The sequence below is a fragment of the Calliopsis andreniformis genome, chromosome 4 (assembly GCF_051401765.1).
Source record: "Calliopsis andreniformis isolate RMS-2024a chromosome 4, iyCalAndr_principal, whole genome shotgun sequence".
NCBI classification, from domain to species: Eukaryota; Metazoa; Arthropoda; class Insecta; order Hymenoptera; family Andrenidae; genus Calliopsis; species Calliopsis andreniformis.
In genome coordinates, this window is record NC_135065.1 from 844,154 (window position 1) to 988,332 (window position 144,179).

The 144,179-nt window shown below is 35.7% G+C and overlaps 10 protein-coding genes and 2 long non-coding RNA genes across 17 annotated transcripts; 6 read left to right on the forward strand and 6 right to left on the reverse strand.

Moving 5' to 3' along the window:
• The first annotated feature begins 1,882 nt into the window (after positions 1 to 1,882).
• Positions 1,883 to 25,399, forward strand: Osi23 (DUF1676 domain-containing protein Osi23). Its single transcript, XM_076376767.1, has 3 exons — positions 1,883 to 2,184; positions 24,829 to 24,989; positions 25,095 to 25,399. Exons 1-3 carry the CDS (start codon positions 1,883 to 1,885, stop codon positions 25,397 to 25,399), a joined length of 768 nt encoding a protein of 255 aa, XP_076232882.1.
• A 7,324-nt stretch (positions 25,400 to 32,723) lies between these two features.
• On the forward strand, positions 32,724 to 54,780 carry Crh-bp (corticotropin releasing hormone binding protein). The gene is made up of 7 exons (XM_076376388.1): positions 32,724 to 32,934; positions 52,914 to 53,001; positions 53,091 to 53,251; positions 53,444 to 53,657; positions 53,732 to 53,910; positions 54,037 to 54,145; positions 54,384 to 54,780. The coding sequence occupies exons 1-7, from the start codon at positions 32,821 to 32,823 to the stop codon at positions 54,512 to 54,514; spliced, it is 996 nt and encodes a 331-aa protein (XP_076232503.1). The 5' UTR covers positions 32,724 to 32,820; the 3' UTR covers positions 54,515 to 54,780.
• Positions 33,573 to 63,931, reverse strand: LOC143178006 (uncharacterized). 3 transcript variants are annotated; one of them, XR_013001697.1, is made up of 4 exons: positions 63,724 to 63,931; positions 34,507 to 34,803; positions 34,223 to 34,376; positions 33,573 to 34,055 (listed from the first exon to the last, which is right to left on the reverse strand). It is a non-coding gene; the product is annotated as an uncharacterized LOC143178006 (long non-coding RNA). The 3 variants fall into 3 exon arrangements; XR_013001696.1 differs by having other exon boundaries at positions 33,573 to 34,376; XR_013001698.1 differs by lacking the exon at positions 63,724 to 63,931 and adding an exon at positions 57,834 to 57,963 and having other exon boundaries at positions 33,573 to 34,376.
• On the forward strand, positions 55,330 to 62,265 carry Oseg2 (intraflagellar transport protein Oseg2). Its single transcript, XM_076376386.1, has 14 exons — positions 55,330 to 55,675; positions 55,794 to 55,937; positions 56,021 to 56,133; positions 56,193 to 56,378; positions 56,460 to 56,873; positions 57,077 to 57,706; positions 57,789 to 58,235; positions 58,302 to 59,037; positions 59,120 to 59,680; positions 59,780 to 60,223; positions 60,283 to 60,606; positions 60,697 to 61,113; positions 61,174 to 61,785; positions 61,916 to 62,265. The coding sequence occupies exons 1-14, from the start codon at positions 55,637 to 55,639 to the stop codon at positions 62,051 to 62,053; spliced, it is 5,205 nt and encodes a 1,734-aa protein (XP_076232501.1). The 5' UTR covers positions 55,330 to 55,636; the 3' UTR covers positions 62,054 to 62,265.
• Positions 60,035 to 63,246, reverse strand: LOC143178007 (uncharacterized). The gene is made up of 3 exons (XR_013001699.1): positions 62,628 to 63,246; positions 60,332 to 60,535; positions 60,035 to 60,197 (listed from the first exon to the last, which is right to left on the reverse strand). It is a non-coding gene; the product is annotated as an uncharacterized LOC143178007 (long non-coding RNA).
• Positions 63,932 to 67,404: 3,473 nt separating the features above from the next.
• Positions 67,405 to 78,391, reverse strand: Sec71 (ADP ribosylation factor guanine nucleotide exchange factor Sec71). Of its 2 annotated transcripts, XM_076376007.1 has the most exons (14): positions 78,329 to 78,391; positions 77,883 to 78,177; positions 77,043 to 77,542; positions 76,532 to 76,926; positions 76,053 to 76,457; positions 75,606 to 75,962; positions 74,586 to 74,897; positions 74,117 to 74,358; positions 73,037 to 73,317; positions 72,465 to 72,795; positions 71,767 to 72,363; positions 71,462 to 71,682; positions 71,157 to 71,360; positions 67,405 to 71,001 (listed from the first exon to the last, which is right to left on the reverse strand). In XM_076376007.1, exons 2-14 carry the CDS (start codon positions 77,998 to 78,000, stop codon positions 69,874 to 69,876), a joined length of 5,091 nt encoding a protein of 1,696 aa, XP_076232122.1. In that variant the 5' UTR covers positions 78,001 to 78,177; positions 78,329 to 78,391; the 3' UTR covers positions 67,405 to 69,873. The 2 variants fall into 2 exon arrangements, with proteins under 2 accessions (XP_076232122.1, XP_076232121.1); XM_076376006.1 differs by having other exon boundaries at positions 77,883 to 78,369.
• Positions 78,392 to 89,727: 11,336 nt separating this feature from the next.
• On the forward strand, positions 89,728 to 92,030 carry Nd-42 (NADH dehydrogenase (ubiquinone) subunit ND-42). Of its 2 annotated transcripts, none has more exons than XM_076376470.1 (5): positions 89,728 to 89,965; positions 90,045 to 90,135; positions 90,545 to 91,186; positions 91,268 to 91,660; positions 91,836 to 92,030. In XM_076376470.1, the coding sequence occupies exons 1-5, from the start codon at positions 89,886 to 89,888 to the stop codon at positions 91,962 to 91,964; spliced, it is 1,335 nt and encodes a 444-aa protein (XP_076232585.1). In that variant the 5' UTR covers positions 89,728 to 89,885; the 3' UTR covers positions 91,965 to 92,030. The 2 variants fall into 2 exon arrangements, with proteins under 2 accessions (XP_076232585.1, XP_076232586.1); XM_076376471.1 differs by having other exon boundaries at positions 89,729 to 89,965; positions 90,060 to 90,135.
• Positions 92,031 to 92,640: 610 nt separating this feature from the next.
• Positions 92,641 to 95,437, reverse strand: Ykt6 (YKT6 v-SNARE homolog). 2 transcript variants are annotated; one of them, XM_076376474.1, is made up of 4 exons: positions 95,134 to 95,437; positions 94,726 to 94,922; positions 93,700 to 93,926; positions 92,641 to 93,554 (listed from the first exon to the last, which is right to left on the reverse strand). In XM_076376474.1, the coding sequence occupies exons 2-4, from the start codon at positions 94,913 to 94,915 to the stop codon at positions 93,414 to 93,416; spliced, it is 558 nt and encodes a 185-aa protein (XP_076232589.1). In that variant the 5' UTR covers positions 94,916 to 94,922; positions 95,134 to 95,437; the 3' UTR covers positions 92,641 to 93,413. The 2 variants fall into 2 exon arrangements, with proteins under 2 accessions (XP_076232589.1, XP_076232588.1); XM_076376473.1 differs by having other exon boundaries at positions 93,700 to 93,971.
• Positions 95,438 to 101,245: 5,808 nt separating this feature from the next.
• Positions 101,246 to 102,277, forward strand: Smd3 (small ribonucleoprotein particle protein SmD3). The gene is made up of 2 exons (XM_076376278.1): positions 101,246 to 101,705; positions 101,790 to 102,277. The coding sequence occupies exons 1-2, from the start codon at positions 101,390 to 101,392 to the stop codon at positions 101,900 to 101,902; spliced, it is 429 nt and encodes a 142-aa protein (XP_076232393.1). The 5' UTR covers positions 101,246 to 101,389; the 3' UTR covers positions 101,903 to 102,277.
• Positions 102,278 to 106,309: 4,032 nt separating this feature from the next.
• LOC143178278 (general transcription factor II-I repeat domain-containing protein 2-like) lies at positions 106,310 to 107,350 on the forward strand. Its single transcript, XM_076376816.1, has one exon. It carries the CDS (start codon positions 106,310 to 106,312, stop codon positions 107,348 to 107,350), a length of 1,041 nt encoding a protein of 346 aa, XP_076232931.1.
• A 2,985-nt stretch (positions 107,351 to 110,335) lies between these two features.
• Positions 110,336 to 113,204, reverse strand: LOC143178279 (uncharacterized). Its single transcript, XM_076376817.1, has 2 exons — positions 111,424 to 113,204; positions 110,336 to 110,852 (listed from the first exon to the last, which is right to left on the reverse strand). The coding sequence occupies exons 1-2, from the start codon at positions 113,202 to 113,204 to the stop codon at positions 110,336 to 110,338; spliced, it is 2,298 nt and encodes a 765-aa protein (XP_076232932.1).
• A 60-nt stretch (positions 113,205 to 113,264) lies between these two features.
• LOC143178280 (uncharacterized) lies at positions 113,265 to 115,595 on the reverse strand. The gene has a single exon (XM_076376818.1). The coding sequence runs from the start codon at positions 115,593 to 115,595 to the stop codon at positions 113,265 to 113,267; it is 2,331 nt and encodes a 776-aa protein (XP_076232933.1).
• Positions 115,596 to 144,179: the final 28,584 nt, after the last annotated feature.

Sequence of the window (144,179 nt, forward strand, 5' to 3'; positions counted from 1 at the left end):
ATATCACGAGGTTTTCATTTTTATAGATTCTTGTTCAAGGAATATTGTATAATTATATTAGTCTTACATTGTATTATCATGTACCTACTTTATATCTTTCACGATACAATTAAACACCGCTTCTGCTGCAGCACGTGACACCGTAACATGAAGAAAGCAGATGTGTAGAAAAAAATGAAAATATTTTGTGTACTTGTTATTACTTAAGTTTCTTAAAATTTGGAATTTCGTAAAGGAGAGATTTCTTAAAATCTCTCATTAATTACAAGATATTAAGTTAGTAAACTGTAATTAGAAGGGAAATTAAATTACAAGCAAGTGTGCTAAAATATTGATTAATGTACTTTATATCTCGCAATTAAAAAACTTAATTGTTATATTATTATATTTATGAACAATAAATTTTCTTATTGTCATTTATTATAAAACTAGAATTTTATTTTCAAGATTATTTTTGGATCAAGAAATATAATCCCTTACTCTATCATTGTCGGATGTACACGTATTCCAAGTATGTGTGGTAATGTTTAAGGTCTAAAAGATATACCGCAATGTTTCAGATCTATGGCATAAAAGATTACATACCGTAATTCGTCGTAAACTATAAATTTACAGGTAGTAATTGTTGCGTGGAAGCATGAATTTCCGGACAGAAAGTATAAGAACCGCCAAAGGTTTACCGTTCGAAAAAACATTATAATTATTAACTATTAAGTTATAAGTTGTTTTTTTATTAATAATTCTTAGACATTTTATAGGTATCAAACAATTTGAGCTTATGAAGAATTCTTCTTTTATTAAATCTATCATACCATTCTGCTTTTTATAAAAATGTAACTTATTTTAAGATTTATTGGTTTTATTAAAACCAATTTATATTACTTATTTTAGTCAGCACGATTTGTATGATTATGATGACTTGTTTAAGTCATATTAAACGATACTTTTGTTTGGTTTTATTGGACGAAGTAGTTTTACAATGTACTCTAGAATTTGATTTGAACCAAGTGGACTGTGATACAGGTAAGAAATCTTTTCTTGGTTAACAAAATGAACAGTAAGTTAGCAGACAGAAGTGTTGAAAGTATGTAATCAGTTGAACAAAAGTCGTTGATGTATATAGTTCTCCATATTTCTTTAAATAAATTTGTTTCGGCAATTGCAGCTTAGTCACAAGAAAAAATAATGGTGCAAGAATCGACATGCAACTCTAGAATTCATTCGATGATTGCAGAGCAGGCTTGTTGGAGCATAAAAAGTGCCGCCTTTTGACCGCTACCTTGCTGCTCATTCAATGGGTCATAATGAATATCCGTTCATATCCTAGCCTATTTTCTGCACGTATAAATTTTCATGCAACGTAGGTAGATCGTTTACAAGTGAATCGCAGTCAACTTGGAGAACCACATCTCCCGGTGGTGCGCTCGCGTTTCGAGGTAACATTTGTTGTGATACAATTTTGGATTTGGTGTGCTTTCAATTATTTTATTAATTTCCTTCGTAATAGTGAGGAATATCATAGGAATTTTACATAGTTCTCCTTGAGGGTCCAATTTATAATGTGCTACAATTTTAAAGTATTATTTACTAGTGAAACAGAAATGATTTTAAAGAGTAGCTTTTTATAAGATAAAATTTTCTTACAACCTTCATTAGTTTTTCGTTATATAGTGACTGGATATAAAAATCAATTTATTGCAAAGCTTTCTTCGTATATTTTGTACAAAATAATTTGGAGTAAAATTATTTTCAAGTATATCAACAACGCATACAAGTGACAAGTTTAGAATTTTATAAGATTTTGTGTCGCACCTCTAGTCACTTTATTATTAGTTATTATCATTTATTATTGATATACAATTGAATGCTTGTTTCAATACAGATGCACCTCCGTGCATTCAGTGTATTTGCACTTACATTATTCGTCGTGGATAATGCTAGATGCGACGACAAAACGAGTTGGTATTCTGGCCTACGGATAGTACTCAAGAACTGCCCACAAGAATCATGGAATTATGCTGGACAGTACGATTTTCTCGAGAAATTTCGACGATGCGTACAAGAACGTGCTGCGGCCGTTTTGGACTCCCTTCTTGCGGATGATGTTATACCCATCTTTGATGGTTTGAACTTAGTACGATATCAAGAGGATAGCATCAATTCCACACGCAATTATACAAATAGGTAACTTAAGTTACTTCATTCAAACCTAACTTTTATCTGATACGAATATCGAATATGAATTAAAGTTAAACACAATTGATACAGATAGAATGAAAAAGCCGTATTATAGCAGTGCACTATTTATTACGTCGGGAGTCAGCGTAACTGTAACCAATCGAGACCTATCTATTTAAAGTTGAGGTTTTTTCTAGAATAAAATCTCGACTTGTTGTTACGCCAGAATTACAATGTGAACTCCAAATCTGTAGAAAGTTAAACGTGTACTACTGTATTTGAATTAGGTACTATTCAATAACTTCAAAAAGGGGGGCGGATTTAGAAACCTTTTGTGAGGGAGGGAGGGGGGGGCGAAGTATATTCAGTACATATGTACTTTACATCTTTTATCGATCTTTTAAACGATTTGAAATTTACTTGTAAAATATATTTGTAATATTTTCATCTAATACTATATGTATAGTCTAAAGAGGAAATTAATAATAGCATTCTGAGTGAAGGCTTTTGGGTAGTTGCTGATGATTTTTTTTTAAGTGACAGATCTTGCATTCAATATCTAGTATGGAAATCTAGTATGGATGGTGCTTTTTTGGAGTACGATTATTCGGAGGTTCGAATCTCAATGTGCATAGAATTTTTGCTTTCACTTTTTTAATTATTTCTCCATTTCGTTTTTGAACGTTTTAGTCGAATAACGATACAAAAAGTATTAATTTACAAAGATTTTTCAGAGTTTGACTTTTTATTAATACTACAATTGGCATTGTCAAAAAGCGCTGCAATTGGCTGACATACGACGTTAATTCTCTATTTATCTATTTATTAACATATAATTAAAGCTTTCATTCTAACCACATAATATAAAACATAAGGTGCTACGAACTCACATTTATTTTATTTACTTCTGTTTTTGAATAGGAAAATTAATATTGTACATTAGCTAGCTGCAGCAGTTTAGAGTTACATCAATTATTAACATCACAATTAATAAAAAATCATACTTTATAAATATATGTATACTACTAGACACGACATATATAGGTGTTCCTGAACACCACGGAATCAATTTAAGAGGTAAATCTAGAAATAAAAATAAAATAAAAATCAAGAATAACGATTTCGATTTAAGGCTTCGTTTGTTAGTTACAATCGTCTAAAAATCTGGTAGAAAGGACTAGAAATGAGCCCGCACGGAAGCCTTGAACAGTAGTTGCCCGACCAACAGTATCGCAGTGACGTAAGGGAGGAAAGAGATCACTCACCGGTGAACAGCTGATTGAAAATTTTACGACACTCGACAAGGTTATTGGATCCAAAATTCAGTTAAATTTATGAATATCATTGATTAACAATAATCTTGTCTATTCGTTGCAATCCATAGGCTAACTCAAACACTCACTATGAGATAGAAAGGGTTAATATGTCGACCTTCATGTAAATTGCCTGTTCACTTCACATATCCACATATCACGATTCTCTCACCCGCGAATATTGAAACACCATACGAGGGTATCTTTGAATAACACTAAACCTGTATACTTTTTACAATCCAGAGGGTAAGTCAAAACACGCCCTATGAAATTTTAGAGTAGAGAGGGTTAATGTGTCCATCCTTCGATTAATCTTCTGGTTCGAATTCACACACAAAAAAACTGCACACGCTACTAGAAGTCTTGCCGTAGAATTTGGGGGAAAAACGCACAATAACGGAAATATCGCGAGAAAAGGACTAGATTTGTAGGAAAATTCGGGACGTATCACAAATAATCGCGTAAATGTTTGATGTGAAGGTCCGTCGAAAAACTAACTGCGGCTTCTCGAAAAACTCGTTGAGGAGCCCTCACAACACCTAATGTTGTTAGTTACCTGAGTCTTCCCTAAAAACCATTAGCTTTACTGAAGGCTTAGGCACTCCGAAAGCCGAGTAGATTTGCGAAGAAAGTTCTTCAGTGTTTGAATTCAATTCCTGGTTTTCATGATTTCTGTAAACAAAATTAAACTAACTAAATGATTTAAATCGCGCTTAGTGTTTATGGTTGTTGCACTAATCGCCAACAGTCTGTTTTCTTGACCAAGTGTTACCAAAGATTGATAGAGGTAGAGGTATTTTCTTGATGTTTAAATAAACGGAATTTCAAATCAATCAACACGTGGATACATTTTAAAAAGTAAAATATCATATCCCATTTCATGACGACACGATACTCGTATTTTTGAAGAACCATCTGCGAATATTTACTTTCTGCTTGCATAAAACAATATTTACAATTGGTTTATGACACTAACTTTTCCCTTCAATTGCCTTCGGTAATGTTATTACCATCGTTAATAATCTAAAACGACAACGTATTCCAAACTGCCATCCGCAAAATTCCCGTTAATTAAACATGAACACGTCCCGCGATGTTGCATGACTGGTTATTTTCGGAAATGCCCTTTCATGCGTTGGTGTGTGATCGACAGCGAACGAAAATGTACCCAAGAGTTGATTGAGTTGCAATTTCGTTTATTTAAACACCAAGAAAATACTTCTACCTCTATCAATTTTTGGTAACACTCGCTCAGGAAAGCAAAAACTGCTGGCGATTAGTGCAATAGGCGTAAACGGCGTACACCGAACGTGATTTAACTTAAATTGTATAAGTATCCAAAAATGCATACCTAAGGTGGGCATTTATGAACTAGAGGTATCGATTTTAATGTATATAAATAGTCCGAGTCAAGTTTGCCAAACGTAGAAAAGGGCAGCGAGTGAAAGAGAAGGAGGTCCGAGAGTGAGGTAGACAAAAAACACATCGGTGTGACAATACTAATGTAAATTGTGTAATTTTCAATTTTTGAAATCTTTTTCAATGAAACTTTCACCATTATAGTCGTAAGGATTTCCTGATTGAAATGAGACCGCACATGATATAATTTGAAGCATATTTACTTATCGATATTAATTAAATAGTATCATAAATTACAAAACAAGAGTTGTACTATATTTAAAATAATAATTCAAATTATGGCGCGTTTGGTCTTATTTTAATCAGAAAAACCTCACAAATACATCGACAGAAGTTTAATTGTAGAAAGAACAAAAATAAAAAAGTTTTTCCGTTGCATTAGTATTGCATTAGGATATCCTTAGGATATCCGAGCTCGGATTGGGTTACACAGCTCGACCGTCGAGCTTGGGGATGTACTGGGAGGAATTTCCCTTCAGTGGAGGGGATGGCTTATCCAACTTTTAATGTACACCGTGTTAGATGGTGTATACAGTATTCAACAGTTGCAACAGTCTCAGCTAATTTGGAACTTCACTCAAAATAAAACGAGGATAAAGAATGACGAAAATCCGTTTGGAGCCTAAAATTCATGTAAAATATATCTAAGCTGAGACTTTTTTTACTGTCAACGTGCATTAACCAAGTTACACACAACGAAGTCAACAGAATCAATATTGAGTTAGACACATTTTGCGTAATTTTATCAGGAGACGCGGCAGCGTCCAAAACGTCCAAAAACTTTGACAGCGATTTATTCTTTTGACGCAGTGTGTAATAGATTTTAATAATCGCCACATTATTATGTACCACTCTGCGATATCGAGATATTAATTTTATGTGCAGCAGTAATAGACTTAGTTTCTTGCAACGAGGATACTTTTTTCTAGCTCTCACATTTTTGTCACTAGGTGATTTTTTGATTTTCATATTTTTGCCGCTAGATGGCTTCTGCTACGCAACTAGTGTGGCTTCTTTTCTTGTTCTGTGGATCTCTTCCGATAAAGATGCCACGAGGCATCTTCCAGTAGTTTCCGGAAGTAAATACTCACAAAGTTTACTATAATAATCTTTTAATTGTTATATTTTCTACATTTCTGTATTTACAAACTTTTATAATAATCATAATGAACGCAAGAGACACGTCCTTACAGATTGGCAGCGGGCGGCAGAATGAATAATGTTAAAAAACAATTTGTTTCTTCATATCTAATAAATAAAAACAATAAACTAAATAGCAGCTAATTTATCCGAGCTGCAGGCCCATTAGTGCCAGTATTCGTGATGCTAAGAAGTAAAGTTGCTTCACACTAAAAATATAAAAAGGATCCGCCAAGTACACTTCGGGTTTAATTTTTCTAGTTTTCACATGTATCCGTTATTTGTGAATCCACTTAAAATATTAATGTTTTATCGCGATTTTCTAATTAATGTGTTGTGAAGTGCATTGTACAAACGCGACAGCTACTTTTGATTTCAGTACCTCTTTTAAGTCAAATAGATTAATGTTTTCTTGCGGTTTCGTAATTACAGAGATTTAGAGCATTTTTATAAATTGGTCGACTACTTTCGGTTTCAGTACTTTATTTAATCAAATGGAAATAAACATTTCTTGGGATACTTTTTTATTGTACTTTTTTGAGGTTTAATATTTTTCAGGTATCATTTTTGTAGATTAATATCTTTTATGGGTACTTTTAGAAGGTTTATTAATATCTTTTGGATACTTCTTTGGGGGGATTAATATCTTTTCGATGCTGTTTTGGAGGGATTAATTTTTTTATAGATTTCCCGTAAGATGAATATCGTTTCAATGCTTTATTGAGTGGATTAATTTTTTTGGAGATATTTTGTAGGTTAATTTTTTTGGAAATTTTGTGTGTGTTAGACTTTTTTTAATGAACTCTGAAACTAAGCCTTCAAACCCAGTTTTGTTATTCTTGATTTTCATCGTCTTAATTATTCTTGATTTTCTACTTTGACATGTGAAGTAACTACTTAAAATTTCTGATACCGGATGTTGGACATTCAATTATTATGTCCGTGACGAAACTTTCATTTCATTGACAAGAAAGAGGGAAAGTGCTAAAGAAAGACTTACACATATGCGTTGCAGGACCGTCCGAATGATGTAAACCGGGTCGCCTGGGCTCAGTGCAATAATCCTGACATTGACCAGAGCGAGCGCTCAAGGACTCTCAAAATCTTTAGGAGGGATGATGCTCGGATGTTTTGGAGAGTCGGAGTGTCTCGGCTGGTTTGTGTCTTGATATTCCTAATAGTAGGAGATGCCTGAACTAGGGTGGGTGCCTTGGACTTTCCCTCTCTCTTAAATTGTGCAAGGGACAACCCTCATACGTTTTTCAAAGGTAATCTTAGCTCAGAATTCACAACGAACAGAGCAGAAAACACCAGCACTTTAACTACTCCTCATCCCAGTAAAATTTTTAAATCAATTAACTAAAAAGAGGAGTCAAAAGCTTTTACCTATTAATTGTGCTAAGTGGAATAGTCGTAATCGGATAAAAAAAAATAAATTTAATAAATTCTTAATAAATGTATTAAAAGTTTGTCTCTATAAGTAACACAATACATGTGTATCAAAGATACTTTTCTTTGTAATGATAGCAGTTGGAAATTAAGAAAGGGAAAGAAAAAGTGAAATGTGTTTCTTGTGTAATATTAACCTTTTATTTCAATTTCAGTATTACATAGAGGGAAAACTAGACGAATTGTAAAGTTAATGTTTTCAATATTTTTCAGTATCTTAGATATTTCAGTTTTTAAATTTGTAACGGAATATACAATACCTTATAGTATGGTTGTTACGTTCTAACTATACTGTATAGGCGGTCGTCTCCAGCGGCGAAGATTGACCTTAAGGGTTCTTACTCTTTTAAAGTGCTAAAGCACACCTTGATTAAACTTTATCTTATTGTGTAGTGGAATGAAAGAGGGGGGAGTGAACTGGTAGATTATGCTTAGATTTGTCAGTTTCATATATTTAATAAGTTACGAATTACATACCAACTCTTCCTTACTGTCTGTACAGTCTTAACATTGCCATCTTGTAAGCTTCTCGACGCGGTTTTCTTGTCGCACGCACTTTTCTATTTCGAACTTTGCGGATTCACTCGGCGCGGTCTAAGGAGGCGGATTCGGATTTCGCGGAGTATGCTCGCGATACCTTACGACTCTTACACGGTTTTAGGTTAAATGTTACAATACGCCCTTGCTGTTACAATGTAACAGCTCTCGCGCGGGTGGTGATCAGAAATTCGTTCTAATCCTTGACTTTATTCAGCGTCTCTTTCACTTCTGTCACTTCTGACGCGCGCTGACGGTTGTTGTCTTTACATTATTTCTTTTTGGGTCATAACATCAAAAAGGAGAATGCTTACACATCGGTTTGCCGAATCAGCTCGATTGAGTTGGTTGCAATCGTTCGCATGCTTAGTTATATATTTTGAAATGCCTCAGCATTTCTCGCTGATTGACACCGAAAAAGAGGACCAGGTGAAGGCTGGATGTAACAGCGTCAAAGAGAGTCACATTGAGTAGGTTTTTTCAAGCGTACAGATAAATATATTGATTTATACTTTTCACCACCTTTTTTGTTGATCTTTATGCTGTACTCACAAATAATTTCACTTTATCGTGTGGATTAAAATTATAAAATATCTGTTACACTATTTTCTTGTCGCTTAAAGTTAAAAGAAATCTTGAAAAATTAGTAACTTTTTCTTTTATTTTATTATGAACAAGAAATATACAACTCTATAAATGAACGTTAATTTTAAATTTTTCGTGGTATGCGGGGAAATGACACACAAATGGTAGCAGTATAAAAGTTCGTTTATTAGTGTCTTACTCAACGCACGACGTTAGACTGACTTTTTAACACCGTTCCTCGCTTTTTTTTGTTTGCATTGACAACTTAAACTCGCTCTGATTGGCTAACCCCACGTACAGAGCATTTTCCAATCAGGGTTGTTCGTTTTCCCAAGTCACCGACTATTCTTTACGTCTTTAGCGTACTTGCTTCGGAACGGCAAGGTGATCAGTGGGGGTGGCTCGACTGTGTGACTTTTTCTTCGTCACGAGATTTCCTTTAGGCTCCCATGCAAGCTTCACTTACTCGAAGGACGATGGGACCGTGCTAAGTGTCCTCTGGAAATCCTTAATTTATGACGTCCGCAATTTGTTTTTGAGGACATCTGGGCTAACTCTACTGAAACATGCTTAAAAGAAACTTTGTCGAAGAAAAATAGCTTCGGCGAAGAAAGAGTTATAAATTACATTAGTCGTTTGCACGCTAGATGTATCCTTTTTTGTGCGTACGGCACGTCGCTACAGGTAAATTAACAAAACGAGCAAAATGATTAAATTATAAATCAAACCAAAGCATAAAGTTAGAGCTTACGTACAAATTTTTTAAGATTAATTTGTTTTCATGTAAATATTTATAAATTACCATCAAGATTAAAATACTGGTGAGAAGTGTAAATTAATATACCTACATATTTAGCAACTCCATTAAAAAAACACATATTTATAATTTTCTATAAAGTCCAAAAATTATACAAAGATGATAATAAACATTAAGACAGTAAAGTATAAAATTCTGCATTTCTTAACAGATCTTCAGAAAAGTTATAATAAATCATTTTTTGCATTCCTTTGATGAAAATGATATAATTTCAATAATTAACAAAGTAACATAATAAATTAGTTTGCAGTATTTAAAGCTGATTTCACTAAAAAATTTTAAATTTTAAATTTTAAAGTTGTTTGATTTATAATCGCAAGAATATAAGAGATTCGTTGGTATATTTTTTTTTATTTATTTATTTAAGGTCGCATCGGTTTATGGAAGTCATTAGCGACTACATTTGTTATATATTAGTGTACAATACATGGGTCTTTACAGAATATGTGTACATACATAATTTGTTTACAGTAGTTTATAATTTTTTCAATAGATCGGTTTGTTCCAAAAAATTAATTATATTGCTTCGTACTTATTGTTGTTTAGACTGATTTTAATATCTGAGGGTAGTTTCGGTGTTTTTTACACCACTCTTGTGGTGAGGCATTCCTGCGTTATATGTTTTATTGATAATTGTTCGTCACAGCTATTGCATAGCGATGGTTCCGTATTTGTTAATAAGTAGTCATGTGTCAATTTGGTGTGGCTTATTCTTAGTCGTGTTAGTAGGACTTGATTTTTTCTAGACACAGAAAGAGGTTTATGGTGTTGATGTTTTTTCTTACTTCATGGAGTTTGGTTTGTTTTCCGTTGAGCCACTATTGCTTCCATTTGCAATAAATTATTTTAGAAAGATGCTTTTGGAAGTCTTGTACTGGAATCGATGATTCTTGTAATGTAAATTGATGACTATTTCTTTTGGGGGTTGCGGTCAAATCGTTGTCTAAGTTTAATGCATTTAATTTTACATTATTGTATTTGAGAAGTTTGTGTTGGAGGTTGTTTAGAAGGGGATCGTTATTGTATGGGTTCGAAATTTCATTAATGATATTGTGATCTATAGTTGTTATGAGGTAAGAAATGTTCGGATCTACTTCTGAATCTTCCATGGTTAATAATATGGTATATGTATATAGATAGCTCAATTTCTGTGATATTAAGTTGGGTAGAATGTAGTTAGTTTTAGTGTTATTAATTATTGTTGTCCGATGATTAAGTTATTGCCATTTTTGGTGCTAGTGTGGATATGTGTGAGGTTGGTGTGTTTTCAATATGGTCATTTATGTTAATGACTAGTTGTGGCAGGTGGTGATGAGACATTTCTATTATTAGTGCAAGATTCGTTTTTAATTCTTTGAGAATGTTTTTAAACCTAACTGATAGTGGGATATGATTATTCCTTCCTTTGTTTTACAACAACTTGTAAAAATTATTGTTTTTGTTATTAAATTATAGTTTCCGCAGAGGATTTAAGGGGGACGCCATTAATTTGCACACGTAGTTGTACAGTAATGTTGCGGACCAGAGCCGTTTCGTCTACACGGACGAGAGCCGCGGTCTATCCCCATTACCTCGTTTGATATGTGCCCCCAAGAAACCAATTCTTGGAACCATCGCCTTCGAGCTCGACGCCCGAGAACAAGGAGGTCATAAAAAAACAAGGATAGCATTACGAATTTAAATAGGAAAAATTGAAGTTTCTTATTCGCAAACGGATTTTCACGCAAATAATACCAGTCAATTTCTTGTGCCCTCCCGATGAAAATGATATCAAACACGACATGATTCCGATTATTTATAACATACATAAAACTTGATTTGTAGAAAGAAAGGTCACGCTCATCCACGTGTACAGTAATGTTACAGACGAGAGCCGCGACGAGACCAAACGAGACTCAAGCGCGGCTCTTGCCCGTGACTGGTAGTCGATTCGACAGCCGCGGCCAGACCGAGCGCGGCTCTCGTCCGTGACTGGTAGTTGATTCGGAATTCGGGTTCCTTTGCTCTCGGTCGCCGAGATATGCAGAATGCTACGAAAAGTACTCCAATCCACTACACTGATGATACAGACGAGCGCTGCGCTCGGGTCTGGTCGCGGCTCTTGTTCGTGTGGACGAAACGGTTCTCGATCGTATTATTACTATATTTAGGATCCAACGATCCTAATCCAGACCTAACTCAAAATATACATACATACATATATATACAGGGTGTTTCTAAATTCGTGGGAAAACTCGGAGATGTAGGTAGAAGATAAGAAAATGAACCGAAAACTTCGTATGCAATATTCTCGGAAACACTTAGTTTGTTAGTTATACATGGTTTTATATTTCGTAAAATACCGATGTAACAGTGGCTTGTCCCCTTTAAGGTCAGTGTCCGGGCTTTACGAGGCCTCGAGCTTTTAAAGGACTAGGTTTAAGCTATCCCTTTATGAGAAAGCAAAATTTTCGACTTTCTAAAAATGCCAAAGCAACCCCTAAATTGTAGATAAATATCAATAGTATTTTGAATTAGAAAGTATGCTTTCCCATTCGATGAAGTATCTCTCGACACGCGTTGCGAGTCGCCAGAGGCTCACTTGGGCCCAGAGATGCCCAGTCCTTTAAAAGCTCGAGGCCTGGACACTGATCTTAAAGGGGATGAGTCACTGTTACATCGCTATTCTATGAAATAAAAAAGCGCGTATAAGTAACAAACTAAGCATTTCCGAGAATATTACATAGGAAGTTTTCGGTTTATTTTCTTGTCTTCTACCTACATCTCTGAGTTTTCCCACGAATTTAAAAACACCCTGTACATATTAATATTTCTATTTAAAATTGGTTTGAGTTTCATTAGTATCTACTTTTATATGTAAAATAATATATAATTCTGTATTATATATATAAAAAGGATGAATAATATCTAGCGAAATAATAAATCGGAACACGGACGAGTAAGTTCTTTCTACAAATTAAATTATTAAGTATCTTTATTATAAATAATCGGAATTATGTCGTATTTGATATCACTTTCATCGGGAGAGCACGAGGAATCGATTGGTGTTACTTACGTGAAAATCCATTTGCAAATAAGAAACTTCAATTTTTCCTATTCTTAATCCCTAATGCTATCCTTGTCTTTTGTAACGTCATTGATTTCGGGCATCGAGCTTGAGCATCGACGGTCGAGCGAGACCATTTTTTTTGCTTCTTCGGTCGTGTACCAATTATCTTGGCAACCGAGAGCAAAGGAAGCCGAATCGACTACCAGTCACGGACGAGAGCCGCGACCCGTGACCAGACCCGAGCTCGGTTGTCATCCGTAAGATTATTGTATTACTTTTCACTTGCAAGCTAGATAATGGCTTCATGCGGTATGCTCCTAGAGCTATTCGAAATCCTGTGTTTTGTATGGGGTTTACCATTTTTGTTGCGTTACTGGTACCCTAAATTATTGACGCGTAATCGAGTTTCGCTAGGTTGGTTGATTTATGTTTTCAGCAATACTGTAGAAGCGGCTCTCCAGTTGTTGGCGGCTAGTGTCTTGAGAAGATTATATCTTTCTCGTGTTGTTTCCATATCATGTTTTTATCGCACATTAAGCCTACAATTTTTAGTTTGTGGGTTTCTTTGATAGCGATCTCATTAATACGGAAATTGATTTCTTCGGATTTTTTTCGTTTTTTGGTTATTTTTATGTATTCCGATTTGTTGTTTGAGAATTTAAAGTCGGTTGTAGTAGACCATTTGTATACTTTTTTAAGCGAGTCTTTTAGAACTTTTTGTGTAATTGACAGGTTTCTTCCATTACAGTACACGGTGAAATCGTCAATAACACACATTTGACTGGATTTTCGATTTGTTTGGTGATGTCATTGATTGCTAGAAGGAATAAAGTTACGCTCAAGAGAGACCCTTGTGGTATTCCGTTTTGGATTTCGGCGAGGGAAGAGAGGCAACCGTTTACTTTTACACGAGTGTACTTTGGGTAGATGAAATTATAGATTTTGAGGATTTTTCCTTGGAGTTTATGTTGGATTAATAGGTCATTCTTCTATATCTTTAATATGCTTTTTCTGTGTCTAAACTGATTATTATCGAATGTTGCTTATTTGCAAGGACCTCATAGAGATATGTTTCTAAGGAGATTAAGTGGTCTAGGGTTGACCTTTAGTCTAAGGCCACTTCGTTAGGGTGACAAAATAGTATGTATTTCAAGGTATGGAGTTAAACTTTTATCAGTAATTTTTTCGAAAAGTTTGCACATGGTGCATGTTAGAACTATTGGTCTATAGTTTTTAGTATAGTTTCTGTCCTTACCAGGTTTCGAGATAGGGATGATAGTTGCCTCCGCCTATTGTTTGGGAAATAATTCTTCCAACCATATGATGTTTAGTCAATTACACAAGAACTCGATTCCTTTTGGGGAAAGTTTTTTTAATAGAATGTTTGGAATTTTATCAGGGTCAGGGCCTGTATTTTTACGCTTGTTTAGTGTGAGATTAATTTCCGTAATCGTGATTTCACTGTTTATGCTGTTTAGCTCGGGATTTTTGTTGTTTTTTGGGAGCCGGCTTATTCTTTGGTGATCTTAGAGATTACTCTTGTATTTTAGAAGTTCTTCAGAGGAGTTTTCATCACTAGAGTTTGCAGTGAATGCTGAAGCTAGTTCTGTAGCAATTTTTTAAATATCGTGGATGTTTTCGCCATTTATATCAATTAAGTTTGAGATGTTCGTTGAGGTCTTTTTCCTTTTATCTTTCTTAGCTTATTGTAGATAATTGGTAAGGGTTGTGTTGGTTTAGTTCAGATAAGTACTCTATTCAGGATTTTCTTTGAAGATTCTTCTACACAGAGCTTTGACTCTATCGTACGTAATTTTGTTTTCGATAGTTTTATGTCTTTTATACACGTTAAATGCGTGTTTACTCTCTCTTAATGGCTGTTCACATTCATAGTTTCACCTTGGAACTTGTCGTTTAGTAGTGGTCTTACTTTTAGGAATTGCGGTGTCGGTGCATTGGAGGATAAGTTGAACGAAACGATTCACTAGGAGATCTATTTTTCTTTTATTTCGGCAGATAGTTGCTTGACGTTTCCTATATTCGTATCAATTTCGTTGTGGTATTTACTCCAGTTTACTTTTCTAAAGTTTCATATTGGAGGGGTGCTATTGGCATTGGTGTTTGTGTCAAGGTTATATATCATAATGGGGTACTGATCGCTGTCATAGAGTTTGTCTGAGGCTTCCCACTCTCAGCAATCTGTGATGATGCTAATGTCAAATTTATTATGCTTTCTTTTGCAGTTGCATGATTGAAGTAAGTGCTGTTGTGATCGTTGATTAGCGGTATGTCAGGGTTGTTCAGAATTTCCTCTATTATTTTCTCCTGCTGTTTGTTCTTTCGGAATCCCATATGGTATTATGGCTATTAAAGTCGCTAACGATTATAAAAGGTCTGGGTAATTGCAATATAACATCTTCTATTTCTTCAAGAGTAAATGGGTAACTGTTTGGTAGGTAAAGGTTACATATACATATTTTTTTAGGGATAAAATAGGTTATGGCCACTGCTTCCAAATTAGTGGTCAAGTTAATTTCTTTAAAGTTGATTCCATGATTTATATAAGAAGCTACTCCACCACTAGCATGTCTTGCGTTTGTTCGATGTTTCCATACTTCCTGGTATCCTCTTAATTCTGCACACAGATTGTTTTTGAAGTGGGTTTTTTGCAAGCATAGTATTAGGGATTTTTCGTAGATAATTCTTTTTATATTCTGTATCTATTGTTGAAGGCGTTTACATTCCATTCGATTATGGGTTTGAATGCCATCGTAACTTCTTTTTTCTATTTTTTATTAGTTTGTATTTGTTTTCGGGAGTCTAGGGTATTCCGACTTGTCTTCTAGTTTTTTTATTATCTTCATGAATTGGTTTTTAATGCTTCTTTCGGATAGGAAGGGGTAAAGGTTCTTCATCATTTTTGCTAGGTCAGTATTGTCATTAGTATAGTTGTCAGCAATCTCTGAAGCCCAGGGACTTGCAATAGCATTGTCGAGGAAGCTTCTAAAGGCAAAAAAGTTAGGGGAAAATTTTTGGGCTGGCTGAGTATTTCTTTTCTTTACTAGTGTCAGAAATTTATCAATATTCTCCTTGACTGTAGATTTAAGGCAGGTTCTCGATTTTTGAGTCCTCTGTGTTTAAGGGTGTCTTCGGCATTGCTACTGGATTTGTTGCTTGCAGGTGTGAACAGAGAGTTGATGCTAGTATCCGAATCGTAAAACTCGTCAATTTGGGGATCTGTGTTAAATTCAGAGGTAATATAGAAAGAAGCCTTTTAGCACCAGTTCCTTGTTCCTTCTGGAGTGGTGGAAGTAGAGGTTCAATTGTTGTTGGAGAGGGGAGCGGTGGTCTTACGTCTCGTAGCTGAAAAATAGGAATAGATGTATCCGTATATAGTGTGTGAGGATCTTGTACGTGTGGTGTTTGTGTTGATTGGCTTTGGTTGACAGAGCACTGTTTAGCTAAGTGTCCTTCTGTTTTACAAATAAAACATATGGATGAGTCTGGTGAAAGAAAAAGCTAGTAATTTGTGTCTTCATGTTCAATTTGGAGAGATTCAGGGATTGTGTGCCGATCTTCCGGATGAATGTAAACCTGCCTCCTGAAGCTTAAAATATGTGAACATCCTGGGTCATTATTCCCGGCTTTAACGAAAGTTATGTTGGATTCTAGTCTAATGTTAAATTCTTTGAATATTTTTTCTATGATGTCGTGGGGTATAATGGGGCAAACATTGGATATAATAGTTCTTTTGGCTTATGAAATTAGTGGTCTTATTTGAATATTGTAGGTTCCTAGAGAGATTTTTTTAGTTTTTTCAATCAGGTTGTTGGTGATTTCATTAGAAGCGAGGTATATGTATATTCTATTGTTAAAGATTCTGGACACAAATCTAATGTTAGCTGGATTTGTTGCTTTAGAGATTTCTTTTACGTACTCTTTAACGGAAAAACTTTCAACAGCGTCCATTATGGTAGCTTGATCTTTTTTGGGAAATAACGAATTTGTAGTTACGGTTGCGTAGCTTGTTCCTTGGTCCATTTTGGTTGGATGTTTGTTAGGTTGGGCGATTAGCGTTGGATTTCTTTCTCTGCTGTACTCAACAGAGGGAGATGGTGTTAGAAACACTTTAATGGAGAGAGTTGCACTTGGTGCAACAATTCAATCTGATTTTCTTGATCAAAATACTCGAGGAGAAACACTTATATATTAGAGGCACTGTATACAGAGTGTAATATATATATGTTTTAGTATTTTAAAGGGTGGTAAAATACTTCAATTGGACCACAAAATGTCCTATAATATAGTGTCCGATATGCTTTCGTTTTGCAGTTATAATGCCTTAAAGTTACCAGTATCTTCTGAAATGAAGAATAGCTCCTTTATATTGGCAAGCAAACACATTGAAAGAGTCCGTTGATCTAGAGAATTCTTTTGCTTGAGAAAGTTCGTTTGTTTTGGAAGGCCCTGAACACGTGTTAAGACCCACATAGACACAAGTCCTTCAATGGGACTCTTATTGTAAACGGTCCCTGCTGTGTTGTTCACTGGATCAATCTTGAGCAGCTGACTGCCGGCAGTCTTTTAGATTACACTGTATCTGTGTGTGTAAAATATATTAAGACTTTTATCTTCTACTGCTCCTCCTTAATATATCTGCAAAATTACAAAGTCCTCCGACTCGTAGTTTACCGCATAGGCATGTTAATTCTGAAGCATTATTACTGCAAAATGGAAGTAGATCGAGCACTATGTTATAGGGCATTTTGTAACCCATTTGAGGTCTCCTACCACTCCTTAAAATACTAAAACGTGTACATGTTACACCTTGTATATACGTCAAGAAACACTCGTGGAACCGCGAAGTTGATAAACACCTTCGTATCCGTTCGTGGTCAGGATCGAACTGCCATTGGTATTATTTTCATATCAATACGTCAAAAAATAAGAAACTTGAATTTTTGCCAAATTACACCATGTTTAGTGTCGTTTGCATCGGAAAAATTTAATTAATCGATTGATGTAACTTCTTTTTTGAGAAATGCAAAATTTTACATTTTTCTTCCTCAATACCTACTTGTAACCTTATCTCTCATGGCTCGAATTATTTGTGAGTGTCGTATAATCGATCAGCAAAGGTTTCCACAACTTAAAAGTTCGTTTAGAGTAGGCAAGTTACCTGAATTCAAGTGGCTTGAATGGAAGTCATTTTTGACGACTTAACGAATATGAGTTTGTTATTGATTTGACTTTCAAGTTTCTATTTTGCCTTCATGTTGATACAAATTAGTCAAATTTTTTTAATGTAAATTATTTGATGTAAGTGAAGCAATGTGACTGTGTTGTTTTACTTTATTTGAAATGTCTTTTTAAGGTTCATGTACAATTGAGATTATTTCAACTTTCCTTGACTTGTAATAATAGTTACAAACGGTGTGAATTTATACAGTGTGAACTAGTAGCAAGCTGAAATAAACGTTTACCTCGCGTATTAAAAAGTATTAGGTACTTTTTTTCTAAAAGAACCTTACGGTTTCTTTTTGTGACGTGAATTATCCCTCAAATAATGATAAATTTGTAGAATTTCTTACGTCGGGTATAGCAACACTTGTGATATTCATCTTATCATTAGGATAATTTAAATTTAAGTGATATAACTGTCTGACCTCAGTCTAAAAAACTAATAGTTCCATGAGAACATACTAATAAAACATGATCATATCGCTAATACAATTCAGTGTTTTATTACTGTATGCGTTTACCATTAACAGATATTACTTCGAATATTCTGTTTGATAAGCAGTCTATGAGTCTATAATTGTTTATGATCTCTCTCGTGAAATGACTTCAAATTAATTTTAATGACTCTTCTAACTCATCCTACTATTGTATTTTTTATCGTCTTTTTGTTTATGTCTGGTGAAATAGCACGCCAATTCAACACTGGTTACACTATTTTTAACAAAATAAATTTTCAATGGTTTTGCTGCGTAGATATGTAAATGTGTTCCGTTGCTAAAAAATCCACTATCATGTTCCTATTGTCTCGAATTAATTTTATTTATTAGAATGTAATTGAATACATTGTCGGACTTCCGCCTTGGATCGTTTGAAGGCTAAATTCGCCACTGTTTGAATATACTCGATTGTATCCTGTTTTTTCCATGAGGATAGAAAGTTCAATTACTTCATTAAAGGTATTATTTCACGTAACAGTAAAAGTAATAACTTTTGTTTTCATGGCACTGTATAACAATACATATAACAGCATTAAGTTTCACTGTTACATTTAGTTTTCACAATCACAAAAATCATGACACTCGCTGTCATGACCGTAAAAGTCGCGACTTACTGTCGCGACTTACTGTCACGTGAAATTATACCTTAAAAGAAAATGGCAACCTCAATTAGAAACTTCTTTCTTTTTACGGATATTATGGAAATACTAAACATATTGTGGCGAGCACCAGGTATATACTTACGGCCTACTGAGGTTCGCAGGAGAATAGAAGAAGAGAATTGATGAAGATTGATTCCACTTGTCAAGCTGTCAGTCAGCAGTCGACAGCCCCTATGTTCGGTACTAGTCTCTGTTCGATACTTGTAAATAGTGTAAATAAAGCGTCGTGTGCATAATATCATAATAGGCGTGTCGGGCTAGAAATTACAGATACGTAGGGTCTACGCGGACCAGAAACCACGGACGTGCTGTACATGTATACTACGGCGCCCCTGAAATGTAGTGACTTTAACTGTAGTCCGAAATTCAACTGAAACTGCTAATACTGTTGAAGCTGTATACACTGTGTTACATGGCGTATTCAGCAGTTTTAACAAGCAGATTTGATGATAGATCAAGTGTCTAGAAACCCAAGAACAGCTTAAGAACGGTACTAGTTACAACTTATTAAAAAACTAAAACCTAGGGCCAAATAAGAGACAGTTCTAAACCAAATAGCAGAGAATACATTTGGCGGCTTGTTCCCACAACGATATTGCACAACATGTCGCTTGAGTAGGTTACGCTCAAGTCATTATACATAGTATTTCGGGGAGGTGCTATACATGATGTGAACAAGGCACATAATAATATCTATCTGGTCTATTTAAACAAGAATGTCTTTCGTTTGTAAAAATTAATTTTCACTGCTGTCCTATTCGTATGATTTCGTCCAGATCCTAATCAGATCAATTAATGGCCACATATTAAAAGAGGATTCTTCTTTAATTTCATTCGTTTAGTAAAGCGTGATACTTTTATAATTCATTGAAGTTTTTGCACACTTGCGAATCTGTCCACAGTTTCGATGATTCTGTGAGCTGTTTCAAATGTATTAGTAGGAATATATTTTGACGAACTGCAGTGTGGATCCGCGGACAGAAAATATTATCTAAATATTCTAAACTCTAAAGCCATATTTAGTTTCCTCTCCACAATTTTTTTCCCATTGAAATTCAAGATATAGATTATTTTCAGCAATTTTTTTAACACTTTTCATACAGGGTTTTCGGTTAAAAGTGGGAGAAGATTTAAGATATGATTCTATGGTCGATTCAAGGAGACGATATACAGCGGTAAACAAATGCACGTCTACGGCACATGGGCGCGATAAGGACAAAGGCAGCCGACTTAGCACGCAGAACAAGGACAACATGTCTATGTACATTTAGAGAACTCGTCTCGTTGAACATCGACATTAGATATTAAAGGGGTACGGTAGTCACGTGACTTTTCGAAACTGACAAGTCGGTATCTCCTGTTACAGTTTTCGTTACAGGAACATTATTACCTACATACACACGGCTATATAACGAAGGCGAGATAGAATCACTCTATGGTTCCAAACTGGAAACGTGACTTAGAAAATTTCCCCCTCCATTACATATGTTCCTATACCAGCCACGTGTACGTGAACTCGACATTTTAGACAGTTGAGAAGGCAGTCGTTGCAATTGATAGTGGTTGCTAATACTATTATGTTCATTTCCATGTACAGAATTTCTGGTTAAACGATGTATATTTTTAATGCGGTTCCTAGAAATTTTTATGAAAATTTGAGGGATAAGTTTACTCTACAGTAAGTATGTATTGCATATGTGTTATACATATATGTATACATATGCATGTGCATGTATTCACAGAGAATTAAAGTAACGTGTCTGACGTTGTGACCAGCCGCTTCTTCCAACGCACACAACCATACACAAAATAAATGCAATAGATCACATATATACACGGAAACGTTATGCGTGTTTCGACGCTTCTACATCTAGGCTGTAGACGGTAGAAATTCCTCGATAAAATACACAGAAAAAAGCAGAAGTAAATTCAAATTTATGTATCTATGTGTTAGATATGTATTTATAAACGAAAATTTGTATTTAAGAAGTGCAATATTTGTAAAATACTGTGAAATGTAATTTAAATATTTAAAAAAAGTAGTTCATTCCACACTGGGTATCGAACCTGGAACGTGTTATCATCCATAATGAAAGTATAATTCGCTACCCAATTCATCTACCCAACTGCTTATTTTGAGAAGACTACTGACTTTTAAACATATATGATATTACAGGGAGTACGATACAACCGGGAAGAGGATGATTCTACATACATATAAAAATAAACAGAAAACAATAAATACAATTCTTTTTATAAGATACTTAGTTTTTGATACTAGCAGCCTTTGTTTGTTAATTGTAAGCGTTTAAAAATTAACAAAATTCGACTGAAACTCATCTAGTCGTATGACACTGCCAGCGCAAAACGCGTGACACAGGTCAAACCACAGAGAACAATACCATTATCATAGTTCCGGTCCGGGCCGAGAGTCGTAGAATTGTATGCAACTGTGCAAGGCGAGTATAAGTACATACATATGCTCCCTTATATCAATAGCTACAATACTCACTGCTTTTTAAACGTATAATTAACAAACCAAGGCTCAATCGAAATTTTATTATTCTAGATTTTCATCTTATTTTAACGTGTAGAATAACCTTTTAAATTTTTCCCTACTTTTGGCCAAATATGTATCTTGTAGATATACATTATGTGTTCTGTACTAATATACATGGTGCTCCAAAACTGGTGGTACAAGCGGAAAATCAGTGATTCTATATGAAGAAATAAGTTGAAAGTGCAGAATAAGTTTTTTCGATATTGTGCTTTATTTTCGAGAAAATTGACTATGAGTTATAATTGGGTACAAGTATGTGCGGAAGTAGTTTTGGATACTCTGGGTCTGACCAGTAACTGTTTCTACGATGAGCTAGAAGCATTTCTTTTTCCCCGTTTACTCTTCAACTACCTAAACTTATACTTCAGTACACTTGTACTCGGTTAACATTCAAAATCAATTTTCTTGAAAACAAAGCATGATATCAAACAATTTTATTCTATCGTTCCGTTTTATTTTTTCATGTAGAATCACCCCCTTCCGGCTTATACTAATATTTATACATAGGGTATATTTAAAAAGTAAACGTGTTCGATTATTTACATATGCGTATATTAACTTTCGCTATTAGTTTGAAATCTACAACTGATCCTAAAATGAAAATGGATTGTGTTTGTGAATAATTATAACTTTATGATTCTGCAATTTACAATGTCTTGATTTTAATTAGCCGAAATTAGAATACATTGAATCATCCATTACTGTAAAAATAATTGAAATTTAATTGTAGCTTCTATTCTCTACAAGGTGTCTCAAAACGGGTAGTACAAGTATAACTCGAAAACAAATTATTCGATTTATTCGTTTGACGCATTCTGTTGAAAAGAGTGAATTTGAAAAAGGCAAGTGTGTTAAAACTGCAGTCTGACTGTGAAAAAGTTATAATTTTTATGATTTTCTATTTTATAATTGTTGTTTTTTTAAGTTTCTAAATCTCTAAAGATCCTTGATTAGAATGTTATTTACCCATAAAATTTGTTTAAATAGGTTATGTATATACAAAAGTTAGTCATTTTTACCGTCTTAAAGAATATCATTTAGCGGTAGATGTTTTGCTTTCTCCTAAATGGTGGTTTTCAGTAAATCATTTTACGCATCATGCATTTCATAGAGGGACATATACATATACTTACATTGTGCAATCGGAAGATTAAGAAAAGAAAAGATCAAAAATCTCGTTTTCGAGTAGATATTTTGACGGTGAGTAGTCGCCAATTATTGCTCGAATGCATGTATTGTAATTTTGAAAGTATAATTTTGTGAATTGGCATGGATTGACTAAAACTTCAGTGGTATTTTGTAATATGTATAGTTTTTTGATTTTTATAAAAAGTATGCGCTATCTTCTGCAATTTAATTTTGAGCTTTATAGATCGTCTAATTACAAGAAACAATATCTATTTCAATTTGAGAATACACAAATTATTAGTAATTGCGATATTTTAATAGTGCTTTTTGCAATTTTCAAATAATCGAAATAAAAACTCAATTATTTACATAAAAAGCAGACCTATAAATTGTAGAATATGTAAGTGTTTTATCTACAATTGTAGGGTCAATTTTATCCTAAGTAACAAATCAGAGTTATATTAAATAAAATTACGCTAAACAATAAAGGTTTAGAATCTTTAATTCTTTACTTAAATATCTCAGTTTTTTTTTAAATATTTTGAATTTGTAGAGAAAATAATGATAAAAGTCCATAATTATTAATAAGATTCCTACTTATTTATTATTATTTGTACGTTTTCCAATTAAAACATAGTTCTTTGTAAGCAGACAGCCGCAGTGTATGAGTACATGGGCGGTCAGTATAAAATTAATAGTCTCTAAAGTAATACTTTTTGAAGAAGAAAACAAAAATGCATCTACTGACGAAAAGGAATATAATATTAAGAAAAAAATTAAGGGGATTTTAATTTGCTATTAAATAAAATATTGTTTTTCAATTTTTTCGATTGCAGTTTATTGTATCCTGATTACTGACTAAAATTTAGTCGAAAACTTTCTTTATTAATTTATCGAGAATGCATAAAAATTCAAAACAATTATTGAAAGCATATGAATTTTAGGAATAAAGAGTAAAAACAACTAAAACTTGTTCGAAATTTTGTTTAAATACATTTTCCAAATAAAATATATATTAATGACACACATGAATCTATTTGTACCTGATGATTCAATACTTGATTGATTTGTTATTGAACTTTGCTTTATGTCATTTGGAGCAACTTTGAACAGTTAAATTTGCTCCCAATTAATGTGCAAAAATCACGACAATACTTTTTGGTACTGTTTTGAAATTTAAATCAAAGTTGATAAACATTTAACGTACAAAATTGGGACACATTGTTAATATTATTAAAAAGTTATTCTGCAACTTAAAAGATCTTATAATACTAAACATAATTTATAAAAATCAAATTAATCAAATAAATATCGGCAAACGGCATGAGTTTAAAAAATGCATCGAAAATTGGAATAAATTTCAAGGATCATTTTTGCAATAAATTGGAAAAATAAGCACAAACTATGGGTAGTATTAAAATCTACGTTCCTTTCTTAATATTTTAAGATATAATAAGCTATGAATTTCAGATCTCAATTTTTCGACTTTCGTCCATTTCTCGTCATTCAATGAGCCGTTTTAATACCCTGTACAACGCATTGCAAACTTCTAGGGCAACAATTTAAACAATGCAAAAATTAATAAAAGTGCAATTACTAATAATAATAATAACAATTAATAATATTCGAACAGTATTACATTTAGTACAAATAATCATATTCCTTAATAAAGATACATGGTAAAAATACGCCGCGTTTTTCCGTATTTTTATACGTAATGGAAAAAACTTGTTCGTTGTGAGGAATTTTTATTTCTTTGTAGTATTTATTATTTCAAGATTAATTCAACTTTCTTTTTATTAATTCAATTTCTTTTGATTAATTCAATTATTATTTTCATTAATTCAACTAATTCTGAAATCAATTAAATGCGAAAAATAGTAGATATCTTTCAAAACATATCAATGCGGTATCGACATCTGCGTGTAAAAAACATAAGCGTCGCTCACACTAAATCAACATTTACACTGAATGCATTTGGGCAGGATTTAGTTGATTGTAAGTAAGTACCCACACGTATAATTAAACAGTTTTCAAACGAAGCCTTAAACGAAAAAATGTTTTTTTTTTCGTTTCATTTCTGCAAACAAAATCATTCCCTGCCTATTTATGCCACCCGTCCTGAGACACCTTATATGTATGTATATATATGTATATATGTTAAATTGTTTCCTTTTGGTTGTCATTGTGATTCTGTCAAGATAGATTTTGGTAAGCATTTTAGTCTTCAACAACATTCCATGCTCTTTTCAGTGAGCCAACGGATGATATGAACTGGACAACAATAATCATTAAACGATTGTTACGCGTACTACGTACTCATGTCTTCAAAGTTGATGTCGATCATCTTGCTAGCAACTTCATTTCATCTACTAACAATTCTAAAACCGGAGAAGTTAATAACGTATTTGAAGGTAAGTCGTTTTCTGCTTTATAATAAATATTTAATTTTTTTTACTGTACAATACTTCACCTTAATTGAAAAAACAATTCAGAGAACTAATCTTTGTGTTTGTTAGGTCGAAGGCGACATAAACGCAGGCATCATCATATGATGCCGTTGATGATGATGGGCTTTTTGTTGATGGGCTCTATTCTCATACCCATGGGTTTCCAATTCCTCGCTGTTCTCGGTGGTAAAGCGTTACTCCTCGCCAAGATGGCTTTGATACTTTCCAGTATACAAGGACTGAAGAAAATCGCGACAAACGGTGTAAATTATGGTCTATACCATACTCCAATCGCAGAGGGTTGGCATGAACGACGCCATATAGAATTACCTCCCCATTTGGATTCACCTTTCCAGCAACATATCCGTCCTTAGTCCATTTATTTTGAGTCATTGTAAAAATTCCTACTTACCTAATCCATTAAGACCCAAAGTTGTATAAACACGACGTTACTGAAAAATTTATTTTGTCGACACAAAAAAACATTTTATGATAATAGATACTATTCATGCATCTAGATACTCACTAAAGGAAAAAGATCCACAGAAAAAAGTTTATGATTTACAAAAAAAAAAAACTGATGTACTCTAGTGTCTTGAATACTTATAGAATCTAAACCAGAACTTATAGAATCTAAATCAGAAAGGAGAAATAGTAACGGAAAAAATATGAAGCTAATCTTTCGGATCCCCTTTCATAACAGTAACACGAAGAAATAGAATTGAATAATGTAAATTCACTAAAAAAAAGTAATAAGCGAAATGTGACGTTTACACAATTTTGTGTTTTAATGAGTTAAATCTTTTTCGATGAATAATCGAGCTTTTATGCAATAAAGTTAATTTATCTGTTTTAAAAAAGCTACACTTTTTTCCTGTAAGAGAAATTCGATTATGGTAACTTCTTATGAAATTAATAAACCGTTGAAAAAATTCTTGTAATTTGCAAGAAGGTATTCTCAAATGAGAAGAGATACGTTTATAATTCAGATTTTTATATTTAAATATTCAGAAGTGTTATTAAAAGTTTGTTGTCAGACAGTAACATATGTCGTTACCGTCTAACTAATACCAATATTATTTTCTAATTGTAACATTTTTCGTAAACTTTTTATAACATTTTTAAACTAAATAGTTGTGTAGTATACACTACGGGAAGAAAACCAGAGAAGGTAAAGAAACATCAAAGGGTTCTCTATAGTGCAGTAAACAATATCATTATATACTTGAAAGAAGATTATATTGACTCGAACTATGAAACAAGTTCCTGCGAAGTTCTTCCCTTTCTTATGAATTTTGTATAACTATGAAACTGCTAAGTAAAAACTAAAACTAAGCTCGCTTCGTAAAGTGATTATACTCAGAAAAGCTTAAATATAGTATGTTATTTCAAAGAAATATCGCGGCTATAATTCTTTTCTTATCTCCGCAAGCTACATATTCTGATAGTTCACTATAATGACCATGTATTTATACGTGCCGCAAAATGTTTAGCATCAATCATAGAGCATTAGTAATATCAGTGGTCGTTGTCTCCTTTAAGCATATGTAAGTAATCTGTCTGACTGTCAAGATTCAGCTTGCAGACTACAGAAACAGAATACTAAAAATTGTGGATAATGTAATACATAATAATATCGAGCTGATCACAATTCATTGCATCAATAAAAATCTATTAACAGGTATTAATAAAACCATATTAATAGATATGAAGTATAGATGATTTACTGTACCATTCATAAGTATTCAAACGATGTCACATCTTGAGAAAAATACAGGTTTCTTTGTAATAATTGATGTATATTCTTTACATTTGTTTCATATTTTTATTATATCTTAAAATTAAGTATATAATAATTACAGTAATTGTAATTTTAGCAGTAATTAATGATTAATCTAAACAATAAATATCGGTTGTTACTAATAAAACTGTAATTTTCCAAACTTGTGAAATCGTTCGTATATATATATAAGCGATACCGTGAGTATTGTATGTATAAGTCTGTATATTTTAGATTCTTTTTTGTAGAAAGAAATAAGTGGTTCATACTTTAATGCTTCAAAACTTGAAATCTTTAAACGTTAGGAGGAATAAGTAGTGTTTTACTTGATCAAACAATTGACGACAATACGATGGCAGTGTCTGTAGGTTTTCACAGTGAATAAGGTCGTAAATCTCGGGAACGTGATTTAATAAAATTCAGAAGCATCCCAGTGAATAATTCAGATCTCTATTGAATGCATCAAATCTATTCTTGTATAACGGAAAAGGGAGATAGTATTTTTTATTCATTTCTAATTACAATATTTATTACTCTCTTCCATCTCTTTATAATATTTCTTGATTTTCATAACTTTCTTGTTGTTTCTGCCAAAATTTCACATATGTTGAACATATGTTTTTTGCTTCAACAGTTTTAGTTTACTTTCAAAAACACTTCAAAATTCTATTAGAATTACAAAAAGCAATTGAAATTTAGAAGAATTTTTTGAAGCTTGATTGCAATATGAAGATAACGTTAAGAGCAAAATGCAAGTACTAAAAGATGGTTAAAAATAAAAAAAACATTTTCAAAAGAAGTAGACTTCAAAAGAATAGTTAAAAGAATAGTGTATTAGATGGGCGTTTTTAGAATATTATTAAACATTTAATTAAACATTCAAGCTATTCAGTACATTTAATAGCTACTTTTGTACACAATTTCGAAGGACTTTCTTTGTACAGCTTTAAGTATCTATTTCTCAAAAAATATTTATACTACAATGATGAAATTTTACTATATTTTATCGCTAAAGTAGAGAAAAAATAGACGCCATTATTATGTGTCTATTTTATTCTTTTACATGTATTTTATTAAGTTTCAATTTTGAAAAAAGTATGAGTTTACAGAAGTTTATATTAGGTAAAAATATGTATAATATGAAAATATGGTAAAAATACTCTACCATCATTATTTAGATAAAAATCCTTAACTTAGCACTGTAACGTAAAGTTGTACATGTAAAATGAACTTCTTATATTCCTAAAAAATATAAAGTACTATGATAATATTTATCAAATGTTCTATGAAAATTTTAACTTCCAATCATTTTGATTTTTGATATAGCAGTAACAAAAAGGTACGTAAAATTTATCGTTTTTTTTTTAATTCTAGATTTAATTATGGAGGAAATACTGTTCTAAGGATAAATCAGAAGAAACGAGTAGGAAGTCTTGGTACGTATGTATTTCCATTAAAAATATCCAGTTTTACCAATTTCTCAGATATGATCTTCTATTGCTTATGCTATAAAGAAGCGATGGGATTTCACCAATAAAGTGGGCGTACTTTTGCTCCTACAAAAGGCAAATTTACCTTGTAACGTCTTTTAACGAGATTATTTATCAAGGTAAGTAAACAGTTTTTTTTTCTTATAAATCTAGAACAGAGAATATTTAATGATATAAAGAAATAGAAAAAGAGATAATAAGATTCAATTATACACTTATATGTCAGTTACTTTAGAATATTTAAAGATAAACTCAATTGTACTAATCTTTGGAAATAAAAAGGTTGCATTGAAAAATAATTTGGGAGTGCAATGAAATTACAAGAATTGTTTAACGCTTATTTAAGATCAAATATAACATTTTCATTTGAAGTGTATAAATGAACTCCAGTTTAGTAATGAAGAAATAGAAATAGAATAGAATATTATAAACAAAAAAAAAATTAAATTACTGTGCATTGAATGGAAAGCAAAAGTGAGATAGTAAGGTAAAATAGATAGTTGGATCAGTTTACTGTTACTTGTACAGGTAGTATAAATTTCTCAAGTGTGAAGTAATCAGTTACATATTTATGTATATACATACGTATAATGTACGTATACATTATAGGCGAGATTTCGGTAAAACAGAGTGGGTGGGTAGACCAGAACGTCAATGTTTTCTGTTTTCTTACAATTAGGTTCTTAGATAATAATTAGTATGAAACTAAATCGACCTCAAAACAATTTGTGATGAATCACAAACTTGTGCGCACGTACTTTTCTGTCTAACAGAGTTAGATACATTTCGCGTGCTCAAGTTTTCATATTATTAGAGATGCATTTCTCGAAACGTCGAAACCTCGAAACCCAAGAAAGTTTGGAGTTTCAAAAATTTGAAACTTTAAACTTCATGATTCAAAACTTTTGAAACCCAGGTAAGAAAGAAGTATCCATATTTTAAGAAAGGTAAACTTGTCGATGAACTTGGTATTCACCGACTTCGATCACTTTTAAATATGTTGTCAAACTTAATCTTTCGAACAATTTTTTGAACAGCTATATATGCTAGTGGCGGCCGATTTTAGTTTCTAAAATATTTTGAAAAAAAAAAAGAACGCTGAATGTTTACTTCAGCAGCCTTTTCCAAACGTTGGTTATTTCGATGCAGTATTTTTTTAAAAACACTACTCTTATTACTAGAACTAGGAATCAATCGAGGGGTTCGAAAAAATAATGTATTTTTGCTTATTTTTTAAAAGAAACATTAAATTTACAAATTCTTGGAAATTGTGCAAAGAGAAGTAGCCGATCTCGATGATTTTGAATGTATATTATACAAGGCAAGATTTTAAAGAACTTTTTCCTATACATGTTACAATCGCTTGGCTTTAATTTCTAAGATATAAACTCGCAAAAAGCTGTCTTTTCTACTACGTTAACTCCTGGCCATACCTTATTAAAATAACTACCAAAAGATTAGTAAATATTGCCTTCGAAGAAATTTAAAACTTCAATACGTGGGCGGGAGTTGGGCTTAGCCGAGACCAACTCTAATCCATCTTTCTTTCGCAATTAGGAGAATATTAAAATACTATGATACAATTTGAGTTTCAACAAAATGTTCATTTCATACTTTCCATGATGTTTTCATCAGGGTTAGTCGGGCTCACCAGGGTACGTTTCCCCTGGTGGGCCGTCGCGTCGTCATCCGAGAGCCGACGAGTAGTAATTAAGTTTGAATTGTGCTTTTTATTCAGTACTTGAGGATCATTTTTACTATAAACATTCATATCTTACACACATTTACATAATTATTCTACAAATTCCAAATAATAGCGGCAGTAGAGCTTCAAGGTACTCATTGTCAGTCCATATTTTAATTCGTTCTAGTCCAAGCGTAGACGATCAATTACAGTTGAAATGAACAAAAACGGTATGTAATTTATTAAAGCGTAATTTAATGTAATTTAATGTAACGTGTTTTTGATTCATGTTTTAATAAAAAGTTTTAAACTTACAGGTTTTTTTACCGGATCTGGATCTATATTGTACCTTTTCCCTGGGCCCTGGGCTTTTTTTGTCCAGTTCGATCCTGGTTTTCATTCCTAAGCCGGACCTAACCTATGGAGCATATATAAACATCACGTAAACAACAACAGGCTTCGCCTTTATTCTGCCTAGGCATTTAAAATTTGTTCAAAATAGCGCCTTTTATAATATATTCAAAAATCATCGAAATCGCGGAGAACCGAGTCTATCGATATGTTTATCTAAAGAAAATATCCTGTTACACAACCATCAACGGTAGTTCCTAAAAGAAGTTTCAATACATCGGACACTACAGTTGATAAAAACAGAAGTAAATTAAATCTTGAAACAGTTTGAATGTTAGTGTTCTTGAATAAGAATCTCGATTGGATACTTTCATATAGTGTTATTTTTTTGTTTCTGTTTAGTTAAAATGTAAATATATTGTTGACACTTCATTACAAAGTACTTTCGAAAATGCCGAGTTTCGAAATCTTACGAAGTTTCGGATTTGAGTTTCAAGAATTTAAAAATTAGAGCCTAACCCCTAAATATTATGTTGGTGATACCATAATTTTTTTCACTTTCATTTAGAAAATTTATAACAGCAACTGCAGTATTGCATTTTAGAACTTTTATTTTATCAGATAGTGTATTTTGGCATTTCATTAAATTCTGAAGTGTTTTACTGAAGTATAAATATTAAATGCTTATTCTTATTACATGTAGGGCAAAACGCGACATTTTAGTATGAAATAAAATGATACACCTATCTAAGGAGAAAATGGGAATGTTTCCTCATACGTAGTTATCCTTTTTTACAAATATTAGACTTTATACTAAAAGTTGGATTACTATTCCAGTTCTCAAGACAATGAATTTTGTATGTAAAACAAGTTGCATTCAATACATTGAATGTCAAAAATTGGTCCATGAGGCCATCAACAGTGTTAAGGAAGAAGTACTGTGCTCCGCTCAAGAGATGATCCCCGGGACGGCACAGGGGCAAGAGGGGTGTCTTAATCTACATTATGTATGTGATTGCCGTGACGAATCATATGCGAGAGCAGAAAGTATACGCGAAACTGGGCGTGTCCTCTTCCACTCTGACCAATTAGACCTGCATACCTTTCGGGAGTCATCTCTTGAGCAGAGCACAGTAGATGTATTTATTGTGACTTTATTCTTAAAACAACCAACTAAATGTGTAAAGTTATACTTTTTTGTAATTTAAAACATATGTATTTATATATTTTCAATCATTATCATGTTATTTCATATTTTTTTAATCTTTTAATATAATATCTATATTTCTTATATCTAAAATGTATATTCATATATTTTTTAAAATTAATAGTTCTTAATTGGCGTTTCATTTTTGTCTACCACTTAAACAAAACGAATATTTCAATATTTCCAACAAATCATACTTTCTTCCACTGCTAAATTCTTTTCTTAACAAAAAATTCCGTTTTTTCATAATCTAATAGTCAAATGACCATTTTGCATTGTAATTTTTTATTATCGCAATTCATAGTTAAGCGTTCTATAATGTCCCACTTTTCTCTAAATAAACATTTCTATATTATAACCGAATATACGTTAAATGGAGAAAGACTAAACGGAAAGACTAAAGTTATCCATTTTAATTTACTTTTATACTTCTTATGACTTTTTTGGAAAATGATTATACTGCTTCATTGTAATAAATAGAAAATAGAAATAATAAATATGAAAAATTTCGGTTATATAAAAACTGTTTTGCAAAAATATTTACTGAATACTAACATAGAATGATGTATGGATAAACGATTTGAGAAAAGTTAAAAATAATGATATATTCTGTAATTTGAATAATCGTCCGAAGTTAAACAAATAAATTTAAAAGTGTTTAAGAATTTACGTTAATCAAGACATTAGACAGTGAATTTGTATGCAACAGTTTTTCATGAAGGTGAAATCCGATGAACATGAGTATCTACACCCATGTGTAGCTACATCTTCAGTACTATGGTGGCAAGACTTTCAAAAATTAATCTAAAATTTACATCTTTAAAGTAACTTAGAGTCATAAAACCTACCCCATAGTCATCAATACAAACAAGTATTACTTCTTTTCTCAGGTTTTCCTCAGTCAATCCCACTTTTTTTAATTGAAAGTTGAATATCACATCGACGCGATGCTAGAACACATGAAATGTCCTTGGCGATACAATTGAACCCCCGAACTTTCGAAATGAAAGAAAGTTTCAGTAAAACTTGTCAGGGAGAGAGAGGGATAGAGAATTAACAGCGTTATCATCGGCAGTAAGGTTGCAAGCGTTTGGGGATGCGCAACGGGAACGAATCGCGGGCTGGACTAGCAGCTATAAGAGAGACGCCGTGCGTCGCGACGTCACACAATCTACCGTTTGTTCTGAAGCAACTCGACGCGCGTTCTCCTTAGTGTCTCTAAAAAGAATTAGTGTCGACGAAGAGGATAGCATTCATTCAAGTTCGACTTAAGAGGAAGAAAAATGTTGAATGTATCAGTAAGTTGGTTGCCAAAGCTGCTGCTTATCATTGGCTTTTTCGGTGCCAGTTCCGCCGTAATAAAAGGAAACACCGATTATCAGCACTATCAGCAACAGGTATACTACTTCTCTTCTTAATATATTTCTTGCTTCTGTCGTAAGTGATCCATAACAGATTTGTAAATATTTTACAGCTGAAAAAATTCAGTATATATTTAAGATACTTCAGAAAATTAGGTTCTTGTAGATGTCGAAACAGATAAAAATAGATACTACATTTATTGAATGGAGAAGAAAAATTAATGTTGATCTTTTGTGGAAGTTTGTTTCAAATACACTTGAAAGAACTTGTCTTCTTCTTTTTTAGTTTTTAAGGAAAGATATTCTAAGATTAATGATCTATAATCTCTTGGATTAAGACTGAGAAATGTTTTTCGTGTAATTTCTTGCGGAAAAACTGTTCTATTTTGAAGAAAGATTAATGAAATTGTGAAAATTATAGTTTTATTTATTGAATACATATTCTTATACATAACACTATTCACAATGTACACAATATTTTAATATATTACTGGTAATTAAATTTTGTTTCATTTCTTTTCTTCTTATAGCGAACTAAAAAAGACACTTCAGACACCTCCGTAATTCTTTTATTTTACAATACAAAACAAACAAATACAGGAAATGCTCTGCTAATGAATTCTTGTAAAAAAAAAATAAACATGAAATAGAAATTCTTTTTCTCGGTACAATTTTGTATATTATAAAAACATATACAAGAAGAACCATAAGTTGATTATAAATAAAAATAAAAGTTTAATGCAAAAATTGAGTGAACTAATGTAACATTTTAAACTTGTCAGTTTAATTGTAAATTATGCTGTCTTTGATTCTGATTTTGCAATTAGAAACCAGATTTATATTAGACCGTTAGTTTGTCCTATGTTTATTTACTGAATAGAATTTCAATTGCAAAAATGAACGCTTCGCTGTCTAAAATTGTCTCTTGTATGTATCTGTCTTTTCGTTTCATCGCGTGCGCGTCCCTAAAAAAGTATCAGTAACGAAGTTTTCATCGATCATTAGCCAAACGATACATTTCCCTCCTTTCGATATGGCAATTAGTTGCTCGAGTACCTATGTATATACTTTAAAGTAAACAAACATGTAAGGCCTCAGCCAACTATATTGTTACCTTAAACATCTTCAATTACGGGTTTCAATTACTCTGTTCCTCCCTAAAACGAAAAGTATAAAGTTAACTATAGATTTTTCTCATCGAATTTCCCAACTTAGAGCTTGCATATATAAGTGCTATTAAATTTGATAGTGCGTTCATTACAGTTATTCAACATACAGAGCGAAATGAATTAAGAAGTCGTAAAGTAATTTAATTGTTTCATACTCTTGGGTATACGTGAGAAAGTCTGATTACGTCATAGAGACGAGATTCAATATTTCCCAGTTATTTGTCACAGAATTTCATTGAATCTGGGATGGCGTTCCTTTATGTCGAAGAGCATTCCTCTTCGTTAATCAAATTGCTTCTTCGCTTTCAACTGTGGAACAAAGAGAAATAGACTTCTCGAGAGCGTCGCGCAAGATCAACGGAATGTATAACTAATGGTTCAATCGCTTTCGTGAGTAAATTGTAGGCGTTACTACAAGAATTTCAACCCTCGTACTTACTATGCAAGGTCGTTTAAGTAAGTGGTATTATTTCCTCTATCACCGATAACATTTCAATCTGAATCTTCTCGAGAATTTCTGGAAAGTTGATAGAGAAATTGTTGGGGATCAAAGGTATCAAGGAATCACGATCAGAAATATCGATTATGAATGTAAATTTGCTGAGGCCGATAGATTGCTATTGGGTCTTCCGCTGGTGAAAATATTGTTCCTGGCGAAGATTCTGAGATCTGACGCTCCGCCATCTTTCGCTGTGCCTCAAAGCCTCTTATCGAAGGCGACATTAGGTCTGGCAACCTGCAAAGTGAAATTGCTTGTTTTCAGTGTAAACGCAATTTGTATACGTCCAAGTAACATACTGGATCGAGTGGCAATGTACTTGGTTGCTTTTAAGTGGCAAGGTATCAGGATTGTAGAATGCTGCTAGAATCTTCTTACAGTATTATGAAAATATTACGTAAATACATTTTGTTTTGATACTCGATAGAAAACTGTATATTGCAGCTAGAAAAATAGCAAATATTACGTGGAAGAAGATTATAAATAGATGAAAAATGCTTATATTAATCCTAGACCATACTTTAATTCGGGATCAGAATCAGAAATAAATTTAATTTAGTAAATTGCTCAAATGTACTTTTTAATTTAGATTATTTAGAAAATGAAATTTATTCTTATTAAATCTGAAAACCTTGTTAACAACATCGTATTATAAACACTCATTACAGTACAAGTGATGCAAGTAATCGATTGCTAAAAAATAAGGGTAATAAACACTTATAATGAGTTGCTATTTAAGGAGGATAGTAACTTCCAGCAAATTTTTTTTATTTCAGTTTCACTGCTAAATGTAAGATATACACTATTGAATTAAATGAAATTGTACATGTTTTAAAACATGAAATGTGCAATTATTTCAACAAAAAAATAGAAGAAAAGAAAAATACGCTAGGAATTTCGATCAACAAAATTATTTTACATAAAGATAGGCCAAATCAAATAATGAACATATCTTTGTTTACCATAAACAAACCTTTAATTGAATTAGACTTTGTCTAAATAAGTTTTATTTGTGTTAAACATATACCTAAAAGGAATTCACTCAGATAATTGACTTAGATACAGGTTAATCTTTTCAGATTATATAATAAAAATATGTAATTTATAATAAGAATATAATTTCACCTTGTTATAAATTTGCGATTCATTAATGTATCAAATGTAATCCCTTTCTAAAATCAATTCAAATACTAGAAAAATAGTTTATGAGAGATGAAAGTAAAACAAAATGAAAAAATAATTTCAGAATATAATGGAGATAGCAATGAACTTATAACCAGAGTGTACTTATGTATGTATATCCATAATACATAAATTCGTTTGATAATAAGTAGAACATTGATAGAATTGGGATGATTCTAGATTTTAGATGACAAAATCAAATGAAAATCAAGAATAATGAAATTGCTGTATTGGAGTGTTCGTTTTCTTCAAAATTGATAACATTCGTCTGAAACTCGGCAAATCGCCAGACACTATTGCCAGCACGAAGCTTTGTGATATGGCTCAAGCCATAGGGAACAGTCATTGTCATATTTACTTACTGTCCGCGACAAATGCCGCGGAATATCACTGCAATTGTATAAAGTGAGTGCCCTTTTCATCAGTGACTATTCTAGTCACTGTTTTCTTTGAGTGAATAAGACATATATGTATAATACATAATCAACATTCGATTGTCCTCTCAAATTATTTGATGATTACAAAGAAATATTTATATTTTGAACACTCCATATGTTAAAATATTCTAACGTTTTCAAAACATTCAAGTCTCTGTTTCCTTCATGGTTATTTCTTAGCAGTGGCAAATAAAAAACTTAAATAAGATTTTGATTTTTATAGATATGTAGCCATATGGCTACGCGGGGAAAAAAAGAGCAAATTGAATTGAAATTAATTGTTAACGTGATAACATAATATACATAGGACCAACTCTTCTATTGATCGAATCTAATATAGATAATACAATATCTATTCTTTGGCGAAAATAACTTCTAAATAGATTCTATTTAACTCTTTTGATAGAAAAAAATAAAATTTAAGGATTAAATTTATTAGGCGGTATAGTGATTGTACCACCATAACCAAAATAATTTACCAATCGTAGAAGCTTAACCACTGTGTTAAGGTGTCGCAAGGTGAATCGCAAATATTTACTATGACTGTTACGTTGTTTGTATCTCGATTACTTGCTCTTGCTCGATCATAAATCGCCTAGCAAAGCGTGTTAATTAACGCGTAATAATCGTAATCGTCGCATTCTTAACATTCAGAAAGGATATCGATGCTCTTCTCTTCTTTATGTTGTTTCACCATCACTTTATACTTGTAGATTGCAGATTATTCTCTGATACACTATCTCCAAAAATAAAAATGAATTTATGTTTCAAATGTAGTCTTAAGTTTTACATGTATGATAGATATTTTTTCCTACGTTTTTAACACGAAATAAAAAAGGTTACAGTGATAGCTAGTTGAAATTATTTTTTAATTGAATAATTTAATTGAGTATAGAAATTGATATAATTCATATTGAATCTAATAAAATGTAATTGAAATCGATCGCAATGTATTTTAAATGTTAGTATATAAAATTTTGATCGTATTAGTATGTTACATTGGTGTGAATGCAATTTCCTGCAAAAGTATCGCTTTCAATGCATATAAAAAGGATCACAAAATCTTGTGGGCCAGTAGATTCACATAACAATGAATAAGTTGAAGTATGTATATACATACGTATATTTGGAATATCAAAATGTACATACCAGAACTCGGTTATCGATTCTCGATTCCCTACCTGAAACTCTCTCGAGCGACACAATTTCCATCTGTTTTTCTTATAGACGAACGAACATTATAAACAATATGCATGCAATCGTAATACGATTATTACTAACATTTAATATGTGTAAACGAATACTTATAGGTATATACATGTATATATACATATTCTTTAGTTTTGACCTGCATTAATTCAAAATAAATATAATACATTTAAGTGTAGGTAAATATGACGTAATAAACAAATGTAGTCGGTACTTTTAACTATTTTGCTGTTGTTAGCATAACATTACGTTAATATAAATTAAATATTGAAAATAACGCGTCCTAGAAAATCATCCCTTTAAGTGTAGTACAATAATTCCTTGTTTCAAATGATAGGAAGATCATTTCTAAAAAAAGCATTATATTTTCAAGAAGGCAAGCATCAATAACTTTGTAAATATTCTCTTCAGATTTTATACCAGACACACCAAACCTGTTAAAATGACTGGGATGATTATTCCTTATACACATTTTGTCCTTTACAAAGTTTATTTTTGTTCTCAGTTAATACTGAATAATACAAAAAAAAACATATAAGTAAACGTTAAGTACTTCTGTAAATTATATACCTTTTTAGACATTTGTAATTGTGACATATCGTTAAAGATAGACATACATTAAGCGTGATGTGTTAAAATCATATACTTTATTCCGTTTTCATAAGAATGTTTGCGGGAGTTGTTTAAATTTTCCTTTTAAATTCAAATTCATGAAGTAGTTAAGTATTCTAATAACGAAAGTTAATACATTATTTTTGTCAAATAATCGCGTGACTAGAACATCTTTCTCATTTTCTTATAGTATCATACGTATTATCATTTATTTATTAATGTGACCTGTGGTTCTTATGTTGCTAGTCGTCCATATAACGTGAATGATTTAAGGTTTCTCTGTTTCGTATTGAGTAGAATCGAGTAAAATTTGGTGGTAAATAGGACGTCTTAATTATTTTCCTATTATCACGAAACTTTTCGTTTAATTAGACAGCATATTTTTAAATACAAAGTAAGAGTAATAGTAATACTGCTGTTTTTAAACTAACAAAATAATTGATACTATACCAATTGCTTCGATTTATATTCATTAATTTCGATTATTTTCAAGGTTATGTATAATTGTTCTCAATTACTTTTGTTCTTTTTTTTTTTGTTAACGATTATTTCCTATTATTTTCTATTCATTATATGTAATTGGCTTCAAATATTTTCATTTTTTCGAATATTTTCTTCTGTTATAAACCGTATTTTTAGTTCATCCAATTTTTTATCATACTTTTAATTATTTCTGTAATTTTAAATTTTCATCACTCAATTCCTTAATTTCAATCACATAATTTCTTTCAGCTACTCCAAATGTGTATTTATACCAATTTTCAAGTGTTTATATTGTAAATAAATAATTATATTATAATTATTTTTAATCATTCCAATTATTTACACATATTTTCAACTACTTTAATTATTTATTGTAATGTAAGATGATTTTAATTAATCATTTCAATTATTTAGAAGTAATTTCAGTTACTTTTACGTTAACAACTGTTTAAATTACGGAAATTACCCAAAAGAAGAATTTCATAGTTATTTGAAATATAAAGCAGCTATTCATGTCAAAAGTTTTATAAGAAGCAGTGGTAGTAAATATACTTTTTGAAAATTATAAATACGTTGAGAAATATGGGATTCAATTACTCAGGAATTACTTTCGAGGCAATGTAAACGCTCTACTCAAGAAATGGACAATTAAGGACAGGTTTATTATCAATAGAACACCTAGAATGACAGCATGTTGTTATCAGTGGGGTAGAAGAATTAAAGACAATTGTGATAGAATTAATTCTTTCCTATTTGTATTTATAAAACAATAAGCCTAATTTCATACTTTTAATTAATTTAAAGTATAAATAAATAAATATAGTTAAAGAATTGTTACTTATTTTCTACTAAAGGATTATGTACACATCTTTCGCGACGTTCTCTATAGATCGTGAGAGAATCATTACTAACGTAACGTAATACTATATTACGCCTTTTGATTAGATTACCCAACAACTGATCACGTTTTCGTTATAACAATTCTCATGTTTCCCAATATCTAAGGTTGGAAGCATATTGAATTGGACGGACGCGGTTCGATACGTCGACCGACTTCGCCTTTATGTGGGCAATTGAGCTGTCAATTGTTCCTTTGGACGCAGAATAGAACTTGGTTGAGCAATGCTTTGTAATGCAATACCTAGTTGAATTTGAGAAATGACATAAAATAAGCTTTGTCTTTTAAAATTATACAGATTCCAAACACGCCTGATCAATTTTTAGTATTTTTCTGGTTTACAGTAGTGCTATACTTGGTTGCATCTAGTACGGGGCCTATTAGCAACAGCATAAAGGAGAGTTCACACATAACCTTACCGTGACGGCACAGTGCTGTCCGTGACAGTGCAAAAAGGTATCGTTCTCTAGCTTTGGAATATAGTGCTTCACACTTGGTCGTACTTTTTTCAGCCTGTGTTCAAACCGTGTTCGTACCGTGAAATCGCGCTCAGTACCAGTGGTAAAAATATCATTTCCTTGTTTTCGAATGGAACGGCTCATACTATTCCATATTTTGCCGGCAGTACCCAAACCATATCTGTACCATGAAAATTAGTTTTCTTAGCAAAGGATATTTGCTTTTTCATTGGAGGCCCCTTGAAATCAATCAAAGAAGACCTTTTTTTTCATGGTCCTTTGAATCCGTAGGTCGAACGCCGCGTAGTAAGGGGCCTCACACCGAAAATATTTCACTCTTAAGGACAAAGACAGCAATAGGTCTTCTAGTAATGCAAATTCTAAGTTCTATATTTCTTATTGGATCTTCATAGAAATGTCACCGATCGATTCTTGCTGGTTTCTGATAAAAATAGTACCATACTTGATATAATTTTGACTATTTTTTCGGATTCTGCTAATTCAGAAATACTGAAGAATACAGTCCGGATAGGTCTGATCGTCAGTAAAATCACGGTCATGGCACGATCACAACATGATCACGGCACGGTCACAGCACGATCACGGCACGATCACGGCACAATCACGGCACAATCACGGTACGATCACGGCACGGTACGGCCTTGGTACAGCTGTGTGAGAATCCTCTTTAAGTGAGCATAGACACTAATTTCGGAAGGTAAATGTCCCAATACCCGAACACTTGAGGTAGTTGTTGCTGAAATCGAGTTTCTTAATAATGTCTTATAAATTTAATCGCATGTAAATATAAATCTCATGTACGTTTGGTTAAAAATTTGAAGAATTTTACCATCCCAAATTCAAGTTATTTGCCTTCAAAGTTTAAACTTTTAACACGTAATTTAACACGTATGCCAAGACTTTGCTGAAGTGACATTTTTATCTATCTCCGATCTCCGATTTATCTCTATCCGACAATTTTTATATGAATTTGTTAAAAAACTAATATTCTCCCTAAAAAAACATTTAAAATGTAAAAACACCAAGTAGTTGAGTTCGATTTTTGGACTACTCTAGTTCCCACAAAAAATCTCAAAAAAAATTAAATCACCCAAAAAAGCACCCAAAAACCCCCCAACAGTACTTTCAAAAAATATTAATCCACAATAATGAAACCCAAACAATCTTAAACCTCAAAAAAATACAATAAAAAAGCTACTCGAACATGTTTATTACGATTTGATTCGAAAAAAGTACTGAAATCATAGTAGTTACTCCGTTTGTACAGTGTGTTCCATAATTAATATCTTCTGGGTGCTTTTTTGGGTGGATTAATTTTTTTGGAGATTTTTTCTGAGTTAATCTTTTTGGACATTTTTTGTGAAATCCAGTGTCTAAATCAAACTTAACTCATTGGTGTTTTTACATTTAAAATGTTCTGTTAGGGAGGATTTCACTTATTTTTGCTATTGGTATGTAGAAAATTATTATTTCTATACACTATAGCGTGTCCACGTGTCTTTTTCTTACTTATTATGTGTATGTGTTGTAATTTCTGATAGTCTACCGTGGTATGTTTTCTAAGATAAATATGTAAGCGTCTTTAGCACCTCGTGGCCAAAGCGTCTAACGAATGTTAACAGTCATCAGCATACATCCATACAGAATTCTTTTGCCTTAGGAGGCAAGTATAATGTCCTTATAATTAATGAGAAATTATTTGCAATAACGTAGTAAGCACAGCCTGGATGGTATACTTATTAATTTTTGAAACAATTATTAATAATACCTTTTGGAGCAACCTTTGCTCCAAACTTTAACATTGTATTAATTCACTCTTTATCGTGTAACAACTTTTCCGTGTTAGAGCATGTTGTTACAAGAGTTTTCGATTCTTTTATTTGTTATTTCTATCATTTTTTATTATTATTCTTACATACATTAGTTTTTGCTATTAACCTTTTTGTTCAAGACTTGATGGATTCAGCTACGTAGTTACGTAGCTGAAGACACCTAGCGGCAAGAATGTGAAAGCCAGAAAGAAATATCTCTGTCGCATATCAAATTACTCCTGCACCAAAAATTCATACAGTACTGTCCCGTAAAACGGTCGAGTTTTAGGCCCCGGAAAGGGCTCGCGACTATCCCCAGCACTCAGCGGGCGTCCTTTCGTCGAGCGACCGAGAGGGTTCTTACAGCAACCAACCATACATTTTTCTGTGTGCTACCGAAGTATCATATGCCAGGAAAAAGACAAAATTAGGATATTTTTTCCCACTTTGACCTTTAGGTACCTATGCATGTACACGGCCCATGCGGAGAAGTACATTTACAAATCACGCTCTGATTTAAATCGCTGACATGCAGCTTTTATTAATTCTAAAACATTAATTGTAGTTACAAATAATAATAATTTTAACGTTAAGGATAATATACATATATGTATACGTACGACGTTTATAAAATTACCTATATGTAATTTATACAAGGTGTAACAGATAATATAGCCTTCGATATTCTAAGAGGCGATAGGAGATCCAAATTGAAGTGTAAAATGTACTATAACATAGTGCCCAATTTGCCTTCATTTTGCAACAGTAATGCCTTAAAATAACATAGCAATATGCTAAACTAACAAGCAGAGAATTCTGCAATTTTACAAATGCACTGAAAGACAGAGATAGAGTAAAATGTTTTTATACACTTTATTGTACCTGTTGGGATGTACTTTTATAAAGCTTTAAAATTCTAAGATGTTTGTCGAAAATAGATCGCGAATTTAAAAAATTGAGAAAGATCTTGCCAAGATGAAACGATTGTTAACGTTTTGATCCGAAAATCAGATCGCAAGATTGCAAAATCACGGAAAGTGACCTTAAAGTATGCGATCTTGTGGTTTTGAACAAAAGAAACCTGTAGTAGAATCCTATCCTGTGCGAGGGTTCGAGGTTTCACGCCCGCGAAAAATCCGAGGATGTAAACGATACTCTAACTAACAGGTTGGATCGCTAAATGTGTTTCCTAAGACATTGTCTTGAGAAATGTCTTGTGTAGGTTGAATGCGAATGTTGCACGTCTACCCTGGCAGTGCCAAACGAAATTTATGGCTCGTCCCTATCCCTCGCTGTGCCGTGCTGAAGATGAAAGATAAAAAATATTAGTATACTTGTCCCGTAAAAGAGCCGCACATTGGGACTCTTCGCGGTTCTTTTACGGGATAGTACTGTATCTCGATATTTCAGCTCTTCCTATCCCAATGTACATGTGTGAGGGCTCATTTTATGCGCATGATGATACTTAACAATGTGGCAATCGTTAAAATCGATTACACACTGCATTAAAAGAATAAATCGTTATCAAACTTTTTGGACGTACTGCTAGCGTCACGTATCACAGAACTACTTGACGCGAGACGCTGCCACATCTCCTGATATGGTGCAGAACATCGATAAGAATTTAATAAAAACAAAACAAACACAATAGTTTACCATTTAGTTACTGAATTACAACAATATAAAGTTCATCATTTAGAGAAATCCCGAAGCATGGTGCTATCAGTAACGTTACCATGTTTCATTTTCTCTTCTATTCTAAATTTTCTCTTCTCCATGTCAATGCTTCTTTGTATTAGAGGGTAATTACACGTGTGTATGCGCAAACGGCGGGCAAAAAACGTACAGTAGACGTATCGAAAAGTTATATCATACCCTTAGAAACAAAATAGTCTTGAATAATCAAGTCATGTGCAATTAACTTTCTAATACGATTGTGCGGAAACAACTACCTTAAGATGTCAAATGTCCCAATAAGTGAAGATCCTAAAACTGCATGTTCCGATACTTGAAGTGTGATATTTAGCTACTCGATAGAGAGCCGCTTCGAGCATCACGATCGAGAGCCGCGGCTATCCCCACTACCTCGTTTGATATGTGCCGCGGAGAAATCAATTCTTGGAACCATCGCGCTCGAGCTCGACGCCCGAGAATAAGGGGGCCATAAAAGACAAGGATAGCAATATGAATTAAAAGTAGGAAAAATTGAAGTTTCTTATTTGCAAACAGATTTTCACGCAAATAACAGCAATCGATCCTTTGTACTCTTCCGATGAAAATGATACCAAACATGACATGATTCCAATTATGTACATCAAAGACACATAAAGCTTGGATTGTAGAAAGAAAGGTCATGCTCATCTCCACATAGAATGCTACGAAAAGTACTCTAGTTTACTAATTCCTTATTATTCACTCTTTTGCTTAAACAAATAGTTTTCGAAAATGAAATAAGTTAAGAGCTATTACACCTTCAAGAACTATTCGAAATATGTAGCAAGTATGTACGTATAGTAATAAATATCCCGGTTGAAGTTGGTAGACTATCCTTACTTATTAAAATTTATGTACAATCCAACGATCCTTATTTACGGGAAGAAAACCAAGCTAATTTCGAATAGAAACATTAGTATATACATATGTACATAAAATAATATATAATTCTGTATTATATATATAAAAAGAGTGACTGATATGTAACAAATTAGTAAATCGGAGTAGGGACGAGTAAACTCTTTCTTTCCACAAATTAAGTTAATAAGTATTTGCTTTATAAATAATCGGAATCATGTCGTGTTTGATATCATTTTCATTGGGAGAACACAAGAAATCAATTGGTGTTACTTGCATGAAAATCCGTTTACAAATAAAATACTTCAATTTTTCCTATTCTTAATCCCTAATGCTGTCCTTGTCTTTTATGACGTTATTGATTTCGGGCGTCGAGTTCGAGCATCGACGATCAAGGGAGACCTCTTTTTTTTTCTTCTGCTATCGTGTATCAATTATCTCTGCGGCCGAGAGCAAAGGAAGCCGAATCGACTACCAGTCATGATAGAGGCTCGCGTCCACACCAGAGTGCAGCTCTCAATCGTATAATTACTGTACTATTGTTTCTTTTTAATTACATTAGAATTTGAAATTAAATAAAATTTAATGTTCAAATATCGCAAATATCGCAACACAGTCAGCTACTAGGACATTTTCTACAATTGCTCGACTTGCCCAAGATTTTCTATGTGCAAGAAAAGGAAGACTCTTAAAGTGAAGATAGTACTAGGCTTTAGCAATCGGAGACGACAAGTACCATGTTTCAAAAATGATTCCAAACGTATCTTCAATTATTGTTCGTATCACGCGATCCGAATAAATCCAATATAAGCTGCCGACGGCCGGGACAAAAGTGAACGTTTCTGCTTGTTGCACTGGACCTATTGGGACGCAGAATACAATTACAAATTTTTCGAATGGGCGCGGTACCATGTTTACAGGAAGAATATAAAGGATTTATTGGCATTACTTTTAATAAATTTTGAATAAAAATTAGAGATTTTTTCGATATGCAACTGTTTTCAATTATTACTTTTTAGCCAATTGGTAGGATAATTTTACGAGAGCCACACCATAGGATGAAATGAATCATTCGTTGTACTAGCAACATCGAGAGGTTGACAAACTTAATTCAGCTGTCACTAACATCAATTTTCTCTATAGGGTCAAGCTCATTCATAAAAACGTGTCAGTTTTATTGTTTATATACGATAAAGATATAAAAACTTTTCCATGCCTACTCTAAATTTCTGACGAAATATTTTTATAAACAATAAATGAAACTTTAAATATTAAATGAAAATTTAAATGAAAACTTAACTCCAAACCACCCTAAAAGATATGGTTATACATATTTCATTATCGTATTCCGCGAATAAAATTTTCTGTAAGTTCCACTTCCTTTGGGATTTGGTACCTCATATCCCCACATCTCCCTTCCCTCTTAACCAAATTTTTTAATCTTTAATAGCATTAGTGTACCATATACAGAAACCACCATACCAGATTTCATGAAATTTCGATAATTTGATTCAGATATAAGAAGCAAAATATACGCTAATACACACACAAAATTGTCGAGCTCTGATTTAAAGGATAGCTTTGTTACACTACCTATAACAGTCGAGAAAGTACAAATATTATCCTGTTATGGCGTAATTTTAACTATCGTTATTAGTTTAGACAGTGGCAATAATTTCTTCTTCACGGTTTCTCATTGTGTTTTGACAAGTCTCTTTTGTACTGGTTTCTGTTTTGTCCTGATGCATCTGTCCGTCAACTTAAAGGAGAGATGCACTATCAATTTATTAAACTTTTAACAAAACAATAGAATCTAAAATAATTGCAACTAAACCTAACAATGAGACTAACTAAGAAGAATGAAAAAAATGTCAATAAAGAATTATAAAAATCCTAATTATTATTGCACTAAATGCTTAAAAGTTTACAATTCAGTCAGGTGTAAAGTGGATTGGATTTCCTGTGTAGATTGCCTAAATGAAATGGCTTGATGAAGCATCTAACAGAAAGGTATTGTTCGTTGTTTTCTCACGTGTAGTAAAGAAAAAAAGAATGGAATTGCTATTATAAAAATAGAGAGAAGAAAGTATAAATGAATGAGAGTGCATTTAACCCCAGATTCCTGAAACAGGTGCATTTTTGCAAATTTTTTAAAAAACATAGTACAATAGTAAAACAAAGATTTTATAAATTTAATTTTATGTTTTGTTAAACACATTTAATTCAATAATTAAACTATATTTGCCTGTATTTTCAATTATTTTTCTTTAAAATTTTATAAACAAAAAACAAATGTAGCGCATCTCTCTTAAGATAGGTACAGTAGCGGTCATAAGTTTACGACCACTTGGTGAAAACGTTGTCAATCTTTGGACTCTGGTAATTTCGTCAAAAGAAGTCGTACAATGATCATCCTAGAGTTATTTTAAAGGTTTAACCCTCTCCTTTCACATCCCCAAGTTGAATTTTTTCGAAGGGGATTTTCGTAGAGACTACAACATTTAAAATGAACTTAGGATGATTATTGTATGACTTTTTTTCATGAAGTTACAATAGTCCAAAAATTGACAACGTTTTCGCCAAGTGGTCGTAAACTTATGACCACTATTGTATATTCTATACCACCTTATATCCTATATGCACTATCCTCCACGTGTAGGGGGATTGAAATTTTATGGCTTTGTCAGAAAATATCAATTTTGTGTCGTTGCGAGGTAAATTCTTCAACTGAATTCTTTAAATTCTTTACTGATAAATTCCTTATACGCTTCTTCCAATACATTTCATTTAGCTAGAAGCATATTGGACATGTTTCTGTTTAAAATGATACTACATGTAAGTCGTATTTTCCACATAATTTTTTTATAAAATACCTAAATTGTATCGTACTTGATATTATCTTCATCAGAAGAACACAACGAATCGATTGATAGTATTTGTGCCAATATCCGATAAGAAATATTTGGAAGTCCAATCTTGAGTTTTTATGGCTACATAGCTGACATTAGTTTTCCAAAGTCTCCTAGTCAATAAACCTATGCCCGTAGTAGAGATGTTTTGAGTGTAAATAACTGTTACGAGTTTTGTATAATTAAATGTAGTACCACTATAGCTTCATATATTACGTGCAAATTGAAAGAAAGAAAGAAAATATAAAATAATTTGTTCGGGTAGAAAAGGCTGAGTGTTGTTAAATTTGTATTCAGGGTTTTCAATTTCATTGTCGTTGATCACTAGTGAATCAATTCGCTGAATTCCATCGCACTATAGAAACAAATAATAACACAATATTCCGAGAATATGAATCTCTCAACTCGCCAATATTTCTTCTAATATGTAGTCCACGAGGAATCTTTCTCTAGTTCGTCTAATTGTAAAATTATACGTGACGGAAAGTAATTTCCCGTTTCTGATTGATTCAGAGGAACGTGCACACTAATAGAAAACATTGATGATAAAATGATAAAAAGGACTCAAAAAGTACACCTTAGGTTTAATTTTTCTGGTTTCCGCATGTATCCGTTATTTATGAATCCACTTAAAATATTAATGTTTTATCGCGATTTTCTAATTAACATGTTGTAGAGCACATTGTACAAACGGGGCAACTACTTTTGATTTCAGTACTTTTTTTTCGAATCAAATCGTAATAAACATTTCTTGGGGTGTGTTTTTATTTTATTTTTTTGAGGTTTAATATTTTTCGTGTTTCATTGTGGGTTAATATTTTTTGAAGGTAGTTTTGGGGGATTTATTAATATTTTCTGCATGTCTTTTTGGAGGCCATTTAATATCTTTTGGATACTTTTTGGGGGGAATTAACATCATTTGGATGCTTTTTTGGATGGATTAATTTTTTTTGAGATTTTCTGTGGGATTAACAACATGTAGATGCTTTCTTGGGTGAATTAACTTTTTGGAGATATTTTGTGGGATATACATTGTCTACCGGCCACATTGACGTGTGTACAGAAACAAAAGATGAACGGCGGTCGCGTACTGACGTATACGCTGCCACGGATGCACACTTCCAGAGAGATTTCAATTGTAAAATACCAATAGTTTTTTGCAATTATCACCAAGCCTAAAGCCGATCGCCATCCATTTCAAAGAAAAAAGTTGTTCAAAGTATCGTTTTTTATAACATATTCCAAAACTATTGCAATTGATGAGGACCCAGTTAATCTGCAACATTACCTAAGAAAGGTGATTAGAGTTAATTTGGGCAAGATTTTCTAGCGTGGAGCGGCTTTTCAGATATCTGGAGTCTCATCTTCAAATATTCAGACATCTGAAAAATTGTTTTATTTTTTTCAAACCACCGAACAGATTGAATCCACTCCAATCTTATGAAGGGCCAACCGTCCTTCTCAAAAATCTAATCCAAACAAACTCCAATCATGTTTTTTGATTCCCCGCCCACGGCTTGAAGCACATCTCTCGACGAAGAAAACATAAAACGATTATTTATTTTTCTATTTATTAGGAGACAATTTATGTGGTCACAAATCACTTTTTTTAATTAAAAAATTCAACAATTTATTTTTATTATCAGTGATGGATAAAAATTCGAGTAGACGCATTGTATTTGAAATTCGTATTGTCACAAGGAAGTCTGAAGAGAAACATATTGTAAAAAATAGCAGATAAACGGTGTTTAACAGCAATAGTTTTTTACAAATATCTCGGAAATTGAAACCGTTTGTTGAACGTTTTCAAAGGAAAAAGTTGTTCAAAATAATGCCCTTTATAATATATTTGAGAATCATCCAAATCGGAGGTAGAGTCCTTATAACAGATAATTATTTCATAATGTACCCAAAAGATTTTTTTATGACTGAAATTATGCATTTATCTTATCTCTTATTTTTTCATTTCACACAATTCGGACATATATCGGATATACATATTTGAATTTGTCCTAATACAATTCCGTCAATACAATTTTTTTTAAATTTTATTTATAAATACATTATAATTGTAAATAATATAGAAATTGTATATACGTTACGAAAAGTAGTTCGTTTCATTTGTCTTGCGAAAACGGGTTCCTAAACTGTTTTCTAAATATTACAACAGAATATCACTAAATAATTTATTTACTTTAACCAATGCATTTAAAAATAAAAATTGTATAATCTAATAGTACGTATAAACTAGACGTGGAAATCAGTTTCAGATAAGTCCGGAATTAAGATCCAACGCGTCAACTTTGTGTATGTAGAGTGCAGATATTCATAAAATTTAACGCGCGTTGAATACCTAGCTTTAACTCCCTCGTAATGTCATATGACATTCTTAATCTGGAACTTATTAATCGATGTGCGTTTCAGTAGCATTTCTTTCAGCAATACATCCCTGGATTAAACAGAATTTTTACATCAACTATAGTTCTATATTAAAATTACAAATCTTTATGAAATTATATTTTTGTATAATTCGGAGAATGAAGTATTTTGAGTTTTGTTATAGAATTATGATCTACTTTCTAAGCTCTCTACAAGTATGACGAGAAAGTAATTGCATCTATTTTGCTATAATATCCGTCTACTGATAAAGATATTTTCACTAAATGTTACATCGTGCGTCGAAAAAGAGACATTCTTTAAACAGCTATTAAATTGAAAAACAAAAATGTAGGTTATTATATTTTTAAAATGCAATTAAACGTTTCATATATTTAATAAAGGCTTATAAAATTTATGATTTGTAAGTATAGTGCAAAGTACAATTATTAAGGAGCCGACAATATCGAAAAGTATTGTCAATATTATTGATTGTGTGCGGATAATATTCAAAGATGACCGATTGCAGTTGAAATTCAATATCTGAAATCAGTGTTCACAGTATGCGTTCAATTGTTTTCTTTTCTTATTAAATGAATCAATAGTCGCAATGTTTGTCTAGACTCTAAAGTTTAGAGTGTAGTCCGCAGACTGTGTAAGTGCTTAATCCTCTCACTCACTTTTAACATCCTGAAGGCAACTGACAAAATTAACAATTAATACACTGCGTATCAAAAGTTTAGACGCACTCTATTTTTTTAACAAAAACGCAACCTCGATGAGTCTTCGATTGATTTTTTTGTGTCGACAGTTTACAATACCTTGAAAAACTATGATTACCACTAGAGATTTTTAAATTTGGCACTACAAGATAGTATTTTTTGTCTAAAGGTGGAAAACGGCCGTATCAAAAGTTTAGACGCACTTAACAAAGCTTATTTATTCGACAAATTTTACAATTTTACATAACGACTAGTATTTTGTATAACTACCAGAACTCTGTATTGTTAAGAAAAATCGATTTGTCATGCTCACGATTAAATTTTTTATGGTTTCGGGCTTGATTCTCGCCCATGCTGTCATAATGCCATTTCTGAGTTCATCAACTGAACTGTATTGGCGACAATCTGCATAAACATCGCGAATGAGGATTCCCCATAAATTCCCTATCGGATTTAAATCCGGTGAACGAGATGGCCAGGACATAACATCAAGATTTTGCTCTTCGAGCTACTTCTTTGTGCCTCTACTCGTATGAACGGAAGCATTGTCTTGTTGGAAAACGAATTTAATGCTTGGAAAACGGCGGATATAGGGTAGCAAATTGTCTTTAAGCACTGACTGATATCTAATGCTGTTCATTTTCAGTGAAACGAACGCAATTGCTGTGGTGCCGAACGCACTAAAGACAGTCCAAATCATATACGAACCGCCTTTGAAATTACGCTTCGAAAAATACGTCGGCTCCTTCCTCAAATCTCGCCAGTATGAATTGAATCCGTCTGGTCCATCTAGATTAAATTTCTTTTCATCACTCCAGATCACCTAAAACGTACATACGTTCATACACTTCTTATCAAAATACAAAATATAGCTTGTAATATTACATTGTCCCATTCGTTAGTCCACGTCATATGATCCTTCTCGAAAATAAGGCGACAATTTTTATGTTCCTGCTTCAAATTTGGACAGTTTGTCATTTTTGCACGAACAATATTGGAGTTCTAATTGAGAACTCTCTAAATTGTCATTTTTGATACATTTAATCCTAAAGAGACCAGTAAATCAAATCAGTTAAGGTACTAGATTTTCCCATTGTAGCGGTAATAACCAATAATGTACAGTAATAATAATAGCACTAGTAAATAACTAACTAATAATAATAATAGCAATAATAATACAGTAACAGTAACAATAAATAATAAAGAACAACAAATCACACATGCCAATCACTAACTTTTTGCTGGTTAACTGTATTTATTTACTCCATGCTTCTGTTTTCGTTACCTAACAATTAAATTTTACAGCTTTTTTCATGTTGACTCGCTTGATACTTAACCATATTCATTCCGATAATTAATACAGTCATTAGATTACAATATCAAGTTGTAAACAACAAAAAAGAAAGTGCGTCTAAACTTTTGATACGTCCATTTTGCACGTTTAAGCTAAAAATGCTTTCCTGTAGTACCAAATTTCAATGTTTTTAGTTGTAATCATAATTTTTCGAAGTATTATAAACATTCGACAAAAGGATCAATGAAAGATTCATAAGGATCTGTGTTTTTATTTAAAAAATAGGGTGCGTCTAAACATTTGATACGCAGTGTATGTATACATATTGTCAATAATATTGATCGTTTTCGATCTTTGAAAGATTGAATGGGATTGATAATATTATTGTCAAACTAAATTGACAATGTTATTGATCGCGTGTGGAACTTTTTAGATTACAGAATAAAATGTAAATCAATATCATTGACAATGTAATGATATATATATGTTGAATATAACTGTACATAAATGAATAAATTCATGACTGCAAGTTTCCAGAAGTTTCCTATCTCTATTAATTGACAACATCCGTTCGACAATTCTTTCGTCGATTTATCTACTTGCAAAAATTTGCAAAATTCATGCTACTTGTATGCTATTGTTTAAGCATCTTGGGGTAAATTTTAAGTGATTTAATAACATTTAAAAACAAAAAAACTTAATAATAGCCAGTATAATTCTAAAATACATTCTTCGGAAAGACTATTCGTGTTAAATGATTTATAGGAATTATGTATATCGAAACAGATGATAAAGATGTTCATTTATGACTTTGAAAGTATCACATTTCTTAGTTGAATATTATTTAAACTACATAGAGTACTCCTCTCTTTATACAAGTTCTTTTATTGAATGATTTTCGTATATTATGTACTTACATTTTTCAATGATTTTAAGCCCTTAATGTACTTGTCAATTATTGTTTAACACAACTTCCTATTTTTCTTTTACGATAAATTTTAGTTCCAAGTGATTGAGATTTTTGCGTATAATCTTAAATCGCATTGTTCTTTTCTTTACAATTCGTTTCCTCTATGAATTTATTGTATGCGCGCTATATGCACTCTCTTTTTGAATAAAATCAATTCCGCTAGGAATTGGAAACTGTAGTATTTATTTCGATATATTGATAGATTCGCAGATAAGCATAGAGATTTATAGAAGATAGGAAGATCAATAATAAACTGAGCAATGAAGTTTACGGCATTTATATGTTTCGTTGTAACTTTAGGCGATCGAAAATTTGAAATCTCTGTTATTTAAGAAAGAAAATTTTTATTGTATAAATAGACATTTATACAACTTTCATATACTCTTATTTATAGCTTCCAGAAGATTTTTCGAAGGATTTCTATCGTCCAGATTTAAAGGGTAACTTACTAAGTCCTTATTCACGCTTTAAACCGGTCATAGGTAAATATTGTGTTCATTTTTTATTATACTATTTTAAAAAATGCATTATTCCACAATCTATTTAAAATGCAATGTTATTTACGTTATAGATTGTATATTTGTAACGACAGAGCCAGGATCTTTTATGTACACATCGAAAACTGATAAAGAAGAAGTTTGTGGCATTTATTTTTTGGCTGAACCTGATCAAAAAGTGGAAATCAATTTTATTGATTTTGATATACCTTGTGAGCATCATGCACTGATCTCGGTAAATAAAAATAAAAAATAGCTAAACAAATTTTTTAAATATTTCATTGACTTTCAGTTGATTTAATTTTATATTCTACATTCTGAAATTATAGTCGTATCTATAGTATTACTAACTTTGCTTCATTTCGAATATTATTTATTTTCATTCTTGATAAAGCTATTTTTCTTGCAATTCTAAATATGTATACAGGTTGTGGATGGTTGGGAATTGAACAATGAAGTGTTCCCCAGTGACATGGATCATCAATTATCATTGAAGCAAAGGAATGACGAATTTTGTGGTAAAAATCTGGGAATGAAGAAAACATTATTGAGCTCACAAAATGTTGCAGTTATTCGATATAAAGTTCCAAAACCTGGAAAAGGCTTCACAGTGTTTGCAAGATTCGTTAAAAATCCTAGACGTTAGTGCAGTTCTGCCTTAGTTTTTATAATCCTTTGTAAACTTTGTAAACTATGTTTATTAATTGATTTACAGCTTGTAATGTGCTGGCTGCCAGTCTAAACGAACCCTTCACGCTTCGTAATTATGGTAGACACATAAATTGTACTTATGTTGCATTATACCCAGGAACTGTGCAAATCATAGCTCTTGGAGTTGGAGTATCAAATTTACTTGGCTCTGTTCATTCTACTGAAACTGGAACTCTACGAAAGGTTTGTACTGTTTAGTTCCAAAATTATTTAATTAAATATCTAAAATATTTATTTGAAATGATTTAAGAAAGAAAATATCTACACATTCTGTTTTTATGTAAAATTTCATGTTTGATTAATTTTTAGTGTGATGAAACAAATCCACATGATCAAGTAATAATTGGAGGCAGTTACAGCTTGGACACATCTAAAGTTCAGATAATTGATTCTATTTGTGGGATGGACTCTAAACCAGGTAACAGAGTTAAACATTTTTGGTTGACCATATTAATTCCAATGAGAAAATATTTTTACACAGACTTTAACTCAATCAATCTTATTTATTTAATGAACCAGAAAATCTCCATTGTGTTTAAATTACAATTAGAAATTAATTTAGATATTATTTCAAGAGATGCTAGACATCTCTAGGTATAATATACAATTTATAATAATTTATCACTTTAACTATGAATAAACATTTTTCATTACAGATTACAGTGAACTTGTAGGGTACAGTGTCACTTCAGTGCGATTAGTATCCAGTGGCTTCTTTGAGAACTCAGTGACTGTACAGATTCAGCCACTAAAAGACGAACTTCTTGATGCAAATGCTAATTTCTAATCTATAGATTGCAAATTTTTAGTGTTTTTGCTTGAAGTTGTAAGACTACTAAAAATGCATTTACATACAAAAAAATTATTACAGATTCCAAAGTTTAGCCAATATTACTGAAAATATCATACTTATTTGACAAATTCTGTAAATTAATTTTTTCTTAATTGGAAAATTGTAATTTATTATTACTATTATTATTATTAGTATTATTATTAGTAGTATTTATTACACTTTTATAGACTGAATTAGTTTCATAGCCTAAATCATTTAATTTAATGTATAAAATGTATTTTATGTAAATGACCTGTTTAAAACATTGATGCTTTGATATGTGCATCATTTGTGATAAATGGATTGTAATACTTATGTAATGTACAAAATTCTTTTTATAATCGAATAATTGTTAATCCATTTTAGAGCTTTAGAAGAAGAATTTGAATTTTAATTCTTGTAGAATGCATATTAATTTCATACAACAAACTGATCAAAGTATCTCAATTTTTTTAACAAGTAAACTAAATAAATATTAATTAATCCTGGAATCCTATTTATTTATTACTATGATTTTTCAAATTTCAATAAAATATTTTAATAGCTTTATTTTTTGTCGATTTCTGTTTTTAATTACTGAGTATGCAACTAGAAGTATTTAACATTTTAAGTGTTGTGAATATCATTTACATATAAATCTTTAACATTTTACATTTAGAAAGGAAATAATATGAATTATACATTGAAAAATAACTAAATCCTTGTATACACACGTATACTTAATTATTTTCAAAGTTACTTAAGATTTTTACCTCTGGGTGCTTATACAAATAGAAGAACCTTTTTTTTTTTTTAAATTATTCTACCGATTTCTACCATATAAACGTTGGAAAATGTTACAATCTACGCATGTTGTAATTTTTACAACTTGCAACTGCATTATGAAATCTAGGAGTCGATATCGTGAACTGTTGCTAAGCAACTTAAATGTACACAATCCATCCCATGTGTTGTAAGCATAGTCGCATGGAAGTTAACAAAAATCTGCGGTAAAACAACCGAACTGAAAGGCTATGTAGTCGGTCTTTTGTAGAATTCTATGGTGTTAATTGGTGTTAAATGTCATAGAAAAGCATCATGTTGCTCAAATATTTAGGAAATGTCATACCTGCTCATGTAAGTTTTATATGATATTGATATAATTTCTGAAGAATAATTGTACTTTTACTGTATTGTGATTTCTTGTTTATTCTGTTTAATTATACGTAATATAAGTTGTTTTTATGTAAAATAGGAATATGAGAATCGAATAGTGGGTATAGCTTGGTCACCAAATAATTTAAAATTAGCTGTTGCATCATCTGATCGTTCTATATACTTGTTTGATGAAAACTGCATAAAACGAGACAAATTTTCAACAAAACCTATTGATTCAAAAGTATTCATAACTATATTCATCTTTTTTTACATTATATATACTATGAAAAGTAAATTTCTAATTTAATGTTATATTTCTTTTAGTTTGGCAAGAAGAGTTATATGATCAAAGGTATAGCCTTCTCTCCAGATTCAACAAAGATTGCAGTGGGGCAAACTGATTGTATAATTTATATATATAAAATTGGAGAACAATGGTATGTAAGATGTGTGAAAAGGTGTCTTAACAAAAAAATTTATTATGTTACGTTAACAGGGGAGAGAAAAAAGTAATTTGTAACAAATTCCGTCAAAGTTCGTCTGTTACTTGCTTGATTTGGCTTATCGAAGGACCTATTATTGTTGGCTTAATGGATGGAAAGGTTCGTGCAGCCCTGATCAAATCTCAGAAAGCTCAGACTCTTTATACAGCTGACTCTACAACCATTGCACTAGCTTCTAAGTAATTAAATTATTAATTTAGTGTTACTTTTCTAGTCATTGTATGTACTAAAAGTAATTATTTGTTTTTATTAAATATCAGTGTTCGAGGAACTGGATTCTTATCGAGTCATGCTGATGGTAGCATAATAAAGTATTATTTAACTGTAGATGGTAACCATGAACCATCTGGACGTATTTGTACTCATAGTGGTCCTGCATATGCCTTGGCCTGGCCTCAGTCGCACATCTTTGCAGGAGGATGTGACAGACGAGTAACTTTCTATGATTCACGTGGAAAGCTAGTAAAAAATTTCGACTATAGCCGTGAAAATGAGAAGGAAATCACAGTAGCTTGCTGTAGTCCTAGCGGACAAAGTATCGCTATTGGATCTTGGAACAGAATACGAATACTAGATTGGAGCCCACGACGTTCCATGTGGGAAGAAGCTAATAACAAGTTGCTACCTAATTTTTATACCGTCACCGCGATATCTTGGCGCCGTGATGGATCCAGGTTAAATATTATATTTAAAATTCTTTCAATTTGTTAGCTAATTGTTCCTAAAAGTATATAGTAAAATATACCTGAAAAACACATGAAGCATTGGAATCTATCATGAGTATTTACTCAAGAATAGTTGTGCCATGTAAGATAGTTTTTCGTTTTATTAATGAAGGACAATTATATTTTCTCTTATCTCGTACTATCTTTTTTAGACTACTTATAGGCAGCCTTTGTGGGGCAGTGGAACAATTTGAAACTGTATTAAAAAAAACAATGATAAGAGGCAGTCATGAGGTAGCGTATGTAGGACCAAGTCAAGTGGTTATTCGTCCTCTTCATGAAGGCAACCGACCAGTCATCATCAGATCACAAACTGGATATGAAATAGAGGATGTAAAGGTCTTAGGACGTTCTGACAATAACGTGGTAGCTCGAACAGCCAATACATTGTTACTAGCTGATATAGAATTAAACCTCATTAGTGAAATTCCTTGGGAAGACAAAGGCAATAATGAAAAATTTTTCTTTGAATACCCCAGGGTATGTTTAATTTTTTGTGCTGGTGAGCTAACTATTGTTGAATATGGCAATAACGAACCATTAGGTTCTGTGAGAACAGAGGCAGTAAATCCTCATGTAGTCAGTGTGAGAATCAACGAAAGACAAGCACCTGGTGCAGCAGATAATAAAAGACTAGCTTATTTGTTAGATCCTAGAACTATTTGTGTAATGAATCTAATAACAGGTACCACTGTTGTGATAATTTCTCATGATGTTCGTGTAGATTGGTTAGAATTAAGCGAAACAGGACACAGATTACTGTCGAGAGACAAGAGAGCCAGGTATCACGTTCTTTGTTGTCTTAACGATCTATAAAGTATGAATTTTGACTAACTAAATATTAATGAGTAAATGAATATTCAGGTTATGGTTAAGTGATGATGTTGGTGCACGAACCCTTCTACTTACTGGAGTCAGTTTTGCTTCGTGGGTACTAGGTAGTGACGTGGTAGTAGCTCAAACTGGACAAACATTGGCAGTTTGGTACAATATCGATGCATCAGAGGTTGCCACTTTAATTCCTGTTCGTGGAGATGCTGTAGATATCATTAGAGAGAATGGTCGGACTTCAGTCACAGTTGAAGAATTAGGTGGTAAAACGGCTTATTTGCTGGATGAGCCTTTAATTGAATTTGGTACAGCATTGCATGACAATGACTTCGGCAGAGCTCTACTATTTCTTGAAGACTTAACAGATAGACCTCAAGCTGAAGCTATGTGGGAAAATGTAGCCAGAAACGCAATGGCTGCTAGACAATTATTGATTGCCGCTAAGTGTTATGCCGCTCTTGGAGATGTGGCGTGTTCTAGGTTTTAATTATTATAGAAGTTCAAGACTGATAATAATTGGATTCTAATTTACATTATCTTTTTTAGATTTTTAAAAAACATCGTGGAAATTGGTGAAAAGTATAGCGCAGATACAGGAAATGATCCACTCTCAAGTCCAGATTGTTGGGCTAAATTAGCAATTCTTAATGGTGAACTGAAGACCGCAGAAGCAATATATTTAGAGCAAAACGAACTCAACCAGGCTTTAGACATGTATCAAAAGTATTGGCATTGGGAAGATGCACTGATCTTGGCTGAGAACCGTGGCTGGCCAGGTTTGCAAGAACTCAGAGATAGACATCTGACCTGGCTGCTTGAGAGTGGCCAAGCAGCTAGAGCTGGTGCTATTTTGGAAGCTACTAATCCCAGACGAGCAGTCAAATTATATTTAGAGGCACGTCGTCCTGGACGAGCAGCCCGATTAGTTTTAGCTAATGATGAATTAATGCATGATAAATTAATCGTTAATGAAATTGTAAAAGTTCTAAAATCAACTAATTTAATGGAACTTGCTGGCGAATTGTTGGAGAAAGCTTCAGAATATTTAGAAGCTATTAAATGTTACTCTCAAGCGGGAGTATTTGCCAGAGCACTAGAACTAGCGAGAAAAGTAGACCCTACATTGGTTATAGACCTTGAGCGAGATTGGGGTAAACATTTGGCATCAGCTGGTCATTATGATGCAGCAATTAATCATTTTATTGAGGCTGGGGAAACTGCTCTAGCATTAGACGCTGCTATCAATGCATGCCAATGGAGAAAGGGTTTACAAATTATACAGGTATTTTTAATTGATTAACAACTAATTAGAGATGATTTCCTCGAAAACCATTGCATGAATAATGCAAATTTTGAATTTTCAGGTAATTGAAGATGATGACCCAATGATAAAGAAGCAGTGTGAAAAGCTGGCTGAGTATTTTGCTTCTATAGGTGAAAAGAATCTGGCAGAAAGATTATTTATTCGTGCTGGTGATCCTCAACGCGCAGTGGAGGTACATATAGAAAATGGCAGTTGGAGTCGTGCTTATGAAATAGCTCAAGAATATATGACTCCTGATAAAGCGAAGGAAGTATTAGCTAAGCACGCAACAGCTCTATACGAGGCAAATGATTTGAAACGTGCAGAGGAATTGTACCTTACCATAGGCGAATATGATTCAGTTATAGCAATGTACAAAAAAGCAGGTCGTCGTACAGATATGGTGAGATTAGTGGCAAAATATAGACCAGAGTTACTCGAAGCTACTCACATGCATTTAGCAAAAGAATTAGATGCTTCGGGTAAACCTCGAGAAGCTGAGGAACACTATCTCGCTACTGGAAATTGGCGAGGTGCTGTGAATGCTTATAAGTCAGCTAATATGTGGGAAGATGCTCTTCGTGTAGCTAAACAAAATTCAGGGGATAACGCTGCCCAACAGGTAAACGTTTTTTTAAACTAAAATAATTATTGAACTTGTACGATAGTTAAAAGTACTCTTTCGTTTAGTTTAATTTCTATCATTTTTCATCTTCTTTAGGTTGCTTTAATTTGGGCACGTACATTAGCACCAGAACTAGCAGCGAGATTGTTAATGCGTTTAAATTACTTCGATAGTTGTCTTGAGTTAGCCTGCGAGGCAAATCTTTTTGATTGGGCTTTGGAGATTGCAAAATATGGCAGCGTGGATCAAAAGAAAAAAGTTCATTATAAGTATGCAATTGCATTGGAGGACGCAGGTCAATTTTCTGAAGCTGAGAAAGAATTCGTTAAAGCTGGGAAAATTATGGAAGCTGTTCAAATGTATATGCACACCCATGATTGGGAAGCTGCTGAAGATTTGGCACAGTCGATAAACCAAGATGTGGTTGCAGAAGTTCTCACTGTTAGAGCTAGTGAAGCAGCCGAAACTCAGGACTATTCCCTCGCAGAGTCTCTGTTACTGAGGGCTCACAAACCTGAAATTATTATTGACTATTACAAAGTAAGTAACAAATATACGAGTTTTTGACCAGTATTTACTTGAATATTTGAATGTTATAGAAAGCAGGGATGTGGTCTGAAGCATTACGTGTCTGTAGAGAATATTTACCCAGTCAAGAAGCAAGTCTTCGACGCGAATTGGGACAAAAAAGCGCATCTTTTGCTGGTGCAAATGTATTCGAGGAAGCTCGAAAGTGGTTAGAAGTTGGAGAGGTACGAGCAGCTTTAGATATTTTGATTTTAGATCCTCAAGCACCCAGATCATCCCTCATCCGAGCAGCAGACATTTTACTTCATCAAGCAGACCCAGATACTGCAATACAAGTCGGTGAAGATCTTGGTACAAGATTATTTGCTATTGGTGAACACGCTCTAGCTGCACAGGTTACTTTTTCTACTGCTTTTAAATTTTAAGCTTCAATTAACTTCAATATTAAATATTTATATAACATAATTTATACATCTCTTTTTTAGGTATTTTTGCAAGCAGATAGACTTAAAGATGCCATTGATGCATTAGCATCGGTCGGCGAGTGGGAGAAGGCTAAACGTATAGTAACAGAACTTGCACCAGATATAGAGCCTTACTTAGAAGAGAAATATAAAGAAGCTATGGCTAAGAATGGTCAAATAGATAAATTAGTAGAAATCGATATATATGCTGGTTTAGAATTGCTAGCTAATGAAGGGAAATGGAACCAAGTGTTTGAAACAGCGAGCGCTCACAGCACTCAGACTTTACATAAATATATAGCGCAACGAGCAGTGCAACTTTTAAAAGAAAATGCGCCCCTTGAAGCTTTGCAATTATATGCAAAATACGGAATACCTCCAATTCCACAAAATTTTAATCTATATATTCAATTATCAGAGAATGTTCTAAATTCAGAGGTAGGTAAAACTCAAATACTATTCCTAATTTTCCTATTCTATTAATTTAATTTTAAACAGGCATACTATGAATACAAACATTTAGCCCTTCTACGAAGTGTTCTTTTGGATCTTTGCAACAATATAAAGTCTCCCATTACGTCTAAATCTAAATTTGAAAAGCTACTCGAGGCAACTCATTATTCGGCAGTAAGATGTGGGTGTCGGGATTATCCTACACTTTCTAGTATAGTTTTGAAGGTATCTATAAGCCTTTTGCGGTATACTGACATTCTTCTTGTTGATCGGGCTTACTACGAAGCTGGTATTGAAGCACGAACAGCTGGGTTACATAGTGAAGCTTTCGTCTTTCTAAATCATTTTTTGGATTTGGAAGAGTGCATTGAAGAGGGCGATAGTACTGTGCTTGATGTCGATGACCTAGTTATGACAGATTTTCCAGTAGAGGTCCCATTGCCTCAATCTTTGAGTATGACAGCCGAACAAAGAGAAGAAGTTCGTGAATGGGTGCTTGCAGTTTCAATGGATCAAAAAGTGGAGCAAGAACTACCAGTTGACCATCGAGGAGTCTATATAAATTCATTAAGTTCTCCATCCGTAGGATCTGCGGTTCTTCAGGCATGCATTTTAACAGGATTTCCTATACGAGGCCCAGTTATTCGATTTACAAAGGTATTTATTAAAGTTGAATAAAAAGAACCACCGGTAACTAGTAAATAGCACAGTTTAAACTGAAAATTTTTTTTTACTATTTTTATACTTTTTTTATTTATGGTGTAATATTTCCTATTTTTTAAACAAGGGTGAGCGTATAGCAGATCGTGATGACTGGACAAAACTAATGAATGTAGCACGTCAAGTTTCCCAAGATTCAGTACTAAATGATATTCTTGCTTTTGTTCAGGAGTGGTGTGGACCAGTTCTTAGTTATTCTTTCTAAAGATATTATCTATATATACGTTACTTTGTCATTGAAATATTTAAAAAAAAATGGAATTTTTATTAATAATAAATATGAGTATGTTTAAATTATTTCAGTTTTATGACCTACTTTATGTCCATCCCATTGAGCTATATGCCTAACTGGAGTGCGGACCCCTGTAAGAAAAAGAAGGAGGGAGGGAGGTCAAAGCGAGAGATCCGAACTCGGGTGAATCTTTCCTTGTTTTTCCTATTATTCCTGTCTTACTGATTGCTGTACTGTAGAGGGGGTATTGAAACGACAACAATATACGTGCCTGCATGGTTAGACTGCGATAGCATCACCTCAGTTCTTGCCTCTCCTGGACGGCCGCCCTTCCGCAGTACGCACTCCAGTTAGGTATATAGCTCAATGGTCCATCCTTAATCACATAACTTGGAGCATTTGGCACTCATCCACAATCATTCGACCGCAATATAAAATTCAAAATAAGGTCGGATACAATTGGTGGAAACAGGCAATGGCAGCAACGTTGTTTCTTTTTCCATGCCATTAGAGATAACAAAAAAAGAAGAAATGTTGTTATCGTCACCTGTTTCCACCAACTGTATCTATACGTGGCTTAACGTCCAAAATTGTCTTCTTAGGTGTCGACCCTTGTGGAAAGATACTTCAGGAAATGTCCTCTACGTATGGTGCTTACATTCCGATAATAATGAAATCAATGTCCTGTTTTCTACGTATGCTCCTTGGTAATCACTTCTCTTTAATTCGTCATTCGTTGGCTACCCTTGCTGTATAATATAAATAAGTTTTATAGCTACATGGCTGGTATTCACCATCTTTATTCACAGCCCGTATCCTGTATAGAGTTGGTTCACTGAGAGTCTGCATTAACAACAAGTACCCTCGATGTTCTCGTGTTTTCTTGAACTTTTTTGCATAACATTCTGTTCTTCCGAAACTAAAATGCTTGTTTAACAGCCATTCTTTTTCACGATTTGTTTCTGTTTTTGTGTTTTTAATTGATTGGCACTTTTGATACGATAGTCATGATGCTATCTTTTGTTACTAATTTTGCAATGGCATCTCTTCCATTTTTCTCATGAATAAATCTAGTTCGTTTACATTTTTCATATTTGCCAAATGTATTGTGTGGACTGTATGTTTTGTATTAGGGATGCTGCCAATTACTGAGTCGATCAAACACTCGTCGAATATTATTAGAGTTTTGGTAAGTTTTCTAATTTGTGAAAACAATAATCTCCTGATTTTTGTCCTCGTTTCGTACGATATACATGATTTTCTGCCAGGTAACGGTGACGTCTTCCGTGGTCTCACATGACCGTCTTACATAACCCCTCAATTCCGTTATCGCGCCATCGATATTTTTTTCCGAACTCATCTATTTGTTTGACTCATCACTCTATCGTTAAATATTTAATTACTTGTCTGCTGCGTAGTATTTATACGAAAATTATAAAATCATTGTTAGGTCTAGTATGACACTACATACATATATGTTCGTTATCGTTAACAAGCATGGTCAATGCTGGCATGTTAGCAAACCTAAGTGTTGTGTGGTTCATTACAGTTCTCTTACCAAAAAGCAGTCTTCCCTACTCCGTGGCCAGATTCTTTAGGAACAATATTCCTACTTTTTAGTAATACAGTGTCGGGTCACTTACCATCTCTAAATACTCGCTCTTTTTCCAGTCACACAACATCCAATAGCTGGGAGATCCAACGTAGTCATCAGTCATCGGTTGCTACTTCGACTGTTTAGTCTTATTCATCCTCTTCTGAGTCCCTATCATAAATCCCTCAAACGCCAAACATTGTTCAGTAACCCTTTCTTGTATTCTCTCTAAAAATATATGGCCGCTAACAGGCAAACCTAAAGAGGAAATGTAATTACATTTCCTCTCACACGTATTGTCCGTATTGGCTGAATGTTGGGATGAAGATTCCCAGAGCTGGGAAAGGGTTCCTTCAAAAGGAACAAGTTCAATGGAGCACAGTCAATTCGTGCTGTAGTTTAACGATATTCTTCTGGTGCTTAGTAAATACGAACGTTACAAAGTAAAGCAAAAATCAACCATTCACAGCTACAGAATTTAAGCATTTTAATGTAATTTAGAGAGTGGTTCGAACAAAATCATGAATTGACTAAGTTGCATTAAACTTTTTTTTTCGAATGAAACCATTTCTAGTGCAAAACTTTCTCATATAAGGACAAAAAGTCGCAAAGCGTAAACCACAGACTTCAATTGCAACAATACGATCAAATTGTGCACTGGCAATGACGAATCGAAAAAGTCGAACATTGTAAGAATATTAGGTCTATATTTTGATGAAATATTAACCTGATCATAACACCACAAGTACCTCAAGAGTACCTGCATAACACGCATGAATATCATCAAATCCATTGCTTTATGTAATTGAGGAGCAAGCAAAGTCATTATGTTAAATACATATAAAGCATATATAAGATCCAGATTAGATTACGGATGTACCAATATGTTAAAATATGTTAAATATGTTAAATTCAATTCACAAAACGGAATTACGACTTGCACTCGGAACATTTAAATCAAGCCCAGTTTTAAGCATCCTAAGTGAAGCCAATGAATTACCATTAAACTTTAGACGAATAAAATTATGTATTTCAGTGATCTGCCTATGGTAGAATTAATTTCAACAGGCGGCTCAGGGTCACTCAGCCCCTCACGCGCCTTTCTGGTGGGTTCTCCCACCGCGGCAGATCCCCATGCGCGCGGACGCACTTGCCGCGCGTGTGGAATATCCGTCAGCTCACTCCTCTGTCCCACCAGAGACAGTAATAATATATAGTAACCCTTTTTACAATAATATCTGGTCAATCAGGTATATGGAAATGTACGAATCAAAGCCATGCACTCCAAACCCACTCTAAGTTCGAGTGAACCGATATATTAAAGATTTAACTTTTAAACGTCCAACTGTAATAATTCACCAATTTTCAAAAAAAACTATCATGGTTGTCAGAACCCCACAAAATAACTGAATTTTTCAACAACTGTATAAAATCGACTACAAACCCTCTGTACTACAAAGCTATATTCTCAGAAAAAAATAAAAGAATTTGTCGACTACATCAAGATATATACTGATGGTTCTTATTCTAAAAAGGGTAACGGATGTGCAATCATATACCACAACAAAATTCTGAAATACAATCTGGATAGCACATGATCCATATTTTTTTGTGAAGCCTACGCTATAAAAGCCGCTCTCCAAACTATTGAATCTGATAATGGCACCAGGCTTATCATATTTACAGATTTAAGAAGTGTAATTGACACTACAACATCAAACAAACAGTGAACCCATGATTCAAGAAATCGTAAATAGCTCATTGAGAAAAATTAACAAAGATATAACATTAACATGGGTCCCATCTCATGTAGGTATACTGAGCAATAAATCCACCGACAAAATGGCTAAATCAGCTACAAATATAACACCGCAAAAAACCGTAACATCTCGCAGAGATTTCAAAAATTTTTTAATAAAGAAAACACTTAGTAAATGGAACGACCATTAGAAAGCTCATGCATCCCAAAAAATGACTACGGTAAAAAACAATCTATCTTTATAAAATGTTATCTTTGATAACACGTCACTGGATCAATTAAACTTGGGTTAGTCTGGCTCTCAAGTACATTTCTCCCACATAATCGCTGTCGTTAGGGTACGGTACTGGGTGCTCCTCTGAATTTTACCTAAGTTTCCGTAAGCGAAGCTTCAAGTTCAATCGTCATCCTTATAGTACAGTGATGTTCACAATCAGAAAGTGCCCACGAGCACATGGCAACACTCGAAATCGCGATCGAGTGAACTTACTTGAGCGGCTCTCCCACTCCTAGAGAAACAGCTTTAGAGTAGTTTCAACGACTCCCCACTCTGCTGCTGAAGTCGGCCTTGAAACCACTTATGGGCGATTCCAGGCATTTTCAGCCGCTCGCGCTCGGCTCGGAAGTACATATAGTTCCATTGATTTTATCAGAACTAGATCTAGAGGATACAGGGACTTTCGAATAAGATTATATTGACTTGCTAGAAGCATAGTTGTGGAAGCCTTGCTCAGGCGCTGTCAGTGTTTAAATCCACGGCTAACAACACTGAGTGGAATGCCAGGCCAATGTCCGTAGAAGATTTTCAAATTTGTATTTAGAAATTTGATTTTCTTATAGAATTATAAAAAGTAATGGAACTTTAATGAACTTTAATATCAATTTTTAAATGAACGATTAAAGTATGACCCATGGCTTCTTCGACACTTTTTATCCTGATATTATGTAAATATGATACGATATAATAAAAACAACCTTATGTGGATTTCATTTAATCCTTCTAATACCATATTGGAGTTAATAATAACTCGCCGCTGTGATTCAGGGTGAGGGTTAAAGGTGTAAAATCCAGCTGTGATAACCGTGATATACAGAGTGTCCTGCATTTTTCCGTTCATACTTCTGTAAAGTGTTCTACGAGCAAAAATAAGACTAAACTGTTACATAACAAAAAGAAAAAATACTCATGGCATTTTCAAGACTGTGACCTGTTCACAAGGCAAAATGAAAAAAAATAACATTACGTATCTCGTCTTATGCTGATTAAGAGACATTATAATATTTTTCATATCAAGCGGTACGGTAACGCTGCGACGCAAAGTATAGGCAGGGTGTAGCCCCACACTACCGTTCACATTGTTTTCAAGCGGTATGATTGTGCCACGACGCCAAGTATGGGTAGGCCAACATTACCGTGTACATTGTTTAAAATTTTGCGTACGAGAAACTTTAATCGTGTATAGTATTGGATTCGTAGCTCAGGTCTAAAATTCAATGATATTATCGTAAAATAATGTTGGTACGATCTTTTGATTAAACCTGATCTCATAAAAATCGGTGCATCTGTTACTGAGATTTCATGACACGGTCCAGAAAAGTAACACTTTCAACATCTTATTTTCAAATTTTCTTCTCTTAGAGCTAAAAAAACGCAGGCGCAATCATTCATTATGGGAGGGGTACTTGACACAGCAGGTTCCGGTACTCGATGCTTGGGGTCTTAAAAATCAAAATTTCATTAATATTTGATCCATATTTCTTTGATATCGATTGTAAACAATCAATAAGGATCCATCAAGTATTTCTTAATTAAGTAAGCTACTAACTGTAGCATAAGCAATGATTTTTCTAAGTTGATTACTTGTCATAAAAATGAAGGCGTAGTCCATAGGGTAAAACGTGATTTTCGTATAGCATGTGCTAGTAATGTCAAAAATACTTTTAATAGAAGACACACTGTAGCAGTAGAAATAAGATTAAAAGTGATATTTATTGGGACTACAATATTGACAATGTTTTGATAGAAGATTAAATTATTGCACTTGGCGTTTTTCAATGATTTCAATGGATTTGTTTTCCTTAATATCTTAAATTGATTTTTCAAACGATTGATGCTTTGTAGGAGATTGGTTTCTGTAGGATAAATTTTTCAAGGAAACTTATACTAGGCATGCTTTTGTTTACCTTTCTAAAGTTTTTCATGTGTCTGTTATGATTTATTTTAATAAAGCACTTATGGACTTTTATTATATAAAATTTCAGTGTCATTTTTGTTCGTAGAATATCCTGCCGAAATATAAACGGAAAAATGCGAGACACCTTGTATAATTTCCTTATACTTGTATGCATTTCAGTTGAACAGAGACATCTCCGTTGTCTAATTTATTTTAATAAACAGTACATAGTATAACTTAATTTTCTCAGAACAAAATAGAAACAATATGTAATGTTCAACTTTAGGAGCTCCCTTCATTATAAATAAGAACAGTAGTTTCTTTTTCTAAAATTTATTTAAATAAGATTGCATTATGTAAATCTAACTTAGGCATAAATAGTTTTACGTGATGTAAGTATACATGCAATGTGTATCTACGGTTTTTTTGTGTTTTTTATGCAGACCGACTCTATGCATGACGAATGAAACTCTAGTCAATTATTAACATAGTTATCACTCGTTGTCTGAACACCTATTCTCAATGGGTATTTATATGACTACTTAATGATGACTATGCAAGTACCGCATTCTATACACAGATTATATTTTGAAAACAGTAGTACAAGCTAGAAATGTGAAACTTAATATAAAATGCTAAATAAATGTTCAAAATTTATATTTTCTTTCCATTAAAATATATTCCTTCAATATTTTCAAGTTCTTGTTGTCATTTTAGACTTTGCTAAACCAATATATTTGCTTTTTAAAAGAAGAATATATTCATTAACGAAGTATATTCATAATTAACAAATAATATTTAAATAAATCATTAGAAAATGAGTGAAAGCATTGAACAATACTGTAATTATAACTTTTAGTGCTTTGATAAGGTGTTCAATCCTAAGGCATTCTATTCCTTTAATGTAATTTGCAGCATTAAGACTAATTAATTGCATTAAAGTATAATATTTATCATGATGAAGACTTATTTTAGAAGAAAAGTTTCATTTTCAATTAAGTATCTGCAATTTCTCGCTTATACCATCATTTCCTATGTATATTGAATATACATAGTGCCTCTCAAGATATACTGTAAATAAGATGTTCAAGTCCAAGATAAGATAATACTTAAAATATTTATACGTGTCTCTACAATACTAAGTTATACATACTATTTAGTAATAGAATTTTTTTATAACAGATGCAAATTACAAAGTCACTAATCATTTCTATAAAAATATGGTAAATCATCTTATTCTCTATTTAGTAATAAAATCCTAGTATACAGTATATATTAAGAAACACTTTGTATACTGATTTTATGTTTAATATACAAAACATTTTATAAATAGCGCAATCCTGGTCATAAGGAAACACTTTTACCTTTGTTCACACAAATCGAATTTGTGGTACATATTAAGTATGTCAAAATTCTCAAATATCTTATACATAAGTTCTTCTTTTCATATATGACTATCAATTAATTTCAGGTTAATTCATTCATTTATCCTATCTTAATTACATAATCATAATTAATTTGCAATTGGGAATGTTTTGTTCTAACAAGACCAATAAAAGACCGATTAAGAATCCCATTAAAATAGTGTGAGAGCTTAAACACATTCGCGTTATTGTTTTACATTTTACTCTGGCCAAAAAATACTCTATTTATTAAATACCATGCACATACATATCGGTCGCTCAATTTCTATTTTTCCTTATAAAAACGAAGAACATGTTACATACAAAGAAGATTGATTACAGTAGAACATATACAATACGTACACGTTATCCATCTAATATTTTACTGAAACGTATTTCTCATTCTATTTGTGATATCATTCGTCCGCATAATATGGAACGAATTTTGTATTTAGCGTTTTGTTCACTTTTCATTCCCGTGAGAAGAAAAATATTAAAAACGATCAATTGTTTCGTTCTAGTTTGTAATATGTATACGAAAGATTCTTACAAATAAAACGGAGAAAGAACCTTTAAAAGATCTCATTGTCTGGGCTCTATCAAAATTGCACAATACCTTCTGTTTTTATTCAAAAAAAGAGTTCAAATTAAAGAAAAATTAAATCAAATTTCTCTTTGACTGAAGACAGAAGAATTTACAAAAGAAAATTATATAGTTCAAGATTACTTATAAATACAAGACACTGTTTCTTTTTCATCCAAAAAACAACAGTATCTAATCGAAATAAAAAAATCATCATGTACACATATCAAGAAACGATTAGAAACGCAATTTTGCACTTTATAGCGGTTAATTACAGCAATTATTGCTGAGTGATCCTAAATACTGGACCGATTCTTAAGAAAAACCTCCGTAGAACAGACCTTAGTTCTGGTTTGAGATCAAAACACATCACCTCACAAAGTGACGGGTAACAGTTAGATGCGTGAACGGCAAAGCGATTATCGCTCATCTTAAGAATTCTTGTCAACAGTAGCAAAAGTATCGGTGTCCAAGCATCTCTATGAGTCTCATTCGATAAAGCCAGGAAATATTCCAACGCTTCATAGGCTACTTCGACTAGTCTGGTTTCCACTTTACTCCAATCAGCTCTGTGAGCTTCATCATTATACATTTTGAATAGAATACGCAATGCACAAGCCAATGATTGCGTTTCTTGCTTTAACAGATTTGGTTTTACGTTACCTCGAAAGCCAGCTTTCCATAACACATTTCGCTGTTCGTGATTAGAGTTGAAGCTTTTAGCGAAACGATGAGATTTAAGTAGGCATTCGACCAACTGTAAAAGGTGCGTAGTCGTTAAGGCACAGTACATGCCTTGTTCTTCTTTTTGTTGGTCTGCGCCAGCTCTGACACCGAGCTCCGAAGATTTTCCGTTAAACATATCTGCTTGTGCCAACGCTAGATTTTCTTGATCTTCCTTACGCGATGTAGCGGGGTAGAAAACAATATTGTCTATCGTTTGAATTAACTCAAGCTGCACTACGCACTTTATCAACAACGCAGAGAAGAGTTTATTCTTCACTGTCTCACCGTTTGTCAGACTTTGAGAGCTGTTGCTCCTTTTCAGGATGCCTACATGACTATCTGCTTCTCCTGTAATCACGTCTAGATCTGATTCTTTATTGGGTAACTGAGGCTTCCATGTGAGAAGTGCAGATGGTAAAGTATTTTCGAAGATATCTAGAACACAACAACATGTCTTTTCCCAGGTTTGCTCATCAAACTTGATTCCATTGCTAATCACTAAATTTTCCAAACAATTTGTGCCCGATCGTGCTAGTTGCTCATTGTCTTGCTGCACACACCAGAGTAACTGAGAGTATAGTTGTTTTAATAAAAGAGGCCCCAATGTATCGTAAAACTGTGAAAACACGTCGACAATGGCGTACAGGGCATGGTTGCAAGTTGTTGTCATCCATTCTGCTTTCTAAAAGATAACGAGAATTTTTTACCAAATCAGTTTATTAGGGCGGGTGCATATTGGCCACATGACGCAGCGTAAGGCAACGCAAGTTTTTGTTTGTTTCTAATTATGCGCGTCAATATGCGCCCAGTCTTAACCCTGTCTGAAAGTTTATTTACCTCTGTATGTTGCTCAGGAAGTTTCATATTATCAAAAATTCTAAACAAAACTTGAAAGAGATCTTTCCACCAATGAGGTTTAAAAGATGCTCCATGCGTTTTGACAACGTCGAACAGAACTGTCAGTGCTCTTGTCCGTACATCCAATTTACACCTACTCACTATGCACGATAATTCAAATAACAGTGGGAACCATCCTCTAACCTACATAATAAATATGAAATAAATTTTAAAATTGTAAGGAAAAGATGATTATTCAGAATTTCTAGATAAAAATTAAAAAATTCTTGGTGTAATAGACATACCCAAGCTCTATCATCTTCGGATACTATCCCACTGTCATCCATCATACCTTCCGCAAAGAGGTTTGGATTTACATCAATATACGAAGCACAAGATCGTATTAATCTAATGGCCTCCATGCTTGTTTCTGGGAAAGAAGCATTGCAAGCAAACTCACTGAGGCACTTGACGGCATCTTGGAAGGAATCAACCATAATACTAAAATCTTCGGCATACAATTCATCTGAAAATGTCGAATAGTATTCTATATTTATATTCTTATCAAGAAGAATATTTAATGTATTTATCGAACTCTTTGTATGCTCACTTATAATTTTCCCTGTCATTGAAAACGCTAATTCAACCACTGCTTCGTCTCTGTCACTGGCAGCATGGTGGAAAACACTGAATATATTTTTCCACCCTGATCTAATATTAGGTGCCTGTGAATGAACAATTTGTGCTACACAACGAACAACCATATCTCTGATCACTGGTGACCTATTCTTCTTCATGATGTGCTCGAATGGCCTCAAGAAATCTTTTTGAAATCGGAAGTTGGCAAATTCCCCTTTCTCGATAAATTTCGTTGCCAGTTGTCTTAAGGAATCAACGGCAAAAAAGGCTATTTCTTGACGAGGGCTGCAACCAACTCTGTCAAAGTGATCTCCTATTACTTGCCAAATTCTGGACCATTGAAGCCTGATGCGACCCATGTTATAGTATGAAATTTCAACTATCTTAGTCAGAGAGAACATTCGTGGCTGAGTCGGATGGGATAATTCTTCTAATGATACTTGACAGAGAGCTTTTACAAACTCTACGATAGCATCTCCATCTAATCTAGTAGACCCAGTAAATATTCTATCAACAGCAACAACTACACTTTGGGAACTTGTCTCTCCAATTGACTCCTTTACACTTGCTAGAAATATTTAAAAAAAAAAAAAGAAGTAATTTAGGATTTTAATATATGAAACTTCAAAAACTGAAATGTATACTACTTTTAAGACTGCAATTACTCACGATCAAGTGAGCTGAGATTCAAATTGTTGTTCTGATGAGAACTGTTATGAGTCAAATTAAAATTCACTAATGGTGAGGGGAAATGTGGTTTAGATGGTGGGCCTAAAAGTTGAGGTCTAACTCCAGTACCAATCAGTTGAGCAAGTTCAAGTTGTGAAATACACTTCACAACGTCCAACCATGAGCTACCGAGATAATTGCCATCGGTGTGTGCGACGGTGATCAATGTTTTTATGGTGTCGATATTTTTTGCCTTCATCTCAGTAATAGGCGAATTCGCAGTTAGCAAAGTAAACCTTGCCAATGCTTGTACGTATGCATCCCGTTCCAGCTATATTTAACAAAGAAAGAAATATTTATGACTTAATTTATAAGAAACACATTTATAACGAATATTCATGACGAGAATTCTATGTACTTTTCAAATAGTCTATAATCTAATCCAGCATCATTTTTAAAAAAATCAATAAGCAGGAATTGGTCACAAGAAGTAAAATTATAACTCGTGAATGATTATAAAATATTGATAAAGTCGTATAGTAAAGTCCTGTTACAGTTGCAAAAATATTTACCGTCATATGAAATATACATGCGATGCGTATCGCACACCTAATGCCGTCTAAGCAAAGAGAAGCAATTTCCGGATCATCACAATCTTGGAGACCAACACTAAATGCAGCTAAAAATGGAGTCCATGCGATTTTGAACATTGGTCGAACGTGTTCCAGATGTTTAGCTGTGGTAAACGGAGCTTGAACGTGACTAACTGACTCCATCAAGTTTTTGGCTGCTGTTGAAATTACTTCCATTTCCATATTCCATAAAAGCCGTCGCTTCTTTTCACTAGATATTACTGCGTCATGAAATAAAGAATTATAATATGTAAAGAGATATCGATTTGTAACGAATTACAATAATTCATTGTTATACGCACACAACTTGGTGCAAATAAAAACTTACAAAAATTAAACTACATATTTTTTAAGCTATTGTAAGTCATTAATTATTGTTTCATTTTTGTTTTCTAGAAAAAATTAATTATAACGAAAAAATTCTTCAGAGTAAATAATACAATTAAATAACTAGTTAATTACAAGTAATATCTACAAAAAGCACTAATTGTAATATTGAGGAAGTATCTCTGTAAAGTAGGCATGGCTATAAATAAAAGTATATTTTTGGTATTAGCTCAAGTAACGAAAACGATAAATATGGAAACTAATAATTAAAATATTTCTTTAAATTTACTTTTATTGGCCAGTGTTTGAAGAATGTTTTGATTTTCATTTTGAGAACAGTAGTACATATCGAATGTAGGGAAAAATTTCAAATTTACGAATGAAATTTAGTATTTTCTCGGTGATAAATATATCATCAAATGAAACAATACTAAAAACTTAGTTAAAAAATGTTCAATCGAATATCAAATACAATACTGATAACTTAACACATTTATTATTTAGATTTCTAATGTCACAAAGTAGTGAACATGTTAAATCAATAAACCCTCTTTCCAAAACTGCTTCCGATTTAATTTAAGCAATAAATTTAAATACAAATCTTCTCTATTGGTACTTTGCAATTATAGAAAACGAAATATTTATTTTATTATTAATTAATTAAGTAGTAATTAGTAATTAAAGTTTACTTACCTTGTTTACCAGGCCTATTAGGATTGGATTTCATTTTAATTTCATTCCCCGCTATTTCATCATAAATTTTCGATAAATATTCCTCAGGCAGATCTTCATTGTCGCTTATACGTCGATTTAGTCTGATGTACTGTTCCTTTGTCATTTTATTTTTGACTTGAGGTGAATGGAGATCAGTGGTAAGCATAATAATTGAAAAGCCCAATACGTATGCAGTGTCTGCACTTGTAAATAATCCGTTGCTGCATAGGAAAAAGGTAAAAATGTAAAAAAGGAACAAATAAAAACAAATTTATTATGTACAGCAACTGAAATGATTCTAGCTACACGACACCCGACACACACACACACTCTCTCTCTCTTTCTCTCTCTTTCTCTTTTATTCAGTAACTCCCGTGTAAGAAATAGAAAGTGTCAATGTGGCTAGAATCGTTTGAGCTGGGTATGTACGTACATAGTGAATACTCACTTTGGATTACATTCGCAATATCGACTCGCGAACTTTTCCATCAACCGATCAATCTTCTGTGCTTCGCCTGGTAATCGAAAGCCCTCAAGAAAATATCTGAGGGCTGTAACTAAATCGCGATCGGCAAAATTCATTTGATCAATATAGCTGTACATCACCTGATTGTGATTATGATCGCCAAGAAAATCGCCTATCGCGGTTTTATCAAGACGTTCGTCCGTATGAAGCCAACGTGCAACATCTTCGGACGAATTACCTAGAAGACCTTGTTCTTGAAGGTACTGAACTCCTTTGCTTGGCTTTCGATTAAAACTAGAGGTAAGAATACCATTTTAATTAATAGAATGCATGTCTTTCTGCGCATTTTGCGCTTGCTAAATATTGTTATGTAACTAAAAGCATCAGGTAATCTCATTAATAGGGATTATAACACCAATTCTAATTTTATATTAAAATACATGTATTTAAAAGTTAGTCTACTTCTAAAGACAAGTTACGAAACATTTTTCATATCGTGTTATAGCATATGTCTTAATGCATGCGACTTTTTCTTTGATATTTGTTTTAGCTGACATGAAACATTGTTATAGCCTGAAAGCTTCAGAAACACCTCTCCATATATTGTTATATTCCTTCACTAAGCAGTTTATTTACTTCCTAGCAAGCACTATTACCGAGAGACAAACAAGGATTAATTAGTACCCCATAATCTAAAAGGAATTATCAGAAAGGTTTTGGAAAACATCACTTAATCTCCTAGCTGCAGACAAATTTATTCTAGGCGGGATTTTAAAGGAATGGATCATGTACAATCCACCATTGACAGTACCATTTTCAAGATTCAATTACTGTTTTATGCAAATTACCGATCAAGATCTGCCGCCGGAAGGTTAATTCATTTATTAATCAATATAAAATAAACTCATTGAACTTTTTGTAAAATGGCCTAATACTTCAAATGTCAAAAGAAATTAGTAAAATAACAAGAGAAAGAACAAATTGTTGAATTTTAATGCGTACATATCGATTCCAGTCTCCCAAACTTCCTTCTGTTGCTTTTGTACTTCATATTGCTCCGGTGAGTCTGGAATCTCTTTATTGCCTGCCAGACTAGAATTTGCAGAAGACAGACTGCCTGCACTCCCATAACGAGGTAATGGATGTTCCATTGAAGGTTCTGGTGGTTCTGAAGGTAACTGTTGATCTGCTGGAACGCTTGGATTTACATACAGATCTCTACTCCATTCAACCATACACTTTAAAATTGAGACTAAACACTCGAGGCCTCTGATACGCATTGATTTTTCTTGATTAGGTGAGGCACCCAACTCTAAAGCTTGTCTACCTTGTGCAATTTTCGATAAATCATTAACAAGCCTGCAAAGACAAAAACATTGTATTTATTTGGTGAATTACAAAGATAATGCAATTAATCAAGTTAAAATATATATATCATAAATACTATACCTTTCAAACAAATTTGCAGCAGAGAGATCACAATCATAATTTACGTATATGTCAACAACACTTTGGGCATCTGCACAAATACGAGTCAAAGCATGGATCACCATCCACTTATGTTCAAATGAGCTACTAGATGTTTCAAGGATATTCATAAAGATTTCCTTGAAGAAAACCTCTATTTGCATTTTTAAGTGCACTTTGAAACGAGCTAATAATGCGAGGAAAAGTGCTAGGGAAAGCTCAAACACCTCAGGAACTGAAGAAACACCATTCTTGGAGAGGGCAACACAAAGGTATTGTTTTATAGCTATTACAAACATTTCATTAGAACGCAACACAGGACCTGCATTTTGCAGTATACCTAAGAGAAGTTGTAGCGAAAGGATTTTTGATCTAAGATGATGTGACCTAAAATAATAAAAATAGAAATGAAGAAATACTTCGAATAGATATACTTATTTGTATATTATATGCAAACATACTTAGGATCTAAAGTGCCATCTGGAAGTGGTTTCATTGAAAGTTTACAAAGTGCTCTGAAAACCAGAAAAGCATCCTTTTGCAAAACATGAGTAAACTTTGCCCTGACCATGTTATCACTTTCTGCAACAGTTTCATCAGAATTGTCATCCATAGGCACTTGATCCAAGCTTGTCTCTTCTGAAATCACTATTGTTGTATTGGTTGAATCTTCTGGTACTACTGAGTTAACAACATCCTCCAAAATTCCTCGAACTATTAGTTGTGGTTCTTGACTGCTCTCTGACTGCTCTTCAATGTTTACAGCCTCAGTTTCCATTTCTCCACTAGATACACAATTGGTAGTATTCATTGTTATTTCTGACTGTTCCGCTTCATTCCGAATATTCTCTTCTTCCTAACATGCCAGAAAAATTAATTATTTCTATATTCATTATTCTAGTTTATTTCTATATTTATTACTAGAAACTAGACATTTTTTATTGTTTTATTATAATTTGATTTCAAACTTACAGCTTGTGTTTCCATTCGTGCAAAAATAACATTAATCATCTGTGTAAGAGTAGCACGAGCTGTAGTTTGGTTAACCAAGTTTTTCGATGCCAAATAAACGCTATACACAATACGTATAGCAAGCAATACAGTGCCTTCATGAACTTCAACATGTTGACTAGTCATTACTGTGAGAAGTGCTTTTATGATTTGCAATTGGACACCTTCATCTGTTTGCGGTCCTATGAAACATCCGCAGATTGTTTCTACAATGCGTACAATTAACAGTTTATTTGGTTCTGTAGAATCAGGAACATTTCCAGTAAGATGTCCATATGCAATTAATTTCTGTAGACAATCCAAAGCAGTTACTACGATTCTTGGTGATTTGCTCTGACAGGCCAGTTCAAATGGCAGAAAATATTTTTCTGCAGAAATAACATAAGAATCACTACGAGGTTGAGGCAATGCTGTTGATACTTGTGTACCCGAGACTTCTTTGATTTCATTTCGCAAATTGTCTGGAATATAAATATACGTATTGAATGCAAAAAATAAGATATCTTCAGATATTAATAAATTGTCAACAGGAGATTAAAATTAAGAATGGCTTATATATTAGTTATAGTGCGATGTATTCAAGTTGCAAATATATTAACTCTATTGCAACATCGTAATTGCTTTTCTATTTAAGATAGAATACATGTACACATAGTGTACATAGACATATTTTGGACAAACATTAATTATCAAGAAAGATATAATGAATGCAAACAAGTTATATTTTGACACTTCACGTGAGTTTATCTAGTGCAATATAATGTAATATCAAAACAGCTATACCAGATTTGAAGTACTTACCAAGTGCAGTCTCACAAGATTTTCTAAGTTGCGAAAGGTGCGACCGTTTAACATCCCGATCCGCCAGGATCTTTTCCAATGCTCTGATGATGAACATTTCTTTGGAGTTATCTTGCATCGTCGCCGGGCCAAGCTGAATCTTCTGCTAGGCTGGCACAGAAGAACACGCGACTCGAATTGAGGCACGCATCCTTACAACCATACCTCTCGTACGGATTTTTTAAACATCACCTGGGCCTGAACACATTTTCGAGAAGTGGATCGTCCTCTTCAAGAGCTGGCAGTTTCTGCAATACTGCAGTGATAAAACAGATCGATTTGTGAATTTTTAAAACCCAGCAAATGGTCACGAATAATAAATGTTTTTTAACGTTTTGTCATGCAGGTACATCTCGAAACATCTTTAACAAAATTACGCGAAATTGTGACGAAATACAGAAACTGACAGCAAGTTTTCGAAATGACGGAGGAGCCAGAAGAAACTGACACGACAAAAGGTGAACTTGTGGCGACACCAGTTGTCCCGCACTCGCACATGACTTTACTGAATTTTATGAACAAGTTTTACTAAGGGATATTTGTTTCTTCATGCTATTTTTTCTAATATTTACTAGAATTTGAATTCATAAAAGTATCAAATTTCTCTGAAACATTTCTTTTTTATCTTTTAAAATTATTTTAATTCTCCATTAAATTTTTGTGTACAAATTTATATAGTTTACTTAATGTATAGCTCTGAAAGACGATATGACGATACATTTTACAATCGGGGTTGAAGCGGTTGAAGTAAAAGACGGAAGGGATATCAACCTTTAATTGACCTTCAGGCATTTTGTGCAGCAAAATTGGTAGTGCACTCTACAGTCAAGTTTAATTACTAATATAACGAAACTCTTAGACAGAGTGTCCCTTTTAACTGGAAACCCTCGAAAGTGTCGCCTCTATCGACCAGAGGTAAAAATACAGAAGTGTTGTCCCGTTCTAGATACGTCGTTGATTGTAGCCTACTATGGAACTGTCAATTCTGTAATGTAAATAATTGCGAACGAATCGGTTCCTTCCTAATAATTATTTGCATTGTCAACGCACAAAATTTTTAGTTATAAAATGTTTGTAAACTATTTGCTTGGTTTAATTTAAATTTTTCACTCGATGTCATCCAAAGAATATGAATATAATAATAATTGATTGAACAATGCATAAGTGTTAATGTGCATGGTTAATAATTGTTTGGATATGACAATATGATGAAACAATAATTTAATGACCCACTAACGTAGGAATGAGATGATGAAGCACCGTATTCCCTAATTTTGAAGGACAGAAGAATAGGTTACCCAATCTAATACTTTGTAGGTTATATTGTTACATCATGACTTGTAAATTCATTTTTTCTTGTATACTTCAGCTTATTTATAACAAATCTCTCATGTCAGGTATCTGCCCTGAGACATAGAAATTGAGTCTTGTTACTTCTATATTTAAGGATGAAGACAGATTTTTGGGTACCAGTTAAAGGCGAATAAGTAAAGGAAGCCTTATATCGAAGATATTGGAGAACATGATCTCTGATAAATTATTATTATTATTAAAAAATATGTTAACTGAAGAAGAATGTGATTATGTAACTGGCTGGTCTACTATAATCAATTTAATGAATTATAGTTGTTACATTACAGATGCCATTGAGGGGAGACATCAAGTTGATACAGTGTACGTTAATTTTAGACAGGCTTTTGTCTCTTATGCTAAGTCCCTTATTCTTTGTCTCTAACTCTTATTACTATCTAAATTATTTGCTATTAGCTTTAGTAGCTTGGATTGAATCTCAAGTTTTGTAATAGCTAAGTCCTAAATAGTAAAATTTAATAACAAGCACACTAGTTTAATTAGTTCAGATGTGCCTCAAGGATTCTATCTTGGACCTTAGTCTTTCAATCTTTTTCAATTATAACTGTAGGGTTATTATTAATAGTATGTTTTTTCATAATATGGATGACGTACAAATGTTTTGCACTATTGTACATAAACATGATACTATTAAATACTAGAAAAAATGATGTCATGAAAACAGTCTTAGATTCAATATATTTAAGTGTCTCATGATCCACTATTGCCAGTATTTCTCCTTTGGATATCATATTTACTTCCTATTTATCTTTTAATTATTACTATCAGAAAATAGACTTATTTATCGTTGCTCCGTACTCTTTGTCACGAGCGGTCCACGTTTCGCTCGTGATGGCTATTCATACAAATACGCTTGTTTGTGCGTGAATGTTCAAGAGTGTGCTGGCTGGCCACGTTTCAGACAGGGTTGCAATTCAGCAGAGATGTGGAGGGGAAGAGAAAGTGACGGTAGTTTGTCGTCTCGTGCTGAACTGCTGGCTGGACCCCTTCGAGCTTCGGCTTTTTATCTTTCTCCAATTTGCAGTCCCTCTCTTTCTATATACGGACGAGGGCACGTTACTGTTTCCACCCGAACCATTCAGTCGATGATTGTGAAAAAAGATTTGAGATGAAAGAAGAGAAGGACGAGTAAGACCTCCCTTTCTGCGAATCAAATTTTATGTATCTTTGTTATAAATAATCAGAATTATGTTGTGTTTATGTTGTGTGACATTATCCGTATGAAAATCCGTTAGCAAGTAGAGAACTTAACTTTTTTCACTTTTTAATCCCTATTCCTATTCTTATCTTTTATGGTACTATCGTTCTTTGGAGTCAAGTTTGGGCCGTGGGTGCGAAGATTCCCATTGTTTGGTTACTTTGCGACACACGCAAAGTAGTTGAGAAATGATTTAAAGAAATGTTTATATTAAACAAGAAATGAAACCATACTTCATTTACCAGCCACAGAATTAATCAGAAAAATATCATATTCATACTCAACTACACAAACGCGTAATTATCCGCATTACGCTTGAGAAGGAGGAAAGCCATTCAGAAGATAGCTGTGTGAACCGCTCACCCAGGGTTGTGGAGTCGGCAATCAAAATTTTCCAACTCCTTTTTATCTTTGATCTCCAATTCTGACCTCGAATCTTGTATTTATAATAGATTGTTAACATAATGAGTATATGTATACATAGACGGAACTTCCTAATATTAAAGGACTAAAGTTATGATAATCATAAGTAAGACAAATAAATTCGTATTTTATAAATTAAATTGCAACTCTAAATGATGCATGGGTAAAGAAAATTATTCACTTATTTTAAGGACATTTTTCATTTTTATATTTACTATCATGGAGTTGGTGTCAACATACTTTTTTCGACTCCAACTCTGATTCCAGTAATCAGAAATTCTTTCCAAACTCCGATTCTAACTCCAACTCTCCGACGCGACTATTCCCTCGCGTTCATCGACTGAGTGACTCGAGTGGAAACGGTAATCTACTATTTGTGTCTCACGAGAAGTTTTTTGGAAACAATAGGGGGCAGTGATTTCCAGGGGTTTTCGCCTGTGACATGAATAATACTCATACCTAACATAGAAACAGAAGGGGGCAAATTGGAGAGAACTAGCACGAGCCAAAACTCGAAGAGGTGCCGACCTCAAGCTATAAGTAGCACCAGGTAGGAGGTAAAAGCAATCTCGAGGTAGCGAATTCAATACGAGATGATAAGCTATTGACACCTTTCCTTCCCCTCCGCACCCCTGTCCGAAACGTGGCTGGCCCGCGCGCTCTTCAACTCCACGCACAAGCAGGTGTATGGATCTGTATAAATTATAAATAGCCATCACGAGCGAAGCGTGGATCAGTCGTGGCAAAGAGTACGGAGCAACAATGAATAAATCGAAATAACTGAAAAATTAAATTGTCTATTCTCTGAGAATAATCATTGAAATATAAATAGGAAGTAAATATGATATCTAAAGGACGAATACTGGCAATAGTCAATCATAAGACACTTGAATATATCCGAATATATGTATTCATACTTAAATATAATGAGTGATCCAGAATTGTTCATGACACCATTTTTCCTAGTTTAAAACATTAATCCATAGGAGAATAGTACCATGTTTAATTATGATAGTACAAAAGATTTTTAAGTCACTCGCATAAACGAGAAATTTGCTATTAGTAATAACCTAACATATGATCCTTGAGTGATTATTAAATTTTACTATTTGGGATCTATCCATTACAAAACTTGAGATCCCACAAAGAGGGACCATTAAAGCTGATAGCAGACAGTTTAAAAAGTACTATGAAATAATAGACAAGGTTCTTTCTGGAACTAGTGTATTGACTTGATGTCTTATCTTAATGGTACGTATAACGGATAGATTGTAATTTATTAAACTAGTTACATTAGAGCAGCCAGCCACAGAATTGTGTTGTTCTTTAGTTTATACATTTTTGAATAAAAATGATAATTTCTTAGAAACTATGTTCTCCAATATCCTTGATATAAGGTTTTATGTACTTATTGACCTATAACTAAAAACCAAAAATCGGTATCTACCCTAAAGTATGAAAGTAACAGGGTAATAAGACTCAATTTCTATGCCTCAGGAAAGATACCTGAAGTAAGAGATCTGTTATAAATAAGACAAAGTATACAAGAGATCTATAATATCTATAATATCAAAAAAAACTGCGTGTGCCTCGTTGCGATTGCCGGTGACTTGGACCTAAGCCCTAAGCGTTTCAAGCTTCTTTTCGAATGTTTCCGAAGCCGTCCGAAACGGTCCGAACCGCCGAGCTCACTTTTTGTTCGAACCTTACAATGTCACTCAGAATGACTTTTCAAGGGACTTCTTGTGGGACATGAACGAAACATGCAGCTCGTATAGTTACATGTGTAGTAGTGCATCAAATTCTCGAAACTCGCGTGCCAACTCAGGGCAGCACGGGCCTCCTGATTAGGCGCTGCCTGGTGTGTTCAAGCGGAACTAAACTTGTCAGTTTTTTACTCTGTTTTATCTCTAACCTGGCAAAAAGCACTGCCAAATCGCGCTGACGCTTTACGTCCTTATATTAGAAGGTTTTGAGCTGGAAAAGGGCTCATTCGATAGAGGAAGGTTCAATCTAGCCCGCGCTGGTCATGATTTCGATCAGAACAATCTCTAAATTAGCTAAAAATGCTTAGATTTCATGGCTGTGAATTTGTCGATTTTTGCTTTACTTTGAACACTCATATTACTGGACATCAGCAGAATCTGATTAAATAATGACCAGCGCGGGCTAGATTGAACCTTCCTCTATCGAATGAGTCCTTTTCCAGCTCAAAATCTTTCAATATAAGGACGTAAAGCGTCAGCGCGTAAACCTCTGTTTTTGCCTAATTTTGTCGGTAATGTCACCGCCCTGACATATTTGATCCTAGGCCCTTAAGAAGTTTTTATAGTTTAATAGTTCAAATCGTTAGAAAATTATACTGTTTAATAGCTTAATACATTACAAAATGTTAAACTTCAATATCTCAATGGCTGATACGTAGAGTATAGTTATTATTTATGTAAGTAGTATGTCTTATTTTCTAAATATTGCAACTTGATTTATATTCTTCATATTTTCTATATTTTGGCAGAAATGAATGAAATTCGCAATATAGTTATTAACCATTACTCTTACATAAACATTCAAAAATTGCGGGCTTAATATAACCACCGACTAGGTAATAATAGACCTAACATCCTATGTATTTTTTTGTCCCTGATTTTTGGGGTGCTAGCACCCCATTATCATTTTAGTGTCACCGCCAATATTACCGGCGAAGTCTCAAAGTAGATTGCAACGCTACGAATTTTCGGAATTACAATTAAAATGGAGTAGGCAGGTTATATTAAGCCCGCAATTTTTGAATGTTTATGTAAGTGTAATAGTTAATAACTATATTGCGAATTTCATTCATTTCTGCCAAAATATAGAAAATATGAAAAATATAAATCAAGTTGCAATATTTAGAAAATAAGACATACTACTTACATAAATAATAACTATACTCTACGTATCAGCCATTGAGATATTAAAGTTTAACATTTTGTAATGTATTAAGCTATTAAACAGTACAATTTTCTAACGATTTGAACTATTAAACTATAAAAACTTCTTAATGTATATATATTAATGTATATAACTAAAAAAAATCATGGTACTAAGAAACAATATTTGTTATATGTTGTAATAGTTGTATAATAACTTACTTTAACTTGCAATCTTTGTAAAGTTTCAAAGTATAAAGTAGTAAAGTTTCAAAGTTTCAAAGTATTTCGAAGTAAATAGTAATAATAAATAAACATAATAATTATAGTATATAAACAAGCTAAATGAGAGCACCTACATACTTGTCCTGTTTATTATTACACAATGTAATTTAATAATGGAAAGAATTTTTCCCAGTCATTCTTTTTACGAGATTTCAAGGTCACTGATATTTTTGAAACGAGATTCTATATTTTTTTCTATATTCTTCTGGAGGATATCTATAAGAATATATTTAACTTTCTTAATACTCGTAACGTTTCAATTATTATTTCGCAAGATGACTTGCTATAAGTAACGCTCTGATCTTTTAAATAGAACTGGAAAAAATCCGTTAAATTATTGTTTATAATAATAAACAATTTTAAAATTTAGATATGGTTCTCTGATTCAATTTGTTTGGATAAATTTGTAAGAAATTGTATTGACATTTATTTGTCAGAAAAATACGAAGAATAAGAAATCTGTTCCTTAGACAATGGTTGGGGTAAGTGCTGTGGGGTTCATCACAGTCCTGTTACCGAAAGGCATAGCCTTCCCCACTCCGTGGTCAGATCCTTTAGGAACAATATTCCCATTCTTTAGCAATACGGTGTCGGGCCGCTTGCCTTCTTTAAACACTCGCTCTTCTTTCAAACAGTCACACAACACCCAATAACTGGAAGGCCAAACGTAGCCATCAGCCATCAGGCGCCAACGGGACTGTTTAATCTCATGCACCTTCAATCAGCCACAGGCAGACTAAGACCCTATTACCCTATCATAAATCCCTCAAAGACACATTCTCGTTCGGATAACCGTCCCAAACTCTCTCTCAAAATACCTTAACGCTAGCATATTTAATTATTTAAGTTGGAATTTGTTTTTCATGGTCTTCTTAATTAGTTAGTTTATTATTTTTACGTAAAAGAACATATTATATTTTCATATATATGTTTATATTTATCATGAAGAGACAAAAGTAACGACATGACTATATGTATAACTATGCAAAATAACATTTTTTTACAATGTTTTAATTCGTAACACATAGTATGTGAGCTAAAGCGTGGGTGGGCAAAGCTCCTTTTCTATATTGAATGAACTGTCAAATTCGACTCTATTCTGAGAAGTCACACGTATGTAAGCACACACACTATTCGATATTTCACCGCAGGTTGAAATAGTTCTCCACGTAAACGTTATTCGTGAGTAGAGGTCGCCTAATTCAGTCTACAAACTATGCATCGGTAAGGCAGTTTGACCTGAGACACAAAACCCCATTGAATGTTAGGTCTATCGTTATCTGGTCGGTGATAATGCCTACTCCATTTTAATTGTAATTCCGAAAATTCGTAGCGTTGCAATCTGTTTTGAGACTTCGCCGGTAATATTGGCGGTGACACTAAAATGATAATGGGGTGCTAGCACCCCAAAAATCAGGGACAGAAAAATACATAGGATGTTAGGTCTATTATTACCTAGTCGGTGCTTTAAGGGTGTACGGTAGTCACGTGACATTTCGAAATTGCCAGGTCGGTATCTGCTATTACAGTTTTCGTTACAGAAATAGTATTATCCACAGACACGTGGCTGCTTGATGAACGCAAGATGGAGCCTTTCTATGACTTCGAATTCGGGAGGTAGCTTAGAAAATTTCCCCCTCTACTGCACACACTACTATACGAACTATGTGTACGTGAACTCGACGCTTCGCGACCGACTTCGGACATTTGCGGAAAGTAGAGAGAGTGCGAATATGAGTCTTACTCTCTCACTCTTGAAACGCCATATTCAACTGTTCAAATCCCTGCAAGCGGCACGAGCCACGCGCGACGTTTCCGATTGCTAAGATATTGTTTGTGATTCAATATAGCACCGAATCGTGTGAATGTAGTGGTATTTATCAAACGACACATGTTATTTGTATGTGTATAACTTTTACAAGTGTCACATTCTAAATACCACTACATTCATATTATTCATTGTTTGTCCACGTCGATGCCTTTCTCGAGATAGACACTTTTTCCAAATATCGTTTTTATATTAATATAAAGATCACGCATATGTGTGCGTGTACATAAGTATACGTATACATATACAGTAATGTTACTGACGAGAACCGCGCTTGGGTCTGGTCGCGGCTCTCGTCCGTGACTGGTAGTCGATTTGGCTTCCTTTACTCTCGGTCGCCAAGATAATTGATGTACGACCGAAGAAGCAAAAAAAAGGGTTTCGCTCGACCGTCTATGCTCAAGCTCGATGCCCGAAATCAATGACGTTACAAAAGACAAGTATAGCATTAGGGATTAAGAATAGGAAAAATTCAAGTTTCTTATTTGCAAACGGATTTTCACGTAAGTAACACCAATCGATTCCTTGTGCTCTTCCGAAGAAAATGATATCACATACGACATGATTCCGATTATTTATAATAAAGATACTTAATAACTTAATTTGTAGAAAGAGCTTACTTGTCCGTTTTCCGATTTATTATTTCGCTAGATATTATTCATCCTTTTTATATATACATAGAATATAGAATATAGAAGTATATATTATTTTACATATATAAGTAGATACTAATGAAACTCAAACCAATTTTAAATAGAAATATTAATATATATATGTATGTGTGTATGTATATTTTGAGTTAGGTCTGGATTAGGATCGTTGGATTCTAAATACAGTAATAATACGATCGAGGGCCGTTTCGTTCACACGACAAGAGCCGTTACGAGACCCGAGCACGGCTCTCGTCTGTAACATTACTGTATACGTAAATGAGCGTGACCTTTCTTTCTATAAATCAAGTTTTATGTATGTTATAAATAATCGGAATCCTGTCGTGTTTAATATCATTTTCATCGGGAGAGCACAAGGAATTTACTGGTGTTACGTGCGTGAAAATCTGTTTGCGAATAAGAAACTTCAATTTTTCCTATTTAAATCCTTAATGCTATCTTTGTTTTTTATGGCCGCCTTGTTCTGGGGTATCGAGCTCGTACGCGATGGTTCCAAGAATTGGTTACACGGAGGCACACATCATACGAGGTAGTGGGGATAGACCGCGGCTCTCGTCCGTGTAGACGAAACAGCTCTCGTCGGCAACATTACTGTATCTACACATATACAGGAAAAAATCTATTGGCTAGATGAAATTATCTTTCAAATTATTATTTTCAAAGATATGATAGTCAGGTTCACAGGAAAACCATTTCCAGAATTTGGGCCTACTGTTCCTGCAGCAGACCCTCCCGTATTGGTTTGAAGAAACAATGTATGGCATGTGGCACTTGACGCGTAGGCGAGATTTCCTGCGGTGCTCTCTACTCGAGCAGATTTTCCTGTGCTGAAAAACACTAAATTTTCGTATCCAATATCTCGAAAACCATTTGAAAACAGATACATAATTTCTATGTCGTTAAATTTATCTTGAAACGCACTACAAAATGATTTGAAAAAAAGTATATAGTTCTATTTAAAAAACTAAACTTGATTATCCTATCTTTGAAAATAATAATCTAAAAGATAATTTGTTATAGCCAATAAATTTTCCCCCTTATACCATGCAAATGACATGTAAACACTTTTTTAATTTTGTGTTTCTTTTTGTGTGTTACGCGGGACACCCTGTATGCATACCTAAGTGGTAACGCGCTAGGGTAGGAGCGAGCGATGCGATATGCGACACGAGCCGAACATGACCGAATGTTACTCGAAATCGCAACAGCTAATCGACGGTATTGAGATATTTCAATTCCCTATGCATGTCTGGTGGTGTATCCAAACGCACACGACTGTTTTGAATATACATACATGTGATCTACTGCATTTATTTCTTCATTATACACAATGTAACTGTGACATCAGACGTGTATAGGATCTCACAATCTCACCTCGTAACCGTAATGAAATGATGAACGTCAAGATGCACGGATCCTATACCTGTCATCTATGTCTTTACCATTGATCGAGTTCGGATCCCGTTCAAACCTGCAACTTTTTTTTTATTCTACAAGTAATTTTAATATACAATTCCAATCTTTATATAAATTTGATTTTATATTATTATGACTCAAATTATTATTTCATTCCATAAAAAACTGGTTGTAAAAAAATGAGAACGATGCAACTGTGTTTTATGGCTATCTGTGTGGCTAAAATATGAATTACATTTTCTACAGTATTTTATAAATGAAGTAATATATGAAGCGAGGAATTCTAAAGTTAAAAAGCTACTAAAAATTATGTATGAAATAAAAAAGTCACAGATTTGAACCTGCATGATAGCAAAAGACGGGCTCCGTATTCTTGTCTTCTCGGGCTTTCGTAAATATGTCTGGACAAATGAAAATATCGCGCGCGGTTTTGTGTCGTTTGTCGGCAACTTGGACAGTATTTAAAGAGCGAGAGAGTAAGGTTCACTTTACACTTGCGTTCTCTTTTGACTTTTCGAATATGGCCGGAGTGGCCCGAAGCGCCGAGCTCACGTACACGCGACTCCTAAGGTGGTATGTGTAGTGGAGGGGGAAATTTTCAGTAACTCGCATCGTTAATTTGGGTATCACAGATTCCGATTCCACATCGGCAGTCTTTCAAATTAGGCGTCGCCTGGTTTGCAAATGCTCAACTAAATTTGTCACATTTTTTGCTCTGTTTTATCGATAACCCAGCCAAAAGCAATACTGTTGTATGGTTTTACGGCCTGACACTTTTCGTCCTTATATGAGAACATTTTGAACTGGGAAAGGGTTCATTCGATAGAAAAAAGTACAACGCAGCGCAGTCAACTCGCGATTTCGATCAAAACACTCTCTAAATTACATAAAAATGCTTAAATTTCCATACCTGTCAATGGTAGATTTTTGCTCTACTTTACAACACTCGTATTACTAAATATCAGTAGAATTTCGTTAAATCGCGAGTTGACTGCGCTGCATTGAACTGTTTTCTTTTGAATGAACCCATTCCCAGTTTAAAATCATGTCATATAAGGACGAAAAGTGTCAGGCCGTAACCCCTGTTTTTGCCTAATTTTGTCGGTAATATCGCCGCTCTGACATATCTGATCGTACCCCCTTAATACTTCCCCACGATGAATCGCTCCTTGCATCACCAAATAAAACTATAAAACAGGAAGTCAAACAGCGACTGTTCTCCAGTCGAAGAACTTAGTTCTCCGTTGCGTTTATTTAAACGTAATCTAGCATTTTTACCTTGCATTTTGAGTTGCGTTCAGCAAGCGTTTACTTTGCGTCATTCTCAGTTAACGTAGTTTTTCTTAGCGTTTTATTCCTAGTATTCTATTTAATGCGTTTCAATTATTGGATTTTGTTCTTTATATTTTTCTTATATTTATTTGTCTTATTATTTTAACATTTAGATTTTATATTTTTATAATTGCGTGTATCTAATCTATCTTTAGTGCTATACTATACGCTCTTAAAATAATCTCTTAAGATATCTTTTTTGTTAAAAAAAATTCTCGGCCAATTTATTTAATGCGATTCTGCAATCGTAATATTGTTACGCTACATCCTGCATGTGTAGATACATACAAATAGCAGTAATAAATAAACACAATGGCAATTTGACATATAAAACATGTCATTGTTTTCTTTTTACATATCGATACAATCCATGGCATCTTTACATTATAAATTATTATAATTAGTTTGTTAAATGTTTGCATGCACCTTTATAGTTATAAACTAATAATAAACAAATATACAATAATAAAAATTGTCTTCTGCTATAATGACAGTATGTTGCACACTTAACCTACATCCTACGTGTTGTGTATGCACATACACAGATCAAGTATACACATTCGAACGAGCCCAGTGAAGTTAGAGAATCACTATCGGGTCGCAGATCTACGGTAAGGAACTAACAATATGAGAAATCTTGATCATATTGTTGTTTTTGAATGATCATAATCAAGTGTTTTTTTATCTAAGCAATATTCATTCCAGTAATATAATGGCATCAATTTTTTCTATTGGTGTTCCAAAAGTTAATACTACTGGACGTTTAATTCGATTATGTAAGGTTAGTAACTTTTAACAATATTGTTAAACTAATGCCAGAATAGTGATAACACTCATAAAATAATGAATTAAAAAATTCTTTATAAAATTTATTAGTATTTTGTCTCAATAACTTGTAATTTACTTTACAGCAAAAAGAGATAAATGATGTTTATTGATTAATGTTTGAAGAAATACTTAAAATACTATATTTTTAAGTACTTATTATTCCTTTAATCTAATGATTAATTTTTCATTGTCACTTAATATATTATTCTATTAATATCTCCTAATTTTCAAATCTTTATTTGATACATAATCTTTAACCTTCTTAATTTAATATATTGTGCACTGACAAGATGTTAAATATGTCAGAAATTCTGTTAAATCGCAAAACCAATAAATAAATCTTACAAAATAATGTTTTCCAGGTACCAAAGAATCATAATGTGGCACAAGTAGCCTTTATGAAACGATTGGTAAATCAAGAACCTAGGAAAAAGCCTCCTCCATTTCCTTATTGGAAAAAATCATATAATATGTTTTATCAGCTCATGGATCCAATGACATATAGATTTGATGATAATAGTAAACTAATAGTTGTAGATGGTCTTCCTGCTGTAGGAAAAACCAAACTCTGTGAACAGTTAGCAAAAGAATTTGGACTGTTGTATATGCCAGCTCCAATTCATGAGGAAATTTACATAAATCAATATAAAGAAGATTTACGTAAATTGGATCCACAATTACCATTCCTTTGTCAAAGCTTTGATTTGAAAAGGTTTTGTGAAAATCCTAATGATAAACGAGCTGCATTCTTTCAGTTATCATATTTTCTAATGAGATTTGAACAATATACGCATGCTTTACTTCATCTATTATCAACTGGTCAAGGTGTGATACTTGATCGATGTGTATATTCAGATATAGTCTTTGCAACTGCTATGTGTAATGTTGGATACATTAGAAATGAAGTGCTCAAGGTTATCAAGCATGTAAGAAAGATTGGATTACAATACATTTTAAGACCACATGTAATAATATATTTAGATGTACCTGTGGAGACTGTCAAGGTAAATATTTTTATTTACAATTTTTAAGAAATTTGTAGTAATTTAATTTCCTGTGAATGTCATTAATTAATGTTACTATAGGATAAAATCAAGCAGAGAGGCATTTCCTATGAAGTCAATTCAAAAGTTTTTACGACACAATATTTATCAGATCTTGAAAAACAGTATAAAGAACAATATCTAAAGGTATTATCAAATCACTCGCACTTGTTAATTTATGATTGGTCCAAAGGTGTAAATTACATGGATCTTTGTGATAATATTGAATCATTAGACTTAAATAGTACAGATGAAAAATTGACAGATTGGATATTTGAGTCAACATCAGAATTGACGGAATTGAGATATTTGTATGATAACAATATTTATAGCATATATTGTCACATGTATCGACGCGTTGAAGATGTGGATTGGCCTCGTGAACTATATTGGACACCTGATGAAGCAGGAACAAGGGAGGAACTTTATGAACAGGTACATATTATGCTACTTTTAAATCATTACTACATAATAATTTGAACTACTACATTCATAATTATCACATGTATGTAGATAGTTAAAAACAAATTCGAGCTACTAAACCTTATACTTGATATGTAGATATCCTAGAACCTCATACAATTCATGAATATTCATTGATCTTTTTTAGGTTCCTGGTGAAATATATGATTACGGATATAATACGTTTTTTAAGGATAAAGTTTTTTGGAAAATACCAGATCGTACGTTTCAAACTATTCGACGATCTCCGCGTGACTTTATAAACCGAACTTTTTAAATTTTAAGATGTAAAATTTATTTATAATACAAACTTAGAAGTTAAAATAAAATAGATAAAGAATAAGAGTTACGCTTAATATTATAAAACAAAAAACCACAATATAAGTATATTATTTAAATATAACATGATCTATTATCCTCGCATCACTTTTAACAGTGATACATACAGACTAAATGCACTGTAACACAATTTTATTAATTACAACGTATCTATGAGTGGATATAATGAATTTGACTATAAAACATGATATAATACTTTAATATTGTTCCATTTTTATACCACGAAACATACACATTAGAAATATAAATACGTTTATGAAATTACATTAATATACACGATCACATGTACTTTAATCTTACTTTACCCAATATAATCTTACACTTACTAAAACATTAGCTATTCACAAAAAACAAAATTATTGTTTTTGTGCTTTTGCAAACAGCACAGCTTACACAATTCATATCAATATTTTGATTTAAATAAAAATTATTTATGATATTTTATAAACGTTTACAAAAATGTCCATTTTCATTCCTTTTTATTTCACATAATTAAAAAACCGCGTTATTTAATTTAGGTAATTGTAGTCAACTTTTTCGTATTATAGTGACAGAGATTAATGAAAAAATGGTAAATATTATATAAGTTATGTAAGTAATGGTCATTTCATAAATAGTGCTTCCAAAAAACATTTTATTTGTAAAGAAATTGATGCATAGTGTTACTTTTAGTCATAGCTCTATCAAATATTACATTGTGCTACCACTTCCTACCTAGCAAATAATTTTGTAGGCCCTTCATTAAAGAATTTCTAATTTTTTAAATTAAAATGTGAAACAAGAAGCAATATTACTTATTGGATGACCTAATACTTTTTGAAACTTTAAATATTTTTTCTAAATATCTATTTTAAAAAAAGGTGTTAAAAATCAATATAAACCATATCATTAAAATAAAGGTATTTCTGTTTCTTTTTAATATATCAGTCAATTTGAAATAATTTGCTTAATTTTTTCTTATGGGATATTTCCAATTTATTTTACTTATACCTCACGAATTTAAATTGGAATGTATTTTTGTATATAAATCTTATTGTTTACTATTGAATATAACATCTTTATACAAATGTAGACCAATTTAAATTATACATTAATGATAATAACAGTTATTAAGACAATAACAAGAGATTATTACAAACTTATAATGGGAGTACATTGGGTAAAATCAGCAATAGTTTTATATAATATTCCAAATGCAATTATATGTTTCATTTATAAACAACCTGTACATTAAAATTTAAGTTTGTACATCGTAGAACAGGAAAATTTTTACTTTTGTTTTAATCAAATATGAATAATACTAATTTTCTACCAATTCACATCACCATTATAAAATAACAGTCATATTTCCTGAAATATAATCATCAGCATTTAATGACAAAAACTTTTAAGCAGTCAAACTACAACAAGAATTAGTTTTTCGTGCAGTTTTATAGAATGCTTTTGACTGAGCACTCAAGCCTTCTGATTTTGAAACTAGATCATCCAATTTCTCTCCTCTTTGAAGAACTGCTTCTAATGTATTGTGCTATGGATTATAAAAAATAAGTAAATCATTTATAAATTTAAAAAAAAATTGTCATTGCTAACTCTTTAGCTAATTTAAAATGTTTCAAACATGTATAGATACACCTTTGACAGTAAAAGAGTCAATATTAAATATGTGTACTTACTAATATGATCTTTGTTTCATCTAAATCATTTTGCATTTTAGTAAGAGCATCAGCTTCATTGGGATTTTGATATTTTGCCAAGTATATATTAATTTGTGAAAAATCGATTGTAGGTTCACTTAAATTTTCCCATGTTGATTGTGGATACTTTGTAGCAAATTCATCCATAACCTTTGTAATTAGTGTATGAGCTACTCTTCTGGGGTACTCATGGTCTGATATTAAAACTGCAGATAGATTATCTGCTCTTACATATACATGACACATATAATCTGTTAAAAGGCAACTTTTCAATATTTATAAAGTATATCTACCATCAGATTTAAGAAATCAGACCTTGTTTTTAAAAATGTATATTCTAGTTTAAAATAATTATGCATACTAAATCAGTGATGAGCATTCTCTTTTTACAATGTTAATGTTTAGATTTAAATTAAACAAATATTTTTTTTGCAACCTCAGTGATAATAAACTTTAGTTAAAGTCGTGATTTCCTTCTATAGAAGAATATAAATTAATAATTCTAGAAAAGAACAACAGCATTTATATATGTATTTACAAACATTTTATTTTCATAATATTTAAGAACATTCGGTTTTTTATTTTTCTCTCTCATAATAATTGGATACATAGTGATGCTAACATGTGATAAAGAAAAATAAGACGTAAGTTATAAATATATATTTTTTATTTTTGGAGGAATATAAACTCCTATTAGATAATATTATTATAAACTTTTATAAATTTTGTTTTTATAGTTCATATAAGATACATTTTTAATTTTAATTATTAAAAAGTATTTGTAAGTTCTTGTAAATTCTAAATGTTTACGAATCACTACTGCAGCTATCATTGTATTTATTATATTCTCTACATTGTAAAAATAATTCATTATAACTTATTGAAATAAGTAACACAAAGTTTTGGTTGTTCTTAAATTAATAACTAACATAAAGCAATAAAGTATCGTGAAACGCTCATCACTGTTCTAAATTAAAATAAACACTGTATTCACATAAGTGTTACCTCCTTCTTTTACACTTTGCCTAGAGCTGATCTGAGTCCTTTCCACAATTGTTTTACTTACAAAACTCATAAATTCCTTAATGCTTCCTCTTTGAAAAAATGAAAAAGATTCTACATCGTAAGCAGCTTTTAATGTTGTTGCTGATGTAGGGTTCTTATATAAAATTGACAATGCATACAACTTCACCATTTTTTGGCTGTAAAACATAATGAAGTATTTATTTTTGAATAAGTACTTATCATACTGTATAAATAATCAATGATCTTAAATTCATTGTATAAAAAGCAAAAATATAAAATAAATAAATTCCATTGTCATAATAATTAAAAACAAAATCCAATTTTTCATAGCAATACAAGCAAATAAAAAAAAGAGTTTTATGAAACATTTTAATACTTCGAACGTACCACTAACTAGCATGTATATCTATTGCTTTAATTCTTTAGTTTCTTATAACGATTTAACACTATTGTTTTCAATCACGACTACACCTACATACTCCGACTTTACAAGACAAGCAGATCGCCATGTTGTTAACAGGGGTTCTCTATTAAACCTTGTTGATTCATGGAATAAATCTTCCTCATTTCTTCTTATTCAGAGTTATATTCTCAAAACATGCGCTAAAGCGTACGTATTAAGTACATGTGATCCACTGATCTCTATATAACTGGATCCGGTATGCTGTTCAAAAACATAGGAAACCTTTGTGATTTCACAGGGTGTGACATCTTTGAGAAATGATCAGCTACGTCACCTGGTGAAGGACCAAACTACTACGTTTTCTGAACTCAATAAGATACTGATATATATAGCATACATACACAGCTGAACAAAGTTTTGATGGAATTGACTCATGTTAATTTCATTAAAATATTATCCTCATAAATTTCTTTTCATTGATAATTTTAATATTGTATCATCATGCTTTAGCAATAAAATATATGCATTATTCGCTAATAAATCAATTATAACTTAAGTTAAATTTCCCCCATGAAAATCAATCAACTTCATCGTTTGCTTGATCGAATTATACATCAATTCTATTGCATACATTTTGATGAGAAATGTAATACATTATAATTTAAATATAAGAGTGTAATATTGAATAAAATTTATATTATAAATATAGAATATGAATTTTATTAGCGAAATTATTTCAGTTGTTTTGGACGTAGAGACATTTTTTACAAATATTAATACAAGGTAGTATAAATATGTACAAAATATATATATATATATAAATGAAATGTAAAATGTATGTGCAAATTTATCAGTAAAATACATTAAGAAAGCCACAAATAAAATTCATTTGTAAATATGGAAAAATATTGATTGTAAATATGAAAAAAATGTCATAGAATTGTTACCGGTGATTAGGTATAGGTTTTAAAATGACTTAGAACTTCGTCAGCAAAAGCAAATGTATTAATTTGGACGACTTGAAATTTCTGAACCTACCTTCCAGTTTGAACCTACTTTCTACAGAGATCAATTATTTTATATGTTATCTTCTGTAACAGTTCTACAGTAATACTGTTATTGCATGTATCAAGATTCATGGTACATACTAATCTAGAATAAGAAGAGAATTAAAGAAAAATTAAATAAAGCAGAAGGTTTGTCAAATAACAAAAGTGTGCATTATGCATTACATATATACAAGCATTAGCAGAGTTAATCCTCTGCTGGTCCTCATTACTTACAGTTTGTTACGGGCTGACTGCACCATCCAAGATATGTTTTATCTATGAAAAGTAAGTTGCAAAGAAAAAATTGAATGCATTTGTGTAATGTATTTAATACTTTGTTATTGTGTAAAAAATCTTTGATAATACCATTTTCTAAAGAAAAGTTATGTAATTCATGTTAAGAATTATACATTTTTTCTTTACTTATAAATTTATTTTTTATTGTTTTATTTTCAATTGTTCCTCAAATATTACAAGACTTTCCACGTTCAATAATGGAAACACTCATTTTCTTTTATAGCATCAATCAACTCTGCTGGTAGCTATTTCCCATCAATTAATTGTAATAATTTAGTGAAATTAACAATTTCCAGTTCTAGTTTTGTTAGTACTCCTAAATCTGTAAAGTTTATACTATAGATTGTATATATAACTAATAATGTTTCAACAAGTTTACTTGAAATATTTACCTATATCTCAAAATGATTTTTCATTAGTTTTCTTAGGATTTTTGTTGTATTTTCTCCTCTACTTGTACAGAAGATTCTGCACAGAAATTAAATCTATCACTTTTCTTGTGTCTTATCTCCGTTATTATGCCGATCTCCATACTGTTTTCTCAGTTTCGCTTGTGGTGGCCGTTCGTGCAGATAGACCTATTGTGCGTGGATGTTGAAGAGCGAGCGGGCTGACATGCTTCTACCTGCTCCTACCTAAAGCCTGAACTCCTTCGAACTTTTGTCCTCGCTACTTCTCTCCAATTTGCATCCTCTCTTCTTCTGCATCAGGTGTAAGTACTACAGTACTGTTCCGTAAAAAAGCCGCACATCAGGACTGTCCGCAACTCTTTTATGGGACTAGAATACTATTTTTTTTACTTTTCATCCTCGGTACAGCAAGGCAGGGGATAGTGCGATAAGAAAACTTAGGATACTCTAGCAGATTGGGTTGCAGTTGACCTACACTTTTGATTGTGAATTGCCAAATGTGTTTCTCAAGACATTTCGTGATCCATCTTGTTAGTTAGAGCATCGCTTACCTCCTTGGATTTTTCTCGGGCGTGTAGTCTCAAACCCTCGCACAAGATGGGATTTTACTACAGGTCTCTTTTATTCAAAATCACAAGATCGCATACTTTAAGGTCACTTTCCGTGATTTTGCAATCTCACGATCTGATTTTTGAGTTAAAACGTTAGAAATTGTTTCGTCTTGGCAAGATCTTTCTCTATTTTTTAAATTCGCAATCTATTTTCGACAAACATCTCAGATTTATAAAACTTTATAAAAGTAAATCGTAACAGATACAATAAAAACATGTTACTCTATCTCTACCTTTCAATGCATCTGTAAAATTGCAGAATTCTTTGATTGTTAGTTTAGATTGTTAGTTAGCTTACTATTGCAAAATGAAAGCAAATTGGGCAGTATATTATAGTACATTTTCCGCTTCAATCTGGATCTCCTATCATGCCTTAAAATATTGCAGGCTACATTATTTGTTACACTTTATATAAGTTACATATAGATAGCTATATAAACATCATACATATGTATATGTGTATTATCCTTAATTTAAAAATAATTATTATTCGTAACTGCAATTTATGTTTTTGAATGAATGAAAGGTGCATGGCAAAGATTTAAATCGGAATGTGACTTGTAAATGTTCTCCGCGCGGGTTACGTACATGCATAGGTACTTAATGGTCAAAGTGAGAACAAGTATCATAATTCTATCTTTTTCCTGGCATACGATACTTCGGTAGTACACACAAAAAATGGCTCGTTGCTATAAGGACTCTCAGTCGCTTGACGAGAAGACTCGCAAGCTTCTTCCGGGGCCTGAAACTCGGTCGTTTTACGGGGTAATACTGTATTCGTGTCCCAGGAGAAACCCTTAGGAAAGCATTGCCCCGAATGGTTTTCAGAAAACTTTTTGTGAAACACGAATACTATGTTTCTGCTTCCACACAAACCATTCAGATGATGAAAACGGAGTTGGAGTTGCAGTTGGAATCGGAGTTTGGAAGGAATTTCTGATCACTATACTCAGAAAAAAATATCTCGATCTCGACTCTATGATAGTAAATACATATAAAAATCAGAAATGTCCTTCAAATAGGCATTCTATGCTGATCGGAGGATTCTGTACCTCTTTCTCGGAGGTTGATCCTGATTCATGTGGCTGTGATATGATAATTGCGATCACGGTTATTAGCTAAATGTTATTTTGAATAAATTATACATTTGTTTTCAATCCGATTTTCTAGAGTTGAGCCTTGGTGGCCGGGTCCTCTAACTTGCGATGTTGTCGCTTTTCTAACTTGTGAATGGTGCTTCTCCCGCGTGACATGCGCCCTAGTTATTGGGCCTTTACCAATTATCTGTAAATACTTAAAAGGAAAGTTCGGTGAGTATTAATCGCTGATTTTAATGAAACTTTGTACAATTACTTCATGGTCCTACCTAAGAATTTTGCCGTACAAAGTAGCTGTCCATACGTACCTTTAAGAGAGAAACTACCCCTTTAATCCAAGTCGCTCTTTCCATTTCGGTGCTTATAGCTCACAAAGTATAAGAGCTATAAAAAAATGTTGCATACAAAAGTTTTACTGTTTTTCAAGACCTATAAGATGGCTTTAAAAAAATTTTGAAAAAACGAATTGTTTATAAAAATTCAATTTTACCCCCGTTTTATACTTTGTGAGCTATAAGCACCGAAATGAAAAGGGCGACTTGGATTAAAGGGGTAGTTTCTCCCTTAAAGGTGCGTTTGAACAGCTACTTTGTACGGCAAAATTCTTAGGTAGGATCATGAAGTAATTGTACAAAGTTTCATTAAAATCGGCAATTAACACTCACTAAACTTCCCTTGTTAGTCGCGAGTTCTCACAGGTCCTTGCTTATTCCCTATCTTTGTCTGGCATCTGTCGTCTTTCCCTGTCAGTGGGGCCACCTATATAGTGCTATTTCAATGGCGGTTGACAAGGGTGTCAACACAGAAAAAATGGGGGACAACTTAATTTCATTTAATTCAAACTCAAAATAAGTTAAAGTGGTTTTAAACTACCTCGTGACTTGTTGCAGGCTCGTATAATATTAAATGAGTATCAGAATCCCTTAGACTGATAAACGAATACGAAAAAAGTAATCAATTTAGCATGGGATATCTTGCACATGAAGGAATCTGCTTTATCGAGTCACTAAGAAAGACGTATTTGCTCCTAAGGATAGAAAAAGAGGTTACTTCATTACTTCATTTGTTGAACCAAACAATGGAAATGTTTGCACTCGTGGATTCCTAAGAATGATAGAGTTATAACAGACAAGGATAGGAATAGGGATTAAGGAGTGAAAAGGTCGAGTTTCTTATTTGTTATAGGGTTTTTACGCAAGTAATATCAATCGATCATTTGTGTTTTCCAAATTAAAATGGTACCAAACACGATATGATTTAAATTATTATTTATAATAAGTATACACAAAACTTGATTTGTAGAAATAAAAGTCTTGCTCGTCCTACTATTCGAATCATTTACCTAACCCCCACTCATTCTCTCCTTCCGTGCCGACTATTCCCTTAACCAATCCTTTTTAAAATAATAATCGTGTGATGCTTTTTTGGTGATTCCTGGCAAAATAAAAAAGTAATTACAGGGCAGTAAGAAGTAACTAAAGAGCAATTGTGTGAGCCATCATTTATTGAGATACGACAAACTTTATGTATCGGTGTAACCTAGCAGACTGACATTTGCGACTAGCTTCGTGTTGGTACAAATAGCACGATGATTTTTACAGATTCCCCAAAAACTAGAAGGGAGCAATTAAAAGTAATTACAGAGCAATTATTTAAGTCATTCTGCAACGCGATAGAGCAATTTCTTGAATCGATGAAAAATATTAGACTTGTAAATGTTGCTAACTTAATGCAGTTGAAGCGACATACCCGTCTTTTTTTTAAATTTCTCGAAAAATAAAATTGAGTAATTAAAATTAATTCTACGGCAATAAAGAGCAATTATTTAAGTTCTCGCATAATGAGATGGAGCAATTTTTTGGATGAGTGTAATTTTGTAAACTTGTATGTATTGCCATCTTCACGCAATTGCAGTAATATAATTATTTCTTCGAAACTTTTTGAAAACTAGGAGACAGCAATTAAAAGTAATTATAGAGCAATAAGAAGCAATTGAAGAGCAATTGTTCAAGTCACTGCGCAATATCGTAGAGCAAGTATTTTGAGTTTTCATGTGAATGTGAATGTATGATCTGTATTAAAGTTACTGAGGATCTGTGATGCGCGCCTGGAAGTTACTAGATTTCTGTTTCTTACTTTTATGTATAAAATTTGTTGTTTATTGACCTAATTGTTACATATTAAGGGTTGTGCAATTAATTCTAAGCAAAGAGCAATTTTTTGGTAACCTCGGTAGATCATTTTATGCAATATTTTAGAAGTTTTGTGATATTGAATGTCCGTCGCCAACCCATAAAAGTCCCTAAATACCGAAGAAAAGTTTTTGGAAATATCTTGAAAACTAAAAGTAAGCAGTTAAAAGTAATTGATGAACAATTATGGGCAATTAAAGACCAATTTTTTGATCTATGTGTTATTAAAATTGGTTACTACTGTGAGCTAATTTCACATGAGTCTTAATTTTTGAAATCCTGTATGGCTTCATGAAACTGTCAAAGAATATTCTTCTATAGAGTATAATTGTCGTAATCTGTGATTTCTTACTCTACGTTAGATGGCGCTACGGTAGGAAATTCTCAAATCTTGCAACACCGTGTATATACATTAAAGCAACTGAAATGCTGAAAGCTGAAAGTCGTAAACAGTTGTAAACGTTGGATTTCAAAAGTAAGGTTATATTATATATTTTAAAAAATATTAATATAGAAATTTCTAGATTTGAATTAATTAAACATAACATTAATCACCATATTCGCGTTGAAATACACATATTAAAATGTCAATCGGAGTACCAATAAAAGTACTTCATGAAGCGGAGGGTCATACCGTAACCTGCGAGACGAACACTGGTGAAGTGTACCGGGGAAAGTTAATCGAAGCTGAGGATAATATGAATTGTCAAATGCAGAATATTACAATAACTTACAGAGATGGTCGTGAAGCGCAGTTAGAAAACGTTTATATTAGAGGTTCAAAAATTAGATTTCTTATACTGCCAGATATGCTAAAGAATGCGCCAATGTTTAAAAGACCGGGAGGTAAAGGTTCAGGAACAGCAGGCAGAGGGAAATCTGCTATTTTACGTGCTCAAGGTTAGATCATTTTACAAATTTAATTTATTTAAAGTTATTGATTCACACAAAGCAAAATTATATTCCTATTTAACTTTTGATTAGCTCGTGGAAGAGGTAGAGGTCAAAACCAAAGAGGTAGAGGCACAGGTTCTGCACCTTGGCTTAATCAACAAAATCAACCTGGAGGATCTCAAGCTGGGAGAGGACGAGGTTAAATTATACAACCATAAGAAGCACAGATGAAAGAGAACATTTGTCTACTAAGCCTATGACTACTCTTTTTACATTGCTTGTAAAAGATGTTTTTCTAAGTTCCAATTTATTAAACTAAGAAGAATTAATAAATCAATGAAATACTTTCTTTAATTGTGCCAGTTGAATTTTTTTTATTTAAAGTACACTCTTTATTGTTAATCATACTTTTCCATTGTTTAACAATAGGCTAATGGTATAGAATATATTTTTATGTTGCCTTTTTCGTAACATTTAATTTGTTCTAATATTTATATTGGTAAAATTTTGACCATGTGTAAATGAATAAGAAAAAATGAACAAACTAAAAGCTTTGTAATGTCACATTTGAGAAACACAATAAAAGTAAAATTAAGTAAAACATTCGTAAATTATATTCTATTTATAAGAAACAAATAATTAGTGACAGAATCAAGTGAATTGCAAAACAGATTTAAATTTAATCAGACAGTTTTAAACATGTTTACTTCTGAACAGTTTAAATCTTTTAATTACCAAGAAATGAACACATATTTTTAAGTAAAATAGGAATGCATTTTACTTGATTAAAAACTAATGTGTTTAAATTAGGTATGTATGTCACAAATATTAAAAAATTAATTTTTCTATGTCTGTTTTGTATCTGTTTATGAATATATGTAAAAGATACAGTACATAGATTTTTATTTTTAATTAATCTGTAAGAAGTAGAACGTTTTCTTAAACTATTTTGGAATACAGGGTGTCCAATTTAACTAGAAACCCTTAAATTCAGCGCTCCTATCGGCCAGGAGAGGAAATATAGACATCTTGTCCCTATTCTAGATATTTCTTGTAGCGAAACTGATTATACTCATTATACAATAATCTGGCTTGAAAGAAGCGGAGAGCACGTGGTGATGAAGGATATATCTGAGACTTTTATGAAAACAAGTTGTAAATAAGGTAATTTAAAAAAAAAGATCTAGTTGAATAGACACTTAGATTTGCTAAGAGTAGTTGATCTGTGTACAAGTAAGTTTTAAGTAAAGTAATACAGAAAAAATTGGTGCCCCTTAATTTATAAAAGTACGCGGCCCTCAGTTGACTAATACAGCAATGGAAAACAATTTGAAAAGAAAAAAGAACAAATGGATATTGAAGAACTGAAGCTAAAAGAATGTAAGAAAAGCTGTAAAGGAGAAAGCAGAAGTAATATGAATACTCGGAGGTATCCAGCTTCGTACACGGGACATGTCTATATGGAGGTTAAGATTGACGATAATCATGTCAAAAAAAGAAGAAAACATAATCTTATGCAAACTGTAAAAATAATATATGAGGTGAATGCAGGAGTTATAGATCTGAAACCTAAAACATTTCGGTCCACAAAAGTGATTTTTCCTAATAAAGACCTGGTTAATGCATTTGTTGAGTCTGAAATTATAGGATTACATACGTTCATCCCTAGAAACAGTATTGAAAAAATAAGATTAATTAAGGGAATACTAATTGATATTGACCTTGAAGAGAATTATTAAAGTTGCAAGATCGAATAAAAGAATTCAAAATCTTGAAAATGGTGATTGGCAATGGATTCCAAGTGAATCTATACTTATTACTTTTGATGGTACAATACTTTCAGATTACATAAATGTATTTAGATCACATAATTTGAAGTTGATACATATATACCCTCATTAAATTTCTGCAAAAATTGCCTTAAGTATGGTCATGCAACCAAATTTTGCAAGGCACAAAATGTGTGTATAAGATGTTATATGAAAGGAATTAATAACGAGCACAAGTGCATTGGGGAAGAAATTATTAAGTGGTACCACTATAATGATGTACATAGAACTTTTTCAAAAGAATGTCAAGTATTTATATTTATATAAATATTAAGCTTAGACTTACAAGGAAACATCCCGAACCCAGAAATTCAAAAAATTATGCAACTTTGGGTATATGTAGAGCATGTGTAGGTATGTATTACGCAATTTTTTTTTTGCTGCCCAAATTCACTCTAAGGGGTTGAAACTATCCTTTGAAAATTTGGCTATTTTTCGATTTTATTTTATAACTCGTGAACTATGCGAAATGGGAAAAAGCTTTTGAGACAAAAGTTATTTCATTCGATTATATCTACCAAATGATAAAATATTAATCAATTGTTTGAATAATTAGAAAAAAGTTATAAACAAAAATGTTGATAACTTTTAATAAAATTAGTTTTTCATGTGAAAATTTAATCTGTGGTACAAATAATTATGAAGAAGCATAATCCATGCTTTTTTTCATACGTATATAACCTGTGTAGCATTGATGAACTGTTCCTCGACAAATTCTGGATACCTTTGTATAATTGTACAAAAGCCGCACAAATTCTGGATACCATTGTATTTTATTAAACTGTATTATTGTATTATAGATGCGTGAAGAGCAGTATTCTTCTAAAATATATTACAAAATACTACATTACGCAGTAGAAAAACAAATCAAATAGGAATAAAGGAATAGAAAGATTCTGTTATTTAGCTTACTTTTATTAAAACTTTTTATATCTAATATAATTATCAAACGTTTCTCTTATTTTCGCACTAAACAGATGAAATGATGTAGGCATTGAATAAACATTTTGAGGTAAGTATAGTTTAATAGTTTTGAAAGCACTTATAAATACAATTTAAACTGTTAAGTGCCGTACGCGTGGGTAGGTTTCACTTTCGCATTTGATTCTTGAAAATATAATTGATTGTGACAGTTCGGACAGATTCTATAATTCGAATAGATGCGCGCAAAAACTTACAATATTAAAATAGACATAAGAATTACAGTAATATGGCAGTTATTTCAATATTGAACTTTTACATTAATCAGATTCGGTGTGTATGAATTGTTCTTCATAATGATGAAATTCTTAGAAGAAGTGTTTAAAGCATAGAAATTGGTTACACCACGCACATTTTATGATGGCACGATTGCCGCATGTGGAACAACGAGGTGGATATCTTAAATTTTATTTCTATGTGCTATGTACTATTTTTTAATACATGTAGAGGAACATGGCTGGCCCCGCAGCTTACATCTGATACATGACGTTGTTAGATGTTCTGCGATAGTCGAAAAATAGAGTTTATCAATACTGCACAGGTTATATACGTATGAAAAAACATGGTTTATGCTTTTTTATAATTATTTGTACCACCGATTAAGTTTTCACGTGAAAAACTAATTGTATTAAAAGTTATCAACATTTTTGTTTATAACTTTATTCTAATTGTTTAAACAATTGATCAATGTTTTACCATTTGGTAGATATAATTGAATGAAATAACTTTTATCTCAAAAGCTTTTCCTATCTCGCATAGTTTTCGAGTTATAAAATAAAATCGAAAAATAGCCAAATTTTCGAAGGGTAGTTTCAACCCCTTAGAGCAGTGATGAGCAACCCGCGGCCTGCGGGCCGCAGTTGGTCCAGCTGTTAATGACTGGCGGCCCGACATGTTTTGCGGTACTGCGTACCTATATTCACGCGATACAGTGTTTTGCAGTAGTTTCGAAAGTAGTAGTACTTGTATGTTCAATTTTCATTAAATTGTCGATTTTGTTGCTAAGTGACGTTATGCTTCTGAAAATATAATAACGATATAACTTGATCACTATCATCAAACTTTATGTGACATATACTTAAATTTCTTTTGGTGTATATTTTTTCTGTTTATTATGAGTTTGAATTGTAGAAAGCGTAAAATTGAAAAAGAAAATCGACAATTTAATGAAAATTGGACATACGAGTACTTTTTTACTTGTATACAAAAAGATACTGCTATTTGTTTGATATGTAGTGAAATAATTTCTGTGTTTAAAAAGTATAATGTTAAGAGGCATTATGAAAGCAAACACTTCAAAATTTGATCATTTGCAAGGACAGTTACGTAAGGATATGGTGGATCAATTATTATTACAAAAACATTTGTCTTCAAAGCAACAGAATTTATTGGAGACGGAAAGTGCTTCAATTACTGCAGATACGGCAGTTCGTGCAAGTTACGTTGTTAGCCAAATTGTAGCAAAAAGGATGAAACCATTTTGTGATGGGGAAATGGTAAAAGAATGTCTCCAAGCAGTAGCAAATATTGCCTTTCCTAGTAAGAAAGATATAATTTCAAAAATTAGTTTATCGCGATTTACGTGTTTCAAAGCTAGAATGGATTTCGTTAGCTGTGGATGAAAGTTGTGACATTAACGATACTGCACAACTTGCTGTATTTTTAAGAGGAACAGATAGTAATTTTAATGTTATGGAAGAATTTGCATCTTTAGTACCATTAAAAGGAACTACAGTTTTAAATTTATTAAACATACCAATAAAAAAGATTATTGGAATAAGTACAGACGGGGCATGATCTATGTCCAGTATGAATATTGGTTTGTCTGGACTATTATCCCAAGAAATAAAAAAATTAACAGGACGAGAAATAATTGTATCTCACTGTGTCCTACATCAAGAAACTTTGAATGCAAAAGTTTTAAAAATAATCAATATTGTACCGCCAATTATTAAAGTTGTAAACTTTATTAGATCTCGAGGACTGAATCATCGTGAATTCAAAGAATTGTTAAAAGATATGGACAGTGAATATGGCGACGTCATTTTTAATACTGAAGTTCGATGGCTAAGTCGTGGCATTATGCTTAAGCGTGTGTACGATTTGAAAAATGAAATAAAGCTGTTTCTAGAAATGAAAAACTACCCATTTCCGCAATTTGATGACGAAAACTGGATGTGTGATTTCGCATTTTGTGTGGACATTACGCAGCATTTAAACAAACTAAATGTAAATCTTCAAGAAAAAAATAAAATTGTCACGGAAATGTTCGATAAAGTCAAAGCATTCGAAAGTAAATTAAAAATTTGGAATAAGCAGCTTCAACTGAATAATATGATTAATTTTCCTATTCTAAAAAGACAAAATCCATCTGAAACTATGAAGTATGCACAAGAGGTTCAAAGATTGCAGGAAGAATTCAGTTTGCGATTTAAAAATTTTCGCGAAAATCAAACAAATTTTGATATTTTTTCGTCACCTTTTAATATAGACGTTGAAAGGATTCCCGAAGAATTTCAAATGCAAATAATTGATTTACAAAACGACACAGAACTAAAAAATAAATTTCAAAATTGTGGCATTGTTGACTTCTATAAACGCTATTTTCCAGCTAATATATTTCCGTTATTAGCTATCCATGCCAAACAAATGATGAGTTTATTTGGTAGTACATTTATCTGTGAGCAATTATTTTCGAAAATGAAAATTTTAAAAACTGATCGTCGTAATCGACTTGAAGATGAACGGTTGAAAAATTGCATTCGAGTTGCCGTTTCTAATGATATTGAACCCAATATTGACAAACTCGTGAATGAGAAACAGAATCAAATTTCTCATTAATTAAATTAAATATTAACTTCATTTTTTTAAATTTAAGACTTATACACATTATTAATACTAATTGTTTTATTGAGTTAATACTTGTAATAGATTGGAAGATATATATGTTCACATAATACTATATTACTAATAAAACGTAAATCAAATTAAAAAAGACTGTGTTATTGTTATTCTATGTGCTGCGTCGAACTTAATAAATTCGCCCTCTAAATTAGAAGTCTTCGATCAGTACATTTAATTATTAATTATTCGGTTATTCGTTATTCAATATCCGCATTCATTGCGGCCCAGGTGTAGTGTTTTGTTTCCATCTTTGGCCCACAGCAATCGAAAGGTTGCTCATCACTGCCTTAGAGTGAATTTGGGCAGCAAAAAAAAATGGCGTAATACATACCTACATATGCTTCACATGTACCCGAAGTTGCATAATTTTTTGAATTTCTGGGTTTGGGATGTTTCCTTGTTAGACTTTATAGAAGCAAAAAAGTATGTAGATGTTACGTTGGGAATACTTGTTCTAAAAAACAATCTAAACACAAAGACATGTAGCAATAAAGCATTATTTCCAGCCGTGAAGGAAAACAATTTAAAAACTTTAAAAACAATTGGAGGGCTGTCTACTACAGAAGGCATGACTACTCCTTTATTTTCAATCTCTATGATAGCAAATAAATGTATAGAGGAAGCGTCTAAACATAAATAAAAGAAACCTAACAAGGTTAAATTTAGCGGTGTTGTTGCTGATTCCAGTCAATCAGGATCTTTGTCTATATCCAAAGAAGTGAAGAGAAAGTTGGAGAAATCAACATCACTCAAAACATATAGCAGAATTTCCATAAGTAAGAAAAATGCAAAGATGCACAATAGAAAAAAAAAAATACAAAATAATTATGAAAATAACCTATATAGATTTAATATTAACGATATTGAAATAAAAAAGGACAAATTTGGAGTTTTACTAGGAGGAAACAGACGACAAGAGGGGCAGAAGAAATTTTCAGTCGCTGCTCTGGCAGCTTCTTCAATAGACAGTCAAAACATATGCGAAGACAGCACATATGGAGATGAGATCCTATAGAAGAATATAGACGAATTAAATGACCATTTGGACATTTCAGTTAATAAAATGAAAGATAGGAATTATAAGTATAGTTGGGAAATGTAATGAGAATGTAAAGAATAACACTCAGGAATAAAGATATACACAAAATATCGCAAAGAAAATAATTAAATAATGCTGTTAGAATCGCTTAAAATAAGTGATCTAACGGATGTCCGGATAAAGTGAGAGTGAGGGTATATGAAAGAAACGGGTACACAAATTCAATTTTTTGTCGGCCCTTAAAATGGCTTTAGAGCGACCTTTATTGAATCTTTTTTTTTGTTTTGGGGGGCTGGGGCTGATCCGGTCCTCGGCGTCGGGCTCCTTAATCCGCGGCGTCGAGCTCCTGGTAGAGGTAGAGTGGAGGGCCTGGTGGTCTTGGCGACGCCGGCGTTTTCCTTTTCAGCGACGTTGGCGTCTGAAAAAGAGAAATAGCGGCGGAACCGCAGCGGTAAGCGAGAGTGTAAATCAAGCTGTACCGAAGATTCCCGATTCCAGGCTTCGCTCGCGAGTCTATGTGGAGGGGACAGCAATACCTTGCCTGTAACACGAAGGTAATGCAGTGGACTGTATTATCGACTCTTCTTCTGGTGCGAAGAAGAAGTCGATGAGCGAGTGGCTGGAGAGGAGGGGGAGGGGGGACCTCTTCTCTTCACCTTGCACCTTATAGAAAGGCTCGTTTCGTACGAATCCCGATAACTTGGGGATTCGCGAGCGGGGGGACACGCTGTAACTAGCGATTGCTAGTTCTGGAGCCTGAGGACGGCCAGAGGCTCCGCGACTCCGTTCACCTCACCGTGTGCTTCTATTCGTCACACGGGGGTTGCTTCTAAACGGGGTGACAGAGCGCGAGTAACGCAGAGGTGATAAGCACGTACGTTAGCTCTCTCCGTTGTAACCCGTCTCTCAGGGATCCAACAGGCACCTTTGTTGCTCCTAGACGAAGACGAAACTCAGAGAATCAGGGCAGCCCCCGATTCCAAGAGCGCAAATCTCGCTAAATTGTCACCTTTGATGAACTAGGTGCTCTGTCGTACATATTATACGTATGAATCGAGCAGAGCAGATTCCTAGTTGCAGGAGACAATGTTTCAGCTGTTGAAAGCTAGTGAAAGTTCAAGTGTCTGGCAACCAAACTACTTGAAATCTTAAGACTGGCTAGGCTGAGAGACGCTTGACGAACGGTCGCACTGACTGTCGCAAGCTAGGTTGTCGTAAGACGACTGGGGCGAGAGCCGCGTGTGTCTCCGCAAAGCGGGGAACGTGCTAAATTTTACCACTACGCAGGGCTCACTAATTATCTTTTGTTTCGTACTACTGTGTTACGATTGACTCTCTCTCTCTCCTTCAGGCTTCGATGTCCCCACTCGACATCGCACCTGGAGTTCAAAACGTTGCTCGACAATGCTCACCTTGTTTTGAACTTCAATGTACACGATAAAAACGAGTCATACGATAATAGACCGTGTTTTTCTGCTAGGACAACGGAATATCCAACCGAAGGCGACCTTCGGTCTGTCACGTATACTAACAGAGCACGAATCTCGCGAACGAGCCACGTGCTCGTTATATAACCGCTTTTTAAACATACCGCCCCCCTTGCACGGTCCGTGCAACAGAGAATCGGTAATGTTCTGCCGAATGCCCTTCGCGACGCGAAACTCGAAAGAGTAATACTCTTTTTCGCGAATGAGAGAGAGAGAGAGAGAGATGCTGCAAGTGAAGTTTAATTGAAGTGAACTCACTCGCAGTGGTGTCGTAAATTTAATCAAAGTATAAATTTAACTGAACTTACTTATGAGCAGGTGGAGCCGCGCTCTGCTGCTGTTGTAGCTGCTGCTGCTACATCGAGGTTTCCACTGCGATGCCGACTGCTGCGCGCGTCAGTTCCTCCAGTGTTGGCCCCGTGGGGCGGGGTGGTTGCCGGGGCGGCCGCTGCCAGTCGTGGGCCTTGCCTTTTCCCTTGGCGACGTTGTCGACGTGGGAATACGGCGCCGTCTCTCTTCCCGCGACTTGGGTCCCGGCTGGCTGGATGGCCTCCTGCCCTTGGGTCCTTCCCCAGCAGGGGCGGCTCGGGTTGTCGGCTTCTGTGCTGTCGGCTGGGGCACGACCGCCGGCCTCCAGAGCAGCGACGTTAGTCGCTGCTCCTTGTCCCAGCGCAGGACGTAGCGGCCCCCGGGGACGGCACACAGGTACCGCCTGGTCGTGCGGGGGTGTGCCCCGGCACCCGCAACTCTTGAGCCCCCATGACCAGGATCCATTCCTGCTCCTTTTGACTCGCCGGCTTCTCCGGTGTGGCTGAGGGGATGTCGGCCTGCAGCGCCTGTTCCCCGATCTTCAGGCAACGGTCGAACGTTGCCGAAATCGCTGAATTCAGGCCGGCGTGGGAACGTTGAGTTGCTGTTGCGTCACTGTCCATGGCTTTATCTGTACTGATTCGGCCGTCGCGACGCTCCCAGCCGATTTCGGCGGCGCCCGCGATTTCGCGGGGGCGCTTTTTCCCTTGGAGAGGTAGAGACGGAAATACTTCGTCTCCCCTCCCAAGTGGCGTAAGGGTCCAGGAAGAGGGGGTCCCGATCGTTCGATTTTCTTCTAGAACAATCGGTCTCACCTTGGTGTCTCCCTGGTTTTTGCCGAAAATTCTTTACCGGTGCTTATTTTGCCTGCTCGACCTCGGCGACGGTCGTCGTAGCGGGCTCATCCACGGGTAACCTACACATCCTTATAATTGGGCGTGTGTAAGTTGACTTCGCTGTACGTACTTTTACCACACGTACATTTCCGTCTTTCCCGGGAACACCTCCTCAATTCTTCCCATCTCCCACTGATTGGGGGGGGGGGGGGGGGGGGGGGGGGGGGGGGGGGAAGAGGATTCTGCACTAGCACCAGATCCCCTGGTTGCAGTTGCAGTTGGGTGGCGCGCCACTTGTAGCGATTTTGGAGGTGCGTGAGATAATCGCGCGTCCAATACCTCCACAGTTGCCCGTGGAATTTCTGAATCGCTCTCCAATGCGATAATCGCGAGAGTTTTTCAGTTTCCACCGACTGCAGCGGAATTGCATTTAGTGGACCTCCTGTCAGGAAATGTCCAGGCGTAAGAGGCGCATAATCGTCTGGGTGGTCACTCAGGGGGGCGATCGGTCGCGAGTTGAGACTCGCTTCGATCTTGCAGAGCAGCGTCTGCATTTCCTCTCCCGTCGGCGTGAATTCACCCAGCGTGCGCTTTAAGTGGTGTTTCACCGATTTTACGCCGGCTTCCTGCATTCCACCGAAATGAGGAGCGCTGGGGGGGTTAAACCTCCACCTTATCCCCATAGAGCCGCATTTGTTTTGCATTTCTGTGGAGGAGAACGCCTCACAGAATTGCTTACGTAACTCTCGATTGGCCCCAACGAAATTGGTGCCATTGTCGCTGAAAATGCAAGATGGTATACCACGTCTTGCTACAAACCGATCGAGTGCAGCTAGAAATGCGTTCGTCGTGTAATCATGGACGAGCTCGATGTGGACGGCTCGCGTGGCGTAACAAACGAACACCGCGATGTACGCTTTGTGAGCCGTCTTTCCTCGACCAGCGGAGTCGCGGACACGGTAAGGCCCCGCGTAGTCCACTCCGCAGTTGTCGAAGGCCTTTGCAGGCCTGCAGCGCGCCGGTACCAAATGCTGCATTATTTGCGTGGAAGCGCTGCTTCGCCATCTCACGCATCGCATGCATTTCTTGACAACGGTTTTCGCTGCGTTTCGGCAGCCGAGAATCCAGTAGCTTTGCCTCACAGTATGCAAGGTCAGCTGTAAGCCCCCGTGCAACGTATCCACGTGGCACTGTCGGATTATGAGTGTTGACACATAATGTTTCGGCAGTATTATCGGGTGCTTGGTTTCCCATGCAAGCGTCGCATTATCCAGTCGTCCACCAACCATCAAGACATCATTTTCGTCTAGGAAAGGGTTTAGACTTTTTAGCGGAGATTTCTCAGGTATTCCTCGGCCTATTTTCAAGCACCGGTACTCTTCTGCGAAATACGTGCCTTGTATATGACGCACGATACGTTCAGTTGCGATTCGCAATTCTGACGCCTCGATTACTCGACTGTCGGGTGACCCCTGATCGGCGCGCGTTTGTTTTCGCCAGCGAAGACAATACGCCGTTACACGCAACAGTTTTCTCCACGTTTGAAATCGGAACAGAAATTCCCATTCCGGTTTCGGAGTCGTTACATGTGCATGCGCTATGCACTTGCTTTCAGTGGTCTCCACGGAAGCTGGCATAGTTGGCCACTCCACTTCCGGTCCGCTCAGCCACCCTGGTCCAAACATCCACAGTCTTGACTGCAGAAAATCTGCAGCCTCTATCCCGCGCGAATTTAAATCCGCGGGGTTTGAGCGTGTTGGAACGTAACGCCATTCAGCGCTCGGAAGAAACGTTTGGATTTTTGACACGCGGTTGGCTACCACAACCGTCCATGTCGATGGGTGTTTTTTAAGCCAAGCGAGGGCGATCGTAGAATCTGTCCAACAGACAACACGATCGATCGGCAGTGAGAGCGATTTTCTCACATGCACGATAAGCTTGGCGAGCAGTACGGCCCCGTTCAATTCAAGAACTGGGATCGACTGCGTTTTGATCGGAGTCACTCGCGTTTTTGCCATTAGAAGTGATGTAAACACCTCATTGTTCATCGTCGTCACTCTCAAGTAGGTGACGGCAGAATAGGCAGCGAGTGATGCGTCACAAAATCCATGGAGCTCCATAGAGATTGCATCGGCTCCGTATCGGATCCATCTGGGTAATTTCCATTCGTTTAATCTGCTTCAATCGGCACAAAATGTGTTCCACATTTTGAGCGTCTCCGCGGAAACGTGCTCGTCCCACTGGATTTTCTCCAGCCACTGGGCTTGCATCAAAATTTTCGCACGGATCACGACTGGTGAAAGCCAGTCAAAGGGATCGTACAGTTTTGCAATTTCCGAAAACAAAGTGCGCTTTGTTATCGGTGTTGCAGACGGTTGAAACCGTTGCAGATTGAAATAGAAAAAATCTCCAGATGGTATCCATCGCAGACCGAGCACCTTTAATTCGGAATCGTCAAACAAATTAAGGTCGACTGCGTGTGAGTGAGAGCTCTGTGGAATATTTCGTAATAAATCTGACGAATTTCCAGCCCACTTGCGAAGGTTAAATCCACCTCGCTGTAGGAGCTCGCACGTTTGTTTACGGATTCTCTCCACCAACGGTTTGGCGGGAGCTCCCATAAACACATCGTCTACGTAGACGTCCTTCTCGAGGACAGGCGCGGCGAGCGGGTACCAGTCGCCGTCCTGTTTTTTCAGCTCGAGAAGTGTTCGCATCGAAAGGTACGGAGCGCACGCCGTACCGTATGTGACGGTATTCAACTCGTAAGCGATAAGTCGCTCGGTCGAGGGGGTACGCCATACGATGCATTCAAAACGACGATCCTCTCTAGCGACGAGAATTTGTCGAAACATCTTCTCGATATCCGCTACTAAGACGTATTCGTACAGACGCCACCTCGTTAATACGGCGGTGATATCAGTCTGTAATTTTGGACCTACGTGGAGGAGGTCGTTCAGCGAGCGTCCGCCCGCTGTTTTGCTGGAGGCGTTAAACACGACGCGCAGCTTCGTCGTAGCGCTCTCCGTGCGAATAACCGCTCGGTGAGGGATATAGAGTCGCATGTTATCGACCGACTCGAGACGAGTCATATGATTTAACGACTCGTATTCAGTGAGAAACTCACTGTATTCCTTCACGAGGGTTTGGTTCAAGTCCAGTTTTCTCCTCAACCTTGTCAACGCGGAGAGAGCTATTGGGAGAGAGTCGCCCAACAGCTCGTCCGGGTTTGAATGGTTAAAAGGCAACCGAACTATGAACCTTCCCGTCGCGTCTCGCGCAAAGGTTTTTACGAAGTGCTCTTCGCATTCGTTCTCGGCTTTGGTGTTCAGTAAGGTCGAGGGCATCTTCTCTATCTCCCAGAATCGCCGTATCGCTTTGTCCAACGATTCAAGGACGCTGCAGTGCAGCATCCTCACGGGATTTGGGGAAGAGTTTGCTGCGCCGATCGGCCCAGACAGGATCCAGCCCCAGGCCGTCTTCTGTGTGATCGGTCCTGTTTTGTTTACTCGACGGAGCCCTCTTCGAATAATACTAGCGTATACCTCTGCACCGATGATCACCTCAATTGGTCGATCAGATGCAGGGTCTGAATCTACAAGCGTCAGTTCACTCAAGATCTCAGCATCTGAGATGTGAACCGACGGTGGGACGTAAGACGTTATTTTCGGGACGATGTATGCACTTGTGCGGAACGCCTGTGCAGTGCAGCGTGTTGACCCGAATTTAATGTCCGCGCTGTGCGTGATCTCGTAGGTCTTTCCGCCCCCCAAGCCGGTTACCGTTGCTTGGGTTTTCCTTCGCGCGAGTTGTAGATCATTCACTAGACTGGCGGTTATGAAGGAGGCCTCAAATCCCTGATCAATGAGTGCACGCGCGATACGCGACGTACCTCCCTTTCCATAGACTCGCACATCAGCTGTCGCAAGAAACACAGCTCTCGTTCCGCTCTCTGTCACACCACAGTGAGACGTAACGTTGTCGGCTAACGTAGAAGCACGAGAATTCGTGTTTACGTTTGCCTTTGCAGGACTGCGCGCAAGAACGTTGCTCCGCCCCGCTTCCCGCTTGCCCTGCTTTGGCTTGTTCGTCGAACGACGGTTACTAGTGCCGATCTTCTGTGCTTCGAAGTGCAGGATGGTATGATGCCGTCCGTTACACTGTTTACATGACACGCTGCTTCGACAGTGTGTCACCGTGTGCGTTAACGCCAAGCAGTTTATACAATACTGATTATTCTTCATGTATTGAAACCGCTGTTCCGGCGAAAGTAGTTTGAACTTTTTGCACGTAGCAACTACGTGCGGCTGTTCACAGAACACGCAATTTTCAGGACCAGTGGGAGTGTTCTCGACCACGGCGTTATGCTGCCATATGCGAGGTTTCGGCGTGACTTCCGCCTTTGCGTAACATCGTTGGTGTTCCAATGCCACCAACGCGCGCTCCTGTCCTTCAAGAAACTTCATCATGTCGTTAAACAACGGGAAGTTCGTGTCCGATTGAAGAGACATTTCCCACTCCCATTGCAGGGCTGCTTCCAGCTTCTCCTTTATGAGAATGACCAGCACGTCACTCCATTCTTCAGTAGGGCGCCCCAATTTCTTGAGCGCAGTGAGCGTCTGTCTCCAGCTCACTGTGACTTGCTGGAAGCTGGGTAAATTGCCTTTTTTTTATCATTTTCAGCTTCCGTAAGGCCTCAAGAAGCTGAGTGATAATTATGCATGGGTTCCCGTATCGTTTCTTCAGGGCGTCCCACGCCTCGCTGAAATTGCGATCCGCAATTTCAAACTCGGCGATCGTCGCGAGAGCCTCACCTTCCAAGCACGCGTTCAAATACTGCAATCGTTGTGCGTCAGACAACCGTTGATTATTTTTCACGCCAGCGGTGAATAGATCCTCAAAGTGTCTCCACTTTTTGGAATTACCGCTGAACTTCGGAAGGCTCTGCTTAAGCAGCTCGAGCGGAATCTGCGGGTTGTCAAAGCCGGCATCCTCGGCTTTACGTTGGTTAATACCCAACTCAACCCGTTCCTTCGCTTCGACCAGTTGTGCGATTTCCGTCATTAGGAAATCCTGGACCTCGTGGAACGTGCCCTCGGCGTCCTGAAGCACTTCCTGATCGAAGAAAGGTATACCTTTACGGTGATGGAGGAGAATGCCCTGTTTGAGATGACTAACTCGCTCGAGCACGTCCCTCCACACTTCCGTGGCATAATTCAGTTTCTCTTTGACGAGGAAGATAGTAAAACTACTTCGTCCTTTCTTCTTCAGATTCGTCACTGCCCATTCCACTCTTTCTGGCCTAACTATTTTGTTAGCTATCTCCCACCCTGGCCTCCGAATCGTATTCAACGTTCCTTCCATGCTCGTGTTTTCGTTCGTCTCCAGTGGAACCCCACTGAAGCCTGGGAAGTGCTCCTTTAACAGCATACTTAGGCTTTCCTCATTGGTTTCCGTGTAGGTCCCGTCATCTTTTCTTAGAGCCCCAAGCTGCTCTCTTACTCCACTGCTTAGCATTTTGCTAAGTCTTGTTGCTTCTGAAACTCCCTTAATCCCTGCGCAGAACTCCTTCCATGATTCCCGCTTAGCCACAATTACTTTCCTTTTGAAAATTCTTGTTAATTCCCTTACTTCTTTCCATCTCGCCACCCCACCTTTCCTTTTCGCTGTTTTTATTCTTCTCATGATTTCCTTCTGTTCTTTTTCCAGTGTCCTGTTCCACCATGGTATTCTTATCTTGTTCCTTGATTCAATTTCCTCCGTCGAGTCTTCCCATGCTTCCCTCAATATTTGTGTCAATTTATTCACTGCCTCGTTGAGTTCTTCCTCTGTCCCATACCTAGAAGGAAACTCATGTTTGCGTGTCTTTATCATTTCTCCATACCTTTTCCAATTCGTGGCTCTTGGGTTTCTCCCCATCTGTATTTCCTGGTGTTGTCCAACATCCACCTCGAACCTGATGTATTTGTGGTCCGAGAATGAAATGTCGCTGCTTACTCTCCATCCTTTCAGTTTGCCCGCTAGGCTTTGAGAACACATCGTCACATCCAGTACTTCTTTCCTGGTCACCGTCTCGAATGTATGCCTATTTCCTCTGCTTAGCGTTACCAGTCCGTTCGCTAAAATAAACTCCATTAGTTCCTCACCTTTCGTATCCGTCATTGTGCTCCCCCATCTCTTGTGTTTAGCATTCATGTCTCCTCCTATCAGCACCTCCACTCCCTTGTCTTGTGCGAACTCCATGAATTTTTGAACCGCTGTTCCCGGCCTTTTCTCCTTCGCATTCCACGGTGCGTATACCGACATCACATAAATCGTTTTGTCTTCCTGTTCCTCTTCATCCTTAATACCTACACTTACCACTGCCATGTCTCTTGCGTTGTATTGTCTTACCGTTCCTACGTCCAGGCCTTTCCTTGTCAAGATACATGCCCGCGCCTGCTTGTTGTTTAGCGCCCACACTTTGCCGACTAGTCCTAATCCCCTTATACCTCCATGAGCTGTCCATGGTTCTTGAATCAAAGCCACGTCAATTCTGTCCCTGGCCATGGTCCTTGCTAGAGCTGCTGATGCGGCCTCACTGTGGTGAAGGTTGATTTGGATAAATCTAAGGGACATGATTAACGGTCTCTGTAACAAAAAGCTTTCTTCATTATTTTCCCTAATTATTCCTACCTTCGTGTGATTCCTGGCCTCCTTTTCGTCCTTTTCTCTCTCGGTTTACCCTTTTCCTTGCCCCCCCCCCCCCCCCCCCCCCCATTTCCCCAATGTAGGTTATTGAATGTAGCCTATATTTTGTTCTTCTCTCCTTTTTTTTATTTTTTTTTTAATTTTTTCTTACATCTATTTTACAATCTTCCCTTAGTACTACTTAATGCTATTATTTTCTTTTTTTTTTTATTTCAGAAAATGTAGAAGGGTGAAAGTAACTCTACACGCCCCTCCTCCTATTGACAGCCTCATATCCCTCTGCTTGAGGTACCTATATGTCCGGGGTCCCACCTCGAAGCAGCTATCCCTACCTCTGCTCAAGGTGGGACCCTCTTTCAACAACTGTCAGTCCGCCGTTCTTATCTGCTTGTTGTCCTGCCTCAGCAGTCTCGGGAGATCCTCCGCCCGGATCCCCTGCAATCCTACCGACGCTATAACGCCGACACTATTGAGTCCATTTCTGCTCTACTCAATTTATACCGCGGGTAGTCCTCTGCAACTATGCAGAACTTCGTCCTCCTTGCCTTGTCCTCTCTTCTCCCTTCTTTTAAATTTACTCCCTGCTCTTCCCTTCCTGTTGTGTCTCCTTCTTCCTCTCTTTTCTTATTTTCTTCTTCTTTATTGCTTCCGTCCTTTATTTCCCTCCTGTTCCCCTCTGTATCTAATGCTTTGTTTATTGTCTCCCCTTCTTTTCCTGTTGCCTCCCTCTTGTTTGATCCCTCTGGACCTCCTATTTTCCTCTTCACCCCCCCCCCCCCCCCCTGCATTCCTTTCCTATCCCTATCCTCGCTTACATCAATCACTTTTTTCCTCTCCTCATCCCAATCTATTTCTTTCGTCTTTTTCCCCCCTTTCTCCGGGATATCCTCCTCGAATACTACTACTATCTCTTCTTTGATCCGTTTCTCCTTTACCCCCAGGTTTCCCCATTCCGCCACTTCTCTCTTTTCCCTCTTCCCGTTCCTTATCTGCTCCGTTTTCCCCGCTATTTTTTCGTTCTTCCCTATCCCCTTCTCTTAATTCTCCCCACCAGCAGCTCTCTAATGTCCGCCTGCTTTTTTGTACCTGGCTGTCCCTCTAAGACCTGGATCTCCCGTACCACCGGCTTCTTGAAGTCCGCCTCCTTTGTTTCCTTCTTGTCTGTCTTCTCCTCCTTTCCGTCTTCCTTGCTTAACTCCTCTTCCAGCTCTTCTATATGGAAATCCACGTCTTCGCTGAAGAAGCTGTCTTCAATAATCAGATCTTCGTTCTCATTCGCGTTCCTCTCCATCCCTTTAAGTAAATAAATAAAGAGACTGTTACGTAGGAGTTTGTGATTGACCAGGGGGAGCAAACAATCAGTCAGCAAGTCAGAGATCATTTTCCGTTCATCCCTTCACCCTTCCACACTCATGCCTTACAATTACTACCCTATTCATTCATTCATCCATGCCTTAGAGTTCTTACTATTACCTTATCCTATGTCTTATTCTATCCTAATCATACTTATATACAAAACAATAAACACACAACTTTTTCTTTTTTTACTCTAACTAGTCCTCCTCATTGGTATCTCCAAACAAGTCTCTCAACCTTCTTCTTACTTTTTCTCTTCTGTCTTTTCCCTCTCTTTTGCCTTCCTCTTGTGTCGTTGTCTTTTCTCTCTTTTCCTCCTCTTTCGTTCCTGTTGACTCCCTCTTCCCTTTGCTCTTTTCGCTGTTTCCTTTCTGTTCCTCTTCTATTTTTCCCCTGTTCGTTCCTTCCTCTCTTCCCGTTCCTTTCCTCCTTTTTACCTCTACCCCTTGATCTTCTCTCCCTGTGTCCTTCTTCCTACTTTCGAATTGTACCTGCGGGTACCGCCTCTTCAAATCTTCCATCCTTAATTTCTTCTCCTCCATTTCCATCCTCCCCTTTTCTCCTCCGCCTTTCTCTATCTTCCTCTTGTCTCCGGCCTCTTCTCTTTTTCCTTCCTGCGCTCTTTCCTCTCTTTCCTCCAACCATCTCTGCACCTTTTCCTTCTGCTCTCTCTTTGTGCTCCCTATCTTCCTCATTTCCCAATTGATGTCCAGTTCTGCTTTTTCTGCTTTTTCCAGTTTTCTGCGTCTCTTTTCTTCTTCTTCTTCCGCTTTTTTCTGGTCTGTCTTTCTTGCATCTATCCACATGTCCTCTTTTCCTACTATCCTATTGAAGATGTTTTCCTTGTTGTCTTTCCTCTTCTCTCCCCTTACTCCTTTCCTTCCCATCCCTACTACCTTTTCTATTTTTATTATTCTGGGTTTCCTGACTTCTTTTGGCGCATTTAACTTTTCGAACTTCTCCATTTCCCTTCTCACCCTCTTGCTCACCGACATCTCCGAACTATTCGATCCTGATGCTTTCGAGCTCGTTATGTCTATTAGTATTTCTTGCTTCCTTTCCTCCTTTGTCTCCTTCTTTTCTTCTTTTACTTATCTGTCCCTTCTCATTTTCAGCTCCCAGGCTTTGCTCGCTTTCTGCCAGGCCTTTTCAAATTTGCCCGAGAAATCTATCCTTTCCCCTTTATTCTCCTCCTTTCCTTCTTCCCTCTTTCTTTTCCCGTCTTTATCCGTTACTTCCTGCTTTCCTTCTTTCGTGCTTTCCCCCTTCTTGATCTTGTCCTTGTCTTCTTTTTCGCCTTCCTCCTTCGTCTGAGTCCCTTCTTCCCTTGTGTCCTTTCGTTCCCTTTCCCCCTGGGTCTGAGTCCCCTTATCATCCCTTTCCCGCCCCTCCTCTTTCTTATCCTGGTCCATCCCCTTCTTCCTTATTTCTTCTCTTACGCCTTCATTTCTCCAGATGACATTGAAAGTCTCCTCCCTATCCATTGTCATTAGTACTGTTAGCATGCGTGCAAATCTGTATCTGGGTTTCCGATTAACCGCCACCTGCATATCCCCCTCTTCTCCCCTTCCTTTGTCTCCCTCCCTGTTCAACCCCATGCTCCTACCTATTTCCATGTTTTCCATCAGGTCTATCAGTCCTTTCCTGTTTTCCCGCTTCCGTCAATACTCGGCAGCTTGGGCTTCCTACAAAGAAATAGCGTCTATTAAGTAACCCAGACCTATGCGATTTATGCGATTTATGCGAATGTGTAACGGGGGGAGTGGTCACCGGTGTGACTCCCAGGCCACGATCAGACTTGGTACGTCCGACTTCGAGGTGGCGAATAACCCGTTCCTACCCTCGTTCCCCAGCCTCCGGATCACCCCTGCTTTACTGGCCCGAGCCTATGCAGGGTGTGCCATCGGCCGGAGGTACGTCTTCATCGGAGCCGTGCCATGATTCCTCCCTACTGGTATCTACGTGGTTTATGACGTTGGGCCATACGACTCCTCTGACGCGAAGATCCCTGCGAAGGAATCCGATCTCGACTTTGTCGAATCGCTGCGAATTTATCCCTGATCGTGAGGTCTCCGCTAAACCTGATGCAAGTTCCCCTCGCGACCTAGGACCAGCTATTCTGGTACCTGCCTCCCCCCCTGGCTAATCTTCCCCCCCAACCCTCTCCGTTGTCGAGCCAGCTGAGTTTCGCCGAAGTTGTCTCATCGATACGTCGACTCGTGCGTCTGTCGATCGAACTATCGACAACATCAGTTCCATCAGTGTTTTTGACGCGTCTCTTTTCCCCCAAGCTCCACCCCCCCTTGTGCCTAGAGACGCTGAAAGCTCCCCCCCTCCCTTCCCTCGCATCGTTTGCTCAATTCTAGGATCCCCTTTTCCCTCGGTATCGCCACCCCCACCCACCACCACCTTCCTTCCCCTCGCGTGATTTTATCCCTTATGCTCTAGCTCCCTTATCCCTTCAGTTTCCCTACCTACCAATCATCGGAGACCTCTGATCTCAAAATTTCGCAGCTCGTGAAGTAGATCGTTACAGCGCTGAGATAGGGTGTGAACCTTCCCTTCTCCGGCCTCTGTACTTCTTCCGTGTTTCAGGAAGGCATGTATTTAGATCCCCTTATCCTTTCGGATAGGTGTTTCGAGTCGGACTCACTGCTGGCCAGCTCGTCCTCCTCGTTTCTCGTGCAGGAGATGCATAGCTAGTGATGAGGTAGAGACAGATTTCAAGGGTACAGAGTACTTTGGAGAATTTCGGAACCTCCTCTGCTCCTATGTTACACCTTTTCCCGGGAACTATGGAGCAGACGATTTGCAGGAATCGAGAGTCGTCTAATATCTATGCTCTGCCATACAAGGTTCGCTATGAAGTTAGACTATCTCGATTGTGAGCGGAAACATGAGACTACTCCCTTTGTCATTTCTTATGATCTGTCAGTTTCGTCTGCAGATTTTGATGGATATCCCTTCTACCCCCCTGCTATGCATCTTTCGTTCTCGTTATTGTTATTATATCTATATATATATATTTTTTTCATATATGTTTTCTCTTCTTTATATATTTTTTTTTTGCATATTATTTTTTCCTTTTATTATTATTTTCTCTTCTCTCTTTTTTTTTTTATTTTAGGATCAATCAGGGTATATTGGAATCAATGGATAGACCTGCACTCTTGATATAGGTTGCATTTATTCATTCTCATTTGTTACATAAATGTTCTGTTCATTAATGTATTTGTTTTCTGCTCAGTTCTAATATATTTACTCGCATTATTTCTACTGTCTAGTTACATTGTATATAATGTTTCACTTTTTTTTTTTCATATTTTACATATTCCTTTTTGTCTATTCACGCTTGTATATATAATTTAATCCTATTGACTCACATCACTTATTGTTAAACCTTAAACATAATCGTTATTACACATATTTTCACTCTCATTCTATCTGCCCATCGCAGCTTACCTTCCTTCGTCTTCTCTTCCTTATGTGTTGCGTCTTCAGTTTCCTTGCTTTTGTCGTAAACCTTCGTTCTCTTTATTCAACTATTCTTAACTAATCCGCTTTAATTTCTCAGTGCTTATTAGATCGCTGCAAGTTCTTGCTCATGCCTTACGTTTACATTGTACGCTATATATTTTTCCAGAAGAAGAAAGGAGTGGCCTCTCTCTCCTCTTTTACATTGGTATTTATTCGTTGCCCTTACAATTTGTATTCTTTTAAGTTAATTTTAAACTTAACGGTTCAGCTTAACAATTTTTAGAGTAAACTAGAGTGAATTTTATAATGTAACTTAAAGTGAAAGTTTAAATTTAAAATACAGTAGCAATTAAAAGCGAAAGTAAAAATTTCCCACCTTCCCGTCCCTATCAGATTTAATTTTAAGCTGTAAATTTTTTTTATTTACCCAACCTATCTACTTAACTTTTTTCCTTTTTCCCCTCTCTCGTCTACAATACATCCTATCATTACTTTCCTCAAGCCCGTTTTTTATGCTACTTTTATATTCATATTAGTTATAATTAGTTCCTTATTACTATTGCAATTCTCGCATAGTAGTTCTTCACGCTAACCCAGACCTAACTCAGACCTAAGAACATATAAATATTATAAATGTTAGAATCGCTTAAAATAAGTGATCTAACGGAGGTCCGGATAAGGTGAGAGTGAGTGTTAGAATCGCTTAAAGGAAGTGATCTAACTGGGGTCCGGACAAGGTGAGAATGAGGGTATAGAAAGAAACAAATACTCGATTAAATTTGGGTCGGCCCTTATAAGGGCTTATGTACGACGTTTATTGAATTTAATCGGTTGTCGTGGGGGCTGGGGGTTCTTCTGGTCCTCGGCGGCCCCTTGGTGGATGGCGGTGGATCCGAGGGCCTGGTCCTTGGACGTCGGTCAGCGACGCTGGCGTCTGAAAAGAAAATAGCGGCAGAACCGCGACGGTAAGCGAGAGTGTAAGCACCGACTAGGTAATAAATAGACCTAACATCCTATGTATTTTTCTGTCCCTGATTTTTGGGGTGCTAGCACCCCATCACCGACCCCATTATCATTTTAGTGTCACCGCCAATATTACCGGCGAAGTCTCAAAACAGATTGCAACACTACGAATTTTCGGAATTACAATTAAAATGGAGTAGGCAGGTTATATTAAGCCCGCAATTTTTGAATGTTTATGTAAGAGTAATAGTTAATAACTATATTGCGAATTTCACTCATTTCTGCCAAAATATAGAAAACATGAAGAATATAAATCAAGTTGCAATATTTAGAAAATAAGACATACTACTTACATAAATAATAACTATACTTTACGTATGAGCCATTGAGATATTAAAGTTTAACATTTTGTAATGTATTAAGCTATTAAACAGTACAATTTTCTAACGATTTGAACTATTAAACTATAAAAACTTCTTAATGTATATATATTAATGTATATAACTAAAAAAAATCATGGTACTAAGAAACAATATTTGTTATATGTTGTAATAGTTGTATAATAATTTACTTTAACTTGCAATCTTTGTAAAGTTTCAAAGTATAAAGTAGTAAAGTTTCAAAGTTTCAAAGTATTTCAAAGTAAATAGTAATAATAAATAAACATAATAATTATAGTATATAAACAAGCTAAATGAGAGCACCTACATACTTGTCCTGTTTATTATTACACAATGTAATTTAACAATGGAAAGAATTTTTCCCAGTCATTCTTTTTACGAGATTTCAAGGTCACTGATATTTTTGAAACGAGATTCTATATTTTTTTCTATATTCTTCTGGAGGATATCTATAAGAATATATTTAACTTCCTTAATACTCGTAACGTTTCAATTATTATTTCGCAAGATGACTTGCTATAAATAACGCTCTGATTTTTTAAATAGAACTGGAAAAAATCCGTTAAATTATTGTTTATAATAATAAACAATTTTAAAATTTAGATATGGTTCTCTGATTTAATTTGTTTCGATAAATTTGTAAGAAATTGTATTGAAATTTATTTGTCAGAAAAATATGAAGAATAAGAAATCTGTACCTTAGACAATAGTTGGGCTAAGTGCCGTAGGGTTCATCACAGTCCTGTTACCGAAAGGCATAGCCTTCCCCACTCCGTGGTCAGATCCTTTAGGAACAATATTCCCATTCTTTAGCAATACGGTGTCGGGCCGCTTTCCTTCTTTAAACACTCGCTCTTCTTTCAAACAGTCACACAACACCCAATAACTGGAAGGCCAAACGTAGCCATCAGCCATCAGTCGCCAACGGGACTGTTTAATCTCATGCACCTTCAAACAGCCACAGGCAGACTAAGACCCTATTACCCTATCATAAATCCCTCAAAGACACATTCTCGTTCGGCTAACCGTCCCAAACTCTCTCTTAAAATACGTTAACGCTAGCATATTTAATTATTTAAGTTGGAATTTGTTTTTCATGGTCTTCTTAATTAGTTAGTTTATTATTTTTATGTAAAGGAACATATTATATTTTCATATACAGGGTGTCCCACATAAGGTGGCGGAGCCGAAAAGGGGAGATTCCTGGGGTGATTCTAAACACCCTTTTCCTTTGCAAAAATGTTCTCTGAAGCTTTGTTAACGAGTTATTAACGAAAAACATCGACCAATCAGAAAGCGCGGATAGCGAGCGCTCGGCCGTTCAGTGACAGGGCACAAGCTACGCGTAGTGTTTCCTACTCGCTGTGCTCGAATCTTGTACAAGAAACTCAAGATCTCTATGTTATTGCCCAATTTCTCTTAAACTATTAGATGGAAAATTATGAAAAAAATCAGGAACACGTCAGCTATTCCGGCACATATTATGGAATTTTTTCAAATTTTTAAATTAACTATCCAAGTTGTAAAAAATAAAAAACGAGGAAGAAGAATATAAAAATGCCGATTTAGTAAAGTAATGCTATAGTAAGATAATAAAAAACAATGTTTCCGTAGTTCCTACAGATTGTACATTATTTTACTGGGTATCAAAACATTGAAAATTGTACAAAAATACTTATTGCATAAGGAATGAACGAAAGTTGGACATATTAGTTGCTGCAATCGGTAAAAAGTACGGACACATAAGTTTTCATTTTTTTAATTATGGCGCAACGAATAATAATTAATAATAATAATTATTATTATCGGTAAAACTTACCCATTCGGAGAAGAATTGACTTGCTACTTGTACACTTGTTCCACCGGGTCACTGCACCGATCCCGGTCGTTGGTGGATGATGGCCGGTAACGTACAGCACAAAGTCTGCTGATCGCAGGTATACTACACCGCACGGAGCCACCTTGCATTTATGACACTTCGCGGTCACTAACACTTCACCAAACAAGCACTTGACCTCTTAACGACCGACAACCGCGGAACACACCGAATTAAATACCAGAATTTTAATCTGGAACGAGATCGTTCCTACGTTTAAAAAATATGTGGCCCTGAAAAGGGCCGATTGATTATCAGAGCAAGTGCTCGAATTGGCCTCCTTCGGCCTCTTGCAGGGCGCGGAGGCGACTTCTCGGGGTTGTAGAGCTTTGTCGGAATACTCGAATTTGATTTGTTAGTTGACACCCACGAGGTTTGATCTTCCTGGGTTACTTTTTTTTAGTGGAGGTGGTAGTCTCCTCTTCGGGTCGAAAAAGTCACAAGCAAATTCATGGGGAAAAGCAAAGGCATATCGGATTAGAGTAGGAGACGGCAACGAGTGTCTCGCAGATGTGACCGTTTATGATCACAAGTATTGGCCTGCAAGTTCAGTGGTACCCCGAAGCCGAAGGTCGCGAGAGTTGTGTCGCGCTTACCGTTCAAGTCCTTTCGATGCATTCGGACGGATGAAATATGGAACTGCTCGTCGTAAAAGTAGTAATTGGGGAAAGTTTCTGGACGTTAAACATTTGGTCAACGGATGTCTGCCAGAGACTAACTCGTCGCAGCGCCGAGGGATAAGTACATCAATTGTATTCTAGTCCCTTTAACTGTTTCAATGTCTGCGTCCTACGAACGGGCCTTGCTTTTTATAACGCTGCACATGTAGTGACCGTACATTTATTCTCGTATTGTTACTAAATAAACCCTCCAATTTATTATTTCTCTTTGCTCTGTTACCTTTCAAAATATTTTTATGAAACAAAATCGAAAAAATAGGTACATATTCCCTGAATTATTCCAAAGGAAAAAAAATATGGATCAAATTTTCTTGTAGGAAGGATAGGAAAATGATACAGAAAAATAACTTATCTTATATTTAATTTAAACGGCAAAACCACATAACCGGTTTGCCATTGTATTGACATTTCATGTATGATGTACCTAAATGCATTTGCATGCACGTAAAAGATCCGCCAAATCTTTAGTATCCAGGAAAGCCTGCCCTATAGCTCGAGGAAGTTTACGAAAATTGGGAAAAAGAGAAACAGACATTGGATGATCACTATGTGTGCACTGTAATAAATTGCATGCCGGTCGCAGGACTCTGACATTGAAGTAATCAAGGAATGAGAATACAATTGATGTATTTTTTCTTCATCGACAAGTTTGTCTATCTGTGCGAGACATCCGTTGACCAAATGTTTAACGTCCAGAAACTTTCCCCAGTTACTACTTTTACGACGAGCAGTTCCATATTTCATCCGTCCGAATGCATCGAAAGGACTTGAACGGTAAGCGCGACACAACCCTCGCGACCTTCGGCTTCGGGGTACCGCTGAACTTGCAGGCCAATACCTGTGATCATAAATGGCCACATCTGCGAGACACTCGTTACGGCCTTCGCTTTTCCCCATGAATTTGCTTGCCACTTTTTCGACCCGAAGAGGAGACTACCACCTCCACTAAAAAAAAGTAACCCAGGAAGATCCAACCTCGTTGGTGTCAACTAACAAATCAAATTCGAGTATTCCGACAAAGCTACACCCCCGAGAAGTCGCGTTGGAGGGATGCGAGGGCACGAGGAAAAAAACTTCGGAAAAAATCGTCAGTATCCAACATGCTTTCCTCAGCTGAAGGATATAATTTTTTCTATTTTTTCGCTGCGGAGTGCCAAGGCAATGTGGAGGCCGCGGAGCGGATGTACCGCGAACGATATCCTAACCGGCCGCCGCGAACGGCCAAGTTCTTTAGAAGCTTAGCCAATAGGCTATTTCGAACAGGAAGTGTCCTAGAAATAACGCACCGCGAGCGGGACTACCACGCGGCGGTGGCCAACATTTCTACAGAAACTCTGGAAAAAGTTCACAATAATATGGTGCGTCGCCTCCGCGCCCTGCAAGAGGCCGAAGGAGGCCAATTCGAACACCTGCTCTGATAATCAATCGGCCCTTTTCAGGGCCACATATTTTTTAAACGTAGGAACGATCTCGTTCCAGATTAAAATTCTGGTATTTAATTCGGTGTGTTCCGCGGTTGTCGGTCGTTAAGAGGTCAAGTGCTTGTTTGGTGAAGTGTTAGTGACCGCGAAGTGTCATAAATGCAAGGTGGCTCCGTGCGGTGTAGTATACCTGCGATCAGCAGACTTTGTGCTGTACGTTACCGGCCATCATCCACCAACGACCGGGATCGGTGCAGTGACCCGGTGGAACAAGTGTACAAGTAGCAAGTCAATTCTTCTCCGAATGGGTAAGTTTTACCGATAATAATAATTATTATTATTAATTATTATTCGTTGCGCCATAATTAAAAAAATGAAAACTTATGTGTCCGTACTTTTTACCGATTGCAGCAACTAATATGTCCAACTTTCGTTCATTCCTTATGCAATAAGTATTTTTGTACAATTTTCAATGTTTTGATACCCAGTAAAATAATGTACAATCTGTAGGAACTACGGAAACATTGTTTTTTATTATCTTACTATAGCATTACTTTACTAAATCGGCATTTTTATATTCTTCTTCCTCGTTTTTTATTTTTTACAACTTGGATAGTTAATTTAAAAATTTGAAAAAATTCCATAATATGTGCCGGAATAGCTGACGTGTCCCTGATTTTTTTCATAATTTTCCATCTAATAGTTTAAGAGAAATTGGGCAATAACATAGAGATCTTGAGTTTCTTGTACAAGATTCGAGCACAGCGAGTAGGAAACACTACGCGTAGCTTGTGCCCTGTCACTGAACGGCCGAGCGCTCGCTATCCGCGCTTTCTGATTGGTCGATGTTTTTCATTAATAACTCGTTAACAAAACTTCAGAGAACATTTTTGTAAAGGAAAAGGTTGTTTAGAATCACCTCAGGAATCTCCCCTTTTCGGCTCCGCCACCTTATGTGGGACACCCTGTATACAGTATGTCCCACGAAATCCTGGACAGTCGATTATTTGGTAACCTATTAAAGATACAAAAAAAGTTTTTATATGAAATTGAATGGCAAAAGGGGGCTGATTTATTGACCGTAACAATTGTTTTTTATCATTATTGTTTACAGAGATATGAAAGTTAAGTTTGGTTTTTTAAATGGGATTATATATTTTTTGTTTGATCAATAGATAGTACGTTTCAAGACGAATTCAGCAAACATTAATACATACACCTTTTTTCAAATAGTTTTTAAGATATTACGCGTAAAAGTTTACTGATTTTCGGTACAAGAAAATCTGCGAGATCAGGAAGCACAGTAGGAGGTCTCGATTCTCGAGACCGAGTCAAGAGACTGGGGTAGGAACGACAGGCCTAAATTCTACACAATAGTTTTTTTCACAACCGTTACCTTTACGGCATGCAGAAAGATATCGCCCATGTTTTAGTAAAGAAATAAAGCTAACGGATGAAGCGAAAGCGTTGCTCGTACTTTGAAGTAATTAACAAATTGGCAATACATTTGAATGGAAAATACTTATGATGGCAAGATATTATGTACCACAAGAATTTAATATTACAATTTGAATATAAATTCGTACAAAAGGGGTAGAGAAACTTTTTCAGATGTGAATGGTATTACTACGATGTATACAAAACTATTGTGTAGAATTTAGGACTGCCCTTCCTACAGCAGTCTCTTCGTATCAGTTTCAAGGGGCACGATTTAACCCGTAGCATTTTAAGTATGGTCGAGAGTCGAGACTTCCTACTGTGCTTTCTGGTCTCGCAGATTTTCTTGTACCGAAAATCAGTAAACTTTTACGCGTAATATCTTAAAAACTATTTGAAAAAAGGTGTATACATTAATGTTTGCTGAATTCGTTTGAAACGTATTATCTATTGATCAAACAAAAAATATATAATCCCATTTAAAAAACCAAACTTAACTTTCATATCTCTGTAAACAATAATGATAAAAAAAAATTGTTACGGCCAATAAATCAGCCCCCTTTTGCCATTCAATTTCATGTAAAAACTTTTTTCGTATCTTTAATAGGTTACCAAATAATCGACTGTCCAGGATTTCGTGGGACATACTGTATATTTATATTTATATATCATGAAGAGACAAAAGTAACGACGTGACTATATGTATAACTATGCAAAATAACATTTTTTTACAATGTTTTAATTCGTAACACATATTATGTAAGCTAAAGCGTGGGTGGGCAAAGCTCCTTTTCTATATTGAATGAACTGTCAAATTCGACTCTATTCTGAGAAGTCACACGTATGTAAGCACAGACACTATTCGATATTTCACCACAGGTTGGAATAGTTCTCCACGTAAACGTTATTCGTGAGTAGAGGTCGCCTAATTCAGTCCGCAAACTATGCATCGGTAAGGCAGTTTGACCTGAGACACAAAACCCCATTGAATGTTAGGTCTATCATTACCTGGTCGGTGGTGTAAGTCAAGCTATACCGAATATTACCGACTCCTGGCTGTGACAACAAGCCTGTATGGAGGGGATAGCAATACCTTGCCTGTAACGCGAAGGTAAAGCAGTGGACTGTATGATCGACTTTCCTTTACAATTAAAGGGATCGTCGATTGGCGAGTGCGTAGAGAGGAGAAACCTCTTCTCTACGTCTTATGCACCTCATAAAGAGGTGCACGTCGGGTGAATCCCTGCGAGAGCAGAGATTCGCGAGCGGTGAGATGCACTGTCCCTAGCTGGTGCTAGGCTCAGAGGCAGGTGACGGCCAGAGTCTCTACGACACCGTTCACCGCACCGTGTGCATCTATTCGTCACACGGGGGTTGCTTCTAAACGGTTAGTAAAGCGCGAGTAACGCAGAGGTGATAAGCACTTACGTTTACTCTATCTGGATTTACCCGTCAAACAATGCTCCTGAGCAGTGGGCTCGATGCTCTTCCGACGATAAGCAAACTCAGAGAATCGTGAAAATCACCGATTCCAAGAGTGCATTCAATCGTTGGAATAATCTCTTTTTGCAGGCTGATTCGTCTGTCGCACGTATAATGCGTGTTAACCGAACAGACGAATAGATTCAGTCGCAAGAGAAAATCGTCCGATTAGCGAGGATTCTGCTCTTCGAGTGCTTCGAGCTTGTTGGAGAAACCAATAAGCTTTATTCGAAGTAACCTCGAAATGGCTATACTTCTGCCAATTAAACTGTTCCCTGTCAAAGACTGGGACAAGACTGACAGCGAGACTTGCGCGTGTCTCCGCGAATGCGCGGAATACGCTCGTTTGCCGCCACGCGGCGCTCGCTAATCAAACTGTGTCCTTTTCTAATCTTCGACGACTTTCTCTCTCTTTCTTTCAGGCTCGAACAGCTGACACAGGTCGTTCACCTGTTCGAGTTCAACTGTAATTATCTAAAAACGAGTCCTTCTTCAAATTCACCGTGTTTGTTATTAGCGACACTGAATCTCCAACCGAAGGCGACCTTCGGTTGGGCACGTAGATCAACATACAACGGCTTTTCGCGAACGAAATAGAGTTCTCAATATATTAACTCTTTTTTAAACATACCGCCCCCCTTGCACGGTCCGTGCAATAGAGAGTGTCAGTATATTTGTTCCGAAGGAAACTCGTCTCGCGAAACTCGAAAGATAGAGCTTTATAACCGCGAATGAGAGAGAAAATTTGCTGAAAGAGAAGTTCAATTGAGCTGAACTCCCTCACAGCGTTATCGTGAGCTCCAATCAAATAGAAATTTAATTGAACTTACTTTCTAGCTGGTGGAGACGAGCTTCGATGCTGAAGCAGCCTCATGGATGTTTCCACGGCTATCCCCACGGCCGTCCGCGTTAACTCCTCAAGCGAGGGACCTTGAGGACGCGTGGGTCGGCGGGAGCGACTCGCAACCGCCGTGCTCCTGCCGGTATCTTTCAGCCGTGTACTGGTCGACGTTGGTGCTGCACGTCGTCCCGACTCCCGTGACTTAGGTTGGGTCCTGCTGGAAGCTGGCTTATCTGAGGTTGCAGCTCGCGGAGCCTTTCCTTTTTCTTCTGGTGGTTGTGGTGCAGCTGCCGGTTTCCATGTCAGCGACGTCAGCCGCTGCTCCCTGTCCCATCGGAGGACGTAGCATCCCCCGGGGCCGTACACCTGTATCGCCTCGTTGTTGTGGGTATATGGCCCGGTACGTGTAGCTGCATGTTGTCCGTTCTAAGGACCCATTCCTCCTTCTTTTGATGCACCGGCTTTTGCTCGACCCGGTTTTCCTCCGTTGCGGCCGGAAGGCTCGTATGGTCCAGCGCCTGCTCGACTAAATGTAGACACCTTTCAAAAGTGTCTGACATTTCTTTTTGGGTTGCCACCGTGTCGCTTTCCATTGCTGGCTTGAGACTAATTAGTCCATCGCTTTCCGGAATCAATTTTCGGTAGCACCCGCGATTTTGTGGGGGCGCTTCTTCCCTTGGAGAGAAAGAGACGCAACCACTTCGTTTCCCCTCTCTGCTATCGCTTTGGATGTAGGGGGGGTGTTTTGCGAGCGTTTGTCTTTCAAACTGAACGGTCGCGCTCACCTTTGCGTCACCCTCGATTTTACCGAAAATCGTTAGATGTTTATTTCACCTGTTCGACCTCGGCAACCGTTGTCGAATCTGGCTCATCTACGGGTAACCTACACATCCTTGTAATCGGACATGTGTATGTGGACTTTGCTGTACGTACTTTTACAACCCGTACATTTCCGTCCTTCCCCGGGAATACCTCCTCAATTCTTCCCATCTCCCACTGATTAGGGTGGAGAAGAGGATTCTGCACTAACACCAGATCCCCTGGTTGCAGTTGCAGTTGAGTAGTGCGCCACTTGTAGCGATTTTGGAGGTGCGTGAGATAATCTCGCGTCCAATACCTCCATAGCTGTTCGTGGAATTTTTGAATTGCTCTCCAACGCGATAATCGGGAGAGTTTTTCATTTTCCACAGACTGCATTGGAATCGCATTTAGTGGTCTACCTGTCAGAAAATGACCGGGCGTAAGAGGCGCGTAGTCGTCTAGATTATCACTCAGGGGGACGATCGGTCGCGAGTTCAGACTCGCTTCGATCTTGCAGAGCAACGTCTGCATTTCCTCTCCCGTTGGCGTGAACTCTCCCAGCGTGCGCTTCAAGTGGTGTTTCACCGATTTTACGCCAGCCTCCTGCATTCCATCGAAGTGAGGGGCACTAGGTGGGTTGAATCGCCACTTCATGCCCATTGAGCCGCATTTATTTTGCATCTCTGTTGAGGAAAATGCCTCACAAAAATGCTGTCGTAACTCTCGATCAGCAACCGACGAAATTGGTTCCATTGTCACTGAAAATACAGGATGGGATACCTCGTCGTGCAACAAACCGATCGAGTGCAGCTAAGAACGCGCTCGTCGTGTAATCATGGACGAGCTCGATGTGGACAGCCTTAGTAGCGTAACATACGAACACCGCTATGTACGCTTTGTGCGCTGTCCTTCCTCGGCCAGCGGAGTCGCGGACACGGTAAGGCCCCGCGTAGTCCACTCCACAATTGTTAAAAGCTTTTGATGGCCGGCAGCGTTCCGGGGTCAAATGCTGCATTATCTGCGTGGACGTGTTGCCTCGCCACCTTATGCACTTCATGCATTTATTTACCACTGTATATGGCGTGCGAGGCGCTCAGCTGCGTTACGCATTTCTGCCGCCTCGATTATTTGACCGGCGTGTGACCTTGGATTGACGCGCGACGGTCTTCGCCAACGAAGACAATACGCCGTTACGCGTAACAGTTTTCTCCATGATTGAAATCGGTATAGAAGATTCCATTCCGGTTTCGGAGTTGCTACGTGTGCATGCGCTATGCGCTTGCCTTCATCGGTCTCAACGGAAGCGGGGATGGCTGGCCATCTCGCTTTCGTTTCTTTCAGCCAAGTCGGTCCAAACATCCACAATTCCGACTGCAGAAAATCTGCAGCGTCCATCCCGCGCGAATTCAAATCCGCAGGATTTGAACGTGTAGGAACATAGCGCCATTCAGCGTTAGGAAGTGATGTTTGTACTTTCGACACGCGGTTGGCTACCACAACCTTCCATGTCGATGGATGTTTTTTCAGCCAAGCGAGAGCGATCGTGGAATCGGTCCAACAAACGACACGATCTGTCTTTATTGCAAGTGAATTTGTTACATGCAAAATTAGCTCGGCGAGCAGTACGGCCCCGTTCAATTCAAGTATTGGGATCGACTGTGTTTTTATAGGAGCCACTTGCGTTTTTGCCATCAACAGTGATGTAAACACACCATTGTCTGTGGTTGTCACTCTTAAGTAGGTAACGGCAGAATAGGCTGCGAGTGATGCGTCACAAAATCCGTGCAGCTCCACGGAAATCGTGTCGGCTCCATATCGGATCCATCGGGGAAGTCTCCAATTATTCAATCTGGTCCAATCTGCACAAAATGTGTTCCACATTTTGAGCGACTCCGCGGAAACATGCTCATCCCACTGGATTTTTTCCAGCCACTGGGATTGCATCAGGATTTTTGCGCGAATCACGATTGGCGAAAGCCAGCCGAGAGGATCGTATAATTTTGCAATTTCCGAAAACAAAGTGCGCTTTGTAATCGGTGTTGCAGATGGTTGGAATCGCTGTAGATTGAAATAGAAAAAATCTCCGGATGGAATCCACCGCAGTCCGAGTACCTTTAATTCGGAATCATCAAACAAATTAAGGTTGACTGCATGTGAGTGCGAGCTCTGTGGAATATTTCGTAATAAATCTGACGAATTTCCAGCCCATTTGCGAAGGTTAAATCCACCTCGCTGTAGGAGCTCGCACGTTTGTTTACGGATTTGCTCTAATAACGGTTTGTCAGGAGCTCCCATAAACCCATCGTCTGCATAGATGTCCTTCTCGAGGATAGGAGCGGCGAGCGGGTAACGGTCGCCGTCCTGTTTTTTCAGCTCGAGAAGTGTTCGCATCGACAAATATGGAGCACACGCCGTACCGTAGGTCACAGTTTTTAACTCGAACGCTATACAGTAATGTTGCGGACGAGAGCCGCTCTCGGGTCTGGTCGCGACTCTCTTCCGCGACTGGTAGTCGATTCGGCTTCCTTTGCTCTCGGTCGCCGAGATAATTGGTACACGACCGGAGAAGCAAAAAAAAGGGTCTCGCTCGAGCTCGATGCCCGAAATCAATGACGTCAGAAAAGACAAGGATAGCATTAGGGATTTAATAGGAAAAATTGAAGTTCCTTATTTGCAAACAGATTTTCACGCAAGTAACACCAATCGATTCCTTGTGCTCTCCCGATAAAAATGATATCAAATACGACATGATTCCTATTATTTATAATAAAGATATTTAAATAATAAAGGTTGGAACCCTGCGACGGTTACGGAGAATCGTCAAAGTTACTTTTCTATCAGTTCTTTACGAGCTAAAAATGACATAAACAGAATTTATGTATATTATATTTAATCGATGTCGGAAAGAAGATATTAAAAATAAAAAAATAAAAATTTCTAAACATTTAAAACGGAACTTATATACATACTTTTTGTATTACGCTTTCATTTTCTTAATAATTTCAGTCATTAAATAATTAAACACAAAAATATGAGGGAATACATAATAGGGAGTTAGCCCTACGACGAGAGCCGCGTTCGTCGAATCGACTACCACTCGCGAGCGAGAGTCGCGCTCGGGTCTAGTCGTGCCTTAGAATCGACTACCATTCACGGACGAGAGCAGCGCTCAGGACTGGTCGTGCTTAAAATCGACTACCACTCGCGGACGAGAGTCGCGCCCGGGTCTGTTTACGAGCATGACCTTTCGTTCTACAAAACCAAGTTTTATGTATCTTTGTTAAAAATAATCGGAATCATGTCGTGTTTGACATCATTTTAATTGGGAGAGCACAAGGAATCGATTGGTGTTACTTGCGTGAAAATCCGTTTGCGAATAAGAAACTTCAATTTTTCCTATTTAAATCCCTAATGCTATCGTTGTTTTTTATGACGTCCTTGTTCTCGGGCGTCGAGCTCGAACGCGATGGTTCCAAGAATTGGTTTCTCGGCGGCACGTATCAAACGAGGTAGTGGGGATAAACCACGGCTCTCGTCCGCAACATTACTGTATTTTGTTCGGTTTCTGGCGTGCGCCACACGATGCATTGGAATCGACGATCCTCTGTAGCGACGAGAATTTGTCGAAACATCTTCTCGATATCCGCTACTAACACGTATTCATACAGACGCCACCGCGTTAATACAGCTGTGATATCGTTCTGTAGTTTCGGTCCTACGTGGAGGATGTCGTTCAGCGAGCGTCCGCCCGCTGTTTTGCTGGAAGCGTTAAACACGACGCGCAGTTTCGTCGTGGCGCTTTCCGTTCGAATAACCGCTCTATGTGGAATGCAGAGTCGTGTTTTGTCGAGAAACTCTAGGCGAGTCATATGACTCAGCGACTCATATTCAGTGAGAAACTCACTGTATTCCTTCATGAGGGTTGGATCCAGGTCCAATTTTTTCCTTAACCTGGTCAACGCGGAGAGAGCTATTGGAAGAGATTCTCCCAACAGCTTGTCCGGGTTTTCGTGGTTGTAGGGCAACCGAACGATGAATCGTCCCGTCGCGTCTCGCGCGACGGTTTTGGCGAAGTATTCTTCGCATTCGTCCTCTGCCTTGGTATTCACCAATTTCGAGGGAATCTCCTCTATCTCCCAAAACCTTCGTATCGCTTTATCGAGCGATTCGAGGACGGTGCAATGCAGCGTCCTCACGGAGTTTGGGGAAGAGGTGGCTGCGTCGACCGGGCCTGACAGTATCCAGCCTAAAGCTGTTTCCTGCGCGATCGGCCCACGCTTACCGAATCGCCGAAGCCCTGGTCGAATGATGCTCGCATAGGTCCCAGCTCCGATCAGCACCTCAATTGGGCGGCTTGATGCGGGGTCAGGATCCGCGAGTGTCAGTTCACGTAACGCGGTGCATTCCGGCACGTGAACCGACGGCGGGGCATACGAGGTGATTCGGGGCACCACATATGCACTGGTGCGGAACGCCTCCTCAGTGCAACGTGTCGAACCGAACTCGATGTCCACGCTGTATTTTATATCCTGGGCTTTTCCGCCCCCCAAGCTCGTAACCGTGGTTGGGGTTTTCCTTCTCGCGAGTCGCAAATCATTTGCGAGGTTCGCGGAAATGAAGGAGGCTTCCGAGCCCTGGTCTATGAGTGCACGCGCGATGCGCGTCGTGCCTCCCTTTCCTGTGACTCGCACATTTGCTGTCGCCAGAAACACAGCTGGTGTTCCGCTCTCCGTCGCACTACAGTGCGACGTCACGTCGGCGCTTGATGTAGAAGCACGAGACTTCGTGTTTACTTTCGCAGGCTCGCGTGCGGGGACGTTACTCCGTCCCGCTTCCCGCTGGCCCTGCTGTGGCTTTTTCGTCGATCGACGATTGCCTGTGCCGACTTGTGGTACGTCAAAATGCAGAATAGCATGATGCTTCTTACTGCACCTTGTACACACTGCGTTCTTAGGGCAACGCGCGACTGTGTGAGTCGAAGCGAGACAGTTTATACACGACTGATTCGCTTTAATATAGTGGAAGCGCAGTTCAGGCGTAAGCAGCTTGAACTTTTTGCACGTTGTAATTCCGTGCGGCAGTCTGCAGAATGTACACTCCATGGTTGGACTGGGAGAGCTTTCCACTATGTGTTATGTTGCCGTATGCGAGGTTTTGATGTGGGGTCAACCGCTTGTTTTTGTAGCGGGTTGATCAACACGTGCAGCCTGTGCTCAAGCTCCCTGAGAAAATCCAACATCTCATTAAATGAGGGGATTTCTGAGTTGAGCTTTTGTGTGCCCTCCCACTCCCATTCTAGGGATTGGTCCAACTTTGATTTGATCAGGATGACCAACACGTCGCTGTAGTGCTCTACCTTGCGTCCCAGCTTCTGGAGCGCGGCGAGCGTTTGTTTCCAGCCGACGGTGACCTGTTGCAGGCTTTCTAAATCGCCCTTCCTGATGGGCTTCAGCTTCGTGAAGGTTACAAGAAGCTGAAGAACCATACGACGTAGGTTCCCGAATTGTTCCGTCAGGGTATCCCACGCCGGCTTGAAATTACGATCCGCAATTTCAAGCGTGGCAATCGATGCGAGTGCCTCTCCCTCCAAGCAGCCGTTCAGATATTGCAACCGGTGTGCATCTGACAACCGTTGATCTTTTATTATGCCGGCGGTAAAAAGATCGGCAAAGTGACACCACTTGCTAGGATCTCCGCTAAATTTCGGCAAGCTCTGCTTCGGAAGCTCAAGCGTACCAGACTGGTTGTTTGATCCGGCACCCGCGGTATTTCCGGGGTTACCGATTCCAGCTGATCCCTTTTCCTGTATGAGCCTGTCTAGTTCCGTCATCAGGAAATTCTAAGCCTCATGGAACGCATCTTCTGCATCCTCCATCGTACTCTCACTGAAGAAGGGTATGACCTTCCGTTTGCTTTCGGGAACTTCCTTTTTGAGCTGTTTAACCCGCTCTTGGATGTCCCTCCAAACGTCCGTCACATACTCCAGCTTCTGCTTCAAGAGAGAGATGGTGAAATTATTTCGCCCCTTTTTCTTCAGATTGGTCACGAGTCGCGTCATTCCCCGAACTCGTAATTGAATGTCTTCCATCTCGACCTCCAGAGCAGGAAGAGTCAACTGCTCCTTTGTGGAGTTCGACATGGCGATATACTTCGAGAGGTAAACTCTGCTCGAATGTCAACCTGAAGTGTGAACGTTTCTTTCACCCTTTCTCAACCTTTCTATCCGACTCGAAGGACCTTATGTTAGAATCGCTTAGAATAAGTGATCTAACGGAAGTACGGATAAGGTGAGAGTGACGGTTAAAGAAAGAAACGGGTACACAAATTCAATTTTTTGTCGGTCCTTAAAAGGGCTTTAGAGCGACCATTATTGAATCCTTTTTTTTTTGTTTTGGGGGGCTGGGGCTGATCCGGTCCTCGGCGTCGGGCTCCTTAATTCGCGGCGTCGAGCTCCTGGTGGAGGTGGAGCGGAGGGCCTGATGGTCTTAGCGACGCCGGTGCTTTCCCGTTCAGCGACGTTGGCGTCTGAAAAAGAGAAATAGCGGCGGAACCGCGACGGTAAGCGAGAGTGTAAATCAAGCTGTATCGAAGATTCCCGATTCCAGGCTTCGCTCGCGAGTCTATGTGGAGGGGACAGCAATACCTTGCCTGTAATACGAAGGTAATGCAGTGGACTGTATTATCGACTCTTCTTTTGGTGCGAAGAAGAAGTCGATGAGCGAGTGGCTGGAGAGGAGGGGGAGGGGGGACCTCTTCTCTTCACCTTGCACCTTATAGAAAGGCTCGTTTCGTACGAATCCCGATAACTTGGGGATTCGCGAGCGGGGGGACACGCTGTAACTAGCGATTGCTAGTTCTGGAGCCTGAGGACGGCCAGAGGCTCCGCGACTCCGTTCACCTCACCGTGTGCTTCTATTCGTCACACGGGGGTTGCTTCTAAACGGGGTGACAGAGCGCGAGTAACGCAGAGGTGATAAGCACGTACGTTAGCTCTCTCCGTTGTAACCCGTCTCTCAGGGATCAACCAGGCAGCGACCTTTGTTGCTCCTAGACGAAGACGAAACTCAGAGAATCAGGGCAGCCCCCGATTCCAAGAGCGCAAATCTCGCTAAATTGTCACCTTTGATGAACTAGGTGCTCTGTCGTACATATTATACGTATGAATCGAGCAGAGCAGATTCCTAGTTGCAGGAGACAATGTTTCAGCTGTTGAAAGCTAGTGAAAGTTCAAGTGTCTGGCAACCAAACTACTTGAAATCTTAAGACTGGCTAGGCTGAGAGACGCTTGACGAACGGTCGCACTGACTGTCGCAAGCTAGGTTGTCGTAAGACGACTGGGGCGAGAGCCGCGTGTGTCTCCGCAAAGCGGGGAACGTGCTAAATTTTACCACTACGCAGGGCTCACTAATTATCTTTTGTTTCGTACTACTGTGTTACGATTGACTCTCTCTCTCTCCTTCAGGCTTCGATGTCCCCACTCGACATCGCACCTGGAGTTCAAAACGTTGCTCGACAATGCTCACCTTGTTTTGAACTTCAATGTACACGATAAAAACGAGTCATACGATAATAGACCGTGTTTTTCTGCTAGGACAACGGAATATCCATCCGAAGGCGACCTTCGGTCGGTCACGTATACTAACAGAGCACGAATCTCGCGAACGAGCCACGTGCTCGTTATATAACCGCGTTTTAAACAATTCAATTGATTTCCCATTATATTTTATTCTTAAATTATACAGACATTACAACTTCCTTAATTTATTCTGCGTTCTTTATTTACATTTCACTCGATTCTTACTTCTATTTATCCTTATTCCACTTCGTATATTTACTAGTTTCTTTTGTATATTCATTACATTCTAATTCCTGCATATGCTTATAAACTAATTACTATATATTTATACTTCTTACGATGCATTGTCCATATTTCATTCTTATTTTCGTCAAATATTAGTCAATTCTATTTATTTGTCTTCCCTTCTCCCCCTCTTTTCTTTTTTTTTCTCATATATTGTTACAATCGCTGAACTCAGGGATCTAACAGGGTCCGGATTAGGTGATTGAGAAGAGGGTGTCAAAAAAAAGTGCACAATTGAGTCAAATTTAAGTCGGCCCTTAAAAGGATTTAAAAACGACGTTTATTTAAGTTCTTTTCAGCCGGAGGGGGGCTCCTCGTCCGTGACGGGTGTCGATGCTGCTGGAGGAGTGGGGCCCTCTGGTCCTCGCGACGCCGGGAGCGACGCTGGTGTCTGGAAAAGAGAATAGCGGTGGAACCGCACAGGTAAGCGAGCGTATGAATTTTACCACCGACCAGATAATAATAGACCTAACATTCAATGGAGTTTTGTGTCTCAGGTCAAACTGCCTGACCGATGCATGGTTTGCGGACTAAATTAGGCGACCTCTACTCACGAATAACGTTCACTTGAAGAACTACTCCAATCTGTGGTCAAATATCGAATAGTGTGTGTGCTTACGTATGTGTGATTTCTCAGAATAGAGTCGAATTTGACAGTTCATTCAATATGGAAAAGAAGCTTTGGCCACTCACGCTTTAGCTCACATACTATGTGTTATGAATTAAAACATTGTAAAAAATGTTATTTTGCATAGTTATACATGTGGTCACGTCGTTACTTTTGTCTCCACATTATATATAAATATAAATATAAATAATATATATATATATATGAAAGTATAATATGTTCTTTTACATAAAAATAATAAACTAACTAATTAAGAAGACCATAAAAAACAAATTCCAACTTAAATAATTAAATATGTTAGTGTCAACGTATTTTAAGAGAGAGTTTGGGACGGTTAGCCGAACGAGAACGTGTCTTTGAGGGAATTATGATAGGATAATAGTGTCTTAGTCTGCCTGTGGCTGATTGAAGGTGCATGAGATTAAACAGTCCCGATGGCGACTGATGGCTGATGGCTACGTTTGGCCTCCCAGCTATCGGGTGTTGTATGACTGTTTGGAAGAAGAGCGAGTGCTTAAAGAAAGCAAGCGGCCCGAAACCGTATTGCTAAAGAATGGAAATATTGTTCCTAAAGGATCTGGACACGGAGTGGGTAAGGTTATGCTTTTTGGTAACAGGACTGTGATGAATCCCACGGCACCTATCCCAGAACCGTCGTCTAAGGAACACATTTGTTATTCTTCCTATTTTTCTGACAAATAAATTTCAATACAATATCTTACAAATTTATCCAAACAAATTGAATCAGAGAACCATATCTAAATTTTAAAATTGTTTATTATTATAAACAATAATCTAGCGGATTTTTTCCAGTTCTATTTAAAAGATCAGAGCGTTATTTATAGCAAGTCATCTTGCAGTTAAATAATTCAAACGTTTACGAGTATTAAGAAAGTTAAATATATTTTTATAGATATCCTCTAGAAGAATATAGAAAAAATATAGAATCTTGTTTCAGAAATATCAGTGACCTTGAAATCTCGTAAAAAGAATGACTGGGAAAAATTCTTTCCATTGTTAAATTACATTGTGTAATAATAAACAGGACAAATATGTAGGTGCTCTCATTTAGCTTGTTTATATACTATAATTATTATGTTTATTTATTATTACTATTTACATGAAATTATGTTTACAGAAAATAATTAAGGGGTTACATGACTTTGAAACTTTATAAAGATTGCAAGTTAAAGTATGTTATTGTACAACTATTACAACATATAACACATTTTGTTTCTTAGTACCATGATATTTGTTAGTTATATACATTAATACATTATTATTAATTACATTAATGTATATGTACATTAAGAGGTTTTTATAGTTTAATAGTGCAAATCGTTAGAAAATTGTATTGTTTAATAGCTTAATACATTAAAAGTTTTCAAAATTTAATATCTCAATAGCTGATACATAGAGTATAGTTATTATTTATGTAAGTAGTATATTTAATTATACTAATACATAAAATTCACAATTTCCTTTCTTTTGTGTTATTATGTCAAATATATTTATAATACAATTTTAAAGTTAATATCAGACTGTGAATTTTTATTTGAATTAAAATTTTTAAGAAACTTAATAAAGGAATGAAACTTAAATAACCGTATGTCTTATTTTCTAAATATTGCAACTTGATTTATATTCTTCATATTTTCTATATTTTGGCATAAATGAATGAAATTCGCAATGTAGTTATTAATTATTACTATTACATAAACATTCAAAAATTGCGGGCTTAATATAACCTGCCTACTCCATTTTAATTGTAATTCCGAAAACTCGTAGCGTTGCAATCTGCTTTGAGACTTCACCGGTAATATTGGCGGTGACACTAAAATGATAATGGAGTGCTAGCACCCCAAGAATCAGGGACAGAAAAATACATAGGGTGTTAGGTCTATTATTATCTAGTCGGTGGTACTGCTCTCCCCTCCGCATAGTCTCGTCGGTTAGGTCTGGAGTCGAGAGCACACGGTTCAGCTGGAATGTACTCGCTAGCTAACTGGTGCGAATTCGCCAACCCTTCCTTTTTCTAGACACCAGCGTCGCTGACCGCCGTCGAAAGAGGAGGATCCACCACCAGCACCGAGGACCAGGATCGGCCCAGGGTCACTACCGGACCGTCCTTCCTTCCCTACTTTTGGGAACAATTTGATTCTTTATGAAGACAGTGTCTTCATAAAGGACACTGTCCTTTTCAGGACAGACAAAATTGAATTCTCAACGTACACTTTCTTTGCGACACTTGATTTCTAATACCTCATCCGGACCCTGTTAGATCCCTGCAATCAGCGATTTTAACAAGGCGGAAAGTATATTTTTTAACGTTTAATGGTTCAAATAATTACTCTTTAATTGCTTTCAATTACATCTCAATTAATTTTAATTACGCCTTTTTAGTGTTTGAAAATTTCCGAAAAACTTTTTTGTCTCTAGTGACGTTTCCAATTATTCATATTTTGCAAAATAGTACCTATCACTCGTTACGTGTAACCAAATAATTACTCCTAGTTGATAATTCATTCTAATTGCTCTTTTTTAGTTTGCAAGAAATACTGAAAAAAGTGTTCGGGCTCTAGGGACATATCGAGTGTGATCCGCGTCTCAAAGTAAAACGTATTCTACGTTATAGGAACACTGCACTTATCTGTTTGCACGGGAGGCTCTGCCTGGTCCTGGATCTATTTAAAAGTTTGAAGTCCAAACTTTCGACAATTTATGTGGCAGTGCTATGGTTATTGTGATCATAAATGTTAAGCTGGAGCTTATTTGAATAATTATGCGTTTGTGTAATTGAATGTGAATATGAGTTTTTTCTAGATTAATTTTGTAACTGTTAAATAAACTAATATTTTATTTCTTATTTAATATAAATTCAACAGAAACAGAGAAACAATGTATAAATCCAAGTGTTTAAAAAACTAAATTGCTTATTTTTTGATAGTGATCATTAAAAGATAGATAAGAGATAAATATGATCATAAGACATTTGGATATGTTGAATCTTTGTTTTCATGTCTTTACAATAGCACAAGAGTTTTTTAAGCCATCCACATAATGGAGAAACTTGCTATTAGTAACAACTCTATAGGTATCATTGAAAAAGATTAACAGCAAAGGTCTAACATGTGATCTTCGAGGATCACTTGAATTTGCTAAAATGCTTATAATATACTTA

What these genes read in the sequence shown, in the direction of transcription:
- Ykt6 (XM_076376473.1), bottom strand. Translation starts at nt 94,915, where the DNA reads ATGGTGAAGTTGTATGCATTGTCAATTTTATATAAGAACCCTACATCA. An exon ending in GCAAAGTGTAAAAGAAGGAG is followed by an intron (nt 93,972 to 94,725) that starts GTAACACTTATG and finishes GCCTTTTAACAG; the next exon opens with ATTATATGTGTCATGTATAT. An exon ending in ATGAAACAAAGATCATATTA is followed by an intron (nt 93,555 to 93,699) that starts GTAAGTACACAT and finishes TATAATCCATAG; the next exon opens with CACAATACATTAGAAGCAGT.
- LOC143178278 (XM_076376816.1), top strand. Translation starts at nt 106,310, where the DNA reads ATGTCCAGTATGAATATTGGTTTGTCTGGACTATTATCCCAAGAAATA.
- LOC143178280 (XM_076376818.1), bottom strand. Translation starts at nt 115,595, where the DNA reads ATGTCTCTTCAATCGGACACGAACTTCCCGTTGTTTAACGACATGATG.
- Nd-42 (XM_076376470.1), top strand. Translation starts at nt 89,886, where the DNA reads ATGCACATACACAGATCAAGTATACACATTCGAACGAGCCCAGTGAAG. An exon ending in TACCTGTGGAGACTGTCAAG is followed by an intron (nt 91,187 to 91,267) that starts GTAAATATTTTT and finishes ATGTTACTATAG; the next exon opens with GATAAAATCAAGCAGAGAGG. An exon ending in GGGAGGAACTTTATGAACAG is followed by an intron (nt 91,661 to 91,835) that starts GTACATATTATG and finishes GATCTTTTTTAG; the next exon opens with GTTCCTGGTGAAATATATGA.
- Oseg2 (XM_076376386.1), top strand. Translation starts at nt 55,637, where the DNA reads ATGTTGCTCAAATATTTAGGAAATGTCATACCTGCTCAT. An exon ending in ACCATTGCACTAGCTTCTAA is followed by an intron (nt 56,379 to 56,459) that starts GTAATTAAATTA and finishes ATTAAATATCAG; the next exon opens with TGTTCGAGGAACTGGATTCT. An exon ending in CAGTTATTCGATTTACAAAG is followed by an intron (nt 61,786 to 61,915) that starts GTATTTATTAAA and finishes TTTTTAAACAAG; the next exon opens with GGTGAGCGTATAGCAGATCG.
- Sec71 (XM_076376007.1), bottom strand. Translation starts at nt 78,000, where the DNA reads ATGCAAGATAACTCCAAAGAAATGTTCATCATCAGAGCATTGGAAAAG. An exon ending in TGGGAGACTGGAATCGATAT is followed by an intron (nt 74,898 to 75,605) that starts GTACGCATTAAA and finishes TCTTACCTCTAG; the next exon opens with TTTTAATCGAAAGCCAAGCA. An exon ending in CATGTATATTTCATATGACG is followed by an intron (nt 72,796 to 73,036) that starts GTAAATATTTTT and finishes TGTTAAATATAG; the next exon opens with CTGGAACGGGATGCATACGT.
- Crh-bp (XM_076376388.1), top strand. Translation starts at nt 32,821, where the DNA reads ATGTTGAATGTATCAGTAAGTTGGTTGCCAAAGCTGCTGCTTATCATT. An exon ending in ATCAGCACTATCAGCAACAG is followed by an intron (nt 32,935 to 52,913) that starts GTATACTACTTC and finishes TCTTATTTATAG; the next exon opens with CTTCCAGAAGATTTTTCGAA. An exon ending in AGCATCATGCACTGATCTCG is followed by an intron (nt 53,252 to 53,443) that starts GTAAATAAAAAT and finishes ATATGTATACAG; the next exon opens with GTTGTGGATGGTTGGGAATT.
- Osi23 (XM_076376767.1), top strand. Translation starts at nt 1,883, where the DNA reads ATGCACCTCCGTGCATTCAGTGTATTTGCACTTACATTATTCGTCGTG. An exon ending in ACACGCAATTATACAAATAG is followed by an intron (nt 2,185 to 24,828) that starts GTAACTTAAGTT and finishes TGCTCTTTTCAG; the next exon opens with TGAGCCAACGGATGATATGA. An exon ending in AGTTAATAACGTATTTGAAG is followed by an intron (nt 24,990 to 25,094) that starts GTAAGTCGTTTT and finishes TGTGTTTGTTAG; the next exon opens with GTCGAAGGCGACATAAACGC.
- LOC143178279 (XM_076376817.1), bottom strand. Translation starts at nt 113,204, where the DNA reads ATGGAGCTCCATGGATTTTGTGACGCATCACTCGCTGCCTATTCTGCC. An exon ending in TTCCACGGGCAACTGTGGAG is followed by an intron (nt 110,853 to 111,423) that starts GTATTGGACGCG and finishes GTGACGCAACAG; the next exon opens with CAACTCAACGTTCCCACGCC.
- Smd3 (XM_076376278.1), top strand. Translation starts at nt 101,390, where the DNA reads ATGTCAATCGGAGTACCAATAAAAGTACTTCATGAAGCGGAGGGTCAT. An exon ending in TGCTATTTTACGTGCTCAAG is followed by an intron (nt 101,706 to 101,789) that starts GTTAGATCATTT and finishes ACTTTTGATTAG; the next exon opens with CTCGTGGAAGAGGTAGAGGT.